The sequence below is a fragment of the Macrosteles quadrilineatus genome, unplaced genomic scaffold (assembly GCF_028750875.1).
Source record: "Macrosteles quadrilineatus isolate MER2022 unplaced genomic scaffold, UCM_ALF_1.0 Scaffold_5__1_contigs__length_97177068, whole genome shotgun sequence".
Lineage (NCBI taxonomy): Eukaryota > Metazoa > Arthropoda > Insecta > Hemiptera > Cicadellidae > Macrosteles > Macrosteles quadrilineatus.
Genome location: NW_026542598.1, coordinates 23,935,214 through 24,079,392, shown reverse-complemented (window position 1 = coordinate 24,079,392; position 144,179 = coordinate 23,935,214). Strand labels below are relative to the sequence as shown.

Sequence of the window (144,179 nt, the reverse complement as noted above, 5' to 3'; positions counted from 1 at the left end):
GTGCATCTAAAAATTATACCAAGAGCGTAATAAATTAAGTTCTGTGTTGATTAAAAATGCACTGATCATTAGGAAATGTTTACTTGAAGACAACATTAAGTTTTTTAACAGGCTATACACATTTCAGGTTAAACCAAGTACACGAGTAATTGAAAATGTTTTTCACACTTTACTAATGAGAAAAATCTCGAAATATTAAAACTTTCTTGGATAAGCAATTATAGAATTATAAATCAGCAAATAAAAATAAACTTAGCCTACATAACCTAACTATGATTCTAACATCTATAGGTATTATCAACTAAGGCAAAAATATTTTTTTTAATATGTGGCATTTATGGCATTTATTTTTAAAATAAAATTTTATCCTTTGGTATGTAGCTCAACGTATAAGTTTAGATGCCTGAAATCAATAAAAACTCTTACTTTACATATTTATAAAAATATATCGGTGACAAACGGAGCTACACTCCGGAAATCCACTGTGCGAGCGGTGACTCACGGAGCCAAGCTCTGTGCTATGTGATTCTTTAGGCTTCAACTGATTAATAGGGATTTTGCGGGGTAGGTTTGAGAGCAAAATAATGGTCAATCGGTTCCTAAAAAGATGCATGTAATGTACTAATATTCTTAAAACTGCTGGCTGGCGATTACATATTTATCTATATGCGCCCAGAGGAAAACTCAGTGGTGTCGCCTATGAAAGGTTTAATTATTAATTGTACAGCTAATATCTTTGGAATTTATCACAAATTCAAATGATGTCAAGGCAAAAGGTCCCTTAGAATTGGTTAAATGACAAAAAATTGGTTAGAAACTTTCCTGTTTATGGAAGCTGCAAAAAATATTTAACAGCTCGGTTCACATCTTTGACTATTAATACAACAACTAGACATTCCATCCCCATGTTAAAGTTATCGCCAGCTTTTTATTCAAATGTGTCTTAGTTGATGTGAGCCACCTACAGATTGCGCTGATATAAATTACTGATTTCTGCCGATTACACGATGGTTATTACCAAGGCAAACTGATGGAATGACTTATTATGAGCTATAGCAACTGTTAAGACCCAGCAACTATGTCAGTAACAAAAAATAAGGTACAAAATAGAGTTTTAGACACCAGAGCAATCTGTGACTGGCTCACACAACTACATTCGTTTTTAGTAAAAAACTGGCGACAGCTGATCCATATAGATGGGATGTCTTCGTTCACATGCAAGGGCATTTTTTGTTTCTTTAAACTGTGAGTTCAAGCCATTTTTTATTTTTTTTTTAAGACTAACAGACTTTTACTAGCTTTATTTGTAGAGTAAGGTCACCTAAATGCCTTGTTGATAACTTCTTTTACAGTGGTAAAATGACATCAGTAGTAAAGTAACAATTATATCTCACTTAAAATTAATTTCTTTATGGCTTGAAAATAATGAAAATTATTGGTGATACGTGTACCGCTGGTGTAAACCTTAATGAACTGATATTTGCTATCATTTCCAACTCTTACTACACAACTGTCAACTACAGTGATATTTGCTATCACATTTACCTTTTATCACATGAGTTATATTTGCTATCCCACCTTAATCATACAATTGTGTATATCAGATCCAACTTTATTGCTCAACCCAAAGGATATTTATGATCAGACCCACCATTCTCTTTAAACTAGATAGTGACATTTTCTATCAAACTCACATTTATCGATCAACTAGAGATTTTTTGCTTACAAACCCACACTGTATCAATATAACTGAACAACTTAAAGAGTAAGATTTTCTTTCAAACCCTTACAAATAGTGATATTTGTTCCATTTCAAAATTGGATTGTCTCTTGATTACTGGGATTAACTGTAATGTGAATAAAATACTTCCATTATCGGACTATGTATTACAAGAATGTACCACAACCGTATTGTATTACTGATATTGTAGTTGAACAGGTACCGGTATTTAAACTACTTAATATCCATACTCACATTTATTATATAAAAGAATAACAACTAGAACTAAATGATTGATATTTGCTATCCCATCCACTTTTATATTACAACTTGAGTGATATTTGCTTTCAGACCCAATTTTTGCTAAGATACCGGTAACTAAAGTATAATACACCTTATCGGACCCACCTTTATCAAGAAGGAGATTGTTATGAAGATGGAGGTTATGAACATGCCTCCGAGTCCGTACAGATGCAGAGTTCGTCTTCCCATTCGATCCATTAAAGGCATTATCACTAAAGTCATCGCCACCATTATCGCACCTATACCTATGGTCATGAACTTTGACGTCTCCTCAGTCAGACCCGAACTTATAAACAAATTTGTAGAATAATAGAACACCTGGAACAAAAAAAAACTATGTGTATAGAAAGTGTTTTAGTAAATAACAACTTTTACATGTAAAAATTGTTTGAAAATAAAAATTTAATATTGCGAGTATACTAATTATTTGAAACATTTTACCAAGTTAAACTCTTAATTGTTTTACATTTTGTACTTGCCAATCCTTTTGTGACATGTCTAAGATGAAACTTGGTGTTAGTGGAGTGTATTACACTTTTGTAACCTGGTTTTAAGAAGGTTTTAGGATACTTAAAAACAGATTAAACATGATTTTAGGCCAATACAGTAGGTTTTATATGACAGATCGGTGTAGATGGCCGGCATATTGCTTTGTTTTGCTTTGCAAATATAATCTAGATACAGTACCACCGTCTACCATTATAGATTTAACATAACTCAAGTAGCCTAGGGGCCTGAAATTGGAATCAATGGCCATGTTTTTTTTGCAGGAATACTCTGTGGATTGAGTTGTTTTGTTTCAGTCTCAGTTACACAAACGTGAATATTTACTAAAACTATAAAATTGCTAAAAGTACTTTTTTTAAGACAACATTTTGTTAAATCTAAACAAGTAAATTCTTCAAAAAACTTGCAATGATAAAATTCAATTTGAGTGGTACTCAAGCAATTACCATAGGCCTATAGGCATTATATAGTTTTTAATAAAGGTTTGAAGGAAAGTAACTGTGACCAGACTAGGGGGCGGAAAATTATTTGGGCCTAGAGGGGCCAAAATGGTAAATCCGGCCCTGCTAGTGGTGTCAGAATGTCGTTGCCTCTGGTATTTCAGCCAATAGCTTTCCAAAGGCTACTCCATCCCCAACATTCACCAGAGGCGGCTTCTGGTAGGGGCTCGAGAAAGTAAAGAAGGTGCTGCAGGAAAAGGAAAAATTGGATCTAAAAATGACAAATAAGCAGCACCAGAAAATCTGAAAACCCAGATTGAAGAAAAAGAGCCCTTGAGATGTAAAAATTCATTTGTTGAATAAATGAAAGAATGAGCAGGAAGTAAAAAAAAGACAGAAGGAACAAGAAGAATAATGTCGATGATTACCGAGTTAATTACTGTATCCTGAACAATTAGAAAAATAGACAACCTCTTTCAGCTTGGGTTTGATGTTTTGTCATTCAGTTGATACTCACAGCATTGATGCCAGAAAGTTGTTGACTGAGCTGCATCACGATGCTAATGATCAGCGGAGATCGCAGTGTCGGAGAACAGATCAACTCCATCATGGAGATGGTGGACTCCGACTGTTGCGCTCGCTGCTCTGCTCGCATCTCTTCGATGTCTTCTTCCACGTTGTTCGACGCTCTTAGTCTTCTTAACGCTACACAAATAGCCACGATCAGCAGAGTTTTAATAATTTGGCCATTGCAGGTGATTTTAAAATATCATCGAGGAGTAAATCATCCAGTATCGGCTGAACTGGAGCAAAAACAGTTTTATAAAGTACCCCTAAAGAAAGAAACTACAGTAGAAACCCTCATATCCGGCCATGGTCGGATATTGAGAGGAGCATAACCTACAGTCTCCACAACATCGGTAATCGTCTTCCGCGAAAACACCCGTGAGCGTAACTTACAGTTTCCGCGACTTCGGTAATCGTCTCCCGTGACTGCGGCAACAGCCGTGAGCATAACTTTAAGTCTCCGCGACATGCGTAATCGTCTCCTGCAACTGCGGACACACACGTCAGCGTAACTTGCAGTCTCCGCGACATCTCTTTTTTGGTCTCTTTTGGACAAAATAATTAAGCAAGCAAGTTTCTTTGATTTAGGCTACTCAACGTTTTTATGTGATTCTACTATAATCTTCTGAAGGAGCCCCCTAGAGAAATGAAACGTCTAGTGCTAGTGTTATGTCTGTCAGGAACTTTTCATGTATGATGAAATAACTCAAACTCTTTTCTTAGGTGAATTCATATTAGGTAATATCATTGTAAAAATTTAAAATGCTATCGATTTGTCTACGCCAAGATTCTGTTTCTTTGTTTAAATGTTCAACGTGCTATGAGCATTCATAAAAATGGTTAGGGAATAATTAAAATAGAAGATTTTGCCACATTTATTTAAGTCACATATAGTGATTTTAATTAAACAAATATTATTTAAAGAAAAACATATGTTACCTCTCCTTGCTTCTTCTTCCCATTGTTTTTGTATTAAGAGGTAACGGGGTGATTCTGGACACACTGGTAACAGAATCAGTTGTAAAATAGCAGGGCAGATTGCTAAACCTATAACAAACAAAAACAAAACAAAATCAGTTGTAAAATAGCAGAAGAGATTGCTAAGTCTGTAACAAACAAAAAAACAGTTGTAAAGTAGCAGGGCAGATTGCTAAACCTATAACAAACAAACAAAAAATCTGTTGTAGAATAGCAGGGCAGATTGCTAAACCTATAACAAACAAAAAAAAAATCTGTTGTAGAATAGCAGGGCAGATTGCTTAACTTGTAACAAACATATAAAAAAATTAGTTGTAAGTAGCAGGACCCATTGCTTAACTTGTAAATAATTGCTACCGTAATAAAATTGAATCTGACCACATTCATGCAGCATGAAACTACGAATTAGTTTTATGGTAGATAATTTATTATTTTTATCATAAATTTACTCCTTAACATTTTTCAACTCTTTAAGTCTCCTGTTATTAAAATTCGACTACATTACCTTATTGAAACGCATATAACTAAAAAAAATAATTAATTACAACTATTGACTTTTAACCAAACGTATAACCATTGATTTTTAGATAGGATATACATCCACTCTATATGAACCAGCTGTATTCAATTTGATACGTTAATTGAACATAGTTAAATAAACTGATCATAGAGTGTGTGCTGCTGTCAAAATTCAATATCTTATGTGACATAAAATCTAGTAGAGTAAGATGTTCTTTCTTTGGCTTGTAAAACAGTCGTTGTATGTCAATTCTACATCAACACTCAGTCGGTGGATTAATTCAACAATATGTTTATTTTCATTCCATAAATGGTTACAGCTTTAACAGATGAAAAGGATTTCTACTACTTTACTCTCCATGATCAAAGGTATGGCTTTCCTTTTATATGTAAATATGTAACTAATAACAATGTAATTGACAAATATTTAACTGTTTTTAAATACCAGAAACATCTATTGAATTAGCATGGGAGCTGGATTCTTTACTACAAAAGTCAAATCTAAAGGATTAGGAGTTTTAATTGAATACCAAATAAGTAGACAACCATATAGTGTAACTCGTAAATAATTGATGAAAATCATACAGAAAACTACTAGGTAAACCTTGCATAAATCCTTAACATAAAAGCACTGTTTGAAAATATTTTACCTAATAGCACAGGCCACCCGTCATCCGTGCCGAGGATCTGTTCGATTCCGAGGATTTGTGAGATGAGAAGTCCCGTTGTGACGGCCAGCTGATTGACAGTTCCTAGCCCCCCTCGGAGATTCAGCGGCGCAATCTCGGAAATGTACATCGGCACTAACGACGTGTTTAAACCTGCACAAGTACAAGCGTGCAAGCTGCAATGTGTTAGAGACAATAATGCAGTCATTGACAGGAAAAAGAGGTGGATGCAAAATTGACAATGGACATTGCGATTGATGGCACATTGTTACTAACAAACTTTAAATTTAGTTACTGTGTAAATTATGCACAACAACACAAGTTATTGGTCTTAAGTTATTTCACAGAGAAGTAAGATACAGATTAAACATTCATTGGTACACTTAAGTCAAGTCTAGCACCAGTCGCTTCTGTCTAGTTCAAATTCGATTGGTGGTCCCCTTCCGCTCTCCTTTCCCCCCTCACCATCCTGTACTACAGTGCCCATGCTGTAGGAAGAGCCTGTGAGCTACAACTGCTGTTGTAAACAATAGCCGTTCAGGCTCTTCCTTGCTCGGTACTCGGTACTATTTCCGCACACCATTCCAGAGCTAAAAGCCACCATTCCAGCCTACTGTGGTCCAAAAGCATATTTCCTCTGTATTTTACTTCTCTGTATAGTTATTCTAAGAAACACTTGATAGGTTACACCTGCCTTTTTATTTGGACCCACCTTTTTAATTTAAAACTTAGTCATTCAAGCTATACAGCACATTAGTGAAGTCTACTCTTGGTAATTCAAACACTCGATAAGTCGAAACTTTCGATAATTCAAAATTAAAGCTCAGTCTATAGAGAATCTTTTGATATTTTGAAGTTTCACCATGCATTTTGACACGCTCGGTATTTTAAAGTCCAATTTGGAACTCACAGTAATTCAAAGTTTTGTCGGCAAAACACTCTATAAATCGAAGGGGGAAATTTCTTCCTGTCGTAACAGGAAACTATACATCGTTTTAGCACAGTAGTTTGTCTTAAATAACAGCATTGATGACGCAAGAATCAATATCAAAAAGCAAATAAAAATTACAGATTTTTTGTAACTAACCAAATTATAATTGCTATTGTTTGTTATAAAGTGACTAAAATAAGCTTTTTAATTGCAATGTTCTGTACCGGTACCTAGCTCACATTCACATAATACAGTATTTAAAAAATGAACTCTCTGTAATTCAAATGGTTTATTTTTCACTCGATAAATCAAACCTCATGACAATTCAAAACTCTTGATAATTCAAATTTATATGCTTTTGACCCAACAATTTTGAATGATAAAGAGTCTTCCGTATAAGTAAAATTTACATTAACTGTAATATTTGTTATATTTTGACCATTCCTTTTCACTCAGGGCTTGTCTAGCCTAAATGTCATAACATGGTTTACATGTGTTATGTATTACTGTGCAACTAATTATAGTCTACATATCAGCTGGAAATACAGATTTTACACAAAAAAATTCCATTATATCAAATAATCTACCGGTACCGGTACTCTACTCACCACAATTGACTCCGATAACAAAACGACCAAGAAAAAGCAATTCATACGAATGCATTATCTTCGTGAATCCCATCATACACGCTCCACAAATTCCTAGAATGTTGTTCAGCAACAGGCCACCCTTTCTGTAAGGATAAACATATGTTCATTATCAATAATTAACCAAATCGCTTGCTGGATTGCACAGTAAATTTTGTTTCAACAAATTTGTCAACACTCCTATTGTTTTGTTAACAAATCAAGTTGTCATGTGTAAAAGAGGACAATCTATGTAATTTTCGCTAACAATAATAGCTGTGTTTTAAAAGAATCATTTGTATATTAACTGAAATATTTTATTACTTTTGCCTTACAATTTGAAAAAAAAACCAAAACCATAACATAATAAACTGGTTATACAGGGGGGATCAGACCTCCCGTGCACAACGGTTTGGCCCAACAAGGGTTAAAAACCAACGTTTTTTATTGAAAATCTGCCATTAAAATTTATTTTTAGCTGGTTACAATTTAAAATGTCACTTTAGGTACTTTTATTTCGTTGTTGGGAGCATTAAAAACACAAATATATCTCTGAAAAATAATTTAAAAACATTACAAAAACCCAAATTTCCAATTTTTGGAAGTAGGACGCTTTTTGAAGGTGAAGGAGTGCAATTTTCGGAAAACTCCTTAGATTTTCCTGGTAGTTTGGTACCGAGACGGACCTCCACAAAAAATTTCAGATCCCTAGCTATTCTAGAAGTGGGTAAACGATTGTATACCTGAGTCAGTTGGATCAACGAGTCAGTGAGTTACACAAGCGACTGTATATCCCGTCAATAGTATGTGCACGTGTGGTCTGATTCACCCTGTATACTATTTGACAATTAATTGATAGTCAATTTATATTTAATTGTTGGCCTGTTTTAATTATTAGCACTACATCCTTTAGTTGATTGGTTAAAATTCAAGTATCCCCTTTACATAGTTTTACTTTGCGCGTTGTTGACCATCACACTATGCTAAAATAATTTGTAAAACACAAAACTCTAAAAGACCTTGTTCTACAATCTAATTGACTAGACCTCCACGAGAATTTACCGAAGAGATGAGCCACGGTTTTTTGCTTCACACCACAACTTCATGGCAAGTTGTGTGTCTTTCCTGTATTGACATCCAAAAATTTCATCTACAGTAGGTAACTAAGGACAAAATTAGAGGTGACTTCACAGTTTTCCTCTAGGTTTAACTAGGTATTTTAGTAAAAATATATGTGTTTTTGCCAGTCGGCAGTCGTGAAAGTCACCAGGCCTCACACTTATCTTCCTTGGAACAGACTCGACCTAATTTTACTTTCCAAAATCCCCCCACACTACTGTAAGCGCAAGCAGACTGGGCGTGCGGTTCTGTCCCTACTAGCCGTCCTGTGTACATTTCACCCACCCCCTCCACCACGCCTCATGAAGACAGCTGAACAACCCCAGAGACGTGTGGGCCAGATGTTTTTGGAAATGAGCAATACACACTCCCCCCTACACCCTGGGCCCTAGCACGGCCGCGCGCTCAGACTAAATGCGCCTATTGTACCCTATTACTTTCAGTCAAAATATTATTCTGTGACCGTATCTTGAGTCGCTACTGAGTATTGCGTACAAGGTTCATTTACCTCATGCAATCAAGTTTCCTGGAGTTTAGTTCCATGAGTCACCTCTAGTGGTTTTCTCGTACAGTACTTTTCATAGTCTCACTAAAGTGTCCAATGTATGTATATTTATCTCATTAATCTAAACTGTATATTATACACCTTTTGCCATGATTTTATAACTTCAAGAAAAACTCTCAGTATCATCTCTATAGTGTTTTAAAATCAATGTCACTGTTGTCGAGTTAAAATTAATTACTCTATAAAGCCTGCTACAATGTTCAATTTTATGTGAGCAAGCCTGACTGGCCATATTTATACAAAAGTTTGTTCAAACGATTGGTATAAGATGAAGCGTTACATTTTAACTTATGGCATAATTTGGAAATGGACAATTCTAACTGACAACCCTAATTGAGCGTGTGTAGCAGACTAAGTTATTCCACTAAGTAAAAACGTGGCATTATATAAATGAACCAGTCCACGATGGCCCAGATGACAGGCAAACTGGGCAAAATTTCACAAACAAATTCCACTAACCTTCCAAACTTATTTGCAATGACTCCGCCACTGAATCCACCCAACATTCCTCCGATTGCAAATATCGACACTGCCAACGAGTATAACAACTTGACCGACTCTTCCTGCAGATCCTCACCGTAGCGATCTTTGTACACATCTTTCATAAAGTTCTCTATATTCTGGAACATACAAATCGGTTGTCAGAAATACTTTTACAAATCGATACTTACTTTAAAATCCTAAAAAAATTGGTGGTTGCTAAGTTGGAAAATCAACCTTATTGTTAGACTTAGGGTTATGTTTTAGAATATAGACGTGATAGAACGGCAAGAAATTCTTCAAGTAATATAATGCATAATGTTTGTACTTAAAATCTCTCTAAAGCAACACAATAAAAATAAAATTTAAACTGATTGATACTATTTGAACTTCTGGCAATCATAAATACAGCCTTAACTTTATCACCCATCATCCAGTAAATTGATAACTAACAAAAGGTCTTTTTAAAAGTTGATCTGCTTTAGTGTGTGTAAAATAAACTGTCATTCCCCTGAGGTATTTGGTTTTATGAAGGCCATACATACTAACTTCTATGTTGTTAACCACAAATACAAAGACAAATAGGTCAAACGAGATGTAGTTTGCATATTTTATGTCTGATATACATAAACTACCATCACAGTAAATAACCCGCACAAAATTACAAACTAAGCGAATTTCCAATTTCTTAATTGGGGTTTCACTCAAATATTTCCTTATAATTGTGCGATTTATTCTGTATTGAAATAACATTAAGATTTATGAGTACTTGGGTTTTCTGCTGCAGGGACTGTAATATAGTGTGTTTTATTGAAATGTTAATAGCATGGATTCAAATGACTAAATTTGCAAATTTTATCAAAATATATGTGTAAACAAGCAAACTACAACAGTTTACTTTTTCTCTCTAAGAATAACATGGGAAGCTAACATAAATAGAAAAATTCTTTGTAGCTATTAGATGTACAATAACGCTTTAATTACTTAATGTACTTTGATTTCTAAGCTTTGCAAAATAGTTTAGGAAAAAAAAATGTTTTGCTGGTTGAAATGGGAATACCCAAATTTTACCCCATTACACCCTCTTCTCTTAGTCCAAACATAGTGGTTCGTAAACTTGTTTGAATTAACGTAGGTTTACACATTTGTACCTAATTTCACCAAAATCAAATTATTTTTACTCAATTTATCATTCTAATCTTGGTAACGAATTGTGGATATTTATAGGCATGCACTATGGATGAGATATTCCCTGGTGTGGATTAAAGTCCGCACTAGTGAGTACTACTACTATCCACAATTTGACCGTTGATTATGAGTCGTGACATTCGCCGGTGGAATTAGTCACGGCTCAGTACTATATCCTGATAATTAGACCAATTCATTAATTACAAGGCAAAGTGTGGATTCCACTATAAGGCTTAGGTCCCTTAGTTTGCCTTGTATGGGCTATTAATTGACAGCCGTGTCTAAGGAACATGTCAGCCTACCAAGACTACAAGATCGCACCACTTATCCTACACTAATCTCCATCCATACTTGGCTTAAAATACCTAAAAGTATTAATGGACACACAAAATGAATTTGAACAGATGTTCTTAGTCTCAAAACATCAAAACGACAAAGTAAAGCCGTCCCTCACCATGAAGCCTCATCATGAGACCTACGATAATGGCTTAATCCCTGTATGGGAAATTCGCTAAAAGAATAAATAAGGATTTCAGTATGTAGAAAAATCTGTGAGTGGCCAATTTAGCTGTTTTTTTTTTACATTTTTGAGAACTTATTTTAAGAAAATAAGCTATAGAAACTAACTGATTTCATCAATATGCAAATGAAATGTATGAAAACATGGAACAAATTATTGTAGTTGATCAACAATAGTTCAGTTAGTGTAAGCAATACTTTAACTGTGTTGTTCAGAACGGCATACATAATACACCTCTTAATCAGAAACTGGCTCAAGGGAGAGCAATGTGTTTATAGCTTCAAAACAGCTGCACACATGTTGGGTGACAGCACTCGGATGACTAAATCAATTACAATCAACTTTTGAATCATCAGTGACATCTTTATCATTCAGATCATACTTCACTAGTCTCTTATACTTCTATAAAGTATTCTTTATCTTTTACAAATTTAATAATATAAATAGTCAAACCTCTTTTGATTTTGGGTTGAGTATTATCGTATTATCCACTCTACACAATTAAATTTGTTTACCTATTGTAAACTGATTCATCATGTTATTCTAACATTAAATCTCTGCTCTGCTTTTTAGGTTTCATGTCACGTTTGATTGTGCTAATTTCAGAACATTTTTTCTTATTTAAGGGCAGTTTTTACATTGTAAGCTTACTCGTTCATTGTTGTAACACTAGTAATAGTTTGCAAGTAGATAGTTTTACTGAATTTGGATTAAATCCACAGTACTAACAAAAATGGTAAACCCCAAAACCAAATGGAAATAACTATGATTGAATTCTTCAAGCAGTACATGTTACATTTAAGACGGTTTTATTGAGTTGGGCATAAAGAGTTGTAAGTGGAGGTTTGGTGATGCTGCTCTCTTGATGGTAGATATACAGGGTGTCTTGCAACCATATGAACAAACTTTTTCACATTATTCAGCATGTTAAAAGAAACAAAAAATTTAATATAACATGTGTCCTATCTCATTCCGTTTTCGGTCTATCTGTCTGTATGGGATTTTTACAAAAATATTTATGACTCCTTAACTGTTTGAGCTACAGCGTCGAAATTCTGTAAAAATGTTTATCTTATTGAGCACTATGTTTGTGCAAAATATGAATAAAAACTCTTCAACGGCTTAAAAATGGGGGCTTTTAAAAATATTTTATACAAAATTCCATGAAAACCGTTAATTTTACAAAATATTGACGTAACATTTAGTAAATTTCATGCAGATAACAACGATACCTTATAAGCTTATTTTGGGCAAAGAATAATGGAGAAATAGATTTTTGCCTTGCCATACCTTCAGTTTCTTCCATTATTTAAACAATGTTAAAAAGTAGTTTTAACAACATTGTTTAAATGGAGAAAACTGTAGGTACCATTTTACACATTTTACATATCCTGCAAATATTTTGTGAAATTAACGGTTTTTGTAGAATTTGGCATAAGATATTATATAAAGCCGCCATTTTTTAACGGTTCAAGAGTTTTTATTTATATTTAGCAAAAAAATAGTGGTCAAAAAGATTATCATTTTTACAGAATTTCAATGCTATAGCTCAATATGAAAGTTTTTGTAAAAATTACGTACAGACAGACCGAAAACGGAATGAGATGAGGAAAAAAAGGTTATATTGCATTTTTTGTTTCTTTTAACATGCTGAATAACGTGACAAAGTTTGTTCATGTGGTTGCAAGAGACCCTGTATCTTTGGGACCCAAAGGGTTAAAATTGTTACTATTTCATTTGATCAAATTTCCTGAATGTGAATTAGAAAATCTTTTCTCTTCAACTGCTTAGTATCAGTGTAAGGCAAATTTTTACTGTCTAATAACTCTGGAATCTGATTTTCTCAGGTAAGCTAGTCTATACTCTATTCCTAATACAATATCCTAATCAGTGACTTTGCTTATTTATTTCAAGAATACTAGAATTATAATTTAAAAATACAGATTAGGTAGTAAGCAATAAGAACAACTTACAAATTCAGGAGCATTAATGACGCCTGTGTTGTAGCCGAACTGCAACATTCCCAGCATAGCGGCGAGGATCGTATAACACAGGAAAAACGTCAGACCCTGAAACACAAGATTTGAGGATCAACAAAAATGTTCAAAGTTAATTTTTGTTTTTTTTAAACCACAATCATAACAAACAATCATTCTTAGTATTTTTTTTATTACTGAAATGCAAGTCTCAGGGTTAAATGATACAGTTTAAGGGGAATTTTTGCCCCTTCCAAACAACAATCGTAAACATTCTTGTGTTGATACTTTGTGTACCGGAAACATGATTTGTTCTTTTATACAATGTTTTACCTGAAGAATTATTATCAATCTGAAAGAAATGCAGAATATGCAATAATGTGTTGCACGACAAATATAGGTACGTATTCGTAGGTTTAAAAATCATCATAAGGCTAGTTGTTGTCATAAATAAGATTCCTCATCTTTAAATACACCGTTTTTTTTTTACAAGATAGAGTTTAACAGCTCTCTTCAAGATTGGTGAACTCACCCAGAAACGATTAAACTTTCAATATGAGCTTTTCTAAAAGAGACTTTTCTTAAGACGTTACAATGTTTAGTGCTAATCTAAATAAAACCTGCAATCTCCTTGAATATTTAAAAAAATTAGATAACAAAACATAGTTTATAAAGTTTAAGGTACATCTCGACAATGTCACCTGTTTTCCCGGCTGTGCTGGAACACTGAAAATAAATGTTTATTGTTGACGATAAAGTTCTATTCTATTGCTTTTTAAATATTAAACCACACCAACTATCTTAAGCAAGTAGATCAGCATTCAAAATTAAATCAATCAGACAATATGTATACAACCACCTAGCCAACTATTCCAAAAATCAACCCTATAGTATTTTGAATTTCTAATACAATATACATTTTTCATTCAAAATGATAAAACAATCATGCAGATTCATTTCACTTGGCAAAACTAATGAATGAAAATACCCTAACTGTTTCCATACGGAAAAGGTTAAAGCTTTCTTAGATAAATCTGTAAAACAACATTGAGAGTCAAATTTACAACTAATGTTTACATGCACATGCGACTAAACAAAAACTCCAATCCATCCAAGTGGCAGCTGGAATATTCCTGAAAAGATTTAACACTGCAACATATTTTTATCTGATAAAATATACAGTAGGGCATACACTTTACAAATACAGTGTGAGTATATTAACAATTTTGATTTGATAGATTTATGTTCAATTATGATTGCTTTCATAAAATTATGATTAACACCAGTGGTGTAGTCGTAAATTTTCCAGTGTTGGAATGCTCACCATTTCACAGAACAGGTCGCTTACCAATATATAGGTTCTTTGGAAAAAGCAGAGTGGGAACGCCATTCACACACGTTCCCACGCCACAACACAACTGATTAGCACACGTAAAAGCAAATTATAAAAGACTATTAGTTGACAAACAGTAAATTATACACTATGAATATTAGTTACCCTACCGTAATCTCATTTTTCTTTCTGCCCATATACCACATGGAGAAGGTACTTATTGTTTTCGCCAACATTTTTGAGTTTGAGTTTTGAGTGGATATATTTGTTTTGGGACCCTCTGAACCCAAAAAAGTGGTTTTCGAAGTGATGTCTGTGTGTGTGTGTGCTTGTGTATGTGTCTGTGGATGTGTACAAAGCTACAGACGACACATGCAGTTTGATTTTGATTAAATTTTGTATGTAGGTACTAACTTATAGTGTCTTTGGGCGTTTTTTCATATTTTAAAAAAATTTTGGTTTTTAATGGTGATTGTCCTATAAAAACCCATAAAATAATGAAAAAATTGAATTTTCTCAAAAATGGCATGAACGATTTTGATAACGGTTTAGTATGTTATATCATTGACTTTTTTGCACAAATTACGGTTCAAAAGGGATTGTAACTGATGTTATTTTCCCATAAAATAACGAAAAATTGGATTCTTGAAAAAGCTTGTTTTGATTAAATTAGTATGGTCCTTATAACGCTAATTCAACTTTTGTGATTTTCACTATTAAATATCATACTCCCACTCCCATGATAAACACCCCCATGATAAAGCTAATGGGAAAAAGTATGTGTTATATTGCTGATACCGTTTTACATACGTATTCTATAGGTATTAAAGTGATTGAGAGTACATTATTTGTTATCTTTGGTTTTAAAAGAAAATATTTGATGTTTATTAAATAATAATATTAACAGTTTAGTTATGAAAGAACACAGTTGGTATAGTGAGAATTTTTGTATTCAAAATGTAAATACCAATAATAAATGGGTTACTGTATATTCTACAGTATAGAAATGTCCACTGTATATAGGTCAGGAAGATCCATTGTATAGTAATAATAAAATGCCTCATTAAGTCAAATTTATAAAACGAAAACATACATAAGTGTGGTTCGTTAAACTTAAAACCAATAACCAATAACGATACAACAAATTTTAACATTTGCTATCCTGTCATGGAGTTTATTCTTACTTAATAGGATATATAAATATTTAATTGTAAAACTAATTTGGTATTATTATCAATGCTATAATTTGTTTATTATATTTTTAATACATAATAAATTGTTTTATTAAACAAAATCAAAAGGATAAAATAATAATAGTAATAATAGCTATTGGTCTGGTTAAGGTAAGTAACTATTTTCTCACTCTTTCACATCAAACAAATATAAAATCTGAATATTTTGTAAATATTATTGAACATATCCAAATTATGGTTCAACGTATATAAAACTACAATTACTTAATCTACCATCATAACTAGAACCCTACGAAAGTGAACCTCACAGTCTAACCTTTCTGTGCTTCCTTGATGCAATCCCAAAAAAGTCTTTCTCTCCGACTACAATCTAAGAATGCAATTCCGGTTAAGCGCTCATTCAAAATTTTAGACTGCATTGTTTCGGGATGCAAAAATTATTTTTAATCAAGCATTTAATTTGTCACGTTTATGTATATCTAAGCCTATCATATATTATAGAGCACTAATGGCACAAAGCCAATAATATGCATCGTACATAGCAAACCAGCAACAATGAACCATAGTTACCACTCCTTTTGCCTTTTGTCCATAATGCTGTAGCTGCCATAGATAGACAATTGGTTGTTAGTATGTACCTTGTATACAAACTAGGCAAAACCTCTCTTGCAAGCTGTAACAGTTGCTTTCACTAATTATTTAGTTTTTTTTTTATTTGAATTACGGTTTTTAATGTGGTAACTTTGTTTTAGGTAAAATAAATGTTTTTAGAAACTTGTTTAGATCTGAAATTCTCTGATACTACAATAAATGGTTAATAAATATGATTTGTTAGTAGGTTATTTTACTATCAGAAAAGTAGTGATAAAATGTGCCTACATGTTTTTAGATTGAGAAAGTCCTAACTAAAATAAGAATAGATTTAATTGAGATACACATTTTGATTGGTCTGGATTTTCATGTGGAATTTTACCAGTAATCAGTGAAAACACAAATAACAGTAAAATTATTCATGCAAAATGTTTAGACATGTTTGGTTATGCTCGGTTATTTAAATTAAAACTTTCTAAATTACATATTTATTACACTGTTAGGTTAAACATTTTCCAGAATTCCTAGTGTTACGTAATCATAACTAACTGAAAATAAAGTCTACTAAACTAAAAATAGATTTGTTTATTTAGTCCTCATTTGTTGGCAATATCTTTTTACCTGATTCTACACAAAGAAAAATCAGAAAACAGAACAATAACAAACGGATAAAAACTATTCTAAAATACAAAATTTAAGAGCTAAATTTGATTTATTGCTTTCACTCACAATTTTTGTGACCCCCACTATTTCCAGAGGTAAAGTAAGGTGCATCGAAAACAAAAACGGAAACAAACAGTGATTAAACGGAGGCTTCAGTCTTAAGCCACCCATACACGATTTATTGAAATCCCAATGATTAAGGACAGCTTGCTCCATTTTCTTTCGAACCTTAAAAAAAGTATTTCTCAGCACCTGAACCGACAACACTATTGTTACTCACTGTATGATCAAATCCGATCATGTATGAGAGGCTTAAATCTGGCACATTCTGACACAAACTAACATTGAAAACAAAGAGTGCAAGGCTCATTCCGCCTGTTGCATGCAGACATCTAGGTTAGGTTGGCACCTGTTCCAGCAGCCGCAGTTTCCGCCGATGCGTCTGTTCCTCCAGTCGGTCCACGTACTCCCGCAGCTCTTCTATTTCCTCTTTGACTTGCTGCACGGTGTCGAGTTCGTTCTTGATCGCCACCATGTCCCGCTTCACCTCGCTCACCTCGGACTGGCACGACTCGACAGACTTTGTGAGCTCCTGCAGCTGGCTGCGTATCTCGCACAGGGCGACGGTCGTCTCCAGCTGACGGTCGCCCCGTTGTTGCAGCTCATCCAGCTTGGCCGACAGATTCATGCTCATGATGCTCACCTGTCTCTGTAGACTGCACCCGAGCATCGCCTTTACTAATTTTTTATTTATTATTACTTTATATTCATTTCCTACGGTACAGTTCATGTAGCTCTTGGTAAATCAAAAAGTGGAATGCTGCTGATGCATTTTTGGACTGCACACCATTGTTATCTACAGTTAGCTGCAGACCTTGTGAGGCTTTTGAAAGTTGTTTTAAATTATTTGTAAAACTTCCTTGTACTTGAATATAATAATTGTAACTATAATGAAACCCTGTCTTTTACAAGCTACTATACATTGGCTAAACCTTGTTCTGACTGTACAGGTTGTTTATTTTCAAACGTACCTGTACCTGTGTAAGTACCTGTAGCCAGTGCTCAATTTTTGGGGGAACACGGCAGAACGGAGTTCCGGTACCTCTCTTTCGGAAAGATAAAAATATTGGTAGAAATTGGTACGTAAATAGGTACTAATCACATTAAATAGGATACAGTTTCGGCACCTAATTTTTTACAAATCGAGCACTGCCTGTTAGTAGCTATAAATAGTTTTAGTCACATTGCAGAAAATACCGCTGTTTTCTACACATGCATTGAGGGGCTTAAGTAGTTCTTTTTATCCTTGGGGGGGGGGGGGGGATCAGCTGGAGTCAAGGAAATCAACTGTACATTTTCTGACTTAAAATGTTTCTGTTGATTTGGTAAAATACCCCCGCTGCAGCAAACCTGCCGATTTAGCGAATTTCCATTTGCCTGGATTGGTTTTCAATTAATCTATTAAATTAACATTTATGTTTAAACCCCGTTCCCATGGTCTGATCATGCTGGTTCGTGAATTCATTCAAGTTTATCCCGCCTTACACCACACCTTCAAACCAAATTCTATCAAAATCGGACAAAAATTACTCAAGTTATCGTGCGGATGGACATATATATATATATAGTTTTATATAGCTCATACTGTGATCATGGCCTTAGTGCCGAAATACGCATCAGTTTAAATAAAAATGAATTTCAGGGTACCGTACTCTGGTTTTTATTATTTCGCTTATTGATTGAAAAAGTAGCCCTAAAAAGTGAACAGAACTATCAAAATATATATACATTTGATCGAATGGTGTTTTTGGCCTCTGGGGACACCAAAATGAAAAACTAAATCGGTCCCGGGCCTAGGTCTTACCATGAGACCTACGGTAATAGCTACTTCCCTATAGGGAAATTCGCTAAAAAGCAGTTGTTATGAATAAAACATTATTGTACTGTTATGTTTTTGTGTTTATCAGCTTTTTAGCTCTTTAAATAAACAGGTAAAAAAAAATATATGAACATAAAGTAAACAAAATCAGCCAAAAGTGTATTTGCAATTTTGTGCTGATGTAGCTAAAATAGTTTATATATGCAACAAATTTTAGACTTTAGATTTTTAGTGCATTTATCTTCTGCTTTATATCAATGGAAATAGCCTGAACAGCTGTTATTGGAGCCCATAAATTGTATTAATGCTTTAGGTACTGAGTCCAACCGAGCTACATAGTTGAAAACCATGTTTGCCATTAACTAATTAATCACTCATGAACCCATATAGCATATTTAGCAAAGCAGTTATGCAAATCAGACATTAGACTAAGTAGAAAATTAAAGCTTTTTTTTATACTTCTACAGGTTTGCTCTTGTAAATTCGATCAGTTTTAAATAAACACTATTAGTCTAGGCATATTAGGAATATAAGTGGCAGTTAGCGGAAAGTTTAGGTACAGTCCTAATCATCACTTTTCTTAATGTTTTTTGGGTCGCTGAACACGAATATGAGGTTTGCTGACAGATATTTTGCCCGGAACATTGGTTATTTTGTGAAAAACCTTAAAATTTGGGCACTTTTTTTGGTTTTTCGGGCAAATCTCGGTAAGTATGGGTTTTTGAGAAAATCCTGCTTTGTAAAGTTAAAGATGACAAAATTTACTACAAGTTTCCTATATAATGTTTGTTTCTACGACGAACCGTTTCGCCACTAGAGCACACTAAAAAAGGCCAGAACTACAAAAAATTAAAAACATTGCTAAATACTGCCGTTTTACATTACGTTTCCATGGAAACAACCCATATTACGATAATTTTAACTATTTATTCTTGATAACAAACTGAAACACACTTAAAAATACCCCCGAAGCAGCAAACCTGCAGACTAAGCGAATTTCCATTTCCCTGATTGGATTTACACTAAAATGTCTCCTTAGAAATATCACATTTATTCCCTATTTAGATAAAAGTTTAACGAGTACTTAGGTTTGCTGCAACAGGGAGGGTAAAAAGGTGTTTTTAGTAAAATGTAATAATTTAGTATGAAATGAATGCATTTTCCAAATTTGATCAAAATATGTTCATAAACATAAACAAGCAAACTACAACAGTTTATTAGTCTCCATAAGAATAACATGGGCATTTTAAATTTACAGTTTGGAATTTTCTCTGTCAGAAGGACAAGAAGTGTGTTAGTTCTTCATCAGAATTCTTAGCGTTGCTGATACGTTGAAACAATGTGTTGGGGTTTACGGGTAAGAATTCTCTACTTTCATCGCGTTATTTACTATGGCAAGTGGCTGGACACGGTCTGCTCGTCTGAGTTTGACCTTACCAAAGTTAAAAGTTATCTACAACTCTTTTAATGTATTTCATCCTTTTTTCTCAACCACTATAGCAGTCAACCCTGTGGCCAGACACATCTCTGTGCTGAGAAAATAAATGGGTGTTTTGTGGGAACGGGAAATGTTCCAGCAGTCAGTCATATATCTTGGCATAGATTTATCAAGTGTGTTTCAGTTCATTATCATGAATAAATAGTTCAAATTATCGTAACATGGGTTGTTTCCATGGAAACCCAATGTAAAACCTTTGTAAAACGATTAGGGTTTATTTTCATTTTTGGTTTTGCCCAGTATGATCGGACTATGGGAACAGGGATTTATGGGGGGTTTTATGGGGTAAAAATTGGTTTTTCCTATTTTTGACCATATAAACTTAAAATTTAGCGATTTCTTTCCATACCATTTTGTAGAGCTTAAACAAACAAATAGTTTAGTATATTTAAGCGTTGTTATGCGCCTAATGGTTACGGACAAAATTCCAAAAATCTGTAAATTTAAAATGTCCATGTTATTCTTATGGATACTAAGTAAACTGTTGTAGTTTGCTTGTTTATGTTTATGAACATATTTTGATCAAATTTGGAAAATGCATTCATTTCATACTAAATTATTTCCTTTTTAAAAAAACACCTTTTTACCCTCCCTGTTGCAGCAAATCTCGTTAAACATTTATTTAAATAGGGAATAAATGTGATATTTCTAAGGAGACATTTTAGTGTAAATCCAATCAGGGAAATGGAAATTCGCTTAGTCTGCAGGTTTGCTGCGGCGGGGGTATTTTTAAGTGTGTTTCAGTTTGTTATCATGCATAAATAGTTAAAATTATCGTAACATGGGTTGTTTCCATGGAAACGTAATGTAAAACGGCAGCATTTAGCAATGTTTTTAGTTTTTTGTAGTTCTGGCCTTTTTTAGTGTGCTCTAGTGGCGAAACGGTTCGTCGTAGAAACAAACATTATATAGAAAACTTGTAGTAAATTTTGTCATCTTTAACATTACAAAGCAGGATTTTCTCAAAAACCCATACTTACCGAGATTTGCCCGAAAAACCAAAAAAAGTGCCCAAATTTTAAGGTTTTTCACAAAATAACCAATGTTCCGGGCAAAATATCTGTCAGCAAACCTCATATTCGTGTTCAGCGACCCAAAAAACATAAAGAAAAGTGATGATTAGGACTGTACCTAAACTTTCTGCTAACTTTCCTAATATGCCTAGACTATATGTAAAACAAGCTTACTATTGCCTTGGATACTATAAGAGAACTTCGCAATCAAAGGCCCACAGTAGTCGGTGTTTATTTCTCTCTTAGTTTTTGATACTAGCTGTTTGACCTACAAAATCTATATAACGTTTACTCCAAACGGTCATTTTAGTTTGGTCTTAATTTATATCCAACTAATTTTATATTCAAAACATAAAACTAAACAATATCTGGGAAAATACCCAATTAAGGCCCCAAAAATACCCAAATTACTGAAAAGGCTTTATTTTAAAACAAGCTGTACAGTTGGTTATATAAGGGCACATATAGAATTCCAACTTAAAAGGATCTTCATTTGTAATTTTAGGTTACCACAAATATTCAGAATACAATTAAACAATATAAGACTACCGGTATACAACAAAATAATACAAGAAAATAAAGTAAACTGATAGAAGAATATACAATTAAATGTAATAAAATGAATTAAAACAATACAGGGAAATACAAAACAAAACCAAGTAGATACCACACTTATTCACGTTTATTAATAAAGTTTTCACATTTAAAAAATAAGTCATTGAGATGCATTAATGGTTGTAGCTATGGACCATTAAAAAGGAAAAACCATGGTACCTACCAAATAATAACAGTTATGAGGAAACTAATAATAATTATAAATGTTAACTAGAAGACTACGGTACCTTTAATAAATAACCGAGAACTAAAATAAATAAGCTAAAACACAAAATCAATTTAGTTTACTTCTCAGAAGAGAAAAGCTGAGTAATGTCTGTCGTAAAGATTTCTTATTGTCTGCAAAATGATTTATGACCCCATCCAAAAGAAACAACATAGGTACAGATGTAAATGTTAAATAATCTGGGTAGGGTAATACTGAGCTGTTCAGAAAGTAAGGAACGTTTTTGAATAAAAATAAAAAGTTTGTCCAAGAAAACTATTTTATTTTATAGATTGAAATTCTACATAGCGGCCAAACAAATCAAGGCATTTATAAAAGCAGTGGACAAGTTTTGAAATTCCTATGTTGTCAATTCTGCAACTTACGAGCTCAGCCACCCAGTGACACACAATTATTGGAGGTCCTCGTCTTAATCAAATTGCTGTGCTCCTAACCAAGTCTTCATTGAAGTCTTCAAATCAAAATAAAGTCAATCGGAGCCAGGTATGGACTGTGGGGTGGGTGGTTGAGGGGAAATCTTCCGTTTGAATGATTGAAGGCGAACATGTGTGTATTTGATGTGTGAGTTCAGGCATTATCATGCAAAAAGAATTAAATTTTGGACGCCAACCTTAGTTTGGCCATTTTAAAACCAGTGCACCTTTTCCAGAACATACATTCACTACCACATACATTCACCTACATTCACTACGTTGTTTCCGTACCTTTACAACCTTGAGGATAAATTTTTAGGGGTTTTAAGTGTAGCCAACAAAAACTGTACTATCTGCACCCTATAACTTGCGGGATTTTCAATTGCAGCACACTTTTTAAACTTTACGACTATGATACTTGGACAGTCATTGAGTAGGTGAACATGTGAACTAGGAAGTACGCGACCACCACACGTAAATCGGCGTCTGAGCTTTCCTTACTTTCTGAACAACCCTCGTATATTTCCAAATACTAATATAAGTTTCAAGAAACATTTAACTGTAAACATCTAACCTTTTAACAACTACAGTTGACTCTCGATAATTTGACACACTCAGTAATCCGACACTTGATAGTCCAACAATCTCGGTAATCGGTTGCTCCGATGAATGAGGCATGGGTTGATACCCATTCAATACAGGACTGGACTTATATTCAGGCTGTGAAAGGAGTCTCCTCTTTCCTGCCGCGGTGTCTTCTCCCAACCTTACAGTGAATAGAAGTGATTGTTAAATAAAATAATCACATTACTGCGCATGTTTGGTTTATAAAAAAAGTACCTGACTTTTTTAGCATATGTAAAACAAAACTGTACTGAATAATAACCAGGCCTACGAAAGAAAAACCATTAATGGAACCAAAATAACCTTGTTAACTTGAACGTACAATAGTCAATGATTGTATATAAGGTGTCATTAGTTTTCTTTTCTTGGACTAATTTGATTTTCACAACTACGACACACTAGAGTGAGGTGAATATGAGTAAATGATGAGTGTTGAATGAATGCGATCCAGCATTGTTTCCAAACCGAGATCAGCTGGATCATCAGCCAGGATCATTTATCAAAATCAAGATCAAAGATAGCTCGGTCAAGTTTTAAGTTTTAACAATTTAAAAGGTTTGAACTTTTTTCGGGATTACGCCACAACCTTCAGATAACCAGGGTGGAAGTTTAAATTTTGCATTAATTCTGGTAATCCGACACCCTCCCGCTCACATAACTATCCTAGAGTCAACTGTAGTCTAAACTCTTTCTCCTTTGATCTGAACAAAAACAAACGCTGTTCTCTCCAAGACAATACCTCATAAGCAGTTCCCGTAGAGTTGCTTCGTCGTCTTCCGTCGTCTGCGTCGCATCACTGAGGGTCTGAGTGTGAGGCCAGGCGGAGGTCAGCTCCTCGCCATCCAAAATGCCAACTCTGCTGCGTCCGCGCGGCTCGACTACTTCCACTAGGCGATCGGGTCCACCAGAATATTTCATAGGTTTCTCAACCCCGGAAAGATTGTCCGTTCTCCACCCCCCACCTAAGCACCACCACCAGCCAAATGTGAAGCATGCAACAAATTTTGTTATCTGAGGAATATTCGTTGAAAACACAACTGGAAAACTAGGCCACCATGGTCAAAGTAGATTATCGTATCTTGGTGTTCAGGTAATGATGGTGTCATACGACTGGGAAAAATACTTGCAGCTATTTATCCTTAAGACAAGCTATATTTTTAGAGAATTGTACTGATTTTGAATTGTAGCTTGTCCCAAATACGAATGGTTGTAAGGTGTTGGAAACGTCAAATAGTACTCTTCTCAGTACAACAATACGCTAATTTTCCAACAACCAAGATTCGACAATTGAGAATTTGTTTCTGCTCCAGAACGAGTATTTTGGAATGTGAATTTTCCTCAGATAACTTGTTTTTAAAATATTTATACCAACCCTTAGCACTGCATTAGCTTTTTTATGATTATTAGACAATTGGAAAAAAATATATTATTTTTTTATTGCTTTTCAACCAGACATTGAGAGCTTTTCCTCTCAACATAATCAATCATAGCTCTTTTTAGAAAATGCTTTGATATATATGTGCTATACACATAACTCCTTGTGCCTTTGAAATGTTACTTTTAAAGTTTATTATCTAGCTATTAAATCCCTACCTGAATGGTGATTCACAAGGGGGAGAGAGGATAGTCCCGTATTAAGATTTTAGAGAATTTTGTCACTAATTTTACATTTAAGTTTTTATTGGTTAAACTCAAAGTGGTACGTTTTTTCTACATTATTTGAAAATTATTCCCTTGATTGGACTTAATACACTTATAGGTACGTGTATGCATATGACAAGCAGATAAGTAAATCTTTTCCTACTTTCTTTAAGATTCCTATAAAATGTAGTAATTAATAACAACAATAATCATATGTAATTTATTCGTTGCTATTGAATGCACCTAAACAAATATTTTACTAATTACTTTTATCCACGAGGCTAGTTTTAGCGGTGTTAGTTTGGGATGTTGTTTTACTTAAACTTTAAACTAATTATTATCGATTAACTGCTACCCAGTAATATTCATCCCCAGTATTTTACACTGTGATTGACACTTATAGTATAGTTAGTTAATAATTAGTCAAGCAACTTCCTATGATCCCCATGCACCAGGTTATAATTTTCCTGTAAGAACCATGATCTCAATTTACCTCAAAACTATGTTTGCCGATTCCGCAAAACGCCATGGTGAGAGAGATTCTTGTCAACTTAACGCTACCTGAAAAAGAAGAAACAAAATTATCGATTGGCCTTTAGTACCTACCAAACTTATTTTGGTGAAATCTATACTATTATAAGGAAGAGGTGGTGTCTGTCTGTGTGTGTGTGTTGTGTGTGTTTGTATGAGATAAACTCAAACTACTGAACCGACTGGGCTCAAATTGGACAAAAATAAAGCTGCAGCTCTGAGGGTTCATAGAACTATTCCAGCTTCGATAATGACCAAAGGACTCTGCTCCGCGGCTTTCAAAGTCCTGAGGTGAGAGGTAATTAAGTAAATATTGATTGGGCTCCATAGTAACAAAGAACAAACCAGAAAGTTTAAATGTAAACAAGCAGAACTGTCAAATGAATTTTGATTTCACATTTCCACACAGCTGTTTCAAACATATTTAATACTGCACGATTATTAGAACAGAAAGGGTATGGATCGTAAATATAAAATAATGATGTCACTGCACGAATGTTTCAAACATTATTTAACATTACTTAAATGGAGAAGCACACAGCTGATTTCTAGCGTTGAACGTTGGCTCCATAGAGGTATATTTTTTTAAGTTGAGCACTCAATGTTATTTAAATGGGTTTCATTATTTCACCGAGTGAGTTTTTGAAACTTTACTTCACTCGTGAAGTAAAGAAGTTGTTAACATCACGCTTGGGATAGGGAAGTTTAACATGGCGGGTTGGGTAATAATATTTTACAGGGAATAATTCATTGTCAATTTTGTCAAAGCAATTATTCATGGATATAGGAAATAACTCGCCTTGTGCTCGCTGGGGGGGTCGGTTAGTTACTCATATTGTACTAAGAAATGCATAACTAAATATGTCTCTCTCTCTATGCCATGTTCGGACAAAAGAGTATTTTAACTATAGATGGACATTATGGACAGTGTAGAGGGATAATTAAAAAAATAATTTAAACAAATTTTAATTTTATGAGAGTAATGCTTTATCAATACAAGACATTCTAAACATTGAAAATAAACCAAAATTAAGATATATTTTTAAAACCTCGGAAGGCTATATTCACAACATTTCCTACTTTACAACAATGGAAAGCCTTCATTGTTACCGCTTAGCGTCAAACAACCAATGATACTTCACGCTGTGAGGTTAATAGAGATTGTGAAAGTTTTCCTCTCTTTGATATTTCCAATCATTGTCAACACCAAAGTTCTAAAGTTCAGGCGTTAGTTAGTACTTAGGTAACTCTGAAGGGGATTTATTTACTATCTGATACATAATTTAAACTTCCTCCCTATAAGATTAATTATATCAAATTCATTGAAGTTACAGCCGTATTCGTAAGGTATGCTATATCCAAAACCATATATAAAAAAAGCTGTTGTAAGATGAGTTACAGTTTTAAAAACACCTATAGACACTACTTTGTACATCAGCACAGTGCTGTGTAAATAATTAAAACTAACTACTTAAAACTGTCATAACCAAAATATGATTCTAAAATAAATTTCTCATAATATGTATAAGTCTACCATACAAATTTAGTTCCATTACTTTCTAAAGTAACAACTGCACCATGCACCCTGCATCATATTCTTGACTATTTAATCAACCACGAAATAATGCGGTTTGCAGGTTTTAAATCTAGTGTAGAATCTAACCAACTTTAGAATAAGAAAATGTGTAAATTTATGGATTGTAAATCAAATCGGAAATTCATTCCATAGTATATTAGTTAATCATGTAATAGTAATGATTCAACTATTGTTTGTTTATAGACTTATCTTCTTCCAAGTGCAGTAGATAAAGGAAATAAACAAAGCTTATCAGTGTACACAATTATGTGAATTTGATATGAGGAAACCAATATAGAGCTGTTATGAGAACTAGTTAGTTAGTTAGTAACGGTGGTTAAAAAAATTTGGTATACAGTACTTATGAACAATATTGAAAACATACCTATGAGGTACTTAAGGTGCTTCTTAACAGTTTACTTTGAGAAATAAAAAAAAAACAAGTATTTAGTATGGTTTATCAAAAGTGTTAGCTTTAGTAGTTTTGACAGTGAATATTTAATTTCAACTCAATATAGTTATCGTCATCAATGTACAGGGTGATTACTGGGAAACGCATGTTTTTGACTTTCGTAGTACACAAGGAATATCGTTCGGCGACGGCCGGAAGTTGTTGCGATGTGTAGGGGGAAGTGTGCAGTTTCAATTTTTGCCAAGATGTGGGACCTTGAGCATCGTATGTTTGTCATGCGACGATATTACGCAAATGGTGAATCAGTCACTCAGACTCAGCGAGACTTTCATACACATTTTAACATTGCACGGCATGGCGCTACCCCTGATCGTAACATGATATTGCGTTGGATACATAATGTCAAACTCAATTAGATCTCTGCTTAAGAGAAAACCTCCTGGACTGGCAAGGACAGTTAGTACCCCTGATACAGTTGAAAGAGTGCGCCTTGCAACAGCTCAGAGAGTCCTAGCCGCGACGGCAAAACAGTGACTCCAGTGATTCCACAACGGTACCTAGACGTTGGAAGAATATTTCTTGCCGGAACTGCGCCATCAACGTGTACGTAATGACATATGGTTCCAACAAGATGGGGCAACAGTCCATACAGCTCGCATTAGAATGGAATTCCTTCGGCGAACATTACCTAAAAGAGTTATCCCACGTTTTGGTGGTGTCACTTGGCCGAGCGCTCACCAGGTCTTAAAATTCCAGATTTCTTTCTATGGGGATTTTTTAAATCTAGAGTTTACAATATAAACAAACCAAAAACAATACAGGAACTTTAAGAAGCTATTCGCCAGGAAATCAACGCCATTCCTAGAGATATGTCAGCAAATTCCGTAGAAAGTTTTAAGGAACGCCTTCAACGCTGTATCAAAGCAGAAGGCGACCCGTAAAAGTATCAATGTTCTCTAACCACCACGTTAGAAATGTAATTTTTAAATGCTAAATTGCAAGTAATTTTATTCTGAAATTGCATATTGTGTACACTGTTTTTCCACTCATAAATAAATTTTTTGCTCTGAATTACCTGAGTACTCGTTATTTGAAAAACATGCGTTTCTCGGTAATCACCCTATATGTGTAAATCCAACAGAAAACAACATGATCAAAACTAAAAATATTTAAAAAAAAATGTATTTTAGACAATCTATCCAAGATTGTCGATCCAAGACATCTGTAACAAGATTTACTATAGTAATTTACAAGACATATTTAAATTCTTTACAAAAGTGTAGTGGTTACACTTAACATTTAACATAAGAGGAACACAACACAGTATGGGCGAGAAAATAATGAAGTATTAAATTACTAAACTAGGTATACCATTGGTTGAAATCATAAAACAATTCAACTGAGTGTTACATCTTAAAGCTGATGGTTGACAGGGGCACTTAGATTTTGTGATTATGGTTGGAATATGAAATATGACCCCAAGGGTAATTTATTGAAAGAAATCATAACGTAACAGTCACTGCTGCCAATTGACCATAATAACATTCTGAAAATCATATAAAATACAAATATGCTACAAAAGGTTACTCTTTAAGCCAAAATAAAATTTGATTCTCTCAAGTAAATTTTTATACAAAAATTTTGTTTGTGGCTCAATATAATAGTGATTCATAAAAATGCATGCTGTCTAGTTAATTTTATAACATTTATAGCTCTGACTAATAACTGTACGTGAGACATTCCATTTCCTAATGTTGAAGTTTAGTTAATACAAGAACTTAATTAAATCCAGCCAGACAAAGTATCATAATGTAAAATGCCGTTATTTTTTTATACAGACAGTTCATAATATCTTACCAAACTGAAAAGGTAACCTATCGTAAAGAATCATATTTTACGTCCTCAACATCTGTTACAGTACAAAAAACTAATAATAATCAGCAAGTTTGGTTAGGTTAGGTTAGGATAGAATAGTTTAATTTCATGCCTAAAACAAGCTTTGCTCATCCAATGTCATTTTATCTGAGTTTTGCTATTATTTGATCATCTATAATGTAGAGATGACCACGTCGTCGCTGACTGGCGAATTGAAAATACGCTTGAATTTAGCATGGAGCCAAAGATAGATTTGTTTTGCGTCAGAAAAAAAATCGCTATTATTTTACACATTCAACGACGTTTTCATCTCCCGAAGATTAAAATTCAAACAAAACTATTTAGTTTTTAAAAAAACTTAAATCTTTCCCACGCCGAATGTTTCAGATAGGCCCTACCCTCCAACCTGCGATTATGTTGTTAATTATTGTTGGTACTGGTGCAGTATATAAATGTAATATATTCTACTAAGTTGATTCAATTCTATAAATGCAACATTTTTTTAAATTCCGCATTTGCATGTCCTCAATGACAAAACCCTTCGTGAGAATTATTATAGATACTTTTGAACAAACCGCCATTTCGCCGATGATAAATAATCAACCAATCAGAAGCCGCTCGTGACTAAATTACCGCAGTATTTTATATATCGTTGTATTTTATTGGTGCATTAATCTTACGCGCAGAAAAAACGTAACGGTTTCCTAGCAACGGTGCAGCTTTCACACCTGTGCGCTCCTAGACCAGTGCATGTTTCAGAACGCGCTGCGCTATTATAGGGGTCACAGAGCATAGTATAAAACCCAGGAAAAGATTAAAAATTATACCTCCACCTTATAAGAAATTCCATTTTCATGTAGTGTTAAAAAAAGTACAACAGCACAGATCAATATATAAGAATTCTTATTTAGTGTTCTGTGGACAACAGGCGTAACCTAGGATAAGGAACGAATTCCAAGGACTTACGTAACTAAAAACTGCAGCGCTCTCGTCAAGGTCGAGAGAACGCCATCACGGTTTAAACAATATCCTTATGCAACGTTGTATAAGAGCTTTGACTGGTGATCGTCATAATATTCCCATGTTCAATTAAATGCCGGCTTAAGAATAGAATTAACATAGTTGAGTTGAGTTAATTGATTGAGCTGATTACCGATTTGTATGCCAACTTTTTAACCAATGTAAACTGAAAGAAAAACGTAAAAAAATTGGCTAATATGGCCATCTTAGATAGAACGTAACTGCACTATCCGAAATTCAATGACAATTATTTGTAAAACCACTTACATTTAAGCGAGGATGTAAGTGAAACCCTTTTTATAATTTTTTACACGGCAATTATAAAAAGGCAATACAGTAGTCACCATTTCATTTAAAGTTGTTATTAATATTATCGACAAACTCATGAACGTAAAACATGTAAAACACTGACCAAGATTGGAAAGGGTTAGATGTATTGTTAATTTTTTCCAACATATAACTAAGCATACACAGTAAGTTTATTTTTCTAAAATCCAGTGATTCGTGAAAATAGAAATGTGTGATATGCCAAATGTCTAAACAGTCTATGATTCACCAAAACATTTCAAAATTTTACAGCTGATTTTGGTATCTATAACAGTTTGCTAAAATGAGTTATAAAATCACTTTGTTCACAAAATTTAGGCGGTCTTAGGGGAAGTTCCCCGCCAATCTTTGCTTAATGTATGTTGCAGATGATTGACTTGTTGAAAAAATATTTGCTTATATCAGCTGTTAACCTATTGTTTTAAAGGTAGAGCCAAGTGGAGGGAATAGATTTCTGTCACTAAAACCCCCTAAATTTTGTGAACGGAGTATAGTTTTTTTAATGAGGATTAGAATCACTTAACGGGAGGAGTTTTCTTAAGTTATTTACTACCCGAAACGCAGTGTAGTTAAAAACACCAGCAATATGAAAACTCCAACTATTTTACAGTAAGATAAAATGAAACTAATTAGGCATCTCATTAAAACCAACTTCACTTTGTGTTTCGTTAAAATCCATGTTTCCTGAAAAGTTATGGGTTTCATTATATTAGCAATTGAGATGGGGACACCACCTAGGTGCGTATTTTAACACAAATAAGTCTAGGATGAGAGTAGACTGGAGTGAGATTCCTTGGGTAGCTTTACTGACTAAGATCAGCTGTTTCATTAGCCCAGGGTCATTTATTAAAAGCACACTGATCAAGGACTGGGTCCAGTTTCGAACCACCACACACTCTCCTTTCAGAATCGAACCGGCGACCTTTTGATTATAAGGTGAGCACTATAACCACTCAGAGTGGCATTTAAATGAGGATTCAATAAAACGTGGATGCATTCACAACTAAAGCATCTTATACAAAGGAATTGTTTTCACACACCGTTAAAAAACAAACATGGCAAATCCTTTTCTTTTGTTCAGAATAAGCTGAATTTTATAGACACGGATATGGAACCTGGAGTTGAGAGCTTAGTCAAGTGGGCCAATTGGTTATTCCAATTCAAGACAAAGATAACTTTATGCGTTTTATTGTTTCACTACATTGCTTTTTTACTAGGCCAGAGTTTAGAAATTTCTTATTGAAACCTGATTCAAACTATGGTGAGTCGTATCGTACACTGTTTCATAAAATCCAGCTTTATTGAATGTTATTTTTAATACCATATGCACTGACTTAAGTACACTCAACAATATTACATACATAGATTTTAATCACTCGGAAAATATAATATGGTTCGTCGAGAAAATGCATCCTGAATTTATTTTTTAAATAAGACGACAAACCAATGTTAATACTCAACTCGTAAATTTAAACAAATTTAAACAAACGTATCTTGCTGTCAAGATGAAATAAGTTGCATGAATCAAATTTGAAATGTTCAAATTTTCATAACCACTTTACAGACCAAAACGGGTCACTATTATTATTTGATGTCCTGTAATTTAATTTAATTGGCTCCACAAAGTAGTAGGTGATAAATCATGAGTGTATCAAAAATAAAAAGCACAAAGTACCATTGACATTGTTTAGTTTATGGTTTACTAAGAAAACAAAAAGTTCCATTACAACCCCTTCTAAAAATCAATTGCATGATATATTCACGCCATAATGTGTTTAGATTGGTTTCTTTCAGAGATAATACAATTGGTAAAACCCTTCAGTTACCGGTAAAACATCTTTGCAAATTTTTCTTTGTAAAATTTCTATATCAAGTGGTGTCAATTCTGGGACAGATGCCACCAGACATTGGACTACAAATTAAGTAATGTTCAATCACGAATATTAGAACAGAAAAAAGAATAGTCTTCCTATTAAGGTCCGGTAGTAAAACATGCAATACTGTAACACTCCTTTAGTGGATCTTGCTGCAATGAGTCTAAATGATCGTCAAGGTTGTTACACACCGGAACTACACACCGTACAAACAATGTGTACCACTAACTCGCATACTAACCACTTTAAAGTTGACGTAATAGATGACTAACAACGTTGCCTACTGGGCGTAACCGAAAGTGCAGTATCATTACGCTCACTTTTGTAAGTCTATCTTTTCACACGCGTAAACTCCTGATAACGATGGATTCCTAGGATCCAAAATCCAAAATGTCTTCGATTGTAATCGTTATTACACATATACCCATTATTTTTCTGGTACATAATTTAACTGTGTGTTAGTTTCGCTCGACTATTGTAAGGGTAGAAATTCACATTTTAAAGTTGTATTCAGTATATGAATAAACATAGACGTAGTGGACTATTGAGCCACTTCGAGTGTGCTGCTGCCAATAACTGGTTCCTGTCAAATCACAGCCACCTGTATTAAAGGTGGCTGTGGTCAAATTCGCCGACTTAAAAAATATGTCCCGTACTAAAAAGGCTTGTTGTAAAGGAACCGTTGACGTAATACCGACTACCATCGTATAAAATACTCAAGAAAATAGATTTTGACAGCACACTTCATGAGTGACTTAATCATCTACGTTCTATTTGAAAATGAATTGGCCACAATAGGTCCGTAAACATAACATCAACTCCTGTATCAAAAGTAATCTCCCAAAATGTTTCTCTAAATAAGGAAGAATGCTACAACAACCTGTTCATCTTGGCTGGTCAAAGGTCAATTTGTAATCAGTCGTTTGTTGGTCAAGACTGTTGTATAATTTAAAAGTGGGTGTGAGTTAATCATAAAATTAATCTGCCTCATTAACATCGGTGCCTTTATTATTTTAAATTTGTCAATGGACCAAAAGGTTATGTTACCTAATGTATGTAGAGTGTGTTTTGACATACTATTCATTAATCTTGTTACATCACCAATATTAAACTTTTTTACATAACACAATTTTTTTACCCAAGATTGCTAGTCCACTTGTATTGCTACCAAGAATAAAAACAGACTGCAAAAGTGAGTATACTCTACATCAACAAACTAGAAAGTAGCCGGATACTTATACATGAAAAACGTTTCAGATTTTGCTAAAGGACAAATATCATCCAAATCTAATTATACAGACGACAGAAATGATTCCAAAGTCTATGGATCATATTTAGCGTTGATACTTACAACATCGAGGTAGACTTCTTACAATACAAATAATATTACACAACGAAAATATGGTGATGAGTCTATGAAGGGACTTATAATAGATTTTTTATAAACTAAATTATTTAGTTTAGGTATCGTAACTACCCGACTTTGTCTTCATCACTCCTGGTTATGATTTAAGAATCTTAATATTATAAAAACTGAATAAGATTCCTAAAAAAAATATACATTACATTCCTTTGGCATAAATCGTTATGTCAGTCAAATCTATCCTAGTTCCTTTTTCAGTCCTTCGTATCCGTCCAAAGAGTTAGTTTCTATGTAGCTCAATTAAGCCACCGTCGTGGTCGGAATACTGATGTAAAACAATGTTTTAAACACTAGCCTTATCAATTATTCAAAGTTGAAAGGTACACAAGTTATTTTGTGTCATACACTCACTACCGTATGAATAAATTATGATTTACTAGCCCCTAAGCCCATGATTAGCAACGCGAAAGAGAAAAAATATGGTTCCAAAATGTCATAGTAAGCAAAAAGAAAAAATACAAAACTTTTACTACTTTTCGTTAATGAAACATTGCCATATTTTTTATTAGTGCACAAATTTCATCAATGTACATGAACGAAGTATACAAAAAGCTGAACTTTACTATGTGTCACTGTTATTCCCATACTTCAAGGTACATTTACATTTTTACCACAATTCTTAAAAATAATATTACCGTATCACATTAACCAATTGTTTTAGAAACAAAAATCAACTGCCTACAGCTTAGTAAATATATTCTCTTTGGTTTAGTTTAAGTAGCTGTGTAGAAAAACCCAACCACTAAATGCATTCCAATGTAACAAAAAATATATGCAAATTAAGAGAAAAATCTTTTGCCAACATCAGGGCTCTTAAAGGTACCCTTGCACAACTTACAAAACTTTCACGTTCATATTAGTAGGAAGTAAGCCGACGATTTCGACAAAAACACACACCAGTACAACGTCACTGGCCGAGTAGGGTTTAAATTGGTCGAAGTCTTGAATCGATATTGTTATTATTTTAGGTAGGCCAATATTTTAATCGTTATTTGACGTTTTCATAAACCATCCTCTCTCTAAAGAGACGCCATAAAGCTTGAGCCATTTCCTTTATCTGTATATTTGGAAGATCGTCAGCAGTCTAGTCGTTATGATTCACTAATGGCTTCGCTTCGTAAACCACCCGAAAATCGTCAACGATTTGATGTCAACCATTAAATGGTTTCGATAAATGTATCATTAAAATAAATTGATAAATTTATTGCTTTCAGGTCTTGAATTTTCTAATTGCATAATCCGGTTCGTCCCGACCGTAAAAGTAACATAGTCATTTTGTTATTTTTTAAACTAATCACGTGGTCTTCCAGCGTAACATTTAAACGAAAGAGAGTTTTCCATCTAAAAACAAATAAACTAATCAAAAACCATTTTACTAATGATATACTCACACATAGAAGTTTTTTTTTATAGGAGTCAATTACACTTAATCACTCGGTTAAGTTTCAAAGACTTATTGAGTAAACAGTTATTGTACCTACAGTATGACTTAAATCTAAATAGAAACCTATAGTGAATCTTATATATTCTAAAATGTTTATTTGCAGTGGAAAAACTATATTTAGTTTTGATTTTCTCAAACTTTATCTCTTTACAAGAATAACCTAGGAGATTACACTTAATAGGCTTCACCATTTTGTGTATTTAGGTTTGAAATCGTCCACGACTTGTTCATTTACGACGCATTTTTGGCTACGAAATATTTGTAAACTTTGATAGCAGTACACAATTTAATAATAACGATAAGGTTGGCTAAAAAATAGTTTAGTCCAAAGAAAAGAACACCAGAGTAACACCTACTGGGAACTTTTGATAATGATAAAAAAATAAGTTTGAACTTGTGTTTTGGAAAAGCCAAGAACCGCCATTTGATGGAGATCAGCTATGACTTGAAACAGCTGCTTTCCTTTGTGTTTTACTGATTATACACTGATTACTGATTACTGTTATTGTTTACTAATTATTATGTGTTCATGATTATACGTCAATTATCTTGTGTTTTAAAGAAATTCAAAAAAATAAAGTTGGACCGTTTCCAACAAAAAAATCTGCAGGTAAAAATAGAATCCCAGCATTATGGTACATGTCACATCCATCGATAACAGCTTTTATCTCGGCCTGTAAATGTATATCCTTTAAGACACCTTATCTATATTGTATCTTGCGAGATCGGTGCCTTTGTAGAGTTTCTTCTTAAAAAAACTCACGCGTTAGTAAGATTGTTTTAATCTCTCTTACCAGACATAGGATCTACTTTGTAATAATTGCTATCATTGTCATGGCCTTCACTTACACAGGTACGAGGTGGGCCTAGCTTTAAGCGGAATATCGACAGTTTTATGCCATATAACCTGGTCATTTGCTATAGGATTGCTGCAAAGGGAAACAGCGTGTTGGCAACTAGACTATGGTTATCAACCTTAGTACCTATTATATTGGAATAGGTAAGCTGTCATCTCGTTCACTCATCTACGCACTAGTCAAGTATGTTGCTGTCGTTAAAATATCTCTAAATGCGGCGCAATCTTACTAGAATATAAATGTACTAGTGCTCCTGTTGCTCGAATTGGAGCAATTGCAAAGTATTACAGGAATTATTTCAAAACGAATAACCGACAATTTCCGATGACTTAAAGGAGCCAACTCAAAGATAATGTTACTCCACTTCAGTTATCTAAACTGAAAACTAGCTCACTCAAACGAACGCTCTTGTGTGTATCGTGTGTTTACTATGAACAGCTGTAATTAATACAAATTATTCGTCTGCTTAAGTAAACAAAATCTTTTCTTCGTAAGAAATACATTGGGATTTTGGCGGCCTGTGGGGCAAAGTCCGAATTTTATTACAGGAATTGGTGAAAGGGGGCGTCTACACAAAAAATACTTAATTTTCACACATAGTTTGAAAAAATCCGTCCATGATTAACGGAGGAGTGGTGTTTCGTAGAAATCGCCTTCACGTATTATTATACTGTATAATGTAGTATACAGTGTACACAGTGTAGTATACTACACAGTGTACACCTAAGGACGAGCTGCTATACACGTGCTGTGCAACGCGAAGGAAATGTGACCTATGGAGCCATTAGAACGTAAGTGGTGCTGTGTGTTTCAAAATGCAGCAACTCTATGATACGATTTGAAAAGATATACTGATTTATAAGTGTACACGTAGGCCTACTTACTTTCAAAACTCTACTTTGTATGTCAATAAATCTAAAAGAATAGACCACATACCTCAATATCATCGATTACTTGGTATTGATGCTTCATGAATGAGATGTTTACAACAATTCTTCAATTTTAGTTAAGCCTCCTTACATGTAGCTTACTATATAAACTACAAATGTGAGCAATACCCTACAAAACTTGTACAACCTTTCTCTAACCAAAGATAAACCTTTTATTAAAACGTTTTTATTAGCTCGCTTGCTTGTCCGGTACAAATTTTGCAATCGATTTTAAATAATGCACACAATTCCTCAATCTAAATAAAGCATCACAATAGTATATTTCGTACCTAGGACCGAAAATGAGGTTTTGCCGGCTCGAGATAGTTTTTAAGTTCGAGACAAAGTCGAGAACTTAAATCGATCGAGAGCTGCAAAACCATTTCGGTCCGTGGTATGAACGCTATTTTTCACCACACTATGCCCTATTACCACTATTCACCACTATAATAATGCACACTGATAGCATCTGATAGCATTGACTATATATTGATCGTCAACACAACTACAACTTTAAGGTTATGTGAAGAAATAACTTGAGGAATCAGCAAAAATAAAAATAAATAGTTGGAAGGTAACGGTGACAATAACACAATTCTATTGCAATGCTATGGATTTTGATTGTGTATTTAAAATGCATTCATGTTTTAAGTAAGTAAGCGGACAGCTGATTTTGCGGCCCCGGGATGTAAAAACCTTCTCGGTCCCCAAATTACGATGACAGCTGGCATGGCCAGGCAAAACATAACTTTCAGCCACCAATTAACGTATGTAATTGTAATACAGCCAAAAACATCATAGTGTGGTGTAATAGTATATTTCGTACCTAGGGCCGAAAATGAGGTTTTGCCGGCTCGAGATAGTTTTTAAGTTCAAGACGAAGTCGAGAACTTAAATCGATCGAGAGCTGCAAAACCATTTCGGTCCGTGGTACGAACGCTATTTTTCACTATCCACCACTATAATAATGCACACTGATAGTCAAAACAACTACAAATTTAAGGTTATGTGAAGAAATAATTTGAGGAATCAGCAAAAATAAAAATAAATAGTTGCTAGGCAACAGTGACAATAACAAAATTCTATTGCAATGCTTTGGATTTTGTTTGTGTATTTAAAATGCATTCATGTTTTAAGTAAGCGGACAGCTGATTTTGCGGCCCCGGCCTGTAAAAACCTGCTCGGTCCCCAAATTACGATGACAGCTGGCATGGCCAGCAAAACGTAACTTTCAGCCACCAATTAACGTATGTAATACAGCTAAAATTATCATAGTGTGGTGAAAACATCTTTTTCGAGTAAATAAACAAAAGCCAGTTAATTGTATTGACCAGCTGGTTCATTAAATAAATTAAATAATTTAAACTTTGGAAAAATGTCAGATGCAGCCCTTTAGAAATCTGTCTGTGAGGCAGAGCCCAATTTGGTATGAAACTTGTACATACCAATAATTTTCGGCAAATCTTCACACTCGAAGATTCATTTTGATGTGCCATATGGCTATATTTTATTCGGTAAATGGCCTTAACAGTTTAAATAAAAATTGATTGTATCACTTTAATAATATATAGATGATTATGATTATGAGATCTAGTGTAGCTTTTTAGTGATTAAGATCAGCTGAATTTTATAAAGTTCTCAATAGGTAAACTTATCAAGGACATCAGGGTTTAGTTTCGGGCGACCTCAAGTGCTTAAAGATATTGTCTGAAGTAGGTTAGGATCAACCTTATGTTTATGTATATTTGACCTAAAACTTCGGTTACCTATTTGGAATAAGTTTGTTAGTTGAAGACGGGAGCAACTTAAACTAGGTCAGCATTCCGCATACCAAAAGAATTGGAATGTAATATACATTTTGATCATTTGGCCAGCAGTACGACATAGTCTTAATAGTGTTCTAAACAGAAGAAGAACAACAGCTATGCCATAAATCAGCCATAAACTGAAAAAAATATAATTTGCAAGAAGACCTATATAATCGTTGTCGGATGGTTTTATCCGCCGGTGGCTATTTTTTGTCCAACAATTCTCCACTTCACTGCTTCTACAGGATATAGGAACAACAGTTGCTGAAGCCTTTAGAATGACCCGTCCCACAAGCATATCAAATATCACTATAGGATGTTTAATTTTTAACAAAGAGCACAGGAATCTATAAACAACTAATTAGTAAATTTAATTATGCTATAAGTTATTGTCCTACTACTTCTACTCCCCGAAACGTAAAAAATATACTTTCCATCCTAAATTACTGTACAAAACTCTTTAAACTGTAGAAGATCACCATTGTAAAATAATCATTGTAAAAGAAGTTCAAGATTTTGCTAGCTTAAGGGTACCGGTACCTAAGCCTAATACGACTTGCAAAATAAAAGTACAAAAATATACTTTTAAATTATCCATTACACCGTTATTACGCGTTTAGGACTTAAAATCACAATGTAAGCTAACTTAATTTAAAAAAAAAGCTAAGTAAAAAGCTAATTTTATTTTGTTGGCAGCGTTTTTTTTTGTTATGGTAAGCTAGGTAATTTTTTATCGTCACCATACCTTACATACGTTTAGAATACCAGTTGATATACTTTCATTCCACGTTTCATGTACATAGCTTAATTCTAAGTTCATATTTTCCACGATTTACCCGCAATAACAAAATAAAAAATGTGTCTTCACGGCAGTTTTTATGTAAATAAAATTAGTAAATATTTTTTAATCGTGACCAAACCTTACATACGTGTAGAATACAAGTTTATATACCTTCGTTCCAAGTTTTATGTAAATATCTATATATCCGAAGTTGGTATTTTGCCAATTGAATTTGTTGAACCCGGCCAACAAAATAGGACTCCCAATTTAAAAGACCTAACAGAGCTTTACAATTCAACTCGAAAATAGTTTCAGAATATTTACCGCCTGTAATCATTAATATCTTTAATGCCTTGTCTATTCAGAATAATAGGCACGTGAAAAAAATCTCAAAAATATTTGTTTTGTCATTAGAGACCTAAAATGAAATGTTATGCAATTGTAAACTCCAATGACTTGCCTTAATGTATTTAGCCTACTAAAAACTCAACTATATTACAAAACCTTCATGTTTGTGTTTGATTAAACCGATACAAGTTAAATATTTCTCTGTTCATCACTAAATAAAATATACTTCAATATTATCTCTATTCAAACTGTTTTGGTAAAGCGAGTCGCGCCCAGTGCACACGCACCGACGCGACCGGTCGGAATCAAAACATTCTACGATTCTACAAAGAAAAGAAGGTTAGGTTATATGTTACGTAATTGAACGAATACTCACAATCAAACGCGACACTTCTTCTTCTTCAAGCCACTTCAACTCAACACTCACGTAAACTTCACCATTGTAACCGGCGAGAAACGTTCGACACACTTTTACCGCGAAAGTTATTCATTCGCGGTGTCTTCGAAGCAAGACCTAATAACAAACTGGCACAGACAGAAGAGCGTTAGCGGTAGCAGCAAATCCGGTTTGACTAATCGATATAAGTAGTCGACTACTCGATGGTTCGATACTCAAGTGTTCTTTTGACACTTGATTGACTAAGCACTAAAGTTATTAATTTTGTACGATTGTTTGAGTTGATGATAAAATGACTTTGTAGTATAATTAGCTATTGTAAGGTTATATTTCTATGGTGAAGGTATAATAATTATATTAATTATTGCATTGAATTTTTGAGACGAAATGGAACGTCTTAGAAATTGTTAAAATGTCTTAGCAACTAGGGTACACTATAAATTTAATGGACAAATTATTTTTTTTGTTTCGCAAATATTTGAGTGTAAGTTATATGCATACATGCACTGGTCTTACAACACTAGAAGTATAAAGTGTTTTCTGGTAAATTTTCTGGTTTAAGGTATAATTAATCAATTAATGTGAGAGTTTAGTTCATTTAGAATTAACACAATAACACAATCATACTAATTAAACTTCCACAAAAAATATTCAAAGGCCTAACAAATACGACAGAAAAAAAATGCTATGCCTAAAAGCACTACTGTATTTAATTATTTCCAATGTTTATTTGCTGGATAATGAACATTTACCTAACCCGCCATGTTAAACTTCCCTATCCCAAGCGTGATGTATACAACTTCCTTACTTCTCGAGTGATGTAAAGTTGAAAAAAACTCACTCGGTGATGTAATGAAACCCATTTAAATAACATTGAGTGGATAGCTTAAAAAATATACCTCTATGGAGCCAACGACGTTCAACGCTAGAAATCAGCTGTGTTTGAATTTTATTGTCATGCTTTGAAGAATTTTCCTAACCTAGCTTTTGTTTGTAAATGAACGTTACTGTTAGAAGATGAGTGAAATTGATAATGAAGCATATTGCTCGTGACCTCCTGAATATTGTCGGGTCAGGTAAAATCTTGTACGTTACACGTTACGCAAGAGCGTGTTTACATCACTTTGGTGAATTATGCAACTCGCCTTCGCTCGTTGCACAACATTCACCTGCGTGATGTAAAAACGCTCTTACTACACTTGTAATGTAAATAGCTTTACCATTTAATGAGCTTAAAAATGGCATAGGTAATGCCTAATTAATTGTCACACACTAAGTTAAACAGGGAATACAATATTTAACATTTAAAATGCCTTTTTTCAACTTTTTACGCTCAGTAATCTTATGCAGTATCAAAAATGTCATGTAGGTAATTTAAGTGTTCAATAATTAATTGTCTTAATAATAAACATCACCGCAAGCATAATCTAACAGTCTAAAATACGCTGTCAAACTACATGAATTGAATGGAAATATACAAATTTGTCAAACATAAGTCTCAAAAAACGTTCTCAGTTATAACGATATCCGTAAAAAATCGATAATACTATCGACCGTCGGATGAGTATTCGGTAGTTCAGTAACCGATAGAAGAAAGTAGTCTCGAGACGTGGCCACGTGACCATTGTTGTAATGACCTTCGATATCTAGTTATCAACCAAACGTGTTCTCACCGTCACTCGCACTTGCATTCTGATTGTTATCTAACAAACACTAATCCACAAACTAGAGAATTTATTCATTGTGACCAAACTCTGGTGTATTTGATGAATATTCTATGTATTTCTGAGTCAATTCAAGGATTTATAATTCTTTGAATGTTTTTTTTCAAACTAACAGAGACGACTTTCCTTTGTTTAAGCACTATCCAAGTTTAGAGAAATCAAATTTACCGATAATACTTATAATATATATTATTTGTTATACTAAATTGGCTACTTTGCAGTGTTTTTTTCGGCACTGAAGGTTCTATGGTTCAGAATAAAATTCAAACTACATAACAAAAATGTTAACACAAAACGCATAAGCTTTATTGAACTAAGAAATGTGTCAGTATTAAAACAGTGTGAATACAAATAATTGTTTAAACAATAAAGCTGATTAAAATGGAGAGAGTAGAGGTGTATTTTCGTTTGACTCATGATGTAGGCCAAAACTAAAAAGGCAGTCTGGCCTCTCTTTACCATTTCTTTAGTAGTATGCTAACTACTAAAGGTTTCAGCTTTTTGTCTAAAGGTGAATTTGTCAATCTATTAGACGAAACCACAGAAGCTTTTGGTCTAAGAGTCAAACAGTACTTTTCATGATTATGTAATTGTATCAAAACAATGTTTGACTCATTTATATTTCTACAACAATTAATTACAAACTTAACACTTACCTTGGAGAAAAAAGAATGGAGTTATGAGCTAACGATGTCTTGCTTGGGCACTTCCTTATTTAGAATAATATTTTGTATAATTTGATTATTTGTTATAGTGTCTGTCGTGGATCACGAACTTGTAATGTCAATCGCTAGTTACACTAAACACTAAAATATTTACACGTCAAAATTAACAAATAATGAAAATATCACATTTGGTCTAATTGTATAAAAGTGTTTGTGTGGAGAAACTTGAGTGTTGAGCCTCCTTGCGTTGCCTGTCTTCGCCGTGGTGCCGATCGTCCTTCCTGTAACAGAAGAAACACAATCTGTAAACATTGCTTACAATATAGGATGCACAAATACATTCCTGTAATATGGTAACACATAAACTGTAAACGTTGCTTACAAGATAGGATACACAAATACCTTCCTGTAATATGGTAACACATAAACTGTAAACGTTGCTTACAAGATAGGATACACAAATACCTTCCTGTAATATGGCAACACAAACGGTAAACGTTGCATAATAGATAGGATACACAAATACCTTCCTATAATATGGCAACACAAACTGTAAACGTTGCTTACAAGATAAGATACACCAATACCTTCCTGTAATATAAACGTTGCTTACAAGATAGGATACACAAATATATTCCTGTAATATGTCAACACAAACTGTAAACGTTGCTTACAAGATAGGACACACAAATACATTCCTGTAATATGGTAACACAAACCGTAAACGTTGCTTACAAGATAGGATACACAAATGCATTCATGTAATATGGTAACACAAACCGTAAACGTTGCTTACAAGATATGACACAAATATCTTCCTGTGATATGGCAACACAAACTGTAAACGTTGCTTACAAGGTATGATACACAAACCTTCCTGTAATATAATAGCACAAACTGTAAACATTGCTTACAAGATAGGGTACACAAATACCTTCCTGTAACGTGGCAACACAAACTGTAAACGTTGCTTACAATATAGGATCTATATTTATAATACGTGAAGCCGTTTTTGTGGACCAATTTCAACCTTTGAGGTGTCAACAAATTTGTCTTAATTTGTAGTTTTGCAATAAGGTTTTAGAATTTAAAAATTCTTAACCTCGAGGGCGCAAGACACTCTCAAAGGTGGATTTTCCCACATAAGAATTATATCAAACAAATAAAAAAAAAACAGCTGTCAATAAAAAGAAACTCGGCAGCTTTTTTGTTAGTAAATATTGACGTTTGTAATATTCAAGAGGATATAGGCCAATGTAAACAGTTAATTATTTTTGTTCGGAAAACAGAAAATGCCCTGAGTTCAAAGAATAAATATTGAAAAGCAGTAGGAGGAGACAATTAATGAGAGATCTTATGCGTATGAGAAGAGTAGAAGAAAAGAGACCTGGTCTAACAGTGAGCAATCCAGATACTCACTCACTTGTATATTTGCCAGTTCTTACTTTGGAGGTGAAAAAAATACCTCGAAGAATGTACACATCGTGTTGTCATGATGGTAAAGTAAACTTGAATAAAATAAATACAATGTTAATGTTTACTGGTAACACTGACAGTTCGAGACATTTCAAAACCTTTTGTAGAATCAGAAACTATAATAATGCCTAGGCTATGATAATCTCAAGTAGTAAGACTAAACGAAACCTTGGAGGACCTTAAGTTATTATTGTTAATGGCCAAGTTCATCATAGGCTAGCAATAAATCCAAATTTAGATAATCGTATATTTTTATACGATTTTATTAATTATAATTTATTAATAATAATAATGAATTAATAAATAAAGTTCTGAGGTCGCCATTTGATTTATCGGTCTGCTAGCGTAGCGCACGACTCCGTGCGCTCGGGTTTTAATTTAATTTAAATCTTTTAATTTAATTCTTAGGTATTATGTCCCAGAAAAAAAACAATACCACAGCCTGCCGCTGGTTTAGCAACTGCTTTATTTGTTCTTGAACGGAGCTGTTTAAGTAACGGTCATAACAAGGCGAAAGCGGTATCAATTCCACAATAATCTATGGCTACTGCCACTGATATCTAAATTTATAAAAGGCAAAGCCCTCACTGACTCACTGACTCACTCATCACTAATTCTCCCACTTCCCATTTACCTAGGAGGCTGAAATTTGGTACACTGATTCTTTAGGCATTAAATAGGAAAACTAAGTAGTTTTTATTCTGATCGGACTCTCGGGCTCCGCCCCAGTGGCTCTGGAGTTTCCCATGTTAACCTTATGATTTTTCATATTTAAAAGGAATTAATGAATCTTAACAGCTGTTTCAATTAAACAAGTTAGTTCTATTCTATGATGTTCAATAGCATTAAAGTTACAAGGATTACCAACAGGGTGCAGCACTATCATTTTTTTTTTATTTATGACAACAGCTAATTTGCAACCAAAAGGTGAATGAGCGTAGCGAACGAACTTCAACCTGGAGGCAAGTTAGCGTAGCGAACGAGCTAACCTGAAGGCAAGTGAGCGCAGCGAACGAGCTCCAACCTAAAGGTGAGTGAGCGTAGCGAACGAACTTCAACCAGGACGTGATTGAGCCATGTGAATACTTATGAAGTTAAACGGGGCAAAGCCCGAGGGTACAGCTAGTACAGTATAAAAGTACCTAGTTTATATCACCGCAAAAGTTCTTTCCATGCAAATTTAATTTATAAAGATTTTTTTTTGTTATTTTTACATTAGAGAGTGTTATAAAATGTCAATTAATATTGCTTCGCTAATTTTTACCAAGTATATCCACGATCATTACTAAATATTACAAGTTTTTGATAAAGTTCATTAACAAAATCATCCTCCAGTTGCAATAGGAGTATTCCAATTACCTAATTGAAGCGTAAGATAGTAAGAGAATAGTATTAGGCCCCGGGTACGATACGAGCGGCGAGCGGCGAGCGGTGAGCGGCGAGCGGCATGAGCGGCGCCGCTCTGACATCGGGTCTCATTTGGTTGCGTGTAAATTTGTTGAGGGTGGCCACGATACGTCTGAGCGGCGAGCGGCGGTGAGCGGCACCGCTCAGCGCCGCTCATGGTTCCAAGTCAAAACCGATTTTCGCGAAAACGCCGCTCGCCGCTCAGGTGATCCATGCTTCAGTTCGGCCTAAAATGACAGGGAAACAGCAGAAAACATGCAATACGGGTCGATACGTGAGGTGCAGTCCAGGTAATGTTTGTGGAATGACCAGCAAGGAAGTTTTAAAACACTTCAGTCACCAGAAAAGTATGGAAAAAATTATGGTTAAGGTTTTTCTAAAAACTAAGTTTTTCTTTAAAGGCAAACCATTGTCAGATAGCAACCACAGTTGCAATAGGTCTTGCAGGTAAGCATAGTTTACCATTTTATACTAAACTAACTCATACAACTTGGGAAATTTCATGAGCGTTATAAAAGTGCCGCTTGTATCGTAGCCACCACCGCCGCTTACGTGCCGCTCAGGTTGCCGCTCGCCGCTTGCCGCTCACCGCTCGCCGCTCGTATCGTACCCGAGGCCTTATAAGAATAGTAAGAGAAGCGATCAGAACGTGAGGTTGTAGGGAGGGAGTAACATCGATCCAACGTGGCCCAGTCCCAGGCACGCCTGTACCCTTCTACTATCAACACTACGACGGGCATCGGGTTCAAATCTAACCATTCACCAATTGCCTAATTACATAGTAAGATAAGATATCTGAACGTGAGGTTTGGCCCAGTCCCAGGCACGCCTGTATCCTTTTACTACTAACACTACGACGGGCATCGGGTTCAAATCCATCCGATTACCAAAACCTTTAGGGAAAATGTGACCCTCTAGGCCCAGTACGAAGTAATGAGTAAAACTGCTCCGGGCTGACAAAAAATGCCTTTTAAACTACCATACCAAAGATATATATTTATAATATTCAGTGCCGATAGTTAAACGATGTTAAGTACTGTACAGCGATATTGTGTCTATATAACGGTCACCAATAACATTGCTAACCCATTTATCGGCACCATCGCTCAGTCACTAAAACCACCTGATTACGTAGAATTTAAATTTCTAGTCTGGAATAGATTTAAAACTAGGTCGCCCCTCTGAAATGTTCACTTAGGCAAAGTTATACCTTTGCTGAATTGCATCTAGTAGAGTGGTGGGATTAGAAACCCTGTGAAACCTTCTTTGTTCAAAATGGGTTTATAATATAAAAAATAATGTTAATGGATATTTAAATTTATACTGCACCGTTTTGAATCAGTAATTTCTTTGGGTAGAAGTAGATTTGTACTAGAACTAAATTTGCATACTCGTTTTTATAAATTAGTATTTATAAAAACTTCAAAACGCCACAGCGTTAAAACACAATGTAAAGTAAGACGGTACTACCTATACACCTTCGAGAACATCACTGCATAATTTATCTTCAGTGCACAATGACAATGTCGGTATTCCTCCGGTAATTTGATGACGTAGAAGAACCCCGAGATGGCACTAGCGCTGGGAGAATGCTAAAATATTCAAAGTGTAAGGCCAGCGGGGCCATGCAGTATGTATGTGGCACGAACCGTCAGCCACCGAACACGGCGCTTTACATAAAACATTTTCTTTTAGTCAAGACTGAGACGAAATTGTTTCAGGCATTTCCCAAAATGCATTTTAAATTTGCTTTGCTAAATTTAAGTACATAAGTTAGTTAATAAAACGACCTTTATCTTGTTCGGACATTTTAAAGCAAATCTGCTTGCTACAATTCTCATCTATCTTCGATTTTAAAACAATTTAAAAGTAGTGGGAATATCATTTCAGTTGCAATAACCTTTGAAACGTAATTATTACAATAGGGATTGTACTAAATCTTTAGAGAAAAGTACTACATGTTAAATCCGATTTTCCGTTAATTTATGGGGTAAAAAAAAAATCACCGTATAACGTCAAAATTTACAAAAAATAAAAAGCACCTAACCATACCCAGATACAAAATTTCTTCAACATCGGACCAAAGGATCTGCAGCTCTGTACGCATCTACACACAAAGACATCACTTCGAACCCTCGATCTCTATTACTAGACTCGAAACCCACTGGGTTCAGGGGGGCCGAAACTGATGTATCCACTCAAAACTTTAACTCGAAAGTGTTCACAAAAACGATAACAACGACAAACTTTGTAGATGGGGAGAAAGAAAAAATACACAAAAATAATCAATACGTTGATATAGCGGACACTCGTAATACTAAAACATACTGTTCAGGAAGTTATATGTAAGTCTGTTAATAATTCTCGGGGTGAATTTATACCTGGACGATTCAAAGGAAGCTTCCCTTCAGTGATGCAATGTTGATAATGTTTCAAAACAATAATACTTAACAATTACTTTACTCATGTAGCATATATCTACATGTCCATTTTTGGTAATAACCTTTCAGATCTGTAATTCAAAATCGATCCTAATTCAGTACCGTGATGAGACATTGGCCTCAAAATAAAAACCTTAATTTTTTTTCGATTGACAAATATTCATTATTACTACTTATCAAAGACACATAAAGGTTTCGCCACAAAATCCACACTTGCAAACATAGTCAACTCGGGTCCATTCGGAATATGAATCCAGAACCCTCATGGCATCGAATTACGGTATACGGGATTCGTTTACGGAAAACGTACAAATTATCGAGTGTTTTAAGTAATTGAGAGTTTGATCCAAACGGTGGTTATCTGTGTTACTCGCGGGGAGTTTATCGTTCTGTCAATCATGTTATTCAATTGGTCGGAGCCAGGGGGTGGGGAGTGCGCAGGTCTGCTGCCACTGGTGGGTGGGGGAGCTTCCCCAACAATTTGTGGCCGTGATCCACGAGAGCGTCTCACACAGACTCTCGTTGATTCGGCAACGGAGCAGTTAAATGTCGGATAACTGAAATTGATTAATTTACTCAATACAGGGAAAATCCCATGTTAACACTTAGCTCCATGAGATTTGTAGGCATAATTAAGGCAATAATATAAATATCCATTAATAAACACTAAAATGCACAAAACAGAATTTGATCACACCTAAACTAATATTTAATGGAATAATAATTACAGTATTCCATTATTATTGAATGACAATTATTTAATGAAAAAACATACATGTAGATTATACTCACTATTTCTAATAGTTAATACGGTAGTGAATTAGTAAACTTGAAATGAAATAGAACGCGACCTTCAATTTATGGTACAGCATTATTCTCCTTCACGCTGTTAATTTTGTAGTCTATTAGAAAACTATAAATCTTGTTTTGCTATTTAGCCTTAAAACTGGAAATTTTCCCTTGAGTCACTTTAAGGCAAGAATACAACTAAAAACGAAAAATAACCATATTAGTTAAGGTCTTGCCAAGTTAACCTTTCCATTAGCTATAGATATGTTTTTAGCAAATAAAAATGACCAGGGTTTGTACCGTTCCCTAAAAAACGTAAGAGACACAAATAAAAACACAACTAGGTTATTTCAGGCCTTGAACATTTGGCTTTTAATTATTAGGCATGAGAATCAATATCGTGCTCCCAAATCTGGTCATATTTAGTCATTAGATTTAAATCATTATTAGGTATTTCATACAACTGATTGAGGTAAGATTTGTCATAAAACTTAACGCAGTGCCCCTAGCGTAAACATTGCCAACTCGAGTTTAATTACAAAAAATATAAGAAACGTTGTCACTCTAAAGTATCATAGCATTGATTTGCTGATACTAAATAGTCTAATTATGAAATACTAGCTGTTGTACCCGTGCTTTGCAACGAGAAGAGAACACAAAATAGAAACCTTTTAATCTTTACATCTGTTGCATACAATAGTTACACATCCGCCAACGCTTTTAGAAACAAAATTCAACTTTTATGGCCTTAATAGAAACGTTTAAGTTATGACTTTTAAATCTGGTAAGTAGTGGATACCACCATTTTGGTTTTTATTAATTTAATTTTAAATATTGTGTAGGCTGATATGAGAAAACTGACCAAATCTTCTGATAAAACTTTGACATTCATGATTTACCTTCATCTCCCTTAATTACATATATTTTAATTTATTATTGACATTTTAAATTTCAATTTTGAAGTTGCAAAAATACTAATTATTAAATTTAAATGAATTTTTATTTATTTCACTCTTCTTTATATTGAATCACAAATCCTCCCATCTTCAGTTACTTCACTCACAAGAAACAATTGACTACAGCTTTTCCATACAGATGTGTATAAAAACACCAAGATGTGTACATACTGCACTAAAAGGCAACACTATAATTAACGTAAATGTGACGTATACTTTTATCAATGGTAAAAGATAAAGGTATTCCCAGAGAATTAAGGTGAACCCGTCTTCGTTCTGTAGAATTATTTCACAGTTTCTTGGTTCAGCGCATTTTATCTCCAGCTGTGGTATTTTACCGTGCAATTCCCGTGTCACAGTCTTCACATGAGCGCACGTGCGTGAATAAGAGGTCAGAATTTACTTTTTTATCCGGAAAACAATGTGTACCGTGTCCACTACGGTGTCAAAATCCGTAACGGTTAAAAGGTTTGAATAGTTTTATGCATATTTTACATCGGCAACAGTTTTCTTAAGTTATCATCTACTGTATAAGGAAATGTCTTACTAAAATGTGAGATTGAGATACAAAAATATATTTTCTAACATCGTCATTGAACGTGTAAATGCAATGCATTTTGATCCATATTATTTCAAGAATATTTTCCAATATATCTAAGAGAAAGATGATTACTGTTCTAGATATTTTCTGATAGACTAGTCGGTCTCGGCCAATTTCAACATCAAATAAATAAATCTCAGTTGCTTTCGAAGGGACATGTTAATTCGTTGTACTAAAAGTATTGTATTAAATGCAGTCAGTCAAACATGACCTAGCATTGATTCTGAGTCAAGCTTAATGTTACGTCATTAGGTCAAGATATTCTTTAACACATTATCCTAGAGTACAAATAAATAACAAAAACACTCTTATTTTTTAATCTCTTAGCTTATACAGGTAACTGTTTTACGCTATGAACTCTATCCAAGGAGATTGAACCCAACAAAGTATTTTCCAACTATAGAAGTCCAATTGATTGAAACACCTAGCGTATGGATAGGCCAAATAAGTAGGTACAAGAAGCAACAACGAAAGGAACCACACAATTAAAAGTATTGTCCTCGCAGGTTCAGAGCCCGCTGAGACACCAATGTGCAGTGGTACGGCAAGGAGAAAGTTGCTTCAAGGCTGCATGACAACAGGAATGTCATTCATAACTGTCAAGAGAGGAAATTGACTGTGGAAAACCATTGACTTTGAATGTTGCATTGCAAGTAAAATCTATGCACTTGTGTTGTTTCTCTGTTATTTTAGGATAGATTTTAAGTCAATTGATTGGTCATAATACCAAAAGTCTAGCAACAGTGCACGCGGTTTTTTTGTTTCCTCTATATTGTTTTTAAAATCGAAATAGACTACACCGAGCCCCCGACACTATTACCTAAACAATGTTATTTGCACATTAAATAACGTGTAATACGTTGGAAAAACTCTATGTTCGCAGTATGGCTCCCTCAATGCTAGCTCGTTTCGTCTTTAATGATACACAAAAATAACAAACAATTTTATAGCTCTACACTATCGTCCAAACTGTAATTTTTATTTACAAACATATACAGCAAAATTCATTTAAAACGTTACAATTTTACTATTTACTCTTCACCCGGATAATCGGTGTAACATAACCCACGTGTCGAGTGTTGACTGTAGTGTGATGATGAGGCGTTGGTAAACAAAAACCTCTGTTGTAATATGCTAAAGAGAGGTCGACGAGGGCTTTTGTTTTGAGGGGTGCTTGTACAAAGGAGTGCGGGGGATAGCTGATCAGGGTGGCATCCCCCTCCCCTGCGACAGCATTAATGTGATGTATGTAATCATATAATTGATATTGCGGTACGAGGTTGGGGTTCAGCAGTTGTATAATTTATATCAGTTGCAGTGTGACAAAAATTGTAACAAAAATAAAATGGATAGACTCAGATGTCGATTGTTGGGTTTTTATTTGTAATTTCTTTGCTATCACAATTCATATTTGAGTTGCGATACTCCATTGGTGTGTTTTGTCAAATCCCTTGATATTAGTTAAACTTTTTGTGACTCTGGGGTAAATAATTTTGTGCTATTGTATTTTATAATATATTCGATGTTGCTATTAAAATATACGCATCAGAAGTATAAAAGAACAATTATTTTTGGATTTGAGTATGCCTTAAACGCGTGTCCCATCTTTGATATTATTTCTTTTAGCTTAGTGACATGACCATAAAGCTCTTTTGGTTTTCCTACACTATCATTCTCATGAAAATAAACGCATCAACAACGCCCAAGACAGAACACTAATATTTGGTTTGGAATATAGTTGGGTTCTCAGCTGACATATAATATTAGTTTAGGCGATATACGAATTAGAAACGTCAAAAGAGCATTGGTATTTGGATTTTAGATACGTCACCATATAATATATTAATTGTATGATTTATTGTTATGCCACTAGTGTGATTTTTAGCAAATTTCCCTATAGGGAAGTAGCTATTACCGTAGGTCTCAGGGTAAGACCTAGACCCAGGACCGATTTAATTTTTCGTTTTGAGGTCCCCAGATGCCAAAAACACCCTCTATTCAAATCCACATATTTGAGTGTCCGTTAGGGCGATAACTCGAGCAAAAATTATCCGATTTTGATGAAATTTGTTACAAACGTGTAAACCTATGTTTACTCAAACGAGTTTGCGAACCAGCATGATCGGACTATGGGAACGGGTTTTTATGGGGGGTTGTATGGGGTAAAAATTGGTTTTTCCCATTTTTTTTACCCTAATAAATAACACAAAATTTCATAATTTCATTTCAAACCCTTTTGTAGAGCATAGAAAAATCGAATAATTTAGTATCTTGAAGCGTTGTTATGCGCCTAATAGTTACGGAGAAAATTCCAAAATTGTAAATTTAAAATTCCCATGTTATTCTTATGGAGAATAAGTAAACTGTTGTAGTTTGCTTGTTAATGGATCAAATTTTGAAAAGGAATTTATTTCATACTAAACTGTTAACATTAAAAAATACGTTTTACCCTCCCTGTTGCAACAAAGTACTCGTTAAACTGATGCTTTTTAAATGTGATATTTTCCAAGGATATAATTATGTTAGTGTGAATCCAATCAGGACAATGGAAATTAGCTTAGTCTGCAGGTTTGTTGCGGCGGGGGTATTTTGTTTTAGGCTCGTTGTACACCTACCCGGCATTCCGTTAACCCGACTTCTAGCCGGCACCGGCATGGGTGCACCTCGGCTCGTTTCACATCTACCCGGCTTCTACCCGGCATGCCGTTAACCCGACTTCTAGCCGGCACCGGCACGAGTGCACCTTTCACATTACGCCGACACCGGCACTCCGGCAGTTGTACTCCAGCTTGTGAAACTTGTGTGTCGTAGGGATGGAAATAGAACGAAATAAGAATCGTTTTTTGGAAATAGAGCAATTGTAATGTTACTTTGAAATAACCTTTATTGCAACTGTATTTATATTTGGATTTTTTTTTTAAATTAATTCTGTTTGAATTTGAGTGAAATGCAAATCAATGTTATGTAATAAAATAAAAAAATGAAAATGAAAATTGAGTAAAAATTCAGTTGAATTCAAATAATTCTGCTCTTGAACTAAATTGATAAGTAGTTCATGGTCTATTTCCGACATGACCAAAACTTTAAGAACAAATACCCAAAATTAATACAAATTAACAACAAACAACTGAACTAAAAGTACTTTTGGTGCACCCGACAGACGGCAGGTGCCGGTTGTATGTGAACAGTCACATTTGGCCGCTATACCCACTACTCCAGCCGGCCCGTTTAACCGACACCGGCAGCCGGCCTTCGCCGAGGGGGCACCCGGCATCCCTCGACTAGTACCCGGCAGCCGGGCAAGTGATTAACCGGTCACGACACATGCCGTGCATGTGTGAACGGTGCCATATACTTCTTTACCCCATTGCCGGTTAAACGACACCCGGCACCCGGCAGCCGGGTAGATGTGAAACAGGCCTCACGCCGACTGCCGACACCGGCACTCCGGCTCCGGCACCCAACAGCCGGATAGATGTGAAACAAGCCTTACTACTCTCATCAGGAACGTCAGAAAGAGAACTAATCTGTTCAATACAGTTTTAATGTTAGCTAATCGAATTCGGAATTTTCAGCAAGTTTATTTTATTTTAATGTGTCAAACTGTTTACAGTATGTATTTAGATTTTTACGGTCCAACTGGTAGCCATAATTTTAACCATGACAATTTGTAGGCACTTCTACGGAACACAAGAGTGTATTGTAAAAGATCCACCATCGATTGTTTACTAATCTATGTCTCTTGATATCGAGCTGATATTAGATCAGAAACTGTATTTGTTTCGGAATCATCATTCTGGGAAATCGGATAAATGATTGAATTAATTTCCAGCTCTTGACTGGCAAACCGTGTTAACAGTGACAGCTATTTCACTACTGTTCAGCTGAATTAACTCTCAATATAACAATGTTAGTTGATATATTTGTTGCAAGTAGACTTCGCCTCCTACGGTAAAACATTAAAGTAAGTTTGCTTCTCTCTTTTTGTAAATTAATTTAATTTTTAATTGTTCAATTTATTGTTGGTTATAACATCAGGACAGATCGATGATGTACCTATAACATAGACTTCATATTTTGCCTTAATAATATTGAAGTTATGTTACTTTTTGCTCGCAGGTTCAACGTACAATTTCAACTCGGGCTAAAAAAAATACTTTTCCTGCAGTCACCTGACGAAATGGGCTTCCTTGCACTGATTTGGCGCACTCTTTTGAATTTTCCGCACTCTTGTTTTGCCACACACCAGCATTCCAACCAAACAACACGCTTGGAAATAGGTTGGCAAACCTAAAGATACTACGACTACGATCAGCTGGTCCAGCGTTTACCAATAATTTCCTCCAACGCTTAGGTTAATTGGTCGATACAGTAGTAAATAAAGCAGCTGTAGACATTTTTTTGTTGGTGTTTATTTACATTGTGACAGTTTTTTTAGTTATTTAGGTGAGTAAGAGGGTTATGTTTAATTAAAAGTAGCAAAAGATCTGTAGAAGTTTGCTTGTAACTTTCTGTGATATTTTTGCTACGAGATATAAGCAAACGAGCTTGAATAAAAATATACAGAAAAGTAGGGGTTTTAAAGAAGGTAGGTCTACACATGTAAGTTGACCTTTTCAAATTGAATCATATAGTAGCAGTATTTTTAAATACGCACCAGGGCCACTTACATGTTAGATGGATGTTAAATATTTTATCCACAAATTCAAAAGAGCCGCATTATTCTCTTTCGCATCTTCTTCCCGTTGTGAAGCACGGACATAGACACTTGTATTGAATTATTTTTATAGTATAATATCAATGTTAACTCTTACTTCTTTATAATATAACATAAAGCTATAAAGAGCCCGATCGGGTTGAGGGAACTGCAATCATAAACAACGGGATTAAAGTAGGTTAAGGTTCGAGTAAGATAATGCTAATCCGGAACACAGACGTTCAAGTACTTTATCCACATTCTGTATAAAAGTGTGTGATAAGGAGATAAGAGCTCTGCTAGTCGGTGTAATCTGGTTCAAATGCGTTATCGTGGGGATTTCAAACGTCAAAATAGGTTGATTGGCGGAATTTTAATCTATGTAAAAAAAATTCCTCGGCGTAACTGAAAACTGACTACATAATTAAAATTGGTCTCCGGGTGAACCGTTGGAAAACCAAGAGTGCTGGTTCGCGGAGATCTTGCTGGTTCGTGAACGCATTCAAGTTTATACCAAGCCCTATACCTTCAAGCCATATTTCATACAAATTGGACCAAAATTACTCGAGGTATCGCGTTCAGGGATAAATGTATACATAAACATTTATACGAATGGTTTTTTGCCTCTGTGGACATCAAAAAAAAAAAAAAAAAAAATTGGTCCCAGGTCTAGGTCTTACCGGGCCCTAAAGCCACTTCCCTATTGGGGAATTTGGTAAAAAAATTTTTTACAAAATAATACATTTCATTGGCTTTAAAATTAATTATTGTAAACTAAGGTTTGTCGTGTGATATTATAACAAATATCAATCTATAAGATAAACTGTAGTGACTGTAGCAATTATTATATAGGTCAAACATCTCGAAGTTTTAAAACAAGATTCAAAGAACATCTACAAGCATTGAAATCAAAAAATCAAACATCAATGAAGTAGAACTTCGCCGACCATATAATGAACACAGACCACAGTTATAAAAACATGAAAGAAAATCTAACAATTTTAGAATATGAAAAAGAACGTGAGAAACTTAATGTAAAAGAAGAGCTAAATATTTATATACATAACAAAAAGGACCCCAACAACATACTTAACACAATGATTCCAAAATTAAACCAACCTATCTACGATAAAATTGAAAAACTAAGGAAAGAAAGAAAAACATTCATATAGTATAATGAAAAAAAATTAATACAAAAATGTATTAAGATTTAGTTAACATATTTTATATTTTATTATTTTTACATATGATTATATTTTTAATTTTGTTAGTTTAAAGAATGAGGTTATGGTAAATATGACTTGACAATGGACTTAGTCTCCGAAACATGTCATGAAAAATAAAATAATTACTAAAAGGGTACTTTGTTAAATATGCTTTTGATTTTTATTATATTAGTAGCCCTAAACATGCAAGACAATAACAATTATAGGAAATATCAATCAAAATAGGAAAAGAGAACTCTATATAATTTACCTAAACAAAAAAATAGTCAACAAAACGCAAAGATCCGTTTCCATTCATTAAACAAATATTCAAAAAAGGTTCATGTTTTGAAACAGAATGGAAAGTGCACTTAAAGTATGTTTTGAATTCAACACAAATTTTCCCTTGTCGACACCGGTGGAATTTATAGACTAAACTGTACACTTATTCAATACGGAGTAAGTTGTTACTAAAACACAATTTGTTTTTATATGGAACCACTGTTTTTTTCATCGTCAATTTAATCGTAAAATCAATCCATAACAATTGAAACTCTAGTGTGCAACACTTGAAGGCCAAGTATAAGATTACATCTACAAAGCCACACAAGATTAATACTTAGAATTATGAATCTTGATTCTCCATCAATAGTTGTTATTTCCCTATGCATGCTACAACCACAGACGAATCAATTTTTAGTTTATTTCCCAAACATGAAAAGGGTATGACTGTGATGAATTCAGAGAGAATTGTGCATTGTGCAATATAAATATTGTATTACTTATTTGGTTAATTATTGTAAACTATTGCTCTTGGTTTTCCGAAAATTATGTGACATGTTTAATACAAGAGTGGAAAATTGTTTTGGGAGTCAAAAATACATTTGTAATGTCAAAAGTTCAAAAAACACAATTCTGGAACAAATTAAGGTTTCTAAATATTTAGGATATTTTATATCAAAAGGTATGCTTATAGAAACTACAGAATGAGGACGTTTTGGATTAACTTTGTGCAGAAATTGTCTTTTGTTATTTGGGTCAAGACAAACATAAAACAATGTACGATATAGCGCTAGTTAGATTGAAAATAGGCCTACTTAGTTTTCTGCTACTAAACAAATATAAACGTTAAAACTGATATTATGATGTATAGTTTCTGTATCAAAATCATATATGATTTCGTAGGTTTTACCTCCGACCGTTTCTTAAAGTAGCCGTTTTAGTTCAGTTCTTAGAATTGAAAAGTTTCTCATAACAGCATTGTTTACTATTACTTACATTACAGCAGAGTTTTTCATAACAACACGGGTAACGGACCAATGAGGTTCAAGGAGTATTTCTTGAAAATACTCATTAAAGGCAGCCGACAATTGTCTCAAAATAAAAGTATGTGAAAATTTCCGTTTTCAATGTAGACAATAGACATAAGTAAACATAAAAAGGGGGATTCTCAATTTTTTTTCTGGCAATTTTAGGCTGTGTTTTGTTTTGTGTTTTATTAAGTATTTTCAAGAAATGCATAATATTACATTGTACTGTAGGAAATTTTATTATCTTTCGGAATATTACCTTCCACTTTGGTCGATTTCCTCACCATTTAAAAGTTATTTGCAAAAACGACAAGCAACCCCCGAATTTCTAGTGATGAAAAAAGTTGGAGATTACTTTTTAACTTTGTAAAATTAAATCTACAGTTCTACTGGATCGATTTGTTAAATATCGTGTCTTTGGAAGACATACACCCTTTGAGTTGCTTTTTTATTTTATGAGTATTTTATATCGGTAAGTTTAATGATATAAAAGTTATAACGCGTAAGAACCCTGCTATTCATTTTGAAACACCTGGTATATGTACGAGTGTTAGTACTCGTATTAATGAGTATTATGTTGTCAGTATTGAGTAGTACTGACCTGTGCGTCTCCACATTAAGTGTGTTCGAGTCGGGGACGAGCCGTCCAATGATAACTCCACATTTCACATCTGAAACAGACATCGAACCAGTGAACACTCAAGAATCCACTTCAAAATATAAAGCTATATTAATTCCCTTTAACCATGCTTCAACTAGTTGAGGGAGTGAAAAATGTTAATGTTTAACATAGAAAACAGATTTTGTCTAAAAAACAAGTATTTGTAACCCGGTTTGCATTTATTAAGGATGTAACTCTTTTTGTTTCTTACAGATAAGCTAGAAGCATTTTCTTAGTTAACCTGTATGTTATTAGTCCCTTTCGAGTTACTAATTTAATCTCTGTGTTGAAATTCTTAAGATTGTCTAACTAAATTCTGTACAGGAATCGTTTATCGACCAATTAAACATTGTTAGACAAGCGTTTGAACTTAAACACATCTGATTGTAAACAAATAAAATCTCATAAACGGTTAGGTTAGGTTAAATTCAAACGTACCATTTTTTATCCTCATTATCGTTGTTGCTTTGTTAAAAAAATTTACAAATTTGTGGGTCAAAGATAAATTTAAAGAAATTATGCGATCTTAAACTAGACGTCATACAACCACTAATAAATTTAAAATCGAGAACTTGTGAGAAAAATCATAAATGTATCCAATTGGTCTTTTAAAAATACTTGTACACATCTGTACAATACGATTACTCTGCCATGTAAGAAAACTCCACCAGATGTCAATCAGTTTTCTTCTCTTGAGTGAAACGCAAGGAAAATCACCGATTGGGGGGTTGATGTGGGAGGGGGGGGGGCTCGAAAACAATCGGAAAGGGGCTTTTGTACGCCGAGCATGTTAAGAGGCATGTGCAAACAGCTCTCAGCTAGATTTGTAACTGCACTCCATGTCTGGCTGGAAATAATGCTTCAACTCTGAATGTGAGTACCGTGATTAGAAAAAAATAATAATACTAAATATTGTAGAGCAAAAAGTGATGAATTATATTGGTAATATATGGTATTATCATTGTTAATGCATTATTGATGGCGATTATTTTTTTTAATGTGAAAAAACTGTGACCATGAACAAATTTGTTACAACTAACATTGCCCTTCTATTCATACTTAAAGCAAAAAATCAATACTATGCAACCATATGTCATCATAGTCTCCTTCAAAAACCTTCCATGTTTCAATGAGAAAACCAATTCGCATTTTATCATGAAACGATCATATTGGTTCGTTTATTGTCAAATTTTTGCAAATTATATAGCCAGCATACAAGTATATTAATTGACCTACACTTAATAGAGGTTCACCACAAAAAATTTCATATTTCTATTATGTTTTATGAGATTTTCAAATTTGAGGTGTCATTACGTTTGTATTATTATTTCCAATAAAATTATACTTTGTTTTTAAGAGTAACGTTTTATTCATGCAAATTTTTAAAGTTTTTAGCGCCATAGTTATTGATAAAAATGTCATGTAAAAAAATACAAAAGCACGGCTCTGTGAGTAACAGTTGACGATTTAAATGAGATATTTATATTGATCAACCCTAAAATAATACCATAAAAGGTTGGCAAAGAGTTACGTAACACCCTGTAGAATAAAACTAACAAATAAAGAAAATGAAAAAAGGGTAATTCCATTTTTAAATGGTAGGATAATTGTAAACAATCCGCCATTGTTTGGAAGTTAACTGTGACAAAATAAAACGTTCGCAAATGTTAATTTCCGTCATATAGATTCCAGCACGAGGCGCCCGAAGCTTGTTTGCACCCTCATCTCCCGGTCTATTAACATGCTAATTCCTGTAGATTCTATCTGTTGGAAATTAAAAACAATTTGTTCGTTTTTTCTTACAGTCATACTTCGTTTACTCAGCAGCCCTCCATTTCTAGCGACGACCTGTGGCTTACGTTGGCTGCTTTTGTCACTTAAAATTCGGATACGTAAACAATTGGAAGTGGATTAGCAGTATAAGCAACCCTATTACTACAGTAGGATTGCAACATGAACAACATTTGGATTAGGCTGTGATACTGTTACTATATTTGCGTATTTTAACCCAAATATGAGTAAACGATGAGTGTAGAATGAAGTGAGGTAATCTGTTTAGCTTTGTAACTGATTAAGATCAGCTGTTTTTACTAGCCATTTTAAAGACCAGTGATCAGGGACAGCTGGGTTCAGTTTCAAACTTCCAAAAAGCTACTGATTTTTCCAGGATCGATCCGGCATCATCTGATTGAGGCGAGCACTATAACCACTCAGCTAACCAGCCAGTCAATCTATCAACTGATTTTGATACTGTGAGGGAGCTGCAAATCCTGTAAAATCTGAATATTTGTGTTTCATGTACGGTAACGCATATTACTGCATTGTGCCCATAACAAGTGTACTTTATTATACAGCTAACGTTACTCTTTCAACTACATCCCAAACTCTTTGTTGGGGATATTTAGTCCTTTCTCTTTTGTTATAGTGTCGAAATACAAAACTGTAGTTTAAAATGTCGTTCTATTTATCGGTCATAAGCATAGTCGGTGTAAATACGTGTAAGAAACGCACCCAAAGCGTTGCCAATATAAAAATACATTGAAATAATCATGATCTATTAGTATAATAACCCAATAAGGTGAACTCAAACGGTGGCATCGTTCTGTAATCAGCTACTAGGTCACGAATTGTGGACATTAGGGATGCACTGTGGATGCCACCCCGCACTAGTGAGTATTACGACTATCCGCAGTACTATCATGATAATCAGACCAATTCGTTAATTACAATGCTAAAATGTGGTTCGGATTCCACTAAAAACTGTAGGTAACTTAGTTGCCATTGGCTGTATGGGCTAATTAAAAGCTGTGTCTAAGAAACATGACGGCCTTAGTCACTAACAAGACTACAAGATCGCATCACTCATCCTACACTCATATCCAACCATACTTGGCTTAAAATACCTAAATTCGCATGATCGCCATTTCAAAGTAAAGTATTGTATAACTTTAAATAATACAGACCTCTGATACTATAATTAAATCCTAATCTTGTTTTGGTTTGCAGTGCAAGGTGGGAGTGTGTAAATGCATCAATGTCGATCAATTGCTCCTCTTTTATTCTAGGATGAATTTTGTAGTATTTTGTATTTTTTCAATTTGCATGATACTCGACTGTTTATTTTTCAGTTTGGTCGCAACAATTAATGAAATCGAAACACCACCAATGCAACATCTATAGCAACCATTGTATCATAACTATCTACACAATCGTGGTGTTTTTAGCATTGTCACACACGTATGCAGATTTACAGCGCTGATACAAACGTCAAACAATAACAGCTGATGACCTTGACACCAGCTGATTATTTTTGGGAACCAAGGACTAACTACTGAACTCAGTGTATGTTTGGAAAACTACAATTTCGGTTTTTGTTCGTCGGGTGTCTAACGGGAAAATATCGCATGGAGTATGAACTCGTTTTGGAATTAATACGAATATGATTTACTTACATTTATTTCCAATAAAAATTATTATTAACTTGCAGTTATTTTATAATGGTTAGTAACTTAGCTTGATTTTTTTAAATGGCCAATTTGATTGTATAAATGAACTGTTTTTTACTTACTTTAAATATGTTTTCATCAATCAATTACGCGTTCTAACCACTAGCGTTAGATAGTTATCTACAGCCCCACTCGGCTTGTTAACGCAATTTGCTCCCCATGTATTTCTTATGGGAGTTAAATTTGAGTTTTTCTTTTCCTAGTTCGTTTGGATCTTCTACCCGACCGATTTTCCTGATTGAGGTCTGAAATTGAAGATGTGTACGTACAGATTTCACACCAAGCATCGGCAAATATTTATCTACTGTATTACTCGACCAAAAAACATACATTTGATTCATTTTCGGATTCTTACTTCAATTTAAGATGTATTTCACCAGTTATAATTTTTAATCTTATATATCTTGGTCTAAGAACCTTCAGTTAAATACCGGCTTTAATTTAAGGTATTATTTATTCAAATCGTACGAGTTTCAAGCAAACGCAAGGCGAACAACCAACATGAAAATAATTTTGTATAAGGTGTTTCTGTAATTAAAAATAAATAACTCCAGTAGGTAGCCTATTATTTACCTTTTTTATATGTGTTAGACTCTAAATAATCAGTAAAATATAGGCTTTAATTTGAGCTATTGATAGTTTGAATCTCTTAAGTTCTAGATACTGTATTACTCAATCAAAAATCATAAAAATTTGATTTTTTCTCGAAAATGAAACTTATTTTAACGCTGCGGGGCAGCATGGGTCCTCTCTCTAGTATTAGCAAAGTTATACACGCAAAAACAACGCATTTTGTAGTGTTGTGCCAGATGTCCAAGAGATACATAATGCGTATACCTTATTTTGTCTAATAAATACGAACTCTATTGTATAAGGTGAACACACAATTGACAATCACATTTTATTTTCGAAAATTTGTAATAGGACTATGTAAAAAAATATGAATTAGGAGTGTGACAAGAAAAACAAACTATATTCTCCGAATATAAATTAAGTTTTTTTTAACGCCAACATCGCACACAAAACATAAAATCGCGCGATTTATCTTAACCACCCACATGCAACAATTTTCGACCACAAAAACATCTATCCGGAGAAAATTGTTAAAAAGGTAGCCTACTATGCAAATATTGTTATAAAACCAGGAGTATAACTTAAACATGCTTAAACACATGAAATCTGAAAATATGAATGAATTTTTACTAACGTCGACATAATACACCAAACATACAACATAAAATCTGGCAATTAATCTTAACAACCCAAATCCATAACACGCGAACTGGAATGACGATCTGGAGTTGAACTTTGGTATCATAAATGTGTTTTGTGTACCTGAAGTGGTGGGGGGGGGGGAGTTGTCGTAAGAGGGGGGGGGGGGCGCAATGCAGCACGCATGGAATTGCAAATTCCCAATTACCTGAGCCTTACATCCAGGTCACGACAGCCAAGGGCTTAAACAACGATCAGATGATTTTTATTTGGTACTTACTTCTGCTTAAATTGTAATTTTAGTCCTTGCAACCTTTTAGGAATGTTAAAAAAATATGGGAACAAATTAATTCCTAATCGGAAATGAGTTTTGTCTTAACGTCCAATGCGGATAGTCTTAAGAAACTCAATGTCCATGGATCTTATAGACTTAAGTATTGTATCAATAACAATAGCCTACGTTTTTATATTAGTAGATCTTTTATTTTTTTTCAAAAACAATTTTTGTGTCTGTGGGTGAGACAAAGCAAACGAGCTTAACCAACATAGACAATTTATATCAGTTATTTACTTCTACTGAAACAATATAATTGTACATTTTAATTCTTCCCCTTGCACCTTCTAATATTTAGTGAAAATTAACAACAACAATTTTGGTCATGTTTAAATTTAAACCATAGAACTATTATATTTAGGTATTACTATTAACCATCCGCTTTTGTTTATAAGTAGATATTTTATATTTAAATCAGTTTTTAATTTCTGATTTTCTCAGGATTAAGCCCGTGACCACCTGTGTATCAGGGACAGGCACTAATTGCGCCAACTGGCCTGAGTCAGGTAGTCAGGATATTCCTGAATTGCGCCAACTTCTCCAAAGAGCGATAAGTTCATTAACGGGGTCGCAAGTCCTCGTTGACTGTATAATTGGTTAGGTTAGGTCAAGTTAGGTTTAGGTTAGGTAGGTTAGGTTAAGTTTGGTTGGGTAAGGTTAGGATGACACTTAAACAAGGTTATTCCTTCTGCCATCAAGTCACCCATACCTGGCTTGGGCTTGGCGCAACTATGGAATATTTTTGGGACCCTTAGGCTACGGCCACACGGGCGTTTTTTCACGCAAGAACGCAGCGTTAAAAAACGCGAGAAATATGGGCAGCATTAAATGTAATGAGGTATGCCACACGGAGTGTGTTTTCACGCAGATTCGACGCGTCTTCAAAATCGACCGCCGCGGGCCTGCAGAAGAATGGACTGGGGTGAATTTTTGAAGCTTGTTTTCACGCTCTGTCCCTGGCCACGCGGGCGGGAGCAACACGCAGCTTTGATCAAGTCGTTCTAGCAAGTTAAAATAAAGATAAATGTAACTATTTTTTCCAGGATAGCGTAAAATATTTTTGGGTCTAGCCAATTACACAGTAGGATCTTAAACATATGTCGACCTTACTGGACCACTTAATAATTTGTTACTAAAAGGAAAGGCATTTAGTTGGACTAAAAAATGTAAAGATGCATTTATGTAGTAGAATATTCAATGATCTGATGAAAATCTTGTCATAAAAATATTTATATTATATTTATTTTTTTAAACTAAATGACAAAAAATGAGAATTTTAGTGTTGTTTTCGTATAGAAATTAATATAATACCATTCATATTTCTTGTTCACTAGTCAGAAACAAGGTTACTATTCCGGTCATGAGGAAGATATACAACATAATTACGTGAATTCGTCAATCAACTGCGTGTTCCCACTGGATTCTGCCGCTCCTGGACTTCAACCGGCGTGAGAATAAGCTACATTTTACTGCGTGAAAAAAACGCACGTGTGGCTTACAACAGCGGGAATTCAAGCAGCGTGAAAATAAGCTACATTTTACCGCGTGAAAAACGCCCGTGTGGCCGTAGCCTTAGAGGGCTTGGCGTAGTTACGGAACTCTTTGACGCAATTGATAGACCGTCGTGTATTAGGTGAGCTTTGTAACCACAGAATATTGCTCCTCTTATCTCCTTTGTGTGAAAAATCCTCTTAGCTGATCCCATGAAAATAAATAATAAACTATTGTAGATTGTTCAGCATTTCCTGTCACACACACATACACACACATGCGACGTGGTGTATTACCCATTCCATATTCCACAAGTGGGACACGACTAACATGTGTATTTGCCTGTTTCGTATTCATTTACATGTAGTCACGCCATTATGTTCCATGGGAATTTACTTAACTATTAGTTCATAAAGGGAAATATATAAATATTAGACAATAGGTGTCGCCAGTGCTATTATATTTCATCACAAGGGCCTAAAGAGAATGTTTTTCGACGCGAGCTCTTATTTAACACAGCTATGGCCAAACATATATTTGGGCTATGAACTGTATTTAAAAAAATAATTAAATAACTATCTTGATCTAACCTGGTTGATCTGGTGGTTTGTGTGTATAAAACAAGTTATCTTTTGACCCGAAACAATTTTGTGTTGAATCTGTGAGGGTGAATTGTAAATTTAATAATATCTACTTAGACGTTTCATATACTAATTCTTAAACATATTATACAATATATTACGGTATGATGACGGTTAGTCGAACAATTTACAGGAAATAGTCAAGAAATATGAAAAAATATTAATAACAATACTTGTTTTGCCTTACCAACCTTTAAGCCACTGTTTTAAAGTGAACTGAATGCAGAGAAACACTAATATACTTCGGTAAAAAATTACACGTCAAATAACGAAACTCTTTTACATTAACTACAACAATGGAATAGTATTTCATGTCGTTACTGGTTACAATAATCAGCTGATTCGTAGAGTCGTAGAGAGGGACAGATAATCAGCTGTTAAAGTTTAAATACTCGTTTGATTATTGTTTAGGCTTATTTAATCCCCAAAATTTAGAAAGCAAAACATTTTCTACATTTAACTAACATTGATGCATCATTTATTGTAATAGTTAATAGGTTTATTGTAATAGTTAATTCGATAAAAAGTATATTTTTTCAAAAAAACGAAAATGAAGGTATCGAAATTTTGGTTTCATGTTTGACGTAGTTCGACACTTGGAAAGGCTCGACAGCTGCCAAAACATGAAAATTGAGTCGGTGTTTTAAGTTTTTAGGTTGCTCCTTTCCACTTTACGGCGTGCACCCAGCGTACCAGAACAACTCTGGTTGTACAACAAGTACAACAATATACTTTGACTGCATATGTTTTCTTCGTGGATGGAAACAATATAGATTTATTGTACTATCTTGTTGATCGATTCCCAACCGATTTTGAATGATTTTAGTAGTTGAGTAACAAATAAATAAACAAAATTAGTAGTTCAGTAAATACATGGCCAAAACTAATAGTGTCATTATTAGTAACATAATAATTTAAACTATTGCATACTCTGTGTAGCACGGCGCTGGACGCAATATAGATACAGGGTGTGCTGCGGGCATTGCAGCTACATCTCTCGCGGTTGTATTAGTTACATGACAGTTAGTAACATAATAATTTAAACTATTGTATACTCTGTGTAGCACGGCGCTGGACGCAATATAGATACAGGGTGTGCTGCGGGCATTGCAGCTACATCTCTCGCGGTTGTATTAGTTACATGACAGTTAGTAACATAATAATTTAAACTATTGTATACTCTGTGTAGCACGGCGCTGGACGCAATATAGATACAGGGTGTGCTGCGGGCATTGCAGCTACATCTCTCGCGGTTGTATTAGTTACATGACAGTTAGTAACATAATAATTTAAACTGTTGTATACTCTGTGTAGCACGGCGCTGGACGCAATATAGATACAGGGTGTGCTGCGGGCATTGCAGCTACATCTCTCGCGGTTGTAATAGTTACATGTCAGTTAGTAACATATAATAATTTAAACTATTGTATACTCTGTGTAGCACGGCGCTGGACGCAATATAGATACAGGGTGTGCTGCGGGTATTGCAGCTACATCTCTCGCGGTTGTAGTAGTTACATGACAGTTAGTAACATATAATAATTTAAACTATTGTATACTCTATATAGCACGGCGTTGGACGCAATATAGATACAGGGTGTGCTGCGGGCGTTGCAGCTACATCTCTCGCGGTTGTAATAGTTACATGACAGTTAGTAACATATAATAATTTAAACTATTGTATACTCTGTGTAGCACGGCGCTGGACGCAATATAGATACAGGGTGTGCTGCGGGCATTGCAGCTACATCTCTCGCGGTTGTAGTAGTTACATGACAGTTAGTAACATATAATAATTTAAACTATTGTATACTCTGTGTAGCACGGCGCTGGACGCAATATAGATACAGGGTGTGCTGCGGGCATTGCAGCTACATCTCTCGCGGTTGTAGTAGTTACATGACAGTTAGTAACATATAATAATTTAAACTATTGTATACTCTGTGTAGCACGGCGCTGGACGCAATATAGATACAGGGTGTGCTGCGGGCATTGCAGCTACATCTCTCGCGGTTGTAGTAGTTACATGACAGTTAGTAACATATAATAGTTTAAACTATTGTATACTCTATGTAGCACGGCGCTGGACGCAATATAGATACAGAGTGTGCTGCGGACATTGCAGCTACATCTCTCGCGGTTGTAATAGTTACATGACAGTTAGTAACATATAATAATTTAAACTATTGTATACTCTGTGTAGCACGGCGCTGGACGCAATATAGATACAGGGTGTGCTGCGGGCATTGCAGCTACATCTCTCGCGGTTGTAATAGTTGCATGACAGTTAGTAACACATAATAATTTAAACTATTGTATACTCTATGTAGCACGGCGCTGGACGCAATATAGATACAGGGTGTGCTGCGGGCATTGCAGCTACATATCTCGCGGTTGTAGTAGTTACATGACAGTTAGTAACATATAATAATTTAAACTATTGTATACTCTATGTAGCACGGCGCTTGACGCAATATAGATACAGGGTGTGCTGTGGGCATTGCAGCTACATATCTCACGGTTGTAATAGTTACATGACAGTTAGTAACATATAATAATTTAAACTATTGTATACTCTATGTAGCACGGCGCTGGACGCAATATAGATACAGGGTGTGCTGCGGGCATTGCAGCTACATCTCTCGCGGTTTTAATAGTTACATGACAGTTAGTAACATATAATAATTTAAACTATTGTATACTCTGTGTAGCACGGCGCTGGACGCAATATAGATACAGGGTGTGCTGCGGGCATTGCAGCTACATCTCTCGCGGTTGTAATAGTTACATGACAGTTAGTAACATATAATAATTTAAACTATTGTATACTCTGTGTAGCACGGCGCTGGACGCAATATAGATACAGGGTGTGCTGCGGGCATTGCAGCTACATCTCTCGCGGTTGTAGTAGTTACATGACAGTTAGTAACATATAATAATTTAAACTATTGTATACTCTGTGTAGCACGGCGCTGGACGCAATATAGATACAGGGTGTGCTGCGGGCATTGCAGCTACATCTCTCGCGGTTGTATTAGTTACATGACAGTTAGTAACATATAATAATTTAAACTATTGTATACTCTGTGTAGCACGGCACTGGACGCAATATAGATACAGGGTGTGCTGCGGGCATTGCAGCTACATCTCTCGCGGTTGTAGTAGTTACATGACAGTTAGTAACATATAATAATTTAAACTATTGTATACTCTGTGTAGCACGGCGCTGGACGCAATATAGATACAGGGTGTGCTGCGGGCATTGCAGCTACATCTCTCGCGGTTGTAGTAGTTACATGACAGTTAGTAACATATAATAATTTAAACTATTGTATACTCTGTGTAGCACGGCGCTGGACGCAATATAGATACAGGGTGTGCTGCGGGTATTGCAGCTACATCTCTTGCGGTTGTAATAGTTACACGACAGTTAGTAACATATAATAATTTAAACTATTGTATACTCTGTGTAGCACGGCGCTGGACGCAATATAGATACAGGGTGTGCTGCGGGTATTGCAGCTACATCTCTCGCGGTTGTAATAGTTACACGACAGTTAGTAACATATAATAATTTAAACTATTGTATACTCTGTGTAGCACGGCGCTGGACGCAATATAGATACAGGGTGTGCTGCGGGTATTGCAGCTACATCTCTCGCGGTTGTAATAGTTACACGACAGTTAGTAACATATAATAATTTAAACTATTGTATACTCTGTGTAGCACGGCGCTGGACGCAATATAGATACAGGGTGTGCTGCGGGTATTGCAGCTACATCTCTCGCGGTTGTAATAGTTACACGACAGTTAGTAACATATAATAATTTAAACTATTGTATACTCTATGTAGCACGGCGCTGGGCGCAATATAGATACAGGGTGTGCTGCGGGCATTGCAGCTACATCTCTCGCGGTTGTAATAGTTACATGACAGTTAGTAACATATAATAATTTAAACTATTGTATACTGTGTGAAGCACGGCGCTGGACGCAATATAGATACAGGGTGTGCTGCGGGCATTGCAGCTACATCTCTCGCGGTTGTAATAGTTACATGACAGTTAGTAACATATAATAATTTAAACTATTGTATACTCTGTGTAGCACGGCGCTGGACGCAATATAGATACAGGGTGTGCTGCGGGCATTGCAGCTACATCTCTCGCGGTTGTAATAGTTACATGTCAGTTAATAACATATAATAATTTAAACTATTGTATACTCTGTGTAGCACGGCGCTGGACGCAATATAGATACAGGGTGTGCTGCGGGCATTGCAGCTACATCTCTCGCGGTTCCTGACTTGCTGCACTCATTGATCTACATCGTGACCTATTTACCGCCTTATCGTACACAAACACCCACCTTAAGGGCGTACGTCGTTTAAGCACGCCTTGGGATTCGTCATAATGTAAGATTGTTGTTGTTATTAAAAGATTTATGTATGGAAATTTTGGTTTTTTTCTATTAGAACGCTTAAAAATGAGTTCTGTTTCAGAGTAGTTAACAATGGATAGTATTGGTTTTTGTGGCGTATAAACTGTATTTTAGTCAATGTTGTATCAGTAAATATTTTATTTAATGGTTAATTATGCGTTCTATACGGTAAAAAATCAACCTAACGAGATGAATTAGTTTGTATGAGATGATATCAAGGGTTTTATGAGACTTGCAATCTGGTTGCTTGATGATTTTGCCTCATTCTGTTTTAGGAACAGTGTGTTCGAACATTTGCTTGGTTCTTGTAACTATAATTGTTAAGTTATATTTTTACCCTAGACACACAACTAAGAGATGAGAAGGACTTCGCTTAAAATCACGAGAGAAAATTCATCAGGGTGGACAGGGTGGTGGCTACAAAACCCTGACGTCATGAACCCCACAATGCACATAATATCTTTGTACTACGTACACTTAGTACATATCTGACTCGTTCCCCTTACCTTCTCCTTGTATCCCACAACACTTCCACCTCCTCTGACTCCGGAACACTCGTCACTTCTCGCACCTCACTGCTCACTACACACGACTTCTCCTCGGTCCCGTGGACGACTTATCTAGAGATACATGCAGAGTATGTTACCTGCATTACTCCCTTTCCAGGCGGTCCATGGTGAACTCTGACCAGCCAGCCGCGCCCGTCTCCCGGTTTGCAGATCAATACCTCCCACCGTAGTACCCTCTCGGACCACCGCAGCGCCACCGTACTGAGAAAATCAGTAATGAACACGCCCGATTTGGGAAACCGTGTTTTCATACCCGTATTTTTGGATGGTTTCGCCGAGATGGTTGACGAAAATTGTGAGAAGTCCTAGGGATCGAAATTGCACTTTTTAGTATTTTAATAATTGGTTAACATTGATTTTATTCTTAAATACAAAAATATTTTATTAATTTTTAAATTTCATGAAAACTCAGTACTACAGATAGTAGGTTTATATCTAGTTATCTTATTCATCACAAAGTGTTCAGGGCTAAATGTAAATTGACCGATGCTTCTAGGTGTCGAGGACGCTTCGGCAGAACCCCTCGAATATATGCAGCATACTTTTGTTCATTTTAATTTGGGTTAACTCCGACCGACAACAGAAAACCAATAAAATATTTCAAACTGGGAATTTGGTTAATTTAATTCAAAACATTTTGTCGACCTCATTGGTTTAGCCTTGTACTAAAACGCGATAAAAAGCAACTCTCTATTTTCAACGTCCTATTGGAAAGTTATTAATGAACTTGGAGCACAAATTTTTATAAGAATTTATTAGGATATAAATAAAACTATGAACTAATATTATAAACTGAATTCAATTCCAAGAACTAGCAAAAGACAGGTTATTATATTTATTGAGCGAACCCTTAACTCAAAATCTACTGCCTTTCCTATGCATGATTAAGAGATCGTCTCTCCATCAGCAATATATTGTTCATGCGGCATCGATTTTCATCGTTAAGGTGTGTTTTTTTTAAACAGAACAATGAATCTAAAGATCGAAAATTATAATTTGAAATTTTATATGTGATGATGTTAGAGAAAAATTCAACGCTACCAAAAATTAGCCTATAACTCATTCAGTTCGTGGCATTATAGACATAAACATGTTTGAAACTGGTAAAACTCTGACGGTTGGCGGTATCTGTACACACAGAAAGTTAATTTTGATCAGTGAGTTGGTAGGCTATTATTAGTGACTAGTAAATCATATGAGGTATTTTGCACTTGCACAACAATCTAAAGAAGTAAATTAAAAAAAAAAAAAAAAACTCTTATAGACGGTAACGAGAGCGGATCAAACGCAATACAAATTGTCCATATAGTTGTTAGTCCAAGAATGTGTACATACAACACCCGAGTTGTCGTGTTGGTAATAATTCGAGCAAGTGTAAAGTGCAACCATCCTGAAATTGTATGCATATGTAGGGTTTCAGCATCCACGGAGTAAAGTAGGGTGTATTTATAATCACACCAAATGCAAATGTTTGCCGAAAACCGTGGATTGAAATCGACAATAATTCAATCTACAAAAAATATTTTGACCACCGGCCGCAATGGGTATGCCAGTTAGACAGATTTGTGACCGTGATCGCGAAATGTGTTTGTACCTAACAACAAATGGCATCATAAGAATACGTTAGATAGTAACGAGACCAGGGTTAGGATCAGCCCCTAAAACTTAAAAAATTCCAATGGATGCGGAAAAACACAATACCCTTGCCACAGCAAACCTGCAGACTAAGTGATTGATTTGATCGAGTTATTGTACTAACGGACACATATAAATCATACTATCATACTTCATATTATAAATGTGAAAGTTGGTTTTTTTGTTGGTTTGAAGTTCGATCACGCATTAACTACTGGTCGGATTGGGCTAAAATTTGGATTGATGGTGGATCACATTCCCGATTGACATAGACCTATTCTTAACTTGAAAATCCTATTGGGCTCCGCCCCAGTGGCTCTAGAGTTTCCCATGTTAACCTTATGAGTATTCATATGTAAAAGGAATTAAATAATTTTGACAGCTGTTTCAACTACAGTATACAATTTGTTTCTATGATATTCAATAGCATTAAAAGGTTATACGGTTTACCAACAGGGTGCAGCACCATTAGTTCTTTATACATTTATGACAACTAACAGCTAATTTGAACCAAGCAGCAACAAAAACCTAAGTGTGAGAACTTTACTTCTTCCTATTGTTTAGGTGAAGTGGTAGAACATTATGGCTATGGTAGATGTTCTATATATACTATAGTATACCGTAGATTATATTAAACCAAATTTTCTCAAAACGTGTCCTCTCTCATTGCAAATGCAAAGCACGAGCATTTAACTACAATAAGCATTGTATACCAACCCCGTACGAAGGACGGGTACTCAGCTAGTTAATTCATAAACAAAGAACACATATGCCCATGACAGTCAGCAATAAACTCGGTAGTAGCGGGCCCGGTGGTAGCATTTAGACACCAGTAGTTTTCGAAGTGATTTTTTTTTATTACAGGGTTTGACTAAATCTTTTGATAGTTTGGCAATGCATTAAAAAACACTATACCGTACCGTTATAATAGAGGTTTTTTTTTTAAATATGGTTGAATGCTTTGGGATCTGTAGATTAAGATTGTTTCACAAAAATATGGGTATGATCTGGAACTTGTAAAAATAGAAATGTTCTTTTTCAGAAAAGAGAGTATTTCAAGGATATGCATGGAAAAGTTAAAATATTTGAAGACTGGAAGAATTCTTTGCAGGAAGTTCGTGAGCTGATTTTGAAAATAGTTCGAATTGCTCTCTTTTGATGTCAAAATAGAAATCGGGTTCTTTTATTCTCATTTCTCCATGCCGGCACTGTATATACCAGATGAGGGAAGATGACTCCATAATAGGTTGTCATAAGGACATTCTTATCAGAAAAATTGGACAGTTGTTTTAACAGAAAGATGCCGGAACCAACCCTCATTTACACATTGTCGACATGGTCATAAAAACGGAGGGGTTTGCCTAATATTAAACCAAGGAACCTAACATCTTCTGACGACTCAATTCCCCCGTTGTCTAAAATAATAGTTGTGAGTGGATTGCCTTGGATTGAAAAGCGGAGCAATTCAGTTTTGTTGGGATTGAGATTTAATAAATTGGAGTCAAACCACTGCTTTATGTCGTTTGCTTCAATAAACGATTTTAATTCCAATTCCTCGGCAGTTGAGCCAGACAAGGCGACGTGTCATCCGCAAAAAGACAGATCTCTCCAGCCTCAGCACTTGAAGGCAGCTCATTGATGTAAATGAAAAACAATACAGGTCCGAGGACAGATCCCTGGGGAACCACACAAGTGACGGTGTCCCGAGAGGAGACAAAGGGTGTAGCAACCCCAGAGCCGTCAACTCCTCTGACCTCAACGAATTGCTCCCTTATCGAAGGTATGAGGAGAACCACTCCTGTGCCAGCCCCCTAACTCGAATAGATTCAAGTTTATTGACGAGCAAATCGTGATTTACAGTACCAAAGGCCTTACAAGTCAAAGAAAAGCCGACAAAAATTTTTCGTATGCATTGTTATTATTAGGATTATCAGTTCAAAATATGTCTTAAAATACAAATCAGCTATCCTATGAAAGCAATATAATGTAGTATAAACTTAAACAGTTTTTATACCCACGATCACGAAGTTGTAAATATTGTGGTACGAGTATGGCTCTGGGGAGTGGGAATTTTTGACAGGGGGTTTCTTTCTAGCTCTAATCCTTGTATCTTATCTTGCATACACCTACCATAAGACTGCTGTTGTGTCGGTAAAACGTGATTAATGGTAAGTACGACAAGTTCTTGGAAAAATACACATTCATTCACGTCTGTTACTGCATCTCAAAAATCTCTGGCCATCGTAGACATATCCGCGATCACCCACAACCCAACCACTCGCGATTTTTTACTTGCCACGACGACGACGACGTGAAAATAAAACCAACGAAACGCTATGCCTACTAAAAATTGGATGTATTTGTAGGCTTACTGGTGGTGTGCATTAAATAATGTAATTATCACGGTCCTATACAAAACGCGTGTACAATTTACGGATTTTCCCTGGTTATTGTTAAAACCGTTAAAACTCTAGCACAGTTCATTTCCCTGTTTCCCGTTCGCTCGCACATCATGGACGATAGCTAATAATTTCATTTAACTTATAATTTAGGCTACTAACTAAAGTACTTACCGACAACGTAATCTTTTGCATTGGTCAAAATGTTGTTTATTTCACTTGACTTAACAAAACGAACAGAAACAGAAACGAAATCGAAAAAATGCATTATTGTAATGAATATTGTAAACAACTTATAAACGTAAACATAATTGTATCAATGGCAGTTTGCAGAAAGGGGTCTGGTCTAACAGCTGAGTTAATTTAAGCATAGAAGAAAGTGTGACAAAAAGTGCACACAACGGGGGTTTTAATTGCGGAACGTGGTTTTGGCAGAAAGGTTGGTCAAAATCCGTTACGTGCCCACAACTCCAAAAACTTGTTAAGACTAAAGAGTCCTTGTAGCCTAGACGTTTTAACTCATAAAATATTTAAATGACTACAAAGTAAATTTATAATCTCACATTATACTAGATATTTAAATTATAATCACTCCGGTGTTTGAAAATATATTTTTGGACGGTAAATAACTCTTCAGCGGTTGTTTGAAATTAACGAAATTAACATTGCTCTTATGGTGTGATAATCCAAGATGGATGACAGCTTCCATGGACTCCCTTGGAGAGCAATTCAAAACTACAAAGAACATTTCTAATCCCACAGTATGCTAGATATTTAAATTATAATCACTTCGGTGTTTAAAAAAATATTTTTGGACGGTATATAACTCTTCAGCGGCTGTTTGAAATTATCCAAGATGGCCGCTAGCCTCCATAAAGACTCTTAGTATGAACACAAAAGTGTACACAACGTAGTTTTCCAATGACAGTAATTTTTATAGTAGAAAAGAATCATTTCTAGGTATTTACGACGGCATTTTTGTAGGTCTAGCTTGTGTAACTAGTGTGCGAAGTTGCACTTTGCGATCGCGCATTTTATGTTTTCTACAACTACTATAAAGCATATAAATAATCTGTCTTTCAAACACTAAACAAAACGTTTTTAGGTTACTATAGGTTAATCCAAGTTTGAACATATCGCCACTACCGCTCAACTCTATCACCAAAAGAATCTATCTATCTATCTATCTATCTATCTATCTATATATTAATAGGCAAGCATGTTTCTTTAAAACCTTTTTTCTCAGCTCGCGTGTATCGTAGAAAAAATCTACGCATACCGTTAGAAAGTTATTTTCCTGTAGGTGTGCAGAATCCCTTTATAAATTAAAATAGGCTCAAAAATAAGCACAAAAAATGAATTTGAAATTTAAAAAAATTAACATGGGTATTATGGGTTGCTATGGTGATGACGAAATAACAACATAATATAAACAGAAAATCAAAACAAATGGAAGACATTCCAATCACATGTTTTATTTACAGTGTGGGGTGAAAATAGAGAAGGTTGTACAAAACATACTTTTGGTCGATTTTTCGACCACGGGGCGTGCTCTCGTCTATATATTAATAGGCAAGCATGTTTCTTTAAAACCTTTTTTCTCAGCTCGTGTGCATCGTAGGGAAAATCTACGCATACCGTTAGAAAGCTATTTTCCTGTAGGTGTGCAGAATCCCTTTAGAAATTTAAATAGGCTCAAAGATAAGCACAAAAAATGAGTTTAAAGATTTGAAAAAATTAACATGGATCTTATGCGTTGCCATGCTGGTGACGAAATAACAACGAAATATAAACAGGAAATCAAAACAAATGGAAGAAACTCCAATCACATGTTTTATTTACAGTGTGGGGTGAAAATAGAGAAGTGAGTACATTACATTATTTTGGTCGAGTTTCGACCACTGGACGACCTCTCGTCTATATATTAATAGGCAAGCATGTTTCTTTAAAACCTTTTTTCTCAGCCCGTGTGCATCGCAGGGAAAATCTACGCATACTATTGGAAAGATATTTTCCTGTAGGTGTGCAGAATGCCATTAAAAATGAAAATAGGCTAACAAATAAGCACAAAAAATGAAATTGAAAACTTCAAAAAATTAACATGGACCATATGGGTTGCCATGATGGTGACGAAATAACAACGAAATATAAACAGAAAACCAAAACAAATGGAAGAAACTCAAATCACATGTTTTATTTACAGTGTGGGGTGAAAATAGATAAGTGAGTACATTAAGTATTTCTGGTCGAGTTTCGACCACTGGACGACCTCTCGTCTATATTTAATAGGCAAGCATGTTTCTTTAAAACCTTTTTTCTCAGCTCGTGTGCATCGTAGGGAAAATCTACGCATACTGTTAGAAAGCTATTTTCCTGTAGGTGTGCAGAATCCCTTTATAAATTAAAATAGGCTAAAAAATAAGCACAAAAAATGAATTTAAAATTTTGAAAAATTTAACATGGATATTATGAGCTGCCATGCTGGTGACGAAATAACAACGAAATATAAACAGAAAATCAAAACAAATGAAGGAAACTCCAATCACATGTTCTATTCAAAGTGTGGAATGAAAATAAAGAAGTCTGTACATTAAATATTTTTGGTCGAGTTTCGACCACTGGACGACCTCTAGTCTATATTAATAGGCAAGCATGTTTCTTTAAAACCTTTTTTCTCAGCTCGTGTGCATCGCAGGGAAAATCTACGCATACCGTTAGAAAGATATCTTCCTGTATAGAAGTGCAGAATCCCTTCAAAAATTAAAATAGGCTCAAATATAAGCACAAAAAATGAATTTGAATTTTTTTTAATTTAACATGGGCTTTATGGGTTGCCATGATGGTGACGAAATAACAACGAAATACAAACAGAAAATCAAAACAAATGGAAGAAATTTCAATCACCTGTTTTATTTACAGGGGGGGGGGGGTGAAAATAGAGAAGCCTGAAGAAGAGAAGCTTACATTACATTCCCATGTTAAAGCTGTCACATTTTTTTTCCATTACATTTGTCGTAGTTCATGTGAGCCACCAACAGACTGCGCTGATCTAAGTGATCGAATACACGATGTTTTTTACCAAGTCAAACTGTTTGAATTAGCTATAGCAACTGTTATGTCCCATCAACTTTGTCAGCAACAAAAAAAGGTAGAAAATAGAATTAAAGAAACGCTTTCATCGGTGAATGGCTCACACAACTACATGTGTAAAAAAATGGCGACAGTTGGTCGAGATGGAAAGTCTACTTCAGTATCCAATAGTCAATACGTGTATGTTACATGTTTTTGGTCGAGTTTTCGACCACTGGACGACCTCTAGTATTTTATTAATATCGGTGTGCCTTAAGCCTCAAGGATCGAACTTAGGCCCTGTCCTATTCCTCCTCTACGTCAACGACCTGCCCGATTCGATAACGACAGGAAAAACCTGGTTGTTTGCCGATGATGTTTGCCACCATGTACGAGGAAGTGATACTCAATCCTGGTGAATCAATGCTCAAGAAATGAGTAGTTGGTGTAACGAGAATAAACTATTACTGAATAACTGAATAGAAGTAAGACAAAGGCTCTTCAGATACACAATAGAAAAAAACCCTGATTGTTGCCCATTACTGCGCTCAGGAGGGTCAACCATTAACATTGATAATTCCGTCAAATATCTTGGCCTAACCATCAGTGATGACCTGAGATGGCACCAACATATATATCGACAATATATCTGCAAGACTCACGGCAGTTTGCTATATGATTCGAAGGCTCCAGCCAGGGCCGGATCTACAAAATATGGGCCCCCCTGCAAAAATCCTCCAAGGGCCCCTAGAGCTGGCATCAATAGCAGGGAAGCCTTATTTGAGGGAGGGGGGGGGGAATGTTTAAAATATAAGTAGTTGAAACTAACTGAATTTGAACGCTATTTTAAATATAAAATATTGATCGTTTTTGTAAAAAAAACATTTTAGTTAAAATGCGTAATTTTGTAAATTTATGAACTAAAAAACAGCAAACTTCAAATAAAGCTTTTTTAGGATTTCTTAGCCTTTCAACAAGCTTTACAAATTATAAAATACATATTGTACAAAAAAAGTTAAAGGTTTTTACATAAAGAATTTCAAGCATAAATAATAAGGTAAAGTAATAAACAAACGACTCAATTTAAACTTAGTTTCTTTTTTACACTATATTTTCAAGATAGATAGATAGGCCTACATACAGATCATGGTTCCAGAGGGTGGGGCAGAGGGGCCAAAGCCCCGGGCCGGCCTGGTCAAATGTGAAATATTTTCTGTACATGTAATCTGCTAAAATCAAAGCTCTTCAGAGGCTCTGAAGGGGGCCCGGCCCGGTCAAATGTAAAATCTTTTATGAAACGAAATGAAATAAAAAATGAAATGAAATGAAAATGAAATGAAATGAAAAATCATTTATTTATACAGGCAAAGTTTCTTACACTTAACCTGTACTTTAAAACATAATATAAATATTTTGACATAATCAGCTTATACAATAAAACAAAACAGAAATCATAGATACAGAAACTTTTATCAAAAATCGGTTTATGTTTAATTCGGTTTAATTTATGTACATGTAATCTGGTAAAATCTTAGATTTTAGCATGTTTTTCCAGTTTACGTAGTAATTTTTGAGTGGAATAAAGTTGCAACTATGAGCAAGAGAATTAATCAAACTATCATGCATTTTAGATATATTGTTAAATGTTTAACAAAACGGCACGGAGGCGGCTAGAAACTAAATCGGGGAAAATAGGGGGCCCGGGATCGCTCAGCTCAGTGGCCCGTGACGGCTCTCGCCGGCCCTGGGGTCGTTAGATAATGCTATAGAGGTTATTATAATAAGTCCCGCCTGTACTACAGACTTATTGCTCAGCTCAACTGATAGTTGACTAAGTTGACACCACGTCCACGTCGATTGGACTGTAGTGGATCTGTGAAGCGCGCATTGCAGCTGACGAGCTGACTGGACTGAGCTGAGCATACAGACTGGACTGACTGAGAGTGACAGTAAACCACAGATTAAACTGTCTACGGCGAGGTCCCGGGTTGTTGACGAGTAAAATCAGTAGGTTTAAAAATAAATTTACTTAATAATTTTAACTTTAGCTTTGATATTGACAATATTTGTCTGTCAAAACTAAACTTACCGTCCTATTCAATTATGTTTATATGCATTAAAATAATTTTAAATTATAGAGCTCTTTGGGCCCCCTAAGGACTTGGGCCCCCCTGCATTGCGGGGTTTCGCGGTTCCTAGATCCGGCCCTGGCTCCAGCCACTCCTGGAAAAAGAAGTGCTAATGAAGATATGGCTGTTTTCACAGCATCATGAAATATGGTATCCTGCTATGGGGAAACAGCCCTTGCTACCCAACGAGTACTTCTCCTGCAAAAAAAATCATAAGATCTATTTTCTCGGAACCATTTCTTGCACACTGTAAGCCATTGTTTGGAGAGACCAAGGTTCTCACCATGACAGCACTTTTCATCCTGGAGTCAGCACTGAGCGTTAATAAGAATCCACAACTCTTCCTAAAAAATACAGCATTCCACAATTACAACACAAGGCAATGTTAAAATGTCCACCTAACCCAGGTAAACTCCACTTTAGTAGCAAATGGTCCTAAATTTATCTGTTCCAATATTTATAACAAGATCCCAAATGAAATCAAAAATATTAAAGAAATAGAAAAATTCAAGATTTTACTCAAGGATTATTTATTGAAGAGCCATACTACTCACTGACAGAGTACTTTGAGGATGAATGAAAAGGCCAATATTTTTGACGACCACGGCGCAGGGACGCTTGCATTTGTTAGTTGCCATTAGCTGTACGGGCTATTAATTAACAGCTGTGTCTAAGGAACATGTCGGCCTTAGTCACTAACAAGACTACAAGATCGCGCCACTCATCCTACACTCATATTTGGGTTAAAATACGTACATACTGGCGTCCCCATCTTAAATAATTGATAATTGATCATGTTATTTTTTTTATTTCAAATTTGTTGTGCTTATTTTTTAGCCTATTTTAATTTATAAAGGGATTCTGCACATCTGCAGGAAAATATTTTTCTAACAGTGTGCGTGGATTTTCCGACCCTGCGATGCACACAAACTGAAAAAAAGGTTTTAAAGAAACATGCTTGCCTATTAACCCTTTCAGTGCTATGCAACGATATATTGTTGTGCGTCTTTTCCCCAAAAAGTTCTCTGGAACGATAAATCGTTGTTCGTGATTCTTCCGAATAGAGTTAGGTAAGTGACGATAAGGTATATCGTGCCGGCGTGACTTTCGATCGTGTGAGTTTAAATGGGCATATCGGTTAACTCTGTTGTTATTTAGAAATAGTGATGGTTTCTTTGGATTCCTCATACTATCGAGGCCCGATAATTCGTTCCAAAGCAGTTTTAAGATGAAACATTTTATTTTTACTGATTTTTTTTCTCACACACTGACTAGATTTTGCCCACAAGCAAGCCTAGCACTTTTCAGACGAAATAAGTAAATAGCTCTATCATTTTTTGGTAAGTTACAAAAATAATTGTAGCATCAAAAGGGTTAACATATAGATGACTTTTTATTAGAAATTATTAGGATTATTAGACAGGAAAAAATTTGAATCTTTAAAGGAGGCTACATAAATAGGCAATTTAGGCATCATAGATTCAGACAACTCAGACAGAAATTTATTTAAGACCAGTTTCAGCCCTCTTAACGAAAAAGGCCCTCTTCGGGACCTCATCCAATTGAAAAAGTAAATCAGTCATGGGGCTAGGTCTTACCACGACTTATGGTTATATCTTATTCCCTAAATGGAAGATTCTTTTAATATTCCCTATATAGGAAATTTGCTAATAATCCCTATACAAATTTAGTTAACTGTTTAAATGTTATGAAAAAGATGAAGACAATTTTAAGATATGATTGGTCCTTTTGAACTGACCTAATTGTTTCTTGTTATCAACTTCAATAGTATTACAGAGCAGGAAGAGAACTTCACATTCAAATTGCAGTTATTATTAGAATGATTTATTAAAAACTGATGCCCGGGCCTAGAGCTCACTGTGCCACCTACGGTAGCTACTTCCCTATTGCCTCGTTCACACGGTGCGAGTTTACAAGCTACTTGCCAGCATGTAAGAAGCCAGCAAGTTGGCGAGTGTGCTTGTATTCGTTCACACGGAGATTGTCCACTCGCCAACATGTAGAAAGACGCCGGCGAGTACGCTTGTAGTTGTTCACACGATGCTTTTTCCACTCGCTCAGTAGCTAGCTTGAACCATATCCTCCAACATCTTCGAATAACATGCGCACAAGCACAAGCAACTGTGTTCACACTGGGCTACTTTACACGCCTACTCGCTCAAAAGCTGGCGAGTTGGCGTGTAAAGTAGCGGCAGCGTCAAATTTTTCCAGAGCTTTTTTACAAGCAGCTTTTGAGCGAGTACTTCGTACACACTGAGCTATTTTACTAGCTGCGTGTAAAAAAGCCGGCGTGTAGCTTGTAAACTCGCCCCGTGTGAACGAGGCTTATAGGAAAATTCGCTAAATAAGGCCATTGTTATACTTATTTTGCAACAAGATAAAGGGTTGGGGTTGGATCATTCCCTTTCATACAATTTTGTTAATCCCATTGAAAACTCAAAATATAAATAGTGGTTATTTAATAACCCGGAAGCTCCAATGCACTTCAATTTAAACTCTAAATACCAAATGAGTTAACTTATTTCAGACAAAGGCAACGGGACAAAAATAACAAATTACTGGGGATGAAAACAACATTTTACTACACAAACTTTTACATCACATAACTTTACAAAAGGATAATTGAGCAATATTTCCTCTCCAAAGATCAGTCCAAATCACGCAACACAAATCTGAGCAACATAATGCGGTTACAGATTTATAGAATGACCAGAACCAATGATTGAGGCATATTTAACAGTCAGGTATCAACTATGCTCCCTGCATTACGACTACGATCCTTTGTATAAAAATACACAATAATCATCGTTATATAAATAATTTAGATATTCGTACGATACAATGGATTATCAGTGTGTTTAAGGAACTATAATGTAAAATATCTACACGCTTGTGCTAAATTACATTTTCACTTAAAATCTCGACTTATCAACATCAAGCATAATAATGAAACAATTCGACTATAACTAAATAAAGAGAAAGCTACACAAAAATGAACCGTCTCTAATATTAGGCTAACGGAAGGAAAATTTAAATAGTGAGTGATATTACTAAACACAATGAAGAAATAACAATTGGTTATTGCACCTACAGTATGTTACAATACTTAAATAAAACAAGTACAGCGAAACAATTAAATAGGTATCGATAATACAAAACTTTACAACAAATATATACATACAGCTTCAAAACAAAATAAACGCTATATAAGTTCAGTATACCAGGTTTCATTTTATGAAAAAATTAATATAATATTACACGAAAGAATCTACTGCTTTATATCACCTTCAAAATATAGTCTTAGACCAGTTGTAAACAAAATCTAGAGCGAACAAGAATACATTTATTTAGCCTATGCAGTTTGAAATAATAGTTTTAACTGCTACGAGTAATTTGTGTATTGAGTAGAAAATACCAACACAACTTCAAGCTTAGTACATAATTTTGTAATCAATTACTTTTTTTTTAACACAGCTAAAGAAGTGTATTGATTATTTTCAGAGATACAGTATTACATAAGACTTTTAAACATTATAATAGAGATATATTTACTGTTTGGTAATTATGGAGGTTGTTTATAGGACAAGTTTCAAATGTTTTAAGCATTTTATGCAAATAAATCAGTAAATTTATAATATCTTTTGCATCAATGCCCGAAGTAAGGTATTATTTACCACCTACGGTAATAACTTCCTCCCTATAGGTAAAATTCACTAAAAAACAAATAAAGTTATGTAAACATAGGTTCTTCACCTTCTAAAGACAGTTAACCACAAACAAACATAAGAAAGCAAACGTCAATATTATATGGATTGTTGAACTGTGGTTGCTTAGCAATGACAACAATGAATATAATAAAGTTAACAATATTAATTACTAGTTTTCCTAAATAAAATTAATAGCTGACCAGCAGGAATGAAGTGTTTCTTGATCTCACCCTTTAAACCCCTATTTTAGTTTATCAAGTAATTTTAACGATCAAACTATAATACACATGGTGAAAATATTTAATTTAAAATGAATGGTAGATTTGAAGAACAAGTGGCGCTAAATAGGTTATAAAAGGAGGTATTTAATTTCACAGAAAATTTGTTTTATCTGTTTACGAGAGTTATCACTGGATTGAAGAAACACCTGTAGAAATCAATTCCAAGTTTAAGATAACAACTTAAAACCAAAGAATAGCTGTCAAAGCAGTGCTACTTAATTTAATTCATCCATGGTTAAGCAAAATATAAACCAGGCCAAATTCTTGACCCTTTTAATGATAGGAAAACTCGATTTTAAGTCTAATATCATAAACAAATATGTTCAAATTGTGATTTTCACACCCTTACTCTTCAATCCGTTTAAGCTGTCAGTGTACTTTGTAAGCTATAAACTGACAGATAATTTTTGGAAAATATAATGCTTTAAAATAAACTATCATCAACAAAGGGTGTAAAGAAAAAATAAATAGTGATCTTAAACGGAAACAGTTTTCAAGCTATAGACAAAGTTTTGAGCCCTAATTAAAAACTAACTAAAACATTTTTCAGCAATCAAGTAATAGTTTTACAACACTAGCCTGTTATTGTAAACTATTTATGTTTTTATAGTGTGCTTTATACAACTAAACAGAATAGGATTCATACAACATGGCAAGGTACAAAATATTATTAACTGTTACTTCATCTTAGACCATTATAAGTTCTGACCATTATTTTGGAGTTCTGGCATAAATAAATTTATATTGAACATGTAAACAACACCAAAATCGTGTCAGGTGGAAAAATATAAGTAGAGTTTGTAACAAAAAAGCCTTGGCATATTAAATAAGCATAGACTTAAGAATATTTCATCAGGATTCCAACTCACATATTATATCAAAGGCCCAAAAACTCAAGTGAGCATATACAAAATTTAAGAAGTAAATAGTGACTTTGGACAACTACCTTAGAAAAAGCGAATAGTTTGCATACATTTTACAATTAGACTTAGACCCACTAAAATCAAATAAGTTCCTTGATAATTTTCCGATCAAGTTGTAAGCAGTTTTTGTCAATTGAAGGTGGGGTCAAGCATCAGATTCATTATTGCATTATTCACACACATATTTTTCCTACAGTCACCCGAGAAAGTAGGCTTCCTTGCACAGATTTTAGTACAGAAAGCCTTACTTTGGCGCACACCAGTATTCCAACCAAACAACACAAAACAGCGTACTTTTATTATGCGCGTGATCCATGTGCGCTTGAAAATAAGTTGGCAACACTTAAAGATATTACGACTACGATCAGCTGGTGCAGCGTTTCCCATTTCGTTCAATGTTTGGAATGGATTTAACCTAACCTAAAAACGTGTTGTAAAGTGTTTGAAACATTAATTTATAGTTTATAGTTTTTTAAAGGGAAAAAACAACTTGGCTTTGAAATAATTATTGTATAATAATTATAATACAAAATGGCGGATATCTGGTTAACAAAGCGATTTTGGAAAAAGTTTTATTTGTGATTTTCTCTTTATTATGACCCAAGGAATCGCTACCAAAATTATGCCCCCAATTTTTTTGAACACCCTGCATAAAACAGTGCTGTCTAGTTAGAAGAAACATTCATAGCATTAAAAGTCTTATTCAAGAAGCCACTAGAATCACTAAAATTTAGGAACCTCTGATATAAGATATGAGTTGAATGAAAGCTAGAGCATGTTATTATATCTTCAAAAGACATAAGGTTTAACCTAAGCTTATAGCATACATACTGAAAACCATACATCCCAGGGTAGATTGAAAAGACAAGATTCCATAAAAATATTGAGTACAAGTGTATAATTTACGCTAATCTGCAAAAACCATATACTTTTTACAGCGTTTATATAAAATAAATATCACAACACTACAAAAGTACTACCACATAGTGTTACAGAAACTCGTAAGTCGCTGAACACAAACGCAACAACAGGTTCCGACTTGCAAAGTTTGAGGTATGATAAATACTGGCACTCTCCTTTTTGAGGTAATTTGGCTTTGTTTCATTTCACCTCTACATCGAAATCTAAAACTAACAGTTTGGTCTCCTCGGTGCCGTTCCTGCTGCCGACGGCACAGACAAGTTTAGTCTCGTTGGCTCGGATACGCCATACGACACCTCCGCTGCCACCACTGCCGAGCGCCACTAGGTTGCGGATAAACTCACCTGCAAACAATCATAATGACGACTGGGGGAATTGTACAATATGTGATGGTTTGTACAGGTCTATTACGTAATGACTAAATAGAATGTCTAAAAGCATCAACTAAAGAGAAAATGTTTAAGATTGGAACAGTAGAATTTTGATTACATAATCCTTGGTTATCTATGCTATCCGTGACATATTTCTGTGTGGTATGTCTGAACTAGTTGTTCTCAATATTTTTCCTGGTGCGCCACTTCACAAGGACAAAAACATTTTGTGAACCACTTAAGTCAGGGTATTATGGATGGAATATGTTTTTTATTTATTATTTTTTCCAACCTCTCAGACAAATTTGTTAATCATAAGTATGAACCTTTTACCGAGAAAGTTTTATCTGTGTAATTTATGAATAACTAAGTGAAATACTGAGCACTGTGCATATTATTTTTTTTTGCTCATATTATTGAGTACAGTTATATTAACACGTTAAGTGTGCAGGGCAAGAATTCCCGCCCTGCGGTACCGGCACCACTGGAACGATCCAGATTGGATTTATTGGTTTAGCTTCAGTTGGGAAATGTCGACCTCCGCTCCTCCCATGCCAACAACCTTGCTTCAGTGTGAGCTCAGTCTTGCAAAGGGATCGCCACTCATTGTGCCAGTTTTATACTTCAATCCAGTTCAATTTGTTTTCAAAGCTGACGTGTAGAGTAGGGTTTGGGTTAGATTTAGTGAAATGGAACAGAATATTGATAATAATTAATGTAGTTAAGCATTGAGGAAGGAACCTAACCCCAAAATTGTGCTTGACGCCTTTTTTGCGGTATTTTTTTATGGTGTGACCAGGTTTTTTGCCCTTACTTTTTCCTCCATTTGGCAATATTGAGGGCCTGCTAGTAGTTTTGTTTAATTGTGCTATCTATTAGGTTCTTTAAAAACTATGTCCATGACTGGAATGCAGTAGATGCTAAATATGCCTCTCACTTGGATGAAACTAAATTTACTCATTGTTATGGCTCAGTGTTCTCCAGCCGCCTCCCTTGACGGTAAAATTAAATAAATACTGTTCATCACAGGCCTGGTTATAGTACAAATCGCAACCTGGCTGATTGAACGAGAATCACTTTATCTTATATTTCCCAATAACATAGTTGTTTTAGCGAATTTCCCATAACTAAGTTATCACTGAGGCATGCTGAGGCCTAGCCCTAGGACCAATATTTACTTTTTCATTTTGAGGTCCCCAGAGGCCAAAAACACCCTCTGTTCAATTCATATATAGGCCTACATTTATATATGTGACTGTTAGCACAATAATGAGTAAAAATTATTTGATTTTGTTGAAATTTGGTACAAATCCTTGTTTATTTGAATAAGTTCGCGAACCAGCATGATCAGACAATGGGAACAGGTTTTTATGCAGGTTTTTAGGGGATAAACAGTTGTATCCATTTTTGACACACAAAATATTAAGTTTTGCATTTTCTTTCTAAGCCATTTTGTAGAGCTTAAGAAACAAATTTAGTACATTGGAATGTTTTTGTATGCGTAATGGTGCCAGAGAAAATCCCAAGAAACTACATTTAAAATCCCCATATTATTCTTATGAAGAATAAGTAAACTGTTGTGGTTTGCTAGTTTATCAATTTATTGTGATCAAATTTGGAAAATTTATTTACTTTATACTAAGCATTTCACTAAAATACAAACTTTATTACTTCCCTGTAGCAGCAAACCTAAAATCAAATGTATTTGGGTAGGAAATAAGTGTTGCATTTTAAAGGAAATCAGGCAAATGGAAATTCACTTAGACTCTAGGTTTGCTGCGGCGAGGGTATTTATTATTCTCTGTGTAATCTGACCTTTTTGTTTATCTTCCACAGCCGGTTTCGGTTTTCTGTCATCTGTATTCAATCAAAAAAACAACTTTATTGGTTTAGATTCAGTTGGTAAACTGTTGTCCATGAAAATATTTAGTTTAGGTGAGTCAGTGGCTCAGTTGGTAGCATTAAGGACTTCCGGCCTAGCAGTGATGTCATGGCTTTGGATCCAGCTACCAGTCACGTCTTTTTTTAGTTGAATTTGCCCTTGTTTTTAATGTACTGGCTCACCTCTTGCTTTGCTGTATGTTCAATACACATGCCTCGGTGGCCCATGTGGACGGGCAAATGCAAGGTAAAAGAGGCCACCAACCTCTTAAAAAAATAGGTAAACAGATATGAAAATGTCTTAGAATATAAGTGTTAACTGCACTTATGTTTTATATGAGCTGTAAGAGCACAAGCTGAATTGAATAACTGAGAAGAAAAAAGTTTTACCTGTTCAGGAACAAGAACTTATTCATGGACTGAAGGACTCAATAGTTAGCTTAGCAACTTACAAACAAAACAAAAGACCATAAGCAATTTAGTATATTTCACAATTTTACCTGTTCGCACATCCCACAGTTTGACAGTCCCATCATCTGAAGACGTGATCACAAAACGATTGTTGAACTGGAGACAAGTAACAGCTGACTGGTGTTTCATCGGTCCTAAAATACGGAAATGGAAATTTAAAAATGACAAAACTTTCCTTTTAGTCCTTAAAAATAATTCAGATACCGGGTATGCTATAATTTGACCAATATGCTGCCGGTGTGTCAAAATGCACCAAAAGCTTAAAAGTACAATGTGTCATATAAATGATGTAGACTTCCAAAACAATTTCTTCAATCAATTTTGCTGATTTTTAATTGATCATGATAACTTAAAAATAAGATGTTCAACAGAGAAAGAATGCTACAGTTATTAACTTATCAACTATAGTCCGCTCACAATATTTAGGCAGTTTGAGGGGAAGTTCCCATATCACTTTTTTTTACTTTATGTATGTTGCAGCTGATTAGACGTTTTAACAAATCTCAGCTGTTGAGCTATGTTTTAATGGTAGGATAAATACATGACGGTTTTTTTTACAGAGGGCCAGGCTTAAGTTACCATGGAATTGCATCGCAGCTGGAACAGCTAATTGTACACCCTCATTCACACAGGTCCTCATTCTCCGTCAAATCCCAGGTCCTTGGTGAACCATGAGATCCTTTTGACTATGTTAACCTTTTCTTCCCTTTGATCTCCAGCCGATAGGCCAAGGGATCTCATACGCAGACCTTGCAGGGCTGGGCACATAAATAGAAAAGACATGGAGGCAATAGATTTCTTCCCATAAAACCGCCTAAATATTGTGAATGGATTATACCTTCAACTAAAAGTGAATATGAACTGTTCACTCCGTAAGCCTAGTTAAAAATATTATAGCCTACTCAAAGTATAAAAAATGAAAACACTATTTGTTAAACTATTTTTAGCACAGATATTCGTTCTTTATAATAAAATTCATTAGGCACTCAGATCGCTGTGGGATAAGGTTGTAATCAGCCTATTCAGAAAAATAACTCTATCATCATTGTGCCAGTCTTATTTTTTTTTTTTTTTAAAAACAACTTCTTGGATCTGATTTGTGTATAATCTATCATTCAGAATCTATGTTCACAACATATTTTTTAGTAAAGTTTCAATCTTACATCATTAAATAATGAGAAGGAAATTGTGTTATTGTTACAAATCTATGCCAATATATTTCTGAAACACTTCATCCTACAAATTATTATATTTTGTTTGGATTATCAGCAGGTCTATTTTTACCTGACAAAGTCTGCAGACACTGCCCAGTGAGGATGTCCCACACCTTGACAGTGGAGTCTGCGTTGCCCGACACCAGAATGTTGTTCCGCAGCTCCATCCCCGACGTCAGCGACTGGTGACCCATCAGAGTGTGCTTACAAGCTCCCGTCTCCACCTCCCACACTCTGATACTGGTGTCCAGAGAGCCACTCACCACGTGCACTCCGTCAAACTATGTCAACAATTACACCAATCAAAGCACCTAGGCCTATAGAGTCTTTATTATTATTATTATTTTATGGCCAGCATTGGACCTCTTAAGTCAATATAATGGTCAGGTTCTTTTTAAATTCTGTCTCTTCTTGTCTGCCCAATACTTCTTCTTTCTTTCCGACCGTTGTTTTCTTTCTTCTTCCTAAACCACTCTTCCTTGTCTCTGATTGTTTGCTCCTATTGGCAGGATGATATTTTAGTCTTTGTGTACTGCAGTGCAAGCGCCTTCGACTTATTTTCCAAATCTTCTAATGATATTTTCAACCTTCTCATGTCCTCCTTAATCTCTGTAATCCACCTAAAGTCACTCTTGCTATTCCACAACTTGTTCATTATTTTCTTGCTTATTCTATTTTCAGGTGTCCTTAAAAGATGTCCAATGAATAAAATTCTTTTCTTTTTAATTATACTTGTCAATGGCTCTATCTCCTTATATAGGCTACAGTTTTATTTGAGGCCAGTCTCCAAACTCCATCTTTTTGATATTTTTTGTTTATACACGTTCTGATGATTCTTCTTTCTATTTTCAGTATTTTATCTATTGCTACAGTGTTGGTTGTTTTAAATATAGTTTCACTTGCATATGTTATTTGTGGAAGTATGACTGCTTTGTAGTGTTTCAATTTTGTTGCTATTGATAGGCATTTTTTGTTATGTGTTTTTTTTTAGTAATATGTTGCATTCTGATCAATTTATTAATTCTATTTTGCCATGATGGATTTTCTTTAAGATTGTATGTTATAGCTTCACCTAAGTATTTGAAATTGTCTACAATTTTGATGCAATGTTCTCCAATTTTGATTTTGTTAGCCAATGGTGGTTTTGTTAACATTATTTCAGTTTTCTCAAAAGAAATTTTTAGACCTATGCTCTGGGCTATTTCCTGAAGTGATTTTATTTGTTGCTTGGTTTCTTGGATGTTATTAGCTAGAAGAGCCAGATATAATCTTTATAATACGAATAAAAAGTTGAAAATCCTGTAGCAGGCCTACTGTCAAGAATTCCAGGATTTTCTTGTCAAGCCACAATAGGTTTTTAGAATGGAATGATCCTCTTTATCCCTAGGGTTGAAAAGAGTATTTATAAACGCAAAAACAAATACCTAGACACAACATTTAAGCTAACAACAATTTTACAAAAGGTTGAAAACATTTGGAAGACATCAATCACTATCACGTTATGCCAGCTACCTAAATAGTTGACAGTTGTTCAATATCGTTGTGTCCATTCATTAATGTTTACGTTTATGATGACTATTCACAACCTCGGGTATGAAAAGGATTATGTTAAATGACTCAGGGTTCAAGATTACCCTAGTGTAACCTAGATTGGGAAAAGTGGTAGCTTAACAGAAAAAAATATCACTTAGAATTACAGGTACTTTAAAACTAAACAAATTAATATGGCCCTTAGAACAAGCATGGTTGGTCTGTGGGCCTGACTCGTATTACTTTGTGTCAGGTTTTAACCCTCAGGTCTGTAAACCAAAGCGGTCAGGGTCCAATCCGGTTGCTTTGCAGAGTATTGATTCTGTATTCTGTATTTGATTCTTGAATACTATCATTAACAGCTACAACCGGTTTATACATAATATTGTACATTATCTTCTCATTTCACGGTAAAATTGTGAACTTTTCTACGGTCAGAATGAAATCGTGAACCTATTCCACGGTCACGGCGATAATCGTGAACATTTTCTGCAGGAAGTTTTGAACGTCTCCTGCAGTTACAGAGAAAACAAGAACATCTTCTGCAGTCATGTCAAAATCTTGAACATCTTCTACAGTCATGGTGAAATCGAGAACATCTGCCTTGGACACAGTAAAATCGTGAAGGGCTTGAACGGTTAGCAGTGAAACCGTGATTGTTTTATGCCAAAAAGCAATGTTTATCAAAGTTATTCCAAAAAAGAAAAAATTTTCTGCAGTAATAGCAAAATCATGATCGTCCCCACTGTTACACCAAAATTGTGATCTAGTTCCACAATCACAGCATTTTGTTGGCCTTATTTCACTATCACAACAAATTCGTGAATGTCATGGGCAGTAACAGTAAAATAATGAATTTCTTCTCCAGTCACGACAATCTCTTCTAGACCCAAAAAGCTTTGGGGACACGAACACCCCTACGTGACCAGTAATCAATATTATATTTGTAAGTATAAGCACTACGTTACCTGGAGAGAATACACCCTGTTGGTGTGCCCTTGTAGCGTATGCAGGCATTCTTCTCTCTCCGGGTTCCACACTTTGACCATGTAGTCGTACGCACCAGACACTACCAGTCTACCGTCGTACTGCACACATCGTACAGCTGCTAGGTGGCCTACCAGTACATGTAGACACTCCCCACTCTCTATGTGCCACACCCTCAGTGTAGCGTCTCTTGAACCACTCACCACTCTGTAAACCATAGTTACACTGTTACTGATCAGACACTATCAGTCTACTGTCATACTGCACACTTCGTACAGCTGCTCTAGGTGGTTTACCAGTACATGTAGATACTCCCCACTCTCTATGTGCCACACCCTCAGTGTAGCGTCTCTTGAACCCCTCACCACTTTGTAAACCATAGTTACACTGTTACTGATCAGACACTACCAGTCTACCGTTGTACTGCACACATCGTACAGCTGCTAGGTGGTCTACCAGTACATGTAGATACTCCCCACTCTCTATGTGCCACACCCTCAGTGTAGCGTCTCTTGAACCACTCACCACTCTGTAAACCATAGTCACACTGTTACTGATCAGACACTACCAGTCTACCGTTGTACTGCACACATCGTACAGCTGCTAGGTGGCCTACCAGTACATGTAGACACTCCCCACTCTCTATGTGCCACACCCTCAGTGTAGCATCTCTTGAACCACTCACCACTCTGTAAACCATAGTCACACTGTTACTGATCAGACACTACCAGTCTACCGTCGTACTGCACACATCGTACAGCTGCTAGGTGGCCTACCAGTACATGTAGACACTCCCCACTCTCTATGTGCCACACCCTCAGTGTAGCATCTCTTGAACCACTCACCACTCTGTAAACCATAGTCACACTGTTACTGATCAGACACTACCAGTCTACCGTTGTACTGCACACATCGTACAGCTGCTAGGTGGTCTACCAGTACATGTAGACACTCCCCACTCTCTATGTGCCACACCCTCAGTGTAGCATCTCTTGAACCACTCACCACTCTGTAAACCATAGTCACACTGTTACTGATCAGACACTACCAGTCTACCGTTGTACTGCACACATCGTACAGCTGCTAGGTGGCCTACCAGTACATGTAGACATTCCCCACTCTCTATGTGCCACACCCTCAGTGTAGCATCTCTTGAACCACTCACCACTCTGTAAACCATAGTCACACTGTTACTGATCAGACACTACCAGTCTACCGTTGTACTGCACACATCGTACAGCTGCTAGGTGGCCTACCAGTACATGTAGACACTCCCCACTCTCTATGTGCCACACCCTCAGTGTAGCATCTCTTGAACCACTCACCACTCTGTAAACCATAGTCACACTGTTACTGATCAGACACTACCAGTCTACCGTCGTACTGCACACATCGTACAGCTGCTAGGTGGCCTACCAGTACATGTAGACACTCCCCACTCTCTATGTGCCACACCCTCAGTGTAGCATCTCTTGAACCACTCACCACTCTGTAAACCATAGTCACACTGTTACTGATCAGACACTACCAGTCTACCGTCGTACTGCACACATCGTACAGCTGCTAGGTGGCCTACCAGTACATGTAGACACTCCCCACTCTCTATGTGCCACACCCTCAGTGTAGCATCTCTTGAACCACTCACCACTCTGTAAACCATAGTCACACTGTTACTGATCAGACACTACCAGTCTACCGTTGTACTGCACACATCGTACAGCTGCTAGGTGGTCTACCAGTACATGTAGACACTCCCCACTCTCTATGTGCCACACCCTCAGTGTAGCATCTCTTGAACCACTCACCACTCTGTAAACCATAGTCACACTGTTACTGATCAGACACTACCAGTCTACCGTTGTACTGCACACATCGTACAGCTGCTAGGTGGCCACCAGTACATGTAGACATTCCCCACTCTCTATGTGCCACACCCTCAGTGTAGCATCTCTTGAACCACTCACCACTCTGTAAACCATAGTCACACTGTTACTGATCAGACACTACCAGTCTACCGTTGTACTGCACACATCGTACAGCTGCTAGGTGGCCTACCAGTACATGTAGACATTCCCCACTCTCTATGTGCCACACCCTCAGTGTAGCATCTCTTGAACCACTCACCACTCTGTAAACCATAGTCACACTGTTACTGATCAGACACTACCAGTCTACCGTTGTACTGCACACATCGTACAGCTGCTAGGTGGCCTACCAGTACATGTAGACACTCCCCACTCTCTATGTGCCACACCCTCAGTGTAGCATCTCTTGAACCACTCACCACTCTGTAAACCATAGTCACACTGTTACTGATCAGACACTACCAGTCTACCGTCGTACTGCACACATCGTACAGCTGCTAGGTGGTCTACCAGAACATGTAGACACTCCCCACTCTCTATGTGCCACACCCTCAGTGTAGCGTCTCTTGAACCACTCACCTCTCTGTAAACCATAGTCACACTGTTACTAATCAGACAATACCAGTCTACCGTCGTACTGCACACATCGTACAGCTGCTAGGTGGCCTACCAGTACATGTAGACACTCCCCACTCTCCATGTGCCAAACCCTCAGTGTAGCATCTCTTGAACCACTCCAAAAAGTAATTAAGTAGGCCTAAGTACTAAGTCAGGCCTCTTATAACCAACATACTCACTTTTTGCCATGCAGATGCATACAGCGTACAGTGGACGTGTGGCCGTAAAGCGTGTGAAGGCACACTCCAGTCTCAGCGTTCCACACCTTGAGCGTTCTGTCGGTGCTGCCGCTGATGATGATGCTTCCAGACATCTGAGAAGACCATACTCCACCGGTGTGTCCCACCAGTGTCCGCAAACACTGCAACCAAACAGCTGATACAATCTACATGTTAATAGATAGGAATAAGCAATACACAAATAACGTAAGTTTTCTCCTACTTCATTTTGAGTCCTCTGTAGTGGTGAAATATTAACCCATTGGCATACCGAAATTGCCCTAAATGATTACACACAGGATTTCCAATTTATTTTTCTCTTTTAGTGACATACCTACAGAAATGGAACAAACCCTAAGAACTGGCTTAGGCCTTTTTAGACAAGTAAACCACAATTGAGTGTCTGATTTAAAAATCAACTATCTTTTGACTCATTGTTGTTGAAAGTTACGATTTCTACAACTACCTTGGCAAAATAAGGAGGCAAGTGGGGTGTTTTCTCTACATTACGGTACTGAAAAATTGGAGTTCAATATTGGCACTTGTTTGGAGTTCAATAAGGAGGAATTGTGATTTTAGAAATTCCTAAAAAAAACTGTCCTTACCTTACCCGTTGTTGCAGACCAAACTTTAAGCGTATTATCATCGGACCCTGAGACAATCCTATTGCCGGAGAACTGAAGACATGTAATGACGTGATCATCGTGACCTTTCAGGATCTTAGGTGGTCTAATCGGCTTTACCCTCCAGTTCATCTCTATCCGATGATGTCTCATGAAGGCAGCCTGAAATGTATATTGTTGCATAAACTACTGCTACAAATCCCAATTAACCATTAATTTCCAAGTACTTTGAGTGAACAACTTGATTCTGGTTTTCCCAGAGATAAAAACACTAGACCTCTATAAAGATATTTGCAACCAACGTCCCATGAAATTCAAAAACATCAAAGTCAATTGCAGCATAGCAATGCAATACACCGCATAGCAATTACTAGTGTAATTAAATTGCCAGTAATCAAACTGCCGTAATTGCCGGTATAATCAAAGCAATTTAGTACTTTAAGTAAATTTTGTTTCAGGACAGGCTTTACACCAGAATTGTGAATTTTAGGAAAACACGTAGCTTACCTTAAAAAAAGTACAGCTAGGTCAGGACACACATAGAGGACATAGAAAACACATTTTTTATCCCCTTTGGGACTTTATTCAATTCGAGAAAAAGAGAGTTGTAGAAAAACGTGTACATGGTACCACTCATACTTGGATTTTTATCATCTATCTATTTCTACATTTGACATAGTCCTCCAGGAAAAATATATAGTGTTCTGTATCTTCTATATGGGTACTATGGCCTAGGCCTACCTAGACTTTTTCTAAGGTAAACAAGCGGCTATCTGTTCCCTTTTTTTTTTTAAGTACCGGTACCTAAATGTTTTAATTTTGTGAAACCAGCTGCAGTTGAACCTCGGTAAAACAAATTACTCGATAAGACGAGTTTTAAAAACAAACAGAAGCTTGTCTCAACATGAAACCCCACCCATTCCTTCCTTATTCATTGTTTGGCACGTGCCTGTGCAGAGGAGAAACCTCTATAAGACTAATAACGGCGGTATTAAACCTCGATAAAATGAACCTCTTTATTAAGAATACCTCGATAGTACGAATTTCCACCCACTCCTTGAAATTCATCTTATAGAGGTTCGACTGTACTGTAGAAAATAAGTTACAGCAAGTTGTAACAAACCGGAGCCCTAACCGTACCTTCCAAGGTGATGCAGGGTTGTTAGCGTTGGGTTGACGGTGGCGCATTCTCTTGCTTGTCTGACTGTCCATGGCTACACCGGCCTCTCTGCACTTGACTCTCCACAGCAGGTTGTCCTCGGAGAGGAATCTCCAGCTGGTACAAGTCTGTGCTGCTCTCAGCAGATCACGCGGCTCCAGGAACGACAACACGTATAGAGCCAGCTGTGGATAGTTACAAAAAATATAATAGCCTACACTCATAAAAAAGAATACGGTAATCACTGACTTTCATGTCTTCAAGATGTAGGCCTAACCAACTTACATTAAAATGAGAATACTATTGATATTAAGTTAGTGAAAAACTTAGCCGCATATGCCAATACTTCATTGCAATGTTTTGTGATAACTTTTATTCTTCTTGAGTGAAAATAAGTATGAAAGGTACTTACATACCTGTACTTATAAACTGAAACGTACGGGTCCGCGGAATTGGCTAACTCTGGAACTCGCTAACCCCATGTTAAATGCCCTATCTTCAAATTTGGTCGATGAGAGGAACTCGCTAACTTGTTCGGTTTCGGAATTGGCTAACTCCGGAACTCGCTAACCCGCTCTAGAGCCGGGTTAGCGAATTCCGTCCTCGTACGGAAGTCGCTAACTCGGTCCCTCGGCGGAACTCGCTAACTCCCAATCAGAAGCCTCGCGGGCCGTCCAATGGGAGCCAAGCACGAATATTTTTGGCCAGTGTTGCCGAAAGTGTAGTACATATATCGTATCGGCACCATAATGTCGTATCCTACGATTAATTAGGAGTAAGAGCAACGTAGTCGATAAAATAAATATATTTAGAAGTATGTTTAACCACAGAGAAGTTCTTATGATTATTAGGGTGGAAAATGCATTATAGTTTTACCATAGACTAACCAACACAAGTAAACTTTACATCCCATTGTACACTTTGAAGCTCGTTTTTCGTGTCTAGTTCATGTCCGGTGACACTGATCGCTAGTGTCGACAAAATTGTGTTTCTATTATTTTATAGTTAACTTCATGATTTGTTCCTTACTGTTTGGTTATATAACTAGGGGACGTGTTATTAGTTGTGATTAGAACGTTTTATTTGGTTAAACGAGGTTTTAAATTACTAAAAACTAGAAACAATTGTAAACAAAACACGACCTTTAAAGGCAGTGCACCGGACAGAACTAACAATAAAACTGTCTTCAGCTGATCCGTAGGATGAGAAATGTACTAATATAAGGGAGTATGTTTTATATGTGGGTTTCTTACTTAAATAGTAGCTTATTGGTATGAAAAAGATAAAAATGCACATTTAATTTGGATCTATTACATGTTATGAAATATCTATTTTCGTAGTCCGCCATTTGTTTCTTTTATTCGAATAAATACCATTTTGTGAACTTCTGCAAATAAAATTTTTGAGTTCGTATTTTATATACTGGGCTTGTAGTAACCTTAAATCATAAATCATAATAAAATTTACACGTTAAACGTCATTACAGAATTACATTGTAGTGGTTATGTATTTTTAAATAGAGCTATTGAATTTAAATAAATATTTATCAATACATTATAAAGTGGTAGGCCTAATGTATTCATGGATTGCATTAAAAGTTAGTCTATGCATAAATACAACTTGTAAATTTCTTTTATCGTAGGCTATTAGTGTAGAACCCGGGTCATCCTCTTAATTTTGTTGAATTAATATTAATTTTACGTCTTTCAGTAGGCTTACTTTTTAAAAGTCTGGAGTTTTTTTCCAGGCTGGTTCTATCTTATCCAAAAACAAAGCTATTGTCTATTGTGTAGCTCAGTACTGGGGAACGGTGAACCGAGCAATGGCTTGGTATAATTTATATCGTTTGTGAAAGCAATATAAAGGAAACCCAACACTCAAATCAGGAAAATCCGTCAATTAGTTTATTAAAAATCGTGAATTAAAATAACCCTGTCACGTTTTATTATATGAATATTATATCTTCTCCTATTTTTTACTAGTGGTGCTTAGGTGTACAATCTAAAAACTGTTTTAAAAAATGTAACATTATTGCTAAAAAATTCAACACATTTTAGAATTAGGCAACTATTTACTAGTAGGCCTACAATGATTTGGTTCAAACTATTAGGCCTAGATAAAAACTTAGTCTATGTCATCATATTTGTACACGTAAGTTGGACGGTTCAACGACGAACATTTAATTTAAAATCTATGAATTAATTATGAAAGTTACGATAGTTGATGACTGTATTAATTAATGGTTTTGGTTTATTACGACATTACAATTAAATCTGTTTTCCGTGTTTAAGAACTTGCGTGTATTTTAGCTTAATTTCGTAGAGGTTTAATTATTTATTACCAATTAAACTAAATTTTGAATATTTTTCTTATTCTATTATTTTCTTTTATACTGATGGCATTTATATTTAAGATCGAAATCATAAACATTTAACTGGCCATTGTACAGTTTAATAAAAAACACTTTTTCATGATTTTTTTATTGTCTTTTAATTACTTTGGGCTAGTTATCTGTTAAAAGTAAACTGATAACAAAAAACAATAACATTTACTGTATCTTTATAGACACTGACATTTTGAAATACGGCAGTGTACGATTATTTTGTCGTACAAGGTTGGCAAAAGGTCCGAGCAGTGGGCGCGGCCGGGTTAGCGACTTCCAGAGTTAGCGAATTCCGCCGCGAGACAAAATCGAGTTAGCGGGTTCCGGAGTTAGCCAATTCCTGACTGAGACGGTTAGCCAGTTCCAGAGTTAGCCAGTTCCGCCACACGACCGAGTTAGCGAGTTCCTGAGTTAGCCAATTCCTACGTCTCAAACGTACTTGCTGGATTTATTACATAGCCTACAGTTACATTCTAAAATTTACTTAGCAAATTCAATGATTTTTTTCTAATTTATATTTTTCCAAATGAAATTCTGTCGTGTTTCATAGTAAAAAAACAATACCTCTATAGTATTACATTATAACGATGGGAACGGAAGTCTCTGGATTCGTTCTAAAGATTATATCAACCAGTTTCAAAATTCAGGTAAAATATGCCCTACTGTTTTACCCAGGAAGGGGTGGTTTACCTGAGCGGTGGTTGTCCTAGGGTTAGTTAAGAAATGATGAAAGAAACTTTACGTTTCTTTGCCATCATGGTGTTTAATCCAAAAGTTGTATAAGAGCTAAAAATGTCCCATTAATTAATTTTAATTTCCAATTCAATAGCGATTACATTTTTCTGTGGGAAGCAGAACTTCAATAGTTCAATGAGAAAAGAAATGTATTCACGACACTGCAATTTTACTAACATTAAAAAAACTCAATAGTGGAATTTTGCTATCTAAAACAATTAACAATAAGGCTTGTCACAGACTGCGTCCGGTCCGGTAATATCGGATCAGGTAAATTCGAAAACCATTAATTCAAATGAAAGTCCCCACACTGAATCCGGTCCGGTGCGTCAGGTGCGGTCTGGGTAAAATTATTTCGGATAAGAAGTGATAGGTTACCGAAAAGCTTCCGGCGCCGGAGAGCTCGCGCATGCGCAGACCAATCTCTCTTGTGTCAGGGTCACAACCTGGCCAACCAGAAAAAATTCATGAGTAATTCATGAGTAAAAATAAATCCCGGTAGGCAGTTAAGTTCCTACTTTTCCATACTAAAATGTCCAACGTTTTTGCGCGCTAACTCCCGAAATGCTGTTTTAGCGCTTACACAGCTTGCCAGACTCGAGATTATATCCCGGTCATAGAAACGTCATCGTCGTCACCCGCGGTCACGAAAACGTCATCGTCGTCTCCCACGGTCACGGGAACGTCATCTCCCACGGTCACGGAAACGTCATCTCCCGCGGTCACGGAAACATCATCGTCGTCTCCCGCAGTAACGCAAACGTCATCGTCGTCACCCGCGGTCACGGAAACGTCATCGTCGTCTCCCGCGGTCACGGAAACATCATCGTCGTCTCCCGCGGTCACGAAAACGTCATCGTCGTCTCCTGCGGTCACAGAAATGTCATCAACATCACCCGCGGTCATGGAAACGTCATTGTCTTCACCCACGATCACGGAAACTTCATCATCGTCTCCCGCGGTCACAGAAATGTCATTGTCATCACCTGCAGTCATGGAAACGTCATCAGTGAAAACACCGGATCAGAATTAACCAGACCGCACGCAGTGTGTGACGAGCCTAAAATTTATTCTCTAATCCCGTACATGATTATGGTAAGATTTCGCTAACTCAACAAAATCAACTTCCATTCCAAACATGTTTTAATCTTACGACTTGTACCTGATTTGTTCTTACCTCTTTAGGAAGGAGTGAGATGAAATCCCTTTGGAACTGAGGCTCGATGAGCTGCATCATATGCCTGACTTGCGTTGGCTCACATAGTTCAATGAGACCATCAATGGCTAGAAGCCTCTCCGCATTAGACCACGTCTATAAACATACAAAATATATCAAGTTTGCCTCAAGTAGCACAGGAAAAGTGGTATTTTATTAATGTTAACAGAACTAAACAATGTGTAAACACTAAAACAGTGTGTCCACCAGTTGATCAAACTAAATTTCATTATTAAGAGTTGTTAGCCTCCGGATTACGTTTGAATATTTATAATGGTTTAAATACATGCATTCAGTAATCCAATATGCTGCTTGTGGCAACTATAGTTTCGGTTCACAGGGAACCATCTTCAGGCCGTACAAGGCGTCGTTATTCACTTCCATATATGAAGGTCGTCATTTAATAAATAAGTACATAGAACACGAACACACGAAAACGCACATTGACACGAACATTTAACATTAAAAATACCGAGTACTCGGGAACACGAGACAGGTGACGCTTAATACAATTCTTGTGAGGTTAATGAGTTCATCTTCTGCGTTTTTAGAAAGTTTTGAGTTTTTTTGTAGGTTTTTATGTAAGATGGCTATTGTTTCTTGAACTGGTACGTTGGTGTAAAGGTTAACTATGTTAAATGAAACTAATTTTTGGTTTCCTTTTATTACATGATTTTTTAACTGTTCGACTAATTCAATGCTGTTTTTTATACTATGGCTGTTTTCTAATACTCTTTCCAAGTCTGGGGTTTACAAATTAAACTGTAGCGATTGCCCAAAATATTACATCGGACAGACTTCACGCTCTTTCAAGAAGAGGTTCAGAGAACATATCCCCAAGAAAACTACAGGCCCACAAACTTCAAATTTTGCAGAGCATTTAATTTCACTCAACCACAACTATGTAAACATAAATAGTAATATGGACGTTTTACATCTTTCCCAAGACCGATCAACCATTAACACTTATGAAGAATTTGAAGTAAGGCAGTCAAAACAGATGGTCAAAATGTTTTAAATGACAAACTCTCATTCCAACAAACTCAATCGAATTCCATTTATAACACCGCAATCAAAATACTGGATGGGGGAGGAGGAGAGAAGGAATGAATGCGAGCTGGCAGTGATAAGGAGACAATGGCTGACGTCATACCACTGACCACCAGTTCGAGCTACAACTTCCACCCGGTCGCGTCACCTGTCTCATGTTCCCGAGTACTCGGTATTTTTAATGTTAAATGTTCGTGTCAATGTGCGTTTTCGTGTGTTCGTGTTCTATGTACTTATTTATTAAATGACGACCTTCATATATGGAAGTGAATAACGACGCCTTGTACGGCCTGAAGATGGTTCCCTGTGAACCGAAACTATAGTTGCCACAAGCAGCATATTGGATTACTGAATGCAGGTATTTAAACCATTATAAACTAAATTTATTGACTTTGATGGGGGGGGGGGGGGGGGGGGCTTAAACTACGAAAATGTACAACCTTTGGATAAGACAGTAATTTCCAGTGACTTGAACATAGTCAGGGAGACAATATTTTGTGCCGTGACAATTTGAGTTGGTTGCCTGCTCCCCAAAGTATATTCGCTCTCACTGATTCTGCATTATGAATCAGTGAATTTTTATTATTGTCTGCAGCAAGGTGCAAAACATAAGAATTTAGTTAGGCCCTATTTTTTGTGATTTTTGTGACCCTGAAATTTTGATACTTTTCAGTGATACTTTTTTCTAGCAAAGTCAATGACTTTTCCATGAATTCTGTGATTTTTCTGATCAGTAGACACCCTGTAAAATGAAAATAATGCTCTGTTGGTTTAGTTTATTTGATTTTTGAAAATATGACTGCAAAATCGCCAAAAATGCCTTGCTACTATAGAGTTTGTCCAGTGTCAGTTGGAGGGTTAAAAACAGGCCGACCGCACAATTAGAAAGGGACAGACTGATGTAGACAGTCTGTCCCTTGCTACCTATGTGGTCAGTCAACCCTTACTTAAATTTGGGAGAACATTGTAATTAGACGCTTGATCACGGGTCTAAATCTTTTCCACGAGAAAAATAGTTTCCGTGCCGCCTAATTCCTGTGAATCTTGTCTTCATGAAAATTTGCTGATAAAAATTGTCCAGAGATATCACTTCTGCCTAGTGTAGCATGGTTAAACCAATGTCCGGTTAAAAGGTTTCCGGACGAGAGGAAGTCTACTGTATAGGCCTATACATATTCTTATCCATCCACTATTCAGTTCCGTATCATCACTCCGAAGAACGGGTAAAGAAAAAACCATGATACAGATAGTATGCCATTACAAATATCCAAGAATATTACACGATGGGTGAACTCACCTTGAATTTATTAAGCCAATCGGTTATTTCTACTGGTGGATTATCTTTGGATGGAATTACACTTCGTTGATGTCTTGTTTTTTCTCCTGAAGGGTTTTCATTTGGTTTCTTTTTTACACTGTAACATACCAAGAACAAATATTTACCGTAATATAAAGGCTTTAACAATTTGTTTGCACAATAGAAATTATTATTGTTACATAATCCTCCACATTTTGTCTTAAGGCAGTGCTAGATGTAGTGTGTTCAATTCACCTCTTGTGCTTGAAGGGTCCGCTATAAATTGAATATAAAAACTTTAAACATTTTTTTGGTACACAAAATACTATGGGAAAAACTAATGTAGGCCTACTTTAAACTCTGCTGGAGGCACTTCTTTTGGTAAAAAAAGCCTTTGAGTTTCTCTCAAAGTACTAGTTGGCGACATCTAGGCTAGGCTACTGAACATTTTTAGAAAGGCGTAAAGACCTAAAAAGTAAGATAACATATCTATATATAATACCTACTGTTATATAGGCTATCTACCTGTATAATAGTCTAGTGGTTAGTAGATTATTGAAAACATTACTAAGTTGAGATTTATCTATGTAAACCAAGCTATTTATTTTATTATTCACTTTGAAAGTGAACCAGCCTACATTAATATAAACACAGTTGTAACCATTTGTAAAATATCAAGCAATAGTGTGATCAGGTTTGCTGATATTTTTGGTTGGCAAATATTATGTTCTAGCTAATAGATTTTACTTACCTAGATACAGCAGTCTTGTCTTCTGGAAATAATTTTTTACATGGTAATCCATTTGGAGCTTCTGCTAGGTGTTCAAGTTTTCTTTTACGCTGAAATTCAAAATATTGGTTATTCATCCTCATTTACGATCTTTACAAAGATCATAATAGGGTATTTTACAGATCATTGAAACAACAGTCCAGGGGCTAAAAATACACTCACAGCACATATACACTAATGATTTGTAATTGATTGTAGGCCTACATCAATTTTGTTTGAAACTGTTAAATGGGGCAAATAAAAATAAGTAAAACCCTATAGACCCTACTTAAGATTATAAAGTTAGGCTACCTATTGATTTTGCTAAGCTTGATGAAATTAAATGTTTGTTTGCAAATTGTAAAAAAGTCCAATGAAATTTAACAGCTGGACACAAAATTACAGCTACCGGTAGTGAAAAATTAAAATTAAAGCAAAAAATTAGTTTCTTGAACTGATTGTTTTATGATTGAATATATTTCAACAGATTAATTGCCACTACTCTGTCTCTAAGTGAGGGAAAAAATTTTCTTGTAAACCTTTAAAAAAAATTAATTCACTTAGGCCTAATAAAAATTTGACAATTATAAGGCTAGTGTTTATTTAGCTAAGGGTAGCCTAACTTATGAAAGAAAATTGTTTCTAATCCTAAAATAGTTAACCCTCTGTGGGCTATTTATCGCCACAAAAAATATAATGGGTTTAACAAAAAATTTGCTAGTTTAATGACATTGCTTGCCACAACACAAAACATTCATACAGTAGGTTAAGTGCTGAAATGCTTACACTTTTTAGGCAGTTTCAGTGTTTACAACAGAAATTTTGTTTTCGAAAGAAGTCTGAAACATTTGTTTAAAACTGTTTACACCTGAGTTTACAACAGAATGCTTAAAACTTGCATTTACTACACCCCCTAAATAGGTACTGTATTAATGCCCACTAATAATAAATTAGTGCCAACAATATGTATGTATGTGTAACAAAATTACACAAAGATTTGTGTGTTTCGCAAAACAAAAACGGTTGCGGAGGAAACAACAAATCTAGGAAGAAAAAAATAGGCCTACTGATTTAAAAAGTGGTCAAGCAAACAATTAATTGGTCTATTTTATTTCTGGATTACTTTATATGGATACGTAGGTAAAACATTGGAACTAATTCTAAACAGTTTTCACAGCTACAAAATCAACTAAGGTACTTACAGCAAGGCCCGCTCTTAGCTCCTCGATTTCACCTACTCTATTTGAAGGGGGATTCTGTGAGGACACAACAAACGTTGCCTGTTCAGAAACGTCATCATCACTCACTCCAGTTCCACTCCATAGCCAATCATCATCCACTTCTTCTTCACTGTCCTCCTCCCCACCCTCTTCTTCCACTTCCCCCTCACTGTTCTTAGATGGACTTGCCGTCGCCTTCACTTCCACCACTACCTCCTCCTCACTCGAGGTCCCAGGCACTTGAGTTTCACTCTCCAGACATTCTGTTGGGCTAAGTTTGGTTGTATCAGTCTTCTCTCCCTCCGATGCCGATTGTTCCGACATCGAGCTGGATGGTGTTGCCAAGTCCATGTTGTGAGGTGAAGACATCTGGAACCATTGAGATACTTATTATGGTGATTAAATGTTTTAGATCAAAGTTTAGTTAACTAGAATTTGTGACCCTAAGTGGGTTGTGTGCCCATGTTTTACCATAATATGTGACTATGTCTATTGCAAGATTGTTTTGCTTAATGACAATAAAGGATTTCTGATTTCTGTGAGGAGTTTAAACATTGAAAATGTTTTTCCCCTATGAGCATAGACAAAAAGAATCAAATATAGACTGTCAGCCGTGTGTTGGTTACTATGGTTACCATAGGTTCTGGCGCACACCACTGGGAGCACCGTGTAGTTACGTAACGCGTAGGCCGCAACTACATGACGCTCCCAGCGATGTACCCCAGAACCTATGGTAACCGCAGCACAGCTGACGGTCTATATTTAATTCTTTTTGTCTATGCTATGAGTCACCTGTCCAACACTTAGAACAGAGATAAATGTGACTTTAAGCTTTATATTTGTGATATTGTTAACCCTGTTTTTTTCAGGAGTGATGTGTGAAGTTTGCATGCAACATTCTTACACTAATACTGCGATCACCGAAGACGTCTGCAAAGTTTGCATGATTTAAAATTAATGATTCTCTAACAAAATGACGGTTGACGTTAGATAGAAACGAATTGTTTCCTTTAAAAACGGTAAAAATGTGTTTTTCATTTGGCCGTTGGCGTAGAAAACAGAAAAAAATTAAATTACAGTAAAATTTCTAAAATTCAGCTGTGCGTTAGTCAAGGCCGTAATAGTAATCCTTTCCAGCCATCTGAAATGTTGATATTTTAGTCCATCCTATATAGGCTACCGATTTCCTGCCACTGCTAGTCCACATTGTCCAATAAAGTTGTGATTTGCAATGTTTTTTTAAATCATTCTCTTTTTTAAAAAATATCTCTTTAAATGACAAATAAGAACCGGTAGCCTACTCTTACTTAACTGCATGTTATAAACGCCACTAGCATTGACAACATGAACAAGAACAAGACTAAACTTTTATTGTAGGCCTAACCTTAAAACAAAATACTAACCAAAATACTTTCCATTTTTGGCATTACCATCTGGGCCAACTAATAAGGCAAACAGAACATTACACAAATTATTTTTGAAACAATGTGAAAGTTTATTTACTTTTAGTAATTTCCCAAATAGGGAATAAGCTTTGAGTTATCGTTAACCTGCACCCAGGGCCCATTTACTATACAATGCAATGTAGCCTATACTATACTAAAACCAGGGAGAATGTTATAATTGAGACTTTTTGAAATCCAAAAACCAAACCAAAGATTTTTGTGTCAACTGTCAATATTGGCTTTAAAAACTTGGAAATGGAACCCTAAAATCATAAAATATTACTCAATGTGGCTAATAAAACTGTTCATTTTTTATCTAGGCATAATACCTACTAATTTACTTCCCTAAAGTTTCATCACGATCGGATGGTCGTTTAGTAACGCATTTAAAAGACTTCTAAACATTGGATTTAATATATTTAGATAACAACATACAAAGAAAACAGAGACTTTTTTAGACAAAGATATGGTGTACAGGCATATCCATCTTGACAAATAAATAATTTGATTCTTAGTTTGTTTAGATATTAAAATAGATTGTTTTACATTTCGAGTTTTTAGGGACTTATGTCCCTACCTAGTATTCTTTTAATTTATGTTGTCGAATTAAGGGAAAAGACCGTGTGAAAACTTAATAAATTAAGTTAGCGCAAGAATTATTGAAGAAAAGTTATTTTCAAAATTACAAATGTGTAAGTGTGTACTATTTACCCACTTGCCCAATACTAACTTAACTTAAGTTTTTAACCCTCCAAGTGTCCATAGTTTAGGCCTTAATGTCCACCTATTTTTGGCGCATTTGCAAGGTTTTATTAAAACGGATCTGAGAAGCTTAAAACAATGTTAATTCTAATGTTCTATATACCATTTTGTTTGGAAAATCATGGGCTTCAATATCTTACATAAAACATAAGGAATATTTGTTTCAAAAAAATTTTTTAGGTAAAAAAAAATTATTTTGGAAAAATTGAAAAAAAAAATAAGTTCGCACTCAATGAAATTGTATAAATTATAGGCCTATAAATATTTGAAAATAGCCACTTTGTTCTAAATTTAATGAGGATTACAAATATATAATCATATGGTGAGGTAAGTTATCAAATAAATAAGTTATGAGTGAAAAACGGATTTCAGTACATAGCGTTTAGCTAAGAATGCATAGCCTAACCATAGCTAGGAATCTTGCTGATAATTTACATAAATATCACTACCTAGTACTTCTTCAGGATCATCAACCAGCCCTTCAAAATCACTTAAATCTTCTTATAATGCACCACGTATATCACTACTTTTGATTTTTAACACTAAAACAATGATAAACGTAATAAAACACATCAGCCATCGGTCCGAGGATAACCAAGCTGTTTACGAATACGCACGTCAGCTGTCTGCTACAATTACGATCAGCTCGGAGAACATACAGCGCTGAGACAGACCTCTGGAGAAAGCTTAGAATATAACGGAAAGAACGATACCTAACTCGATCCAGTTCAATCCGATTCAGTCAGTCATAGAGCCTTCGCCGTAAACGATGTTCGTGCGTCGAAAAATCAACGCGTGACACTACACAAAGTGTGTAGCGCGTCGATTTTTCGACGATGGACGCTCGGAGGGTTAAAGCTAATTATTTACGGAAGCTGTAGTCCACCTAAACAACAAAAATTAAAAATTAGAAAAGAAAATTGGGTACCGTACTTTGGTATTATTCGGAGGCCACCCTCTTACAGCGCGTTGCAGCGGTTATGTTAGAATGGGTTATCATTTAAATATGTTTGTAGGACTTTCCTTGTTTTTCTATGAATCAAACTAGTACCTTCAGGTAGGCCACAAGCTATGGACGACTGGACAAGCCAGCCTCTTTGGGTTGTACCCAAAGTGAGAGTACCCAGTGACATTCCCTCCATTCAGGGTGGTGGGGTGTTCAGCTCTGCTAGTGTTGATTAAGTTCATAGATCTTTCACTTGCCTGTAGCTTGTGGTTGTGACTGAGTTCTTCGGGCTCGTCCTACCTGTTGTGTTTGACTGACATTTTGTGAGGCATATCCTCGACTTTGGAAGTAGCCTCGTCCTGGGAGGTGAAATACCTAGCTCCCAAAGGGGAGGTAAATGCTCGGTGTTGGTATCGGCATTTTCAAGTAGGCCACAGACATGGACGACTGGGCATTGGGTCCCAGTGACATTCCTTTATCCAGGATGGAGGGGTGTTTAGCTCTAGGAGAGATGGAAGTGCATCATATTCTCTAACCTACCTGTGTCTGTGGTTCTTTGGGCTTCGGCCTGCTTGTTGTGTGCGACCAGCATTCAGTGTGGAAAATCCTCGACTTTGGAAGTAACCTTTCCTGGAGGTGAAAACGGGCAAGTACCCGTAGCTCACGGGGACACTCAAGGGCAACGTAACTTTCCGCAGTGTGAGGGCAACGGTTTGTAGGCACTTATGCAAACCAATCCCTGTCTCTGAGCACGGACGGTATGGTTATCTTGAGTGTGGGGGGTTCTTCCCGTAACCTCAATTGAGTCAAGGGTGTCGCCACCTCTGGTGGATAGGTTCATCCGGGTGGGTCCCACTTCTATACCTGCCTCCTTTTGGGAAACCCTGATGGCCTGGCAGTGATGTTGGGTCTGACGGACAAACGAAGTAGATCGGGTGCTGGGTCCGAGCCCGCCAGGGGTATCTGGGGATCTATCGCTCTGGTTATCTCTGGTTTCCCAGCAACTGGGTAAGGCCTCGATCGGGTAGTGGTGTAAATGGGAGGTTGGGGTTCGCTGACGGTCCCCTTCCTTCTGGCTATTGATGGCGGGTTTGCCTGTCAGGGATTAGATAGGTCCCGAGTGTTGCTTGCACTAAATGCGTCGGGGCGCTCCATTATGGACCTCTAGGTCCCGACCTAGTGGAACCCAGGTGGAGTGACGCTTAAACAAGCAGCCGGAATCCCTACTGGATTAGGATTGAGGGGCAACCCTCTTTCCGAAGGGTCTGCTTCGGCAGCCGGCGAGCCTGATGACCTTAAGTCATCCGCCCATGATGTGCTAAAGGTTGATGCGTAAGCTTCGGCCTACATCATGGGGCCCGGGTAAGTCTCACGACAGGTACCGGGTACGTAGTCAGGGGGCTTCGGCTCTCATGACAAATAATGTAATGTAATGTAATGTAATCAAACTAGTACCAGATGAGTCATATTTTCACCCGCCAAATCCCCTCCAAGTAGGCCAAGGTCAGATCCTTGACCGGAGCGTGCGCATCACCTGTCACCGCCCGTATCTGAAATAATGTCTTGAGTGATGACTCATGCAGTCTTGTTCGATTCATAACGAAACGAAGAAAGTCCTACACAAACATAAGTTATTTATGATAGCCCGACGTAACATAGGGCCTACGCTGTTTACCTACTTGGTGGAGTAGCCTACATGTGGCAGCTAACGGCGACGACAAATTCAACTCAATCCCCGCCTTATCGCTGCCTTCTGGGAGGCAGCACTCAAAGGCCGCTAATTGCAATCGTGTCATATTTGTACAGTAAGGCAATTAACTTAAAGTGTGTTCTTTCCAATTTCCTAGATTTAAATTCCTAGCACCCCATTTAAGTTAGGCTAGCCTACGTTAAAATTTTAAGAAGAAAAACCTTTAAAATTAGGCTAGGCCTAGGGCCTAATCTTTTAACCACACTCCATTAAGGTATCGTTTTCTCTGATTTGTCATTAGCTTACCAAAACCCTAGGCCTATGAACTAAGCAAGATTCCATAGGCCCTAAGTTATAAATAAGTTAAAAGGCGATCTTAAGTTAAATTTACTTAAATTTTATAAATCAGCAGATATACATTTTAGGCCTGAAAGCCAAAAACAAAGGCCTAGGCTAAGCCCAATGGCATCAATTTAAAAAATTACTCTTACCTTTGACGACTAAATTAGTCAAACTTAACATAGAACCCTAACAAAGATATAACGGTAGAACAGTAAGTTAACAAGACGATAAATAATTATAATAGTATATAAATCTAGCCTACTTTAAATTAGTTATTTCTAAGCTACGTGAAATGTTGAACCAGGTCTAATGTAAAGGAACAAGTCACCAATCAAGGTTCTCTCGTTCTCTGGTTTATGAACTTGGAAGTCACAAAACTATCAAAATGAGGTTAAGAAAGTCGTCGTTTAGAAAGAAACATTTGCTTATCCTAATTGCTTAATCTAAATTTAGTTGAGGGAAGTAAACTAAAAATCACATTATAGACATTAATTCGATTTACTGACAAAAGTACGGTACTAACCTATCAACTCATCTCCATTTTCCACTAGGCTAGTGCTACTGCTACTTGCAGAAAAATTATAATGGGAAGTGGGAAGGGGAAGAAGGGGACTTGTAGAGAACGGGATGACTGGTTGTTGCTGGTTCTCCTCTCCGTCTCCCGTGCCCTCCCACCCCACCATAAATTCTGCCCTGCCGTGCCCATGGTGGAAGGCGTGCCCTTAAGAAAATGTGTAAAAAACTTGCCTCTTGAACCTCTTGGTAGCCAGCCACCACCCGCCACTACACTACACAAGTAGGCCTATTGACTATACAATACACAATGTTCTATAATGAACAACAGCAGTAATTAAATATAACAGAATTTGAAACGCGAAACAAGACATTTTCTAAGAGGTAGAAGCCCTCTTTTACATTGGATTTGCCCGTCCACATGAGCCACAGAAAGCATGTGCATGGCACGTACGTATCCAGCAAGACAAGGAGTGGACACATGGGTGGACCTGGACCGGTAACTTAGGGGAGTAGTCTGGCTGGAGTACGAGAGTGAACTCTAAACAGCCTATTGTGACCCAGTGGGGCCTTGTGTGACCCCTATTGGCTTTACTGTTACTGTACATTGTACTGGTAAAAAAATACTAAACTTTGGTTTAGTAAAATCATATTCAAATAAAATAAAGACTGTCAAAGGAAGGTTCCATGATGTGCCGTTAGAGCGTGCTTAGTGTGTTATTTACTGCCGTCCGGCGTCACAAGGCCACACTAAAAAAACTAAAAAGTTTGTTTTAATGTGGCCTTGGTCGTCGGCACTGTCGGAAGTCGGCTCCTCATCATATGCTACCAGCAGACGCTGCAGCTGTGTGCGGCTACATAGCCTAGCGGTGGACGCCATAGTGGAAGGAAAATCCGTCCATGGGTGGACGCAAGAACAAATTAACCGCAGCACTGCCACGGCTACTTTTAACTCCAGACCGTGGCCTGGTATAATTTCCAACGTCGCAAGTAGTGTTGTTATTAGTGTCAGACGTCCCAAAAGATAACATGGATAACATGGCAGACATCAGGGTGACACCAGCTAATTAATTCGAAAATCATTCATTTAAATTTATAAACATTAAAAGATTGAAAATAAAACATATAGAACTAAACCAAAACAATATAAATTAAAAATCTATTTCTGTACATTTAAACAAAACAGCTGTAACAACAACACAACTTGAACCTCCCGGGGCTTACAAATGGTTCCAAACGACCCCCTCCTGAAACCCCCCCTAAACCACTAGATGCGGTCCTGTTTGTACTTGTACCCATCCATCGACAATCGTCATCGTCATTATTCTAAATTATCGGCAATGACGGCAATCTTATAATTTTTATAGTAAAAGGTATGGGTTGCATTTTTCCTTTTCATCTAATATTAATAATACGAAATGTATACAAAATGTAAATTTGTTTCACATAATGTAAGACAATAGGCATTCTAAAATGTAAATACAATAATAAAAAAATATTTCAATACAAGTTTGAATTTAGATGATTTATAAAAAGAGCATAAGCTTCTGTTTATTGATCAGACAATAAGTTTATTTAATGTATTCGCGTTAAGTGTACTTAATCAACGCGTTTGTATAGTCGTGTTGTATTTTTTGGTCTTTTTGTTGAGACAAAGACATCAAAAACTATTTGAAATAGAAAATTGAAAAAAAAACAGTAAGCATGCATGCACTAAAGCGGAAAAATATTCAGAACAGAACAGATGGTGTTTTATTAATTTGTATACCTACCTAGGCAGGAGGAAGGATTTTCGATTTCGTCTTGTCGTCTTGTCTCTGTGTAAAATAAACTGTTATGGTTGTCGAAGACTTCCTTTTATCGAGATATATGGGCCTATTTTAGATTTCATACCCACAAGTACTTTGGTCACGTGACTACATACTTTCATTTAATTAATTAATTAGCCTTAATAAGTAAGTAAGATTATGGGTCCAGTTAGAGATCAGATTTGTACGTAAGTTAAGCTGCGTGTTTGGCGATACGACCTGTAACATTTAAATAACGTTTTCAACTACCCACAGGTAAGTCTTTATCTTTGTAATGCCCTTTGTTACTATCCATTTAACAATTACCTAGCTCAGTTATGGTGTTTTGGCCTACTAACTTACACGCTATAGCCTAAACTGTCATTACCACACATTAGACTAGGCCTAGGCCTATCTGTTTTGTCCAATATACACTCTGATAAACTTCATAGGTCTAAGCCCACAAATACTAGAAAAGCCCCGGTATGGATCATAAACATAAACAAATAGCGTTTTTGGCCCGAAAGTAAACAAACCCCCTATACTACATAAACATATGGATTTCTTTACATTCGGGCCAAAAACGGTGTGGATCATAAACATAAACAAATAGCGTTTTTGGCCCGAAAGTAAACAAACCCCCTATACTACATAAACATATGGATTTCTTTACATTCGGGCCAAAAACGTCATTTGTTGATGTTAATGATCCATACCGGGTCTTTTCTAGTATTCGTGCCTAGGCCCTAAAGGCAGCACTCTACTTTACATCCTACACTCATTCGAATGAAAATATCGATCGATATATCGATTATTCGATATCGATTCATCGATATTATGATTAACTTAGGCCTAGGCCTACTCACTATTTCGATTGCGGTATTCTATACATCGATTATTGCATTGTTTTTGTTTTAAAATTTACATTTTTGTTTATTTTGATATATTCTCGTGACAATTTGTATGTCTTTTTGGTAACCAGAACACAGTGATTACGCCAAACTCGGTGATTCTCGCTTCCCTTCGCATTTTCTGTCTAACTTATCGATAGCGTATTTCCGCTTAGTAGTAAGTTGAGATAGGACCTTTTTTTTGCCTCCGTCACTAGAATGCTAGCCTGCCTACCCCTAGCCCAAAAATCTTTAGGACTATACTAGCGCTTGCTAGTAATAACTGGCATTTATTCACCTACAAAGGTTCTAGTCATTTGGTAATTTTGTCGGTCGGAGAACCCGGTCACAAGGGGGAACAATTGGGAATGTTTGTGACGATTGAAGAGTAATGCGAGTATACGGAGGAATGCGGTATTTTGTAACGTATGGAATTCGTTGAGGAAATACAATACTCTCTTATAAGGAATTGTTGCCACATTGGGATTACGTAACTGGACTCCCAAAACAAGGAGGCCGTACAACCGAGTTACGTGAACGAGAAAACTCGAGTGGCGGGGCGTGAGCGGCGACCAACGAGTCGAGCGCCGGCTGACGGGGACAAACGACGCGAATCGAGGACTTCCAAAGACTGCCACGCACGAACACGACTGCGGGCGGTCACGAAACTCTTACTGCCGTCCATGGGAACCGTGGAATAGCTTAGTTTTTAGCGAATTTCCCTATAGGGAAGTAGCTATTACCGTAGGTGGCACGATAAGACCTAGACCCGGGACCGATTTACTTTTTCATTTTGATGTCCCCAGAGGCCAAAAACACTATTCGTTCAAATTTTTATATATCTTATCTTACTAATATTATAAATCTGAAAGTTTGTGAGTTTGTGTGTATGTTTGTGTGTATGTTTGTGTGTATGTTTGTGTGTGTGTTTGTTGCTCAATCACGCATAAACTACTGGTCGGATTGGGCTGAAATTTGGCATGATGATAGCTCACATTCCCGATTAACATTAAAGCATATTCATATCTCAAAAATCCTTTCGGGCTCCGCCCCAGTGGCTCTGTAGTTCCCCATGTTAATCTTATGATTTTTCATATTTAAAAGGAATTAATGAATCTTAACAGCTGTTTCAATTAAACAAGTTGGTTCTGTTCTATGATGTGCAATAGCATAAAAGTTACACGGATTACCAACAGGGTGCAGCACTATTAATTTTTTTTTATTTATGACAACAGCTAATTTCCAACCAAAAGGTGAGTGAGCGTAGCGAATGAACTTCAACCTGGAAGCGAGTTGGCGTAGCGAACGAGCTAACCTGAAGGCAAGTGAGCGCAGCGAACGAGCTCCAACCTAAAGGTGAGTGAGCGTAGCGAACGAACTTCAACCAGGACGTGAATGAGCCATGCGAATACTTATGAAGTTAAACGGGGCGAAGCCCGCGGGTACAGCTAGTGTATATATATATAGACTTATATATATATATATATATATACGTCCGTGAACGCGATAACTTGAGTAATTTTTGTCCGATTTTGATGAAATTTGGTTTAAAGGTGTAAAGCGGGATAAACTTGAATGAGTTCGCGAACCAGCATGATCGGACCATGGGAACGGGGCTTTACGGGGGGTTTTATGGGGTAAAAATTGGTTTTTCTCACTTTTGACCCTCAAAACACAAAATTTCCCAATTTATCTTTAGACCTTTTTAAAGAGCTTAAAAAAACAAATAATTTAGTATATGAAAGTATTTTTGTTCGATTATTAGTAACGGAGAAAATTAAAAAAGTTGTAAATTTAAAATTCCCATGTTATTCTTATGGAGAATATTGTCAAATGTTGTAGTTTGCTTGTTTATGAATATATTTTGATCAAACTTGGCAAATTTATTTATTTTCTACTAAGCTATCAATATTTTACTCAAAAACACACTTTATTAGTTTCCTTGTAGCAGCAAACCTAGGTACTCGTTAAACCTAATGTTATTAAAATATATTTAACTGAAAATCAATTCAGACAAATGGAAATTCGCTTAGTCGGCAGGTTTGCTGCGGCGGGGTATTGTATAACTTAAATAAAGTCATTTTTAAAGAACTTCACCACGAATTACATCGGAAATTTAACTTAGTCAGAGTAGGGCCTATATGATGTAGGTAATCCTGAAAATTGTTTCAAATGGATGCAAGATTACTATACGTGAAACCTGAGCACAACCATGGTAACAGACCTATGGAAATTTTGGATTAGTAGCCTACATTAAATCTCAGTTAAGACCTATAACCATTTCTCAGTCAACCATAGTAGAAATTTCGTGGATCCAATTAAGTAAGTTCTGCTCATACCCAGACTGAATCTTCATGGAGATGACTCAAAAAATCATTGGGAACTGGCATAAAAGGGGAAAATTTATCGTATCATTTTGCTAAATAAGTTAAGAATCTGTTTCGTAGGAATGTTAAGATTTCTAAGGAAGACCCTTTCTTTTTCTTCGTTAAAGCTGTGAAACAATTATATCCTGGAAGATTTTAACTAAGTTTAGTATCTAGAATGAGGCTATAATTTGTAATTTGGTTTTTTATCCTATTTTAAGTTAAATCGTTAGCCTATATATTTTAATTTTGTTTATTTACAAATATAAGATAAACTAACTTAACTGATCATAATTACAGCTGATATTTAATTTAAAACGATAGGCCTATTAAAAATCGATAGAAAATAATCGATAAGTTATAGGCCTATTGATCGATATTTTCATTTGAATGAGTGTAGGACGTAAAGTGCAGCCGCTCTAAAGAACATCATACAAACAACATAAGCCTATCTAGGCCTTGGTTGCATTTGCTTATATTTTAACTTGCGCATTTGCTTAAGTTACGATATAGTATCAGATGAATACCCTAATTGATACAGGCCTAGGCTTGTATCGATTATTATCTGGTTTAATAAGTAATATTATACCGGTAGGCCTAATGACTTTTATTAATTAGGTATAACTTAAGTTAAGTTACTAACAACTTATGATGTGTAGGCTAAATCAGAGGCGTCACGTAAACCATAGATTTGGGGGGGCACATTGATATGACACCATCCGGGGGGCTGGGGGGTATGGAATACCTCCCAGTAAAAAGGGGGGGGGAGGGAAATTTGATTTTTCGTACTTAAAAATGCTGCTGTAAGCCTTAAATCCTTTAAGGCCTTAAATGTTAATTTTTATATCTTACTTTATAGTTTTTTACCTCCTGGATCCAAATACTTATACCATTATTTTTCACCGCTGATGAATATTTCTCAAGATATCACCATCAAACTATACAACATTACAATAAACAAGGTAGGATGTATAACATTACAATTGGAATGAACTGTGGGTTAACTAAGCCTGCAGCTGACTCTTTTCAAGCACACGACAAGCAACTCCACCGTCACAAGTTAAGGTTAAGTGAAGAGAGTAACATGGTTGGTGAGAAGAATAACTTCGTTGATTAAACATAACTAAAACATTTCAAGTGATTCTGTAGTCAATAATGTTTTCTATAAAAGTAATTTCGTCACATTATGGAGATATAGATGGACTAGTGGACTAATTACATGTAGTTCTTATTTAGGCATGTCAGGATGGTAGGTCGTGCTTTATGTGAATTCGTGACTGCATTAAGTGTTTTCAAGATAGGTTAGATTAGGAAGGTAAAGTTTAGGTTATAATGAATCGAGTTGTTAACTTAGTTTATGTCACCTGCAGACTGTTTTTGTAAAATTAAATTCCTGAGAAAAACACTTAAAATTACTATTTCAAAAATGCTTGCAAATAATGGTACCGGTAGGCCTATACCCTATATTTGGATTCAGGAGGTAAACAACTATAAAGTTAGACATCAAAATTAAATATTTGTTTGGAGGCACTTATACTAAATAATTACCATAACGTTGCAAAGTGCCACTGGGGTAAATAAACACCACAACATAAAAAAACCCCTTGCTTAACCTTAACATAATTGATAACCTTAACCAAATTAATATAGAAAACGCCCAGTCCAAATCCACTTAATATTTTTCCTAGGCTATGAAGTTTCTTACCTATTAATTAATTTAGATTAAATTTTCTTTCAGTTGTAGCACTGGAGCAAGGATAATTAAGTTAGGCTTACCAAATTTACTCCCCATTTATTGGTGACACATTCTAGATAGATTAATTAAACATAGGCTTAGTGTAACTTAATTAATTGCAAAAAAATAGATTTTATAGAAAAAATAGAGACCCAACCGACTTTGTAAAGAAAAAAGTCCAGGTAGTCTGTTATTTAAAGTGATTTCCCAATGTAAAATAATTATTTTGGTTTTACTTCTTGTAGGCATTAACTTGTTTGTAATAGTATTGTATTTATATTTTGTTCTAGGAATAATTCCTTATGTGCTCTCATGGCAAAAATGAAATATTCAGAGATGTCAAGGGACATCTCCTGCGACAGTCTCTCAACTCTTCGGCTCATAGAGGTGAACCACTATACAGTAGCCTCTTCCTTCCACGATATGGAGTGGTTGTGGATTTAATGCTAACCTAACCTAATATGCCCGCGAAAAACTAAATATTGACTTTGAATATAGATAGTTAATCTAAAAAAGGTTTATGTAGGCCCAATATTATACGTTACTAGTCCTGAAAGTAACTTAGGTGTTCACTGGATGAGTGTGGTTGTTCCTTTGTGAGACGAATGTGAATGTGGGATTACCATACAAATCTGGTAAACACATTTTGGACGAGCGGTACAGTTGTACTTTACGCCATACTACCTTAACAATAAAAAAAACTGTACAAATCCTTAGTATATATTCCCACCACTTATATAGTCCTTTAGACAAAGCACTAACAATCGCTACAGTAGAACCCCTCATATCCGGCCACCACGGAACAAAGCCCCCTGGCCGGATTAACCAACCTACTATTAAAGTGACAATTTCATACCTAATCATAATTTATGTAATCAATATATGCAGTTAAAAGTATCGTTCAAGTATGTTCTGCAATTATTTTTAGGATAATAAACATATTTTTAAAAATAAAAAAAAGAAATTTGTAGGTTAAAGTTGTTAAAATATTATTACAGGTAACCATAACCTTTTACATCACAATAAAGGTAAAAATTGCAATACATTTACCTTGTAGATCATTAGAACTTGAATGGTACATACAATTCTAATCAACTTTCTAATCCATTTTGTGAAATACAACATTTTAAATGTACTGTACCATAGACAAATAGAATAAATATAGACCGTCAGCTGTGCTGCGGTTAGCAGGAGTTTTGGCGTCCACCGCTAGGTTTGCCGTGTAGTTACGGCGCACACCGCTGCAGCATCTGCTGGTCGCATTCGGCTCCTGCGCTCCCCGCCTGCAGCGGTGTGCACCGTAACTACACGGCAAACCCTAGTGGTGGGCGCCGGAACCTTCCTTTGACAGTCTATATTTATTCTATTTGTCTATGACTGTACTAATGAAAACAATCAACCAACTGTTCAGAGGTTAGGCCAACTAGCTTAACTAAGTGACACAGTAAAATGTATTTACAAACAGATAAATAGTAAGAACTCTCAAGTCACAAAGACTAGTGCTTGCATCTACACGTCTGCAAGCTGTGAGAAAACTATTTATTATAGGCTTCCTAAAAGGGGTCAGATAAAGAGGAGACCGTTAAAATCAAGGCTGGATATCAGTGGCTCTACTGTACTCATAACCTCTCGAGAGGTTATGTTTTTGTTTATAACCACTCATTGCCAAATATATTCAGCTGGTGTCCGGTAAAAACTCATTACAGTATAGTTATAAGTCATGAAGCCCATTTGATTAGTTTTCTGGACGAAATCCTTGCATGGGCAGTTCGTAAAAACAGTGTAGTGTGGCGTAAAAACATTTTAAATACAGTGTTCATGTATTTTAACTTTGTTTCGAACATGTATATTTTATAAAACAAATTTGTAAACTTAATGGCAACAATTTTAAAACACATACTAAACGTAACTTAGTAGCTACTTATTGGCTGTAAACAGTGACTCATTCAGTGGTCAGTGAAGTAAACAAAGGCTATATTAAGTTATAATCTAACTGTAACATAGGCCTTCTAACTCTGAACATTTTGTGATCTGCTGAATAACCTACATTCAATTTACAATGGTAATACATAAGGTATATTTTGATTTTTTACAATAGTGTTGAATCTGCAGCGTGATTAATCCACCTGTAGAAAATTGGGAGTCTGCTGTAATCACAGCTAATGAAATTATATAGGTAACATCGTTTCAACCTAATTGGTAATAAGGCATGATCAATCAACCTTTGCAAAGAGTTTTGATATAAAAATGTAAATACTTTTTTTGTTAATATTATTGGAAAGTTTTACCATGCAGTTTTACTAAGCATACTAATATTTATTGTGGTCATGATTGTACTCTTGATTAATTAAAATTGAGTTTGTAGATCCTTGAAAAATTTAGTTTTTAGTCATTGTCTACCAGTTGTAGCCAATCTTCTGTATGTATAGTCTTGTTTAACCCAGATTTAAATGTGTTGAATCATGTGAGTTAGCCCCAAAATATTTGTAAATTATAATCCATTGGTTTTGTGTTCTTTTAGTAGTTTTTTTTGTTTTTAAAGTTAATGACGTATGCATTTCTAGTATGTTCTTGGTGAACAAAAATACAGGTTAGGCCTATTTTCTCAGGAGAAACATGAAAAAAAGACAAGAGATTGTGACATTGAGCCTGTGACACTTCCTAAAAATACTCCGAATAAGATCTCTCCAAAGAAGATCTCTCGCACTTCAACTGCGGAATCAATCAGTACAGCGTTGCCTTGTTATGACAATCTCGGGTAAATATTTCATTTCAAGATTTGTAACAAAGGCTATAATTTAACTACAAAGTCTATTCCACAATAAAGTTCGGCCAAAGTTTCTGTGCACGTGCCCAAAACTGGTCGGGTCTTGGTGAGGTGTTGGCGGGGGTACTTTTGTGAAAACATTTGTGTCTTCTTTGTCACTCAGTGTGACTGACTCACCCCTACTCCCAGCTCTGCCAATGACTGTCACCCATATGTTTTAGTTCGGCTAGTAGCGACTTGTCCGCGTGCACAGAAGTTTTGGCCAAACTGTACAGAGTGTCCAAAAACAAAAAGTCATGGGTCGGTTAAATATTTTTTGAAATATTGAAAATAGAGCTACAAAACTTTAAGATTTTCTTCTGACTCCTAGTGGGCCGTTCCCCTGAGGAAGGAGCGGATCACTGAATATGTGATAAAATAGATTTTTTTGTGCAAAGTTTTGTAGTTCTATTTTAAATATTTAGAAAAATATTTAACCTACTCGGGACTTTTTGGACACCCTGTTTATACCTACTAATTATTAACAGCTACCGAACAAGGTTTTAAATTCCAGTTACACTGTCGAATATCTTGAGAAGTTTGATGCCGTGGCAGTATGACATTTCAGCATTGTTAGCTGCTTGTAGCACTGAGCCGGCCGAGCTGAAACTGAACCGAATCATGTTTACAATCAAAGTATGGTTGGCAGATCACAGTTTTTCGCTCACTGTAAGCAAAACCAAGATTGTGATTCTGTCCAAAAAGCGGTTTTACACCATTGTGCCATTGAAGGTGGGGGACTTCGGTCCAAACTGTTCGTGCCGCCAAGTACTTTGTGTCATGTTAGACAGTAAGCTCAGCTGGCGAGACCATCTTCTGTACAAGGCCGCTAAGTTGATTTCTTCTCTTAACTGCGTAGTGGCCAGTGTCTGAGGTCCTCTGTTCAGTTGAAGAGCAGACTGTTGTGTAGTTGCCTAACACGGATGTTAACCATAGACCGGTCTATCGAGGCTACTGTAGAACCACATGCTCCCAAAAGTAGGTCCATTGGCATTATTTGTAAACTTTCTCATTACTGGTGATCTACCTGTTATAACACAAGAACTTGACTTTTTCCAGTGCCACAGGAGTCCAGTCGCAATCTAACAGCAAATCACAGAGTTTACCAGCCCAGGTGTCTCTGCGATCTATGGACCAACTTGTCTTGGAGGTCAGTATTGTTGCTAAAGCCGCTTTTGCATGAGACCAGTCGGCAGGTAGGCTACCTCAGGCAGGTTGCATCAGGTAGCTTGGAATCTACTAACTGAGTCTGGTAACCTGCCTGCCTACAGGCCTTGTGTGACACGGTTGAACAGTTTAGTCACTGTGTGGTGTCTATGGGTGGGGAAACAATGAGAAGTTGTTCACAAAGCTCAGTAGGTGTGGTGAAGTATGAACTGTAGTCATAAGTTGTCCACAAGTTTCAGTAAATTAATTACCAGTTAGTCTCTGGTATTTATTGTCGATTGTCTACTGTGTGGTTGGGAGATTGGGAAAATTCAATAACAGGAGCTTTGTTTGGAAAACTGATTGTCTAGCTGTGTATTGTCAAAAGATAATTATCTCCAAAAATGTGTAATAAATCTATATAAATACAAATGAATCCCTTTTTTTTATAGTATTCCATAACTCGAGAACGAGTGCACCGAATTGGATGATACTTTTTTTTGTGTTCCTTAGTGCCAGAGGAAGGTTTTTATGTAAGGAAATTTATAATCCATCCAACTGTTATTTAGTAATTTGATTTTAAAAATTTAAAAAAAAAATGCCTTTACATTAGCATTGGAGGAAAATGTTTTCATTAAACTGTAAGATACAATAACATGTGTTAATTTTTAACCAAAAGGTGAGTGAACGTAACGAATAAACTTCAACCAGGATGTGATTGAGTGATGCGAACGAGCTCATCTTGAAAATGAACGAGCATTTGACATAAAACCACATTAGGACAGGATGACCTGTCGGGCCAGCTAGTTTAAAATAAATATCTTGAATAGAAATTCAGTTTGTTTCTTCTTTGCAAATTTATGTGTTGAAGGTTTAAAAAATCAATTAGTTATTGGTTCCTAGAAGTCTTTACACAAATCATGTTAAGAGTTAAGTATTGGAATTTTCGCTCCTTTAAACAACTCCAAAGTCTTAATTTTTTACTTGTCAACACATCATTAAACTTCCTCTAATAGATTTCTAGGAACTATAAATCTAATTTGTACAGAATGACAACTTTGACCAAATGTATGATAAAATTGAGCAAAGCTTTATCTGAGTGCTATCAGAAAGATTTGTCATGACAAAACAACGATATTAGTAATACCACAGCTATTCATTGGTTAGGTTTATTGTTTGTTGTTCTGGGCAAAATGACAATCTGATTCACCTTCTGGTAAAATGATTTTTACTCAGCAAAATATACCACCACGGTTATTTCTGGTTTCAGTTCACAAAAATCATGTAAGTCCATTTTTAGCGAATTTCCCATATAGGGAATAAGCTATTACCGTAGTACTCATGGTAAGACCTGGACGCGGGACCGATTTTTTTTTTCGTTTTGAGGTCCCTAGAGGCCAAAAACACCATCCGTTCAAATTCATATATATATATATATATATATATGTGTCCGTCAGCACGATAACTTTTTTGACCCAAAAAACATAAAATTTAGCAATTTATTTCCAAACCAGTTTGTAGAGCTTAAAAAAAAAATAATTTAGTATATTGAAGCGTTATTATGCGCCTAATGGTTACGGAGAAAATTCCAAAAAATTGTAAATTTAAAATTCCCATGTTATTCTTATGGAGAATGAGTAAACTGTTGTAGTTTGCTTGTTTATGAACATATTTTGATCAAATTTGGAAAATGTTTTTATTTCTTACTAACTATTAACATTTAAAAAAAAACAGTTTTACCCTCCCTGATGCAGCAAACCTAAGTACTTGTTAAACTAATTCTATTTAAATCGGGAATAACTGCTATATTTTTAAGTAGACATTTCAGTGTATATCCAATCAGTCAAATGGAAATTCGCTTAGTCTGCAGGTTTGCTGCGGCGGGGGTATTTTAATTTAGAACTTTTGGACCTTATATTATTTCAGCGTACATTATATATTGGCATACACTTGACACTTTGATAAAATACAACATGCATGAATTCATTGAATTTCAGTAATTAATAAATTGCATTAAATAAATTAGTCATATTGATTTGAATACACTTCCATAGTTGATTTTTAAAATGTTCGGACTTTTAATTCAAAATCATGTTCAATAAATAGTTAAGTTGTGTCCGTCGTGGTCGTTGTGCGTATCCCACATGCATATTTATGTGCCATCATATTCATAGGTAATACCAACACACTTTCACTTTCATGTGTCTGGTAGTCAAGCTTAGAACTTAATACTAGGGGTTTACCTCGGTACAGCATTTTACTTGGTACAAATTGGGTGTTGAACCATTCAGTAGAACTCTAGTCATTCAAACCGATTGCTACCAATTAGCAGATAGTCAAAAATTTTGATAGTTGGATTTTTTTTTAAAATTAGGGTATTTTATAGAAAACAGGCCTAATTGAACCAAGCTTTTGCTATCCCAATCGCAAATTGTGTCTATAAAGATTTTGCAATTGGAAAATTCACACTTTCACCCCAATCGCAGAGGATGATGATGATTGCCGGAGACGATGATCATGTCTACAACACCATGGACGATTTTTCCGTGATCACAACTTCTGCTTCCTTTAACAACTTTTCTTATGACTTTTTTTAGGTTTAAAAAATTCTTTCTTTAAGAGATTTGGATAGGCTTAGTTTAAGTTTGAATAGCTGGAGTTCTACTGTATATCTATGAAAAATCGTTGTGGCTTGAAATGAAATGAATGAATGAAATGAAATGAAATGAATGAATGAAATGAAATGAAATGAAAAAATATCTTTATTCATATGGTATACAGTCGCATACATTGAATGGTGTCACTAGGCTTAAAACTAAATAAAACTAATCTACAATTCATCGAAACCATAAAGTGTTTTATCAGTTAAGAAATGTTTAAGTTTTTTTTTTTTAAATTTGGAAATATCAATATTCCTCACCTCAGCTGGGAGTTTGTCCAAAAACCTTTTCCCTGCACAGGTGGTTTTTTTGTTAAAGAGCTCCAAGTTATGGACACCGACAGCAATTTCGTTTCTGTTCCGGGTAAAATAATTATGACAATCACCAAGTTTAGGGACCAAATTAGCATTAGAAAGTTTTTTTGTGTGTAAAATTGTATGAAAAACATAAATACTATACACAGTCATTATTCCCAATTTTGAAAAATATTGACGAGCGGAAGTATCCCATTCTAAATTTAACATAATTCTGATTGCACTTTTTTGAAGAGTAAGAATTCTATCCAGGTTTTGCTTAGAGGTACAGCCATAAATACTTATGCCAAAAGATATTGATGAATCGATAAAAGCAAAATAAAGAATCTTTAAGGTTTCTATTGAGCAAAATTTTGACATTCTATTAATAGCATGGATACCAGAAGTAATTTTGTTGACTACCTGGTCAACATGCTTATTCCATGTAAGATTTTTGTCTACAATTAATCCTAAAAACCTTGTTGTGGTGATTTCTTCCAATTTATTATTTTGAAATTGAATTACAGGCTGCACAATTTGTTTTCTTTTTCCTGTTGTAAAAACCATAAAATTACTTTTGCTTAAATTTAACAAGAGCTGATGAGAATTTAAAAAAGTATTTAGCATATTTAAAGTATCAGAACAATGATTTTCTAAATTTGATAAAGATGAATTGCTGATTTTAAAAGTAACATCATCAGCATACAGGCAGATATTACTACTGTGTAAACTAGTTGAAAATGGAATTGACAGATCCCTAATATAAATGAGAAATAAGATCTAAGAAATAAGGCTTAATAGGTTAAAGAAAAAAAAATCCTGTAGAACTGTAATTAGATTGAGATTTTTATCCGCCACACCGATATAAAGCTAGATCTGTTCTTTTGCAGGCGTTACGAGTATCTGCGGAGGATTTTGCATCTCAACTCACTCTCCTCGACCTTCAAGTCTTCGTTCAGATCACTCCGGACGAGCTGGTGTCTTGTGCCTGGAACAAAAAGAACAAACTACTCGTTGCACCCAACGTCGTGGCGTTTACCAAACGATTCAACCATGTGAGCTTGTTTTGAATAGATAGGCTCACTCAAATGTTTGACTATAGAGAATTAGACTTATCCTTCCCCTTGTGTTAAAGGAAGAATAATGGAAATAAATGTTGTTGAATTGAGCCGTAAGTGTGCTGATATCAATTATTATTTCTGCCCTATGCACCGACTTTTTCACCAAGCCATACTGAAAGAACACCTTACCACAAAACTACAGTATCTTAATACCACATTAATTATCAAAGTATCAACAACGAAGAGAGAAAACATAATTTTGACAAGAGCTTAATTCTGTTAGTGGCTCATTCAATTTGGTTCTATTTAAATTAAAAATTAACTACAGTTATGACTACCCTTGTATCTAATAGTCACTGCTCAAATGTTTAAAATCTTAACTGAGGAATTTCTTACTATTTAAATTTTGTATGAATCTCGAATCAAAATTGAATGCATTTTACTTTGTTGAAACAAGGCCACACTAAAATAAAGAGGCCGTAATGCTCGTCAAGCATGACGTCACGAAAAAAGAGAGGGCAATGACGTAGGTATTTATTTGTTTTCCAAGGAAAGATTAAAACAAGCAGCTGATCACAAACGGCAATCATTACGTCATTGCCGTCTTCTATCCTGACATCATGCTTGACGAGTATTACGGCCTGTTTTTTTTTTAATGTGGCCTTGGTTGAAACCACAAAAAATATTGGATTGTGTAATGGTTTAGGTTAATATGATTTAGGCTACCTAGTAAAAAATTACAGTCTATGCAAGAGTTATTGGTTATTTTTGTGAAATTTTGAAATTGGATGTATTTTTGATCTTGAAATATAAAATTTATAACTTTAACTCAATTAAGTGTAGCCTACCGTATATGTAAACAAAATCTGAACACTACTAAACACAATGTTGCACTTAATGAATCAAAATGAAATGAACCGAGGGTCATAAAGGATTATGGATGATCCTCATGTACATCACAAAGCGGAACTGTTTGATAACAGTTCTGATATTATGGGCAGTAGGATATGGATCCATATAAATTCATAATCCATATATAGCTACAGTAATTTTCAGTGTGAAATTCTTAATTGAAAGCAAGATTCAGTACTCACTCAGACCATTTACCCTTTTGGACCGGATTAGATGAACAATTAAATGCCTGTGCTATGTTTGCGTCATTCATAAATAGTTATTGTTTTTGTCCAAAGCCAATGGGAATCTTGACTGAGTTTTACCATAGACAAAAATAATTAAATATAGACTGTCAGCTGTGCTGCGGTTACCATAGGTTCTGGTGCACACCGCTGGGAGCGCCATGTAGTTAAGGCCTACGCTCTAAGTAACTACACGGTGCTCCCAGCAATATGCGCCAGAACCTATAGTAACCATGGTAAACACAGCACGGCTGACAGTCTATATTTAATTCTTTTTGTCTATGGTTTTACCGACTCGACTAATGAATTTTTTTAAAAGGTTCAAGGTTATCGCACAATTTAATATTTTTTTATGATTGCAGGTCAGTTTTTGGACAGTCCAAGAAGTGTTGAGTGGAACTTCTCCAAAGCATAGAGCAGAAATACTATCACACTTCATAAAAATTGGCAAAAGGCTCTATGAACTGAACAATTTTCATTCCCTTTTTGCTGTTGTATCTGCTCTCCAAAGTGTTTCTGTTTATAGGTAAGAAAAATGTTTACAATTCACTTATTAATTTGAAAATGTTAACTGGTTAAAGTGGCTGACCAGGGTGAACTTTTTAATCACAAATACTTTAAAGACGTAATCTGTGAACATGAAAATATCACAGGATTTGTGTCCCAGTTTCAATGATATTTGCATTTGATCATTTCAGCATTTCGGCTCGTCTCGATTCTGCTTGAAAATACCCTTTCACCCATCTTTTGTTGTTAATGTTTCTTAATAAGACTAGAAGTCGTCCAGTGTTTGAAAACTCAACCAAAAATATGTAGTGTGCAGACTTCTATATTTTCACCGCACGCTGTAAATAAAACATCTAATGATTGGAATTTCTTTAATTTGTTTTGATTTTCTGTTTATAATTTGTCACCAGCATGGCAACCCATAAGGCTCATGTTATTTTTTTTTATTTAAAAATTTTTTTGTGTTTATTTTTTAGTCTATCTTAATTTATAAAGGGACTAGCAGAGTACCCGTCCTTCGAATGGGGTTGGCTTATAAGTATGCTTATTGCAGTTATACTCGTGCTTTGCGTTTGCAATGGGAGAGGACTCGTTTTAAGAAAAGTTTGTTTACTATGGTATTCATGGTAAACCATTACAGTATATAGCACATCTCCCATAGCCATAATGTTGTACCACTGCACCTAAACAATAAAAAAAAAAGTTATCACAGCTTTGTTGCTTTGTTGCTGCTTGGTTCAAATTAGCTGTTGTCATAAATGTAAAAAGAATTAATAGTGCTGCACCCTGTTGGTAAACCTTATACCCTTTTAATGCTATTGAATATCATAGAATAAACTTGTGTAGTAGGAACAGCTGGCAAAATTCCTTAATTCCCATTAAATATGAATTCTCAACAGGTTAACATGGGAAACTCTAGAGCCACTGTGGCGGATCCCGAAAAGGATTTTTGAGAAAAAAATATGTCTATATGTTAATCGGGAATGTGAGCTATCATCACACCAAATTTCAGCCCAATCCGACCAGTATTTTTCGCGTTTACTTGTCACAAACATACATACATCCATACATCCAAACTTTCTCATTTATAATATTTAATATTAGTAGGATTCTGCACACCTAGGCCTACATAAAAATATCTTTCTACTAGTATAGGTAGATTTTTCCCTGAAATGGAAGCGAGCTGAGAATAAATGTTTTCAAGAAACATGCTTGCCTATAGATAAGTCCCTAAACATACATAATACAGTATCACAATGTAATTTGTTTAATCTTACAGAAATAGAGATACTCTTAAGAAATTGTCCAAGTAAATCAGCTTCATAAGTTGTATTAAAAATGTATTGTTAATGACCTGTGAATGCATAAAACATAAAATGCTCTCATTGTTCGCTGAAACTAAATTCTGTCACTAAAACATTATTAAAAGACATGCATAATATAATTCCTTGTTAGATAGATTTATTTATGCATGTGCTTTCAGATTAACAAAAACATGGAACCTTGTATCAAAAAAGGACAAGAGTACTTTTGATAAGTTGGCTGAAGTATTCTCTGACACTGACAACTGGAGGAATCTACGAGAACACATGGAAAATTTGAAACTACCGTGTATTCCATATTTAGGTAAAGTGGAAATTGTGTATTCGTAGCTGTTTTAGTTTTGATAAAATCAGGTAAAGACAAGATGTGGCTGGAAGGTTTTGTCCATTTTAAAATGGAAGGAGGTCCTGAATATGATTATTCTTTGGCTTTCTTCCTGCCCTTGTCTAACCATAAACTCTTCTTAAAACATGTCCAAGTGAAATAAAGCCTTCATTGATGTTTTAGGATTCGGTACTTTCAATATGAGCTAGCTTAGATTCAAAACTTAGACAGTAATATTTTATTCTACGAAGACATTTATAAACTTTTATAAATCCCATCTTAAGATGGACGGGTCCCGAAATTTCGGGAAATTTTCAGGAAAAAAATATTCCCGATTTTCGGGACGGGATTACGTTTGATTCTGGAATTTTTCGGGACGGGATTTGATCCGATCGTCGGCGATTTTGCCGCTCTCGCGAAAGATGTTCACGATAGTTCCGCGAACGTAGAAGGCAAAGTCATTTCGTCGATCGGGCCAAGACCGCGAGTCATTTTGACAATCGCATCGTGAACGCGAGTCATACCGACGATCACACCATGACCGCGGAGTCGGAGTCATACCGACGATCACGCCGTGACCGTTGAGTTATACCGACGATCGTGAAGTCATAACGACGATCGTGCTGTGACCGCGGTGTCGTAACGACGATCGTGCCGTGACGCGGAGTCATACGATCGCACCGTGACCGTGTGTCATTTCGACTGCAAGTCACAAGTTTCTAAACCCGTAAGTTTTTACCCATTTTTTGGTTTTTGTAGATCAGTGCCACTTCTTCATCTGTACTCACTGTAGTAGCTGTAAATAAGGATCCATTGACTGTTTCTTGTTAAAATAAATCAAACTAGATTATGGTTGTTTGTAACCATTTTGGAATGTTGAGGGGTATTTGAGGTGAGTCAAGCATGCCATTTTTGACTTGAGCCTTATGCCATACAGCGAAACTACACCTTGTATTAAACTCTTCCTTGATGTTTTCTACCTTAAATTAGTATTGTTTGTTTCCAGCCACATCTAATATTTAACTGTTTTAAAACATTCTCTACCTTGTTCCTTGTTTAACCCTTAACTGATGTTTATCTTTTTTTTCAGGAGTGTTTCTAACGGATCTAGTCTACATAGATATGGCCCACCCTCACATGGGAGGTCTCGAGCCTGAACAAAGAAAGCTGAAGATGAACAATATTTTACGGATTGTCTCAAACCTACAACAGTCTCAGTACCCTCACCTCTTGCCTTTACCACATATCCAGAGATATTTGCATTCCGTGCGATATATCGATGAACTGCAAAAGTTTGTTGAAGATGACAATTACAAGTGAGTTTTTTACATTTGTCTGTGTTTTTTTATTGTGAAACGCTGGTGATAAGTACAATATGTAGCAATGACTGATATTAAAATGTGAGACATACAATCGTGATTGTTGTATCTGTCCGTTTCAACAAATGTGTGACGAGGCTTTATGTTTTTATAAGTCTCATGTGTGGGTAACTCCTTCGACCCCAAACAACCCTAAAAAGTAACCTACAAAGCACCAACTGAAGTACCTTGTTCAATTCTAAAAATGTTCAAAGATTCAAAATGGCAAAGTAGCTTTTTCATGGGTTGAAACTAAACTCAGCTGTTGCTGATCATTGAACTATTTGCAGATGATTACTAAGCTACCTGTACCAGCTACCTGTTATTGTTGCAGCCCTGGAACTGTTATATATCAAATATTTGGTTTTACATTACCTTTTATCAGTTCCAAAAGTATCCTTCGTCAATGTGTTAAATCTTTCGGCGAGCTGCCATTGTCATTCACTTCATTTCAGGAATATACAATAATTCTGCTTGAATAGCTTCGTTCTCATTACACGACAAACAACATTTACACACAACATATAAATAAATACTTTTAGTTTGATAGGCCTATCACAAGTATACAACATTGCCGGTACAAGAGCGGGAACAGACTGTTGGACTGTTGGTTCAAGTGAATGCTATCTTAGTGAAAATATGAAATATGTTGTAGTACAGTCTTGGCTTTCTGTTGAGAGCAACCAAGACCATGAATCAGATGACAAAGAATATTGTGATGACTTAAGCCTATGAAAGAAAAGTTTATTACATATGACACTCGTATGTTGTGTATTTTTACAAATTTTCATCCTTCAAGATTTGTTGTTTCTTGGGTCGAACTCCATTTTGTGGAACGACATAAAAACTTGTTATTTACTAATCGTGACGATGGAAAATGTCTGCAATAATCCCTTCAATATTATCTCTCGACTATTTTGGTAAAGTTAAGTTTTCTATACGTTAAGTCGCTGAATTTTACTGCCTCATAGAGTATATTTGAGGCTAAGCATAGATTGTGATTGGCTAAATTCTTTGAATAATTTGCGCAGGCTGTCACTGAGACTAGAACCACCGTCGCCAGCCCCGAGCTCGTCAAGTTCGCGAGAGTCAGTCAGTGAGTTGGCAACCGTAGCGAGTCTCAACCTGTCCCCTGCCAAACCTTCGCTGCGACTGCAACCCGTCATCAAGTTTGTCCCCGGTCACCGCAAGAGCCGTAGTCTTGGGACCAAGTGAGTACGCTTGTTATTTTTAACATTTAGGGGTTTTTAAATTAATAAAACCATTGACTATAAAACTCAGCTAGCTTACCTGAAGCTAGCTTATCAGTCCACGATAGATACATTATTAAAGTCACACAATTTATAATTCACATTTTGTGCACATCGTTTACTCTCGATAGTCTGACACGTATGGGATCTGGGGAACGCCAGATTACCAAAAGTTTTAGATTTTGTAAAATATAACTAAGTTTAGCCAGAGTTAAGAAAAGTAAACTTCTGAAGCCTTTTTATGTACTCCTCGAATACTGGGCTGGGCGTTCGAAAGACAGCGTTGTGAATTCATTTATTGCATTGAATTGCCAAGAGTGTCAGACTATCAACAGTCACATTCGCAACACACATAGATTACAAGTTAGTAGTGCAACAAATTTGTTGTTGAGAAATCTGTGACAATTCCTGGTAGTCAGCTTATTCAGTTTGCTCAATAAACTGGTTAAACCATTCCATCTTCTAAGAACTTGCTGATTCCATGTCTCTTAACTCTTTAACACAATTAATGTATACAGTCAAACCTTGACCTAACCAGAGGTCTGCCAATCTGTACCTCGCTAGTCCAAAACCCGCTAATCCAATTTTTTCTGTTGGGGGGAGAAGGTTACTCTATAGGTAAAAATAAGCTTTGTGTTCTTCCAGCCGTATTTGTCCAGCCAATCGGGAAACCAAGATTCGTGCGTGAATTTTAACGACCAGAAAAAAGACCCTGAATCATACGCGAATTTTGTATAGAACTGGTAAAATTAGAATAATTAGTAATAGTATATTTTAAAGGGTTCATTCTTTACCGCCATTCCTTAAGAACATGATTGCAGGATATGATAGTACATTACAGGCTTTGTCGCGATCGCGCAAGACAATCACTGTGTCGCGGAAATGTTATTTGTTAACAAGAGACAATCACAGTGTTGTCATGTTCAAGAGAACATGAGAGTGTTTGAGTTTTCATGATCGTGGGAACAGTGAATAGCTGTTTAAAGCCATAAAAATGCATTTTTTTTAAGGCAATTTTACTGAACTCCTGGTTAATCTGAACAATTTGGTCAGTAATCCAAAATGTCCTCATTAGTTTAGATCATCAGGACTCTGGTGTAGTCACAAATTTCTTTAAGTATTTTTTTTCTTCTCGGATTAGTTTTATTGTTTAGTGCAACAAATCTGGGGTTTTAAAAATTCTTTTTAAAGAATTTCCAAAAAAACTTAAAGGAAAAAATCTACATTTTGAATCAATTTCACAGAAAAAAAACCTCTGTTAACAAAATGAGCGTATTAGAGTTACTTTTCAAACTCCAGTACAACGAAATTAAACAAAAACAAATCTATTGATTCAACTTGTATTGTATCTTTTAAATCCGATGTTATTAGCGTTTTTAAAAGATTATTTTAGTGATACTGTAGCTTGCTTTTTGTTTCACTTAGGCCTACTGTATCCTACACTCTTCAGTGTGTTACACCTCTTTAGTAATTGTTGACATAAATATAGTTACTAATTAGGTAAGGAGATACCATCAATCACCTATGTATGGTTTAACCATTTTATACCTGCGTTGACCAACTGGTTCTAAGATCAGTTCAAGCTTTAGGTCCACTTATAAAGTACAAAAGTAACATTAAGTTTTGAATTTGATGTTACCTAGCCCCTCTTATCAATATATAATATATTCGTCCAAGAGTTGTTTGATCCTCAGAAAAAATGGCATATAAAATTCATAACTTATGTTGTACGGTATATGTTTCTTACGTTTTAACTTAAATTCCTTACAACATCTGATTTCTATTGCTTCCAACATAATTATGTTAAGCCAAAACCAACAACTATAAGTAAAAGCTTCACTTTGTTTCAATTAAATTATATCTGTTGTAAATTTGGATTTTTTTGTTAGAGTGACAACAAACAACCCAAGTTTGTTTTAAATTTGGTCATAATGAGGAATGCCCTTGTGGATCTAACAAACCTTGGACATAACGGAACAATAGTGTTAAATATTGTCAGTGAGAAATATCCTTTGATTGTAGCCTACTTCTTAAACAAATACACCCATTAATACACCCTCCTCTAATACTATTGAGGGTTTTAGATTTCGTAGTACAAGTCTTCCAAGAAATTTTCATAAGCCAGTATTTCCAGCATCTGCTGCCAATGGGTAAGTTAGGTTTGCAATGGGGCACTAAAAAAGTTGCATGCAGCATATGAGAACGTTTGCCACCTATTTCATCGATGAATGCCATATTTGTTTGTTGATCTTTTGTGTTTAAGTTGATTTATTTTAATTGTCATTGAATATTTGTGCATGTCGATGGAAAGTATTTCACAAGAACAATTGTGTAAAATAGCCTTATGTTAAAAATATGATTTCATTTTTAAATTTATGACAAGTATTTTTATTATTTTTGCTATGATACAAAAACCAATTTTGAGCATGTAAAGTTTTGGATTTGTTTAAGCCATTTTTGTAACAATCGCTGCTTTGCATTTAAAACAGGAACAATTTATATTTGCAATAAAAGTGTTTATAAAAACTGTGTTTTAATTTCTATCTTGGTTCTCATTGCAACCTAACTTTTAAAGGGATTTAACTACTTAAACTACTAAATTAACTACTTTTCAAATATTACCGAGTCACTGTTCACTATTTGCAAGAACTTAGTTGTGTTTCACACCAAGGGTCTATGGATCCCTGATATTTTTGGGTCAAATCGGGTCAACATTTGGCCTCAGGTATCGGTTTGGGTAGGTAATTATTTTTCAGCCGAGCTCTGGTTGGATAATTTAAGTTTGAGGTGTACAAGTAGCTTGATTTTCAAGGCAAGCTCTTATATATTTTTGTGATCGCAGAAAGCACCTGTGAAGATGCACAATTGAAAATTGAGGACATTGCTCCTATGTTCACGGTTTTGATGTAACCACGGAAGAGGTTCATGATTTTTCTGTGACCTTAGGCCTATATGATTCTATTAATTTCACCGTGAACATAGATGACTTTCACAATTTGGCCGTGACCTCGGAAGATGTTCTCGATTTGGCTGTGACTTTAGAAGACGTTCCTCATTTCACCATGACCGCAGAAGATATCTTAGTTTCACTATGACCGCTGAAGCTCTTTGTCTATGAAATGAGTTTCCAAACAGCTGATGATCCCAGTGTTTCAAAACAATTTGTATTTTCCCATTTTACTACTATAGTTTACAATTTTAAGTATATTTCTCCTGACCTCTCAAACTTGGAATGAACAGTTTTTAAAGTAGGATGCGTATATTCAATTATCATCAAACTCATTTTATCTTTAAACAAATTAGTGGAAAATGACAGTTTTTGTTTATATTTTTGTAGTTAAATTGATTCTTACATTTTTTTGTGTACTGTATTTGTAGAAAAATATTTGTATTTTTTATGCATGGAAATTCTGAGCTTAAATTTTAAAAGGATTTACAATGGTTGCAACAGTGTACATAATGTCCATTAATGTGCAACACCATCTAGTGTTCTGCCACAAGGATTATTATTTTTTTGTCAATCAGCCAGTTTACTATTTGTTGTAAATAAATAGATAAAAATGTCTTTATTGATCCAGCAATTCTCAGTTGTTACGTTATATTTTTCAAAACAACTAAATAAACAACAACAACAGACTTTAGTTAAATTATTTGATTTTCAAAATAAAATAATACAAAGCATATGTTTGAGGCCAGATTGTAGGTTGTTATATTGCTTTGGACTGAAGTACGAGAAGTAGAATTTTTATTTTGTGAAATCAGGTAAATCAGGACTACATTTTTAACAAAAAAACTACCTGTATAATATTCGCTTGAAACATTTTGCTAGTAGTTAGTCAGCTACATGCACACCACTGTTATTATTTTAAATCAATAAGTTATGATGTACTGTTGTAGTGGTCTACTTTGTCATTCTGTACATCTCATGCCTTGTCAGTACTCACACTTAAAATCTGTTGTCTGTTGTAGTGTTTTTGCCAAGCCTTGTCACTCAAGCCCACTCAACTTGCTGGACGACTCTGTGATAGTGGAGGGGGGTGGGGGAGGATTAGGTCCACTCAGTCATTTTGTCCATCTCATGCCTAGTCAGTGCTAACACTCTGTTGTCTGTTGTAGTGTTTTCGCCAAGCCTTGTCACTCAAGCCCACACAACTTGCTGGACGACTCTGTGATAGAGGAGGGGGGTGGGGGAGGATTAGGTCCACTCAGTCATTTTGTCCATCTCATGCCTAGTCAGTGCTAACACTCTGTTGTCTGTTGTAGTGTTTTCGCCAAGCCTTGTCACTCAAGCCCACGCAACTTGCTGGACAACTCAGTGATAGAGGAGGGGGTGGGGGAGGATTAGGTCTATTCAGGCACTCTGTACATCTCATGCCTAGTCAGTGCTAATGCTAACACTGTGTTGTCTGTTGTGGTGTTTTTTGCCAAGCCTTGTCACTCATGCCCACGCAACTTGCTGGACGACTCTGTGATAGAGGAGGGGGGTGGGGGAGGATTAGGTCTATACAGTCATTCTGTACATCTCATGCCTAGTCAGTGCTAACACTGTGTTGTCTGTTGTAGTGTTTTTGAAAAGCCTTGTCACTCAAGCCCACACAACTTGCTGGACGACTCTGTGATTTTGGGGGGGGGGGGAGGATTAGGTCTATACAGTCATTCTGTACATCTCATGCCTAGTCAGTGCTAACACTCTGTTGTCTGTTGTAGTGTTTTTGCCAAGCCTTGTCACTCAAGCCCACGCAACTTGCTGGACAACTCAGTCATTCTGTACATCTCATACCTAGTCAGTGCTAACACTCTGTTGTCTGTTGTAGTGTTTTTGCCAAGCCTTGTCACTCAAGCCCACACAACTTGCTGGACGATTCTTTTATAGAGGAGGGGGGTGGGGGAGGATTAGGTCTATACAGTCATTCTGTACATCTCATGCCTAGTCAGTGCTAACACTCTGTTGTCTGTTGTAGTGTTTTTGTAAAGCCTTGTCACTCAAGCCCACACAACTTGCTGGACGACTCTGTGATTTTTGGGGGGGGGGGGAGAATTAGGTCTATACAGTCCATTCTGTAAATCTCATGCATAGTCAGTGCTAACACTCTGTTGTCTGTTGTAGTGTTTTCGCCAAGCCTTGTCACTCAAGCCCACACAACTTGCTGGACGATTCTGTGATAGTGGAGGGGGGTGGGGGAGGATTAGGTCTACACGGTCACTCTGTACATCTCATGCCTAGTCAGTGCTAATGCTAACACTGTGTTGTCTGTTGTGGTGTTTTTTGCCAAGCCTTGTCACTCATGCCCACGCAACTTGCTGGACGACTCTGTGATAGAGGAGGGGGGTGGGGGAGGATTAGGTCTATACAGTCATTCTGTACATCTCATGCCTAGTCAGTGCTAACACTCTGTTGTCTGTTGTAGTGTTTTTGAAAAGCCTTGTCACTCAAGCCCACACAACTTGCTGGACGACTCTGTGATTTTGGGGGAGGGGGAGGATTAGGTCTATACAGTCCATTCTGTAAATCTCATGCATAGTCAGTGCTAACACTCTGTTGTCTGTTGTAGTGTTTTTGCCAAGCCTTGTCACTCAAGCCCACGCAACTTGCTGGACGACTCTGTGATAGAGGGGGGGGGGGGGGAGGATTAGGTCTATACAGTCATTCTGTACATCTCATGCCTAGTCAGTGCTAACACTCTGTTGTCTGTTGTAGTGTTTTTGCCAAGCCTTGTCACTCAAGCCCACGCAACTTGCTGGACGACTCTGTGATAGAGGGGGGGGGGGGGAGGATTAGGTCTATACAGTAATTCTGTACACCTCATGCCTAGTCAGTGCTACCTACCACTCTGTTGTCTGTTGTAGTGTTTTTGCCAAGCCTTGTCACTCAAGCCCACGCAACTTGCTGGACGACTCTGTGATAGAGGAGGGTGGTGGGGGAGGATTAGGTCTACTCAGTCATTCTGTACATCTCATGCCTAGTCTACCCGACGATACTCAGGAGTGTGTCACACTTCAGGTATAGTTTATTGATATTTTCTGTAGGATGAAAATAGAACTAGTTCTATGGGACTTTAGAATGCTGATTACACGCTTTTCCACTTTTTTGTCGTATCATTTTTAATTTTTGAGCAAAATTATTGTTAAAGAACTATATCTTTAACAATAATTTGAAATTGAATATTTTAATTGTTTTTAGATAAGGCTTGCAATTAGTGCTCAGCTCAATTAAAATGGGTTACTCATGCTAAAATGTAAAATAACAGTATAAATAAAAATATATTTTAAAGTTGAAACTCAAGTGTTGTAGATTTGTTTATGCTGCTGGACACTTTTAAATAGCTTAAATTTTGGTGACAAAGTTCTCAACACTGGCAACTTTTTGATTTTTTTATTTTCCAAATAGTTTTCATCTTTATTTAAACCTGTTTATACTATTGTATAGAGCATCTTGTTTACTTTTAAAGCTTTTGCTCTGTAATTTAGATTGAGTACTAGATGAAGAAAATGAATAAATCATTCCCAAATTTAAAAAGTGGCAAAATGTATATAACATTTAACTTTACATCTATTTGATAGTGTCTAAAAGTAACCTGTTTGATTAGTATTGTTATCGTCTAAGTTGTGATTTCTTGTAGGCCTATTGGTTTATTGAGGTGCGTAGTAAAAGTTTATTCTTCCAGAACTCGTAATTGTCCTTAATAGTAAGGAACATAATTTATAGCAATTATTCCATAAAAACGTTTTTAGAACTTTTTGGAATATATCTCTTTCTTTAACAATGTATAAATTTTATAACTTAGATAAATATTCTTCTTGTATTCTTCCTTAGATAAATATTGTTTATGCAGCAAACATAACCTAACTTAAGAATTGTGCAGGGTTGCCTGAGACGTAAGACTCTGATGAAGGAAGGGCGTAAGCCTACTGTGTCCCCTTGGCAGAGGTACTGGGTTCAGCTATGGGCGACTGCTCTTGTCTTCTACTTGCCAAAGACTTTCAAAGGGTAAGGATAACAACTACCTGAGTAATAGAATTGTAGTGATGGTAAAACACATCAAATTTAGAATTCTTTCCTATCATTCTACAAATAAAAAGAACAAGGGAACCCACAAGCTTCTTCCACTTGCATCACGACCAATAGAGTCCAATGGCTGATTAAGTGGCTTGCCACCAAAATTGCTTCCTAAGGCCCCGTCTATATATGCACCGAGAGCGGGAGCGGGGCGATAGCGGGCCCGCTCCCGCTGTGAATGGGGCTGTTTATGCACGAAGAGCGATAGCGGTAGCGGTTGGTTAAAGGAGAATGGAAGGGGGACACAGTCTTGCCAACTCAAACTCTGCCAAATAATTAACACAACTATTTGTCCTAAGTTCTCGTGCGCGTGGGTCAAGTTGGCAACCCTGGCTTCAGCCGCTCTCGCTCCCGCCGTGCATAAACAGTCCCATTTGACTCAATGTAGTTGAAACCCGCTCTATCCCAAGCAACCGCTGCGATTTCTAACTACACAGCGGGCGAATTAGAAACCGCAGCGGGAGGTCAACCGCTATCGCTATCGCTCTTGGTGCATAAACAGCCCCATTTAACTCAATGGTGTTAGAAATCGCTCCCGCTGTCGCTACCGCTCCCGCTCTTGGTGCATAAACGGGGCCTAAGTGGTGCTTCCACAGTGGCCTGGTGTGCAAAGGCCCTATTGGTAGTACAGCTGTCTATAAGACCTGCACTGCTTGGTAAACATGGAATGGAGTATAGTATCTAATGTTTGTGCTTCCGTCTTTACACTCAAACTATTGTAATATTACACTAATCGACATTCCTGGTTTGTCACAGATGTGAAAGAACTGACTTCAAGCGAGACCCTTGCAAGATGACTCCACTGACCGGGTGTCTGGTGACTCTGGGCCACAATCCGGTCCACTCCGACGTGTTCCTCATCCGGGACCCTCACAGAAGTAAGTATACTATATCTATATATATCTATATACTCATAAGTCATGTTGTTGGATGAAGAAATGCCGGGAAAAGGATGTAACATATAGGCACAATGATCAATCTTAAAATTTTTTGTTAGGAGAGAAGCTTACCTGTAAGGGGAAAAGTCAAATCTGGCTCATGAAACACTAACATTTATACTATACCACATAGAATATTTTACTGCCACCAATTTCAACCAAGGAAGGTTTGAATCCTGAACAATGGACCTAAAGACCAACTTATTATCTTCCCAACTCAAACCTTACTTAGTTTAAAATGTTTTAAAATTGGATTACATTTTTTGTGTATTAGTTATAATATTTGTGTTCTGTTTCTTGTGTGTTTGGTTATCCAAAAGTTAAACCAAATACAACCTGTAAATATTTAATTTTTAATTTTGTTTTTTGTTTTCAAAGAACATAACTATTAAAAACCACATAAAAGTGATCCAGAACATACACTTTAACTCGCGACAAAGTATTTACAGCAATTACTATTTTCTGGCTATTTATTATTTCTCATGCAAATCTCCTAGAGTGGCCTATAATATGGTTATGTATTGTTAATTTATTTCAGAAAACTGAGTATAACCCTTTACTAGGGATGGACGGGTCCCGAAATTTCGGGAATTTTTCGGGAAAAAAATATTCCCGATTATCGGGACGGAATTACATTTGACTCAGGAATTTTTCGGGACGGGATTTGGTCCGATCGTCGGCGATTTTCCCGCTTCGCGAGTGCCGATAACGCCGTTATTGCGAGCGATAGGTCCGCGAACGCAGGAGATGAAGTCATTTCGACGATTACGCCGTGACCGCGGAGTCATACCGACGATCGCGCCGTGACCACGAGTCATACCGACGACTGCGCCGTGACCGCGAGTCATACCGACGATCGCGCCGTGACCGCGAGTCATACCGACGATCGCGCCGTAACCGCGGAATCCTACCGACGATCGCGCCGTGACCGCGGAGTCCTACCGACGATCGCGCCGTGACCGCGGAGTCCTACCGACGATCGCGCCGTGACCGCGGAGTCCTACCGACGATCGCGCCGTGACCGCGGAGTCATACTGACGATCATGCCGTGATGGCGGAGTCATGCTGACGATCGAGCCGTGATCGCGAGTCATACCGACGATCGCGCCGTGACCGCAAGTCATACCGCACCGACGATTGCGCCGTGACCGCGAGTCATACCGACGATAACCCCGTGACCGCGGAGTCATACCGACGATCGCGCCGTGACCGCAAGTCATACCGACGATCGCGCCGTAACCGCGGAATCCTACCGACGATCGCGCCGTGACCACGGAGTCCTACCGACGATCGCGCCGTGACCGCGGAGTCCTACCGACGATCGCGCCGTGACCGCGGAGTCATACTGACGATCATGCCGTGATGGCGGAGTCATGCTGACGATCGAGCCGTGATCGCGAGTCATACCGACGATCGCGCCGTGACCGCAAGTCATACCGCACCGACGATTGCGCCGTGACCGCGAGTCATACCGACGATAACCCCGTGACCGCGGAGTCATACCGACGATCGCGCCGTGACCGCAAGTCATACCGCACCGACGATTGCGCCGTGACCGTGGAGTCATACCGACGATAACCCCGTGACCGCGGAGTCATACCGACGATCGCGCCGTGACCGCAAGTCATACCGCACCGACGATTGCGCCGTGACCGTGGAGTCATACCGACGATAACCCCGTGACCGCGGAGTCATACCGACGATCGCGCCGTGACCGCGAGTCATACCGACGATCGTGCCGTGAACGCGAGTCATGACGACGATCGCGCCGTGACCGTGGAGTCATACCGACGATAACCCCGTGACCGCGAAGTTATACCGACGATCGCGCCGTGACCGCAAGTCATACCGCACCGACGATTGCGCCGTGACCGTGGAGTCATACCGACGATAACCCCGTGACCGCGGAGTCATACCGACGATCGCGCCGTGACCGCAAGTCATACCGCACCGACGATTGCGCCGTGACCGCGAGTCATACCGACGATAACCCCGTGACCGCGGAGTCATACCGACGATCGCGCCGTGACCGCAAGTCATACCGACGATCGCGCCGTAACCGCGGAATCCTACCGACGATCGCGCCGTGACCGCGGAGTCCTACCGACGATCGCGCCGTGACCGCGGAGTCCTACCGACGATCGCGCCGTGACCGCGGAGTCATACTGACGATCATGCCGTGATGGCGGAGTCATGCTGACGATCGAGCCGTGATCGCGAGTCATACCGACGATCGCGCCGTGACCGCAAGTCATACCGCACCGACGATTGCGCCGTGACCGCGAGTCATACCGACGATAACCCCGTGACCGCGGAGTCATACCGACGATCGCGCCGTGACCGCAAGTCATACCGCACCGACGATTGCGCCGTGACCGCGAGTCATACCGACGATAACCCCGTGACCGCGGAGTCATACCGACGATCGCGCCGTGACCGCAAGTCATACCGCACCGACGATTGCGCCGTGACCGTGGAGTCATACCGACGATAACCCCGTGACCGCGGAGTCATACCGACGATCGCGCCGTGACCGCAAGTCATACCGCACCGACGATTGCGCCGTGACCGTGGAGTCATACCGACGATAACCCCGTGACCGCGGAGTCATACCGACGATCGCGCCGTGACCGCGAGTCATACCGACGATCGTGCCGTGAACGCGAGTCATGACGACGATCGCGCCGTGACCGTGGAGTCATACCGACGATAACCCCGTGACCGCGAAGTTATACCGACGATCGCGCCGTGACCGCAAGTCATACCGCACCGACGATTGCGCCGTGACCGTGGAGTCATACCGACGATAACCCCGTGACCGCGGAGTCATACCGACGATCGCGCCGTGACCGCGAGTCATACCGACGATCGTGCCGTGAACGCGAGTCATGACGACGATCGCGCCGTGACCGTGGAGTCATACCGACGATAACCCCGTGACCGCGGAGTCATACCGACGATCGCGCCGTGACCGCGAGTCATACCGACGATCGTGCCGTGAACGCGAGTCATGACGACGATCGCGCCGTGACCGTGGAGTCATACCGACGATAACCCCGTGACCGCGAAGTCATACAGACGATCACCCCGTCACCCGCGAGTCACAAGTTTCTATAGGTTCCTGTAAATTGTTACCCATTTTTTGGTTTTTATAGATCAGTGCCACAAATGGTAAAAATTCATTTCGTATGTCTTTTTTGGTACTTGCAATACAGTACTTTCTTTTTATGCACAGAAAAAAATCCCGTCCCGTCCCGTCCCGAAAATCGGGAAGGAAATAAAAATCCCGTCCCGTGTCCCGAACTAAAAATTCAATCCCGTCCATCCCTACCCTTTACGTTTCTTAGATAAAAAGTTTTTTGCTAATTGTGACTGAATTTTGCTTTTTCAGGCAATATGTACAAATTCAAAGCGATCAGTGAAGAAGATGCCTTAATCTGGTACAACTCATTGCAACAAATGCTCACAGAAAACAACACTACCTCTACTAATCTCATATCCTTCGATTGATTTGTACAGTTCCTATTTTAGTCCCTTAAGCTTTAGCTGTAATCTCCTTATCTTTTTATGTAGATATTTTGTTAGCTTGCCGTAAGACGATCTCACAGCAGTGTTTTTATGTTTACATTCTGGTCATACGCTTTGTGATTTATTTTTATAGTCAATTTGTTGATTTATTTCATTTATATTGGTGACTACCAAATTCAATAAAATAAGCAAAAACATTATAGTGGCGATTTTTTTATGTGCCCTACCTACCAAATCTCATGTTTTTTATAGATTTTTTTTTTTTAAAAACTATGGTTGTGGTTTTTCTCTGGGAGCTATGGGGGAAGAATTGAATTAAGGTTGGATCGTGGAAGTAGTTAAGTAGTAAATATATTTCAGCATAGTGGCTAAGGTTAGCGGAGTGACACCACAGGAGTGCTGGAGATCGAGATCAGGAACAAAAGATGAAAAGGCACGGACATACCTGACGGGAGTAATAGCTGGACCTTGGGAGACACCAACATGAAGGGGAGCAACAGAATAAGTAAACAACTGCAAATTAATTTGCTATTATGAAATTAGTTTTATACTAATTCTAAAATGTCCCACAAGTTAGAGAAGTAAAATATTATCAATTATCACTAATGTACTCAGTTCCGAATATAACTTACTAATTTCAATCAGTGTTAGTGGTTATCTCTTTGCTCCATTTCTGCCAGCCTTTGCATAAACAGTGTTGTAAACAAAAATAATGACAATGATACAAATATGTCATTTACATTAATGATCTTCCAAAAGCTATTAATAAAGAACTAATTCTTTTTGCCGATGACACTACTGCTTTGATCAAAAACAATAATACAACTGAAATGTTTTCTTCTCTGCAAAGTGTGGTAAAGTACATGGAGCAATGGTTTTTAGAAAATGGGTTAAAACTTAATGTTGAAAAAACAAATATTATTCAATTTTCTACTAGACACAAAAATATGGAAAACTGTTCCTTTAATTTAGTTGAAGCTCATAAATTCTTAGGGGTTTACGTAGATGACGCAGTTAAATGGGATTCACATTTGAATTATTTACGTAACAAAATTAGGTCGATATCATCTTTATTCATACATTTAAGGGACTGTGTTTCTA

At 36.3% G+C, this 144,179-nt stretch overlaps 3 protein-coding genes across 19 annotated transcripts in view; 1 reads left to right on the top strand and 2 right to left on the bottom strand.

Annotated features, from left to right (window-relative positions):
- LOC128994165 (glucose transporter type 1-like) overlaps positions 1 to 70,650 on the bottom strand; it is an 87,011-nt gene extending 16,361 nt beyond the window's left edge. For 12 of the 17 annotated variants that reach the window (XM_054418503.1, XM_054418506.1, XM_054418496.1 and 9 more), the window contains exons 1-13: positions 70,461 to 70,650; positions 58,270 to 58,339; positions 42,779 to 43,068; positions 25,290 to 25,357; positions 23,895 to 24,117; positions 17,297 to 17,603; positions 13,105 to 13,200; positions 9,403 to 9,563; positions 7,242 to 7,366; positions 5,685 to 5,855; positions 4,477 to 4,584; positions 3,488 to 3,675; positions 2,129 to 2,341 (exon numbers count right to left, since the gene is read on the bottom strand). In XM_054418503.1, the coding sequence (XP_054274478.1) occupies positions 2,129 to 2,341; positions 3,488 to 3,675; positions 4,477 to 4,584; positions 5,685 to 5,855; positions 7,242 to 7,366; positions 9,403 to 9,563; positions 13,105 to 13,200; positions 17,297 to 17,603; positions 23,895 to 24,073 (1,548 nt within the window). In that variant the 5' untranslated portion in view covers positions 24,074 to 24,117; positions 25,290 to 25,357; positions 42,779 to 43,068; positions 58,270 to 58,339; positions 70,461 to 70,650. Of the gene's footprint in view, positions 1 to 2,128; positions 2,342 to 3,487; positions 3,676 to 4,476; positions 4,585 to 5,684; positions 5,856 to 7,241; positions 7,367 to 9,402; positions 9,564 to 13,104; positions 13,201 to 17,296; positions 17,626 to 23,894; positions 24,118 to 25,289; positions 25,358 to 40,377; positions 40,510 to 42,778; positions 43,069 to 58,269; positions 58,340 to 70,460 lie in introns of those variants that run through there. The other 5 variants (XM_054418497.1, XM_054418512.1, XM_054418498.1 and 2 more) reach the window with 5 other exon arrangements.
- Positions 70,651 to 85,480: 14,830 nt separating this feature from the next.
- Positions 85,481 to 110,979, bottom strand: LOC128995264 (F-box/WD repeat-containing protein 7-like). Its single transcript, XM_054420223.1, has 12 exons — positions 110,924 to 110,979; positions 105,198 to 105,584; positions 103,978 to 104,066; positions 103,227 to 103,344; positions 100,841 to 100,975; positions 96,527 to 96,730; positions 95,369 to 95,548; positions 94,725 to 94,906; positions 92,044 to 92,269; positions 89,616 to 89,826; positions 88,361 to 88,465; positions 85,481 to 85,952 (listed from the first exon to the last, which is right to left on the bottom strand). Exons 2-12 carry the CDS (start codon positions 105,582 to 105,584, stop codon positions 85,789 to 85,791), a joined length of 2,001 nt encoding a protein of 666 aa, XP_054276198.1. The 5' UTR covers positions 110,924 to 110,979; the 3' UTR covers positions 85,481 to 85,788.
- A 1,714-nt stretch (positions 110,980 to 112,693) lies between these two features.
- On the top strand, positions 112,694 to 143,265 carry LOC128995484 (ras-specific guanine nucleotide-releasing factor RalGPS2-like). Its single transcript, XM_054420503.1, has 18 exons — positions 112,694 to 112,976; positions 117,982 to 118,078; positions 120,301 to 120,449; positions 121,557 to 121,647; positions 125,487 to 125,651; positions 127,156 to 127,319; positions 128,784 to 128,926; positions 130,038 to 130,263; positions 131,337 to 131,516; positions 133,640 to 133,705; positions 136,263 to 136,408; positions 136,517 to 136,523; positions 136,663 to 136,778; positions 136,964 to 137,015; positions 137,403 to 137,556; positions 138,419 to 138,543; positions 139,369 to 139,490; positions 142,942 to 143,265. Exons 2-18 carry the CDS (start codon positions 118,004 to 118,006, stop codon positions 143,058 to 143,060), a joined length of 2,100 nt encoding a protein of 699 aa, XP_054276478.1. The 5' UTR covers positions 112,694 to 112,976; positions 117,982 to 118,003; the 3' UTR covers positions 143,061 to 143,265.
- The last annotated feature ends 914 nt before the right edge of the window (positions 143,266 to 144,179 follow it).

What these genes read in the sequence shown, in the direction of transcription:
- LOC128995264 (XM_054420223.1), bottom strand. Translation starts at nt 105,584, where the DNA reads ATGTCTTCACCTCACAACATGGACTTGGCAACACCATCCAGCTCGATG. An exon ending in GGTCTGCAACAACGGGTAAG is followed by an intron (nt 94,907 to 95,368) that starts GTAAGGACAGTT and finishes GTTTGGTTGCAG; the next exon opens with TGTTTGCGGACACTGGTGGG. An exon ending in GTGTCTGCAGACTTTGTCAG is followed by an intron (nt 88,466 to 89,615) that starts GTAAAAATAGAC and finishes TCCGTATTTTAG; the next exon opens with GACCGATGAAACACCAGTCA.
- LOC128995484 (XM_054420503.1), top strand. Translation starts at nt 118,004, where the DNA reads ATGGCAAAAATGAAATATTCAGAGATGTCAAGGGACATCTCCTGCGAC. An exon ending in CAACTCTTCGGCTCATAGAG is followed by an intron (nt 118,079 to 120,300) that starts GTGAACCACTAT and finishes CTATTTTCTCAG; the next exon opens with GAGAAACATGAAAAAAAGAC. An exon ending in TTGCCAAAGACTTTCAAAGG is followed by an intron (nt 138,544 to 139,368) that starts GTAAGGATAACA and finishes GGTTTGTCACAG; the next exon opens with ATGTGAAAGAACTGACTTCA.